Source organism: Mustela putorius, unplaced genomic scaffold (genome assembly GCF_011764305.1).
Source record: "Mustela putorius furo isolate JIRA1106 unplaced genomic scaffold, ASM1176430v1.1 tig00003853_pilon_pilon_pilon, whole genome shotgun sequence".
Classification (NCBI taxonomy): Eukaryota; Metazoa; Chordata; class Mammalia; order Carnivora; family Mustelidae; genus Mustela; species Mustela putorius.
In genome coordinates, this window is record NW_025422005.1 from 14,259,011 (window position 1) to 14,401,092 (window position 142,082).

The window sequence follows — 142,082 nt, forward strand, 5'->3', positions numbered from 1 at the left end:
TTCTGACTGGTGTGAGGTGGTATCTTATTGTGGTTTTGATTTGTATTTCCCTGATACCGAGTGATGTGGAGAACTTTTTCATGTGTCTGTTGGCCATCTGGATGTCTTCTTTGCAGAAATGCCTGTTCGTGTCTTCTGCCCATTTCTTAATTGGATTATTTTTTCTTTGGATGTTGAGTTTAATAAGTTCTTTATAGATTTTGGATACTAGCCCTTTATCTGATACATCATTTGAAAATATCTTCTCCCATTCTGTCAGTTGTCTTTTGGCTTTGTTCACTGTTTCCTTTGCTGTGCAAAAGCTTTTGATCTTGATGAAATCCCAATAGTTCACATTTGTCCTTGCTTCCCTTGTCTTTGGCGAAGTTTCTAGGAAGAAGTTACTGCAGCTGAGGTGGAAGTGGTTGCTGCCTGTGTTCTCCTCAAGGATTTTGATAGATTCCTGTCTCACATTGAGGTCTTTCGTCCATTTTGAGTCTATTTTTGTGTGTGGTGTAAGGAAATGGTCCAGTTTCATTCTTCTGCATGTGCTGTCCAATTTTCCCAACACCATTTGTTGAAGAGACTTGTCTTTTTTTTTTTAAGATTTTATTTATTCATTTGACAGACAGAAATCACAAGTAGGCAGAGAGGCAGGCAGAGAGAGAGGAAAGGAAGCAGGCTCCCCGCTGAACAGACAGCCCGACACGGGACTTGATCCCAGGACCCTGGGATCACAACCCGAGCCAAAGGCAGAGGCCTCAACCCAATGAGCCACCCAGGCACCCCGAGACTATCTTTTCTCCACTGGACATTGTTTCTTGCTTTGTCGAAGATTAGTTGACCATAGAGTTGAGGGTCAATTTCTGAGCTCTCTATTCTGTTTCATTGATCTTTGTGTCTGTTTTGTGCCAATACCATACTGTCTTGATGATTACAGCTTTATAATAGAGCTTGAAGCCTAGAATGGTGATGTCACCAACTTTGGCTTTCTTTTTCAACATCCTTCTGGCTATTCGGGGTCTTTTCTGGTACAATATAAATTTTAGGATTATTTGTTACATTTCTTTGAAAAAAAGTTTTGGTATTTTGATAGGGATTGCATTAAATGCATACATTGCTTTCGGTAGCACAGACATTTTTATAATATTTGTTCTTCCAATCCATAAGCATGGAATGTCTTTCTCCATTTCTTTGTGTCTTCCTCAATTTCTTTCATGAGTACTTTATAGTTTTCTGAGTACAGATTCTTTGCCTCTTTGGTTAGGTTTATCCCTAGGTATCTTGTGGGTTTGGGTGCAATTATAAATGGGATCAACTCCTTAATTTCTCTTTCTTCTGTCTTGTTGTTAGTGTATAGAAATGCAACTGATTTCTGTGCATTGATTTTATATCCTGAAACTTTACTGAATTACTGTATGAAATCTAGCAGTTTTGGAGTGGAGCTTTCTGGGTTTTCCACATAAAGTATCATATCATCTGTAAAGAGTGAGAGTTTGATTTCTTCTTTGCTGATTCAGATGCCTTTTATTTCTTTTTGTTGTCTGATAGCTGAGGCTAGGACTTCTAGTACTAGGTTGAATAGCAGTGGTGATAGTGGACATCTCTTGCAAACTTTTTATGGAGCTAATGCTAGCTAAGCTGTTTGCATAGAGCCTGACATATATATGTGCATAGTAAATATGTTAGTGTTGTGTATGCATAACATAATGTACATATGTAATAACATAACAATAGTTATACGTACCCTTAATGAAATGTATCAGTGTTTATAACATACAAACACCCAATAATAATATCATTGCTGAGACAGAGGGACCTGGGGCAAGGAGCAGATACAGGGAGAATAAGAAGTTTACCTTTCTTTAGTTACATTGCTTCTTGAGTCTTTCCTTTCCTGGTTGCAGTGACCCTTGGGGGTGGGGGATGGACAATGACACCGCCATCCGAGCCCTGCTCAGAGAGAGAGCACTATCTGACCTATGATGAGAGCCCCAAATTTCAGCCCAAAGGAAGAGAGATGGAGAACCACCATGAGGTCCTTGGAGAAAGCGTTGATTGAGCTTGGAGTTCTGAATGGGCTTTCTGCCAGCCACGATGAAGGGGGCAACAGGTGGGCAACAGCAGAGGCCAGGAGCCCAGTTAGGGGCCTGATATGCCTGTGAAAGAGAAGAAAGGAGGTGGTGGCTGTGCGGAAGGGAGATGGGAAATGGATTTGGAATATAGTTTCAGAATACCGATGGAGCACCTTTCCTATCACCTCGGATCTCTCCATAGCCACTCGGGGCCTGCCCTCCAAATCTTCACCCGGAACTCCCCCGACAGTTTCAAATCAGATCTCATCTGCATCAGCCCCTGCTTTAAAGCTTTCTGATGGCTTCCTACCACCCTTGAAATTAAAGGCAGATTCCTCAGCACGGTCGGCAAGACTCCGCCAGGTCTGGCCCTCATCCTCTTTTGTCCATCTGCACCACCAGGCCTTGCACACACCGTTCCCTCTGCCTCTGCCCTTCCTCCTCCTCCCCCTCCTCTAATGAACACCCATGCATTTGGATCTCAACTCAAGTAGGCTTCCAACCTCCCTGATTAGCCAAATTCCCCGTGTCAGGCAAGCTCCATAGAGCTCTCTTGGTGACATCTGTCCCTTTAATTAGTAGCTCCCTCTTCCACTAAAATATAATCTTTACAAGGGTCAGTCCTGTGTGTGTTTGCACTCTCTCCCTGCATCCCCAGGGCTTGGCACGTAGGAGTGCTCAATGAACAACTTGAGCAAATGACTGTCATCGGCCAGGCATGGTGCTAGGCACTTGGGAAGGCATCAACAGGCAGGGATTTTTCAGGAGCAGAGAAGCAGTCCCTGGGAGGGAGATGTCCTTCTGAAGCTCTGTCCCTGCTTCCCTGTGTCTCCTCATCAGTATTCACAGCACTGGAGCATCTCAAAGGCTGGCATCCCCTTGGCAACGTTGCCACCAGCCTGGCATGATCTGATACTTATCTGGACCACGCCGGCTGTGCCCAGCCTCAGAGGAGCTCAGGAGGATGCCATGGCAACGGCCTAGCTCCTGGGAAGGTCCAGACTTCTCCTGGACATGCCAGATCAGGCTTCTCCCCTCTCTGGCAATAGAGTCTGGGGTCCAGCCTTATAGGGACAAAATCTTTGAAGGAGAAAAATCAGCTTGAACCTTGCTGGGAATGCATCCTTGCACTCCATTGCCTCTGAGAGCCCGGGGGAACCACAGACCCATCGGTCCTAGCCATGGGCCTGTCTGCATGTCGACAGTGACTATCCCCAAGGGGATGAGTTTCCTTGGTGAGGATGGGGAATTACGATGAAGGAGGCCACAGAAAGCTCCCATGTGGGGGTTGGGGGGAATGGGCATGATGCCAAATCTTGGCTGTGCCTTCTAATTCCCTTTACCTCTGAGTCCAGTGTCCTCCTTTACAAATTAGGGATTGTAATGAATAATAATATAATAATAAATAATAATAAAAACTTACTTTGCAGGACTCTTGTGAAGGCCAGATCTGTTGACAAGTAGGAAGTTCTTGGAACATGGACAGTACACATGAAATCATAGCTGTTTTTACCAGGACCGTGGCAGGTGAGTCTGTCCTCACAGTGCAGGAGCCATGCTGGGGGTCCATGCAGAACAGGAAGGACTCGTTCGTGGAGCAGCTGTTTATTGAGCATCTGCTGTGTGCCAAGTCCTGTGTTCAGCACTGGAGCTGCCCTGGGGAACAGATGGGACGTGGTATTCATCCTCTGAGGAGCTTGTGGTTCGGGGGGTTGGTGAAGGGGGGAGATGACAAAGCACAAATGAACAGAGAAATTTCAGGTTGTGGGAAGAGCTACTAAGGAGACAAACAGGACGCCGTTTGTGTAAGATAAACTAAGAAGAGGTTGTATCTTTGCATCAGTAGTCAGGGAGGACCTCCCTGAGGAGGTGAAAATTCTAGTAAGACTTTAAGGGGATTCTGCCAAAAGTGAGGGGCTGGACACTCCCTGGGGGAGGGAGCAGGGCCCCGGGGAGGCCCTGGGGGCTGGGCTTGAGGAACTGAGAGGAGGGGAAGTATCTGGAACACAGGTCGAAGAGGGAAACTGGGCCCTGGGAGGGGTCATCCAAGACCAAGGTAAGGATTTCGGATTTTGAGCGTGATGTAATTCCCAAAGTGCTTTAAGCAGGGCAGGGAGGTGATTTAATTTATGTTTTTAAAGGTCACTTTGCAGGGCGAAGCAAGAGGGAAGCAGAGCCATAGGAGGCCGCTGCAGAGTCTGGGGATGGTGGGCGGAGGCGCTAGGGGCAGAGGGATGAACTTCAGAAATATCTGGAAGAGAGAATCTGTTCTGCCCGGGGATGGACTAACCACAGATAGATAGCGTGATTATTTTGTATCATAAAACCAACAATACTCTTCGTTTCAACCAGGAAGTGTTCCAGGCCACACTTTACACACCTCTCCCCCTCTGGCCCGGGGTGCTGGCCCCCAAGTCTTCCTGCACTCAGTCTCCCTGCCTCAAGCGGAGCTGGCAGCAACATCAGTGGGCTGCGTTGACTTCAGCTCAGCCAGGAGCGCCACGCCACCCGGATGAATACATGTGAGTTCATCTTGGCCAAGCAAGCAAGAAACCAGGCACAGCAGCTCCTTTCTAGGCTGTGTTTGGGAGACACTGGGGCCCAGAGAGGTTAAAAGACTTACTTACCTAAGAGACATCCTTAGAGAATTTGCTTCAGTAAATAGCTAAAGATTCATTTATTCAATAAGCCCATCGAGCTTCTGTTATCTATTGTGAACACTGGCTGTTCATTAACTCTTGCAGGCCCTGCACCCAGGCAGCCTCTGGAGTTTCAAAAGCAAATCAGAGAAAGCCCCCTGCCCTTGCAAAGCCTGCTGGGTTTTTTTTTGGGGGGGGGGTGGATGTTGGGGGGAGGACCCTGAGGATGTCTCCAAAGGAAAGGGGCAGAATGCCATAGAGGAACACAGAAGCAAAGACACCTCCAACAGCCTACAGAAAAGCAAAGGCAAATGGTGCAGCAACCTGGTAAACATGTATCCAGTATGAACATAGAACACATACGTCCAAAGGGCGTGGAAATATCTTTCCCCAGCTCTTTATCCGTCTTCCTTACAAGTTGTGCTTAGCCTTTTCCTTCGGACCACACATGAAAGCAGACTCAGAGGGTAAGGTAAATGTCATCCTTGGCTCTTCGGAATAGTCCCACATTCCAAACTGTGTGGCTATTGTTCTACGCACATCACGCTGCCTTGGCTTCTGGGGCGCCCTGAGTAACATAAGCTCCTTGAAGAAAGAGATTATGACCTTGGATTTCTTTGCATCTTCGTTTTTCCTTCTTCTATAATGACTTAACAAACGCTCTCTATGCGTTGGGTTGTAGATGCTGGAGTCATAGGGCAGTGACGATGATGGCGTGGTGGCCGCTGTCATGGGACTGACGACAGTTCAGCCAACTCCCAGCCCACAGAGGGTCCTGCTATGCGGGGCTAAATACCATCTCAAGCTTAACGACTCCCAAGTGTCGTCTTCTGCTTAGTGTCCTCTGAGCTCCAAACTCATAAATCCAACTATGAACTCTCCTCAGATAGCTGATTTGCCATTAACTCATTATGTTCAACATAAATTTCTAGATTCCTACCCATGCTGCCTCCGACCAGGTCCTCCCCACCTTCCTCACCTCTGTGAAGGGCACCCATCTCACTGCACAAGCCCATAACCTAGGAAGTGCCCTCGGTTCTTCTCTTTCCGGTACCGCCCCCCACCCAAGCCACCACTGCTGTCACCACCATCTCCCCCACCGCCCTCTTACTTCTATTTCCATGATAGCTTCCCCCTTGGACTTCTCCTAGCTCACCCCACTCGAAGCCATTCCCTATACAGTGGCTAGGATGACCCCATCAAATGTAAACAAAGACCTATTTCTCCCACTTTATCATCTCCATGGGTTTTCACTGCTCTCAGAGTAAAATTCTTGCTCCGCAGGGACAGGCACTGCTCCTGTCACCCCGCTGGCCCTCCCCCACTATGTGGGCCACTTTTACATTGCTCCAGCTAGCCTGCTCCCCTTCTCTTCCTGGAGCCCCTGGCACCCCTCCCATGCTTTGCACCTGCTGCACCTCTGCTCCTCCCCCACCCCATTTCTGAGCAGCTGGATCCCTCCTCACCGGCTTCCGCTCAGATGTCACCTCCTCAGAGAAGCCTCCCCTGACTTCCGGATCCAACATCAGACCCCTCACCCTAGTGGCTCTGTGCCACGTCGCTCAAACTGTCCCCTCTGAGGCTTTTCTCCAACCTTGAATGTTCTCATGACTGCAGAACGTAGGAATCCTGATGGCAGGGGCAGTGTCCCTGCTCACAACTGTGGCCCCGAGGCTGGCAGAGGAGACACTCAAATAGTTGTTGAACTGAAACAGACCAAACAACAACAGAAAAGGCTTCCCAGAGCTGTGTTGAGAATTATGCGAAACAGTGTGTGTACGTGTGTGCGCACGTGCGTACATGCAAAAGAACCTGGCACGGTACCAGGCTCATTGTAGGTCCTCCATGCACAGGGTGTCCCAGGCTGGCCTGCAGATTTGTAGGGACTCGAAATGCATTCTCTCCTCTTCTCCCAGGAAAAAGCACGAAGAGACGAGAGGACAAGAAACGTAAGGAGGGCCCCAGCCCACACTTGAAGCGATATATGCTCCTTTGTTCTCCTTCCTTCCTTCTCTGTGATGCGTCTACGGTTTTCAAAAGCCGAAGAGCACAGTCCGAGATTGATAGCTTCAGAGATTCGGCCCTTCTCCGTCCCGTGAGCGATGCCTCCTTGCCTTTTTCCCATCACTGCTGAACTGCCACCTGTTCCGAGCCGCCCACGTCTGTCCAGGCGCCCGCCTGTCCCTGCAGCGCTGAGCCATCCTCGACCCCTGGCCAGGGTGTCTGTGTTCCCGCCTCCGGGACGGCTTTGAAGCCAGGAGCTGCCGCTGCCTGTTTGTTTGTACCGAGTCACCATGTAGGATAACAGAGCATGAATAAGAAACAGGTACCTGATGGCAGAGCAGCTGTCTCCTGCCAGCACTGACCTCTGCCAGCTGCCATCCGCAAACCCCAGGCATCCCAGGTTCTGGAGAGGCGGCAGGGTGCAGGTGACACACCCTGGAAGTGGAAGCAGAGCACACTTCAGCTCAGCACACAGGGACCCAGCCCCTCCGGGTGCCACCAGCCACGTCTGAGTTCTGGCCCTGGCTGTGCCACTAAGCCAGGAGAATTGGGTAAGTCCCTTCACTCTTGTGATCGTCCATTCCCTCATCTGTAAAGTGGATATAATAATAATTCCAAATGGGTACCCAGGATTTATATTTTTGATCAAGGGCTCTACCTGAAGGGTTTTATTCCATTTCATTTATTCGGTCGTTCAGAAAATATTTACTGAGTGCCTGCCCTGTGCCAGGCACCGCGCTGGGTGTAGTGTATACAGTTGCCAAAGAAGATGAGATATTAGCCTTCCTGGAGGCATCTTTGCCATAGGGGAGAAAGACATGCACCATGTGATCCCATGGTAAGATGTTCAGTGCTGTCTTGATAAGCGTCATAAAGTCTACAAAGGACTGGTGCTCAGGGCAAGGAGACTGACCTGGGGAATTTGGCCTCAAAAATCCCACGAGGAAGTGATCCTTGAGCTGACATCTGATGAAGTAGAGGTGTTCATTAAGAGAGGAGGGAAGAACGTTCCGGAGAATGGGAACTGCTCTGAGTCAGAAGGTAGCTTGGAGACCAGGGGGGCCTGGCAGGGAATACAGTGCCTTTGGAGGGTGCAGAGTGGAAACGAAATGGGAAAGTCATCAAAGACCAGATCTGTGGGTGGTCCTTGTTGGCCGAGGTACAGAGGAATTATGTCTTTATCCTGAGAGTAACGGGAAGTGTTTGCAGACTTAAACAGGGTCGGATGCTCTGCAGGGTTCACTCTAGCAGCCGCATGGAGAACTGACTGGAGGGGCCTGAGGGGAGCAAGAGCCTAGAGGCTATGGCAGTCACCCTGGAGGGGGCTGAGGGAGATTTGGCACAGTGGTGGCATCAGAACCAGAGAGAATGTCCAGTGGAGGGCTGCACAGTGGGATGGACGGGGTTGCCATTCATCAGGGGGAGACAGGAATTACCGTCACCACTCTGGAGATAAGAGAATCAAGATTCTGAAAGGGAAGTGGTCCCTGCAAATAGGAGTGATAGGACCAGGCTCATGGCCTGTCTTCCAACTCAGGGGTTCAATCCCCAGGAGACCAGTGTCAGATATCATCATGTAGGTGAGTGCCGAGTGGCTGGGGGAAGACTGGTAACCAAGGCCAGGGCTGACTTCTTTCCCGAAGCTCATGCTGTCAAAGGTGATGAGGGCAACCTCTGGGTTGACTGGTTCTATCTTCAGCCAAAGCCCAGGGTTGCCAGCCATGGACAGGAGAGGGGGAGAGAACTTGAGGGTCAGCTGGAGACAGGACCTGGAAAGAGTGGAGATGATAAGCTCTGGATGCACACAGACCTTGGTGCAAATCCTGCCTTCACCCCCTTTCAGCCATGTGCCCCATGGCCTTCCCAGTAACTCCCAGCATGTAATCTGAGCTACAAGCGTTTGTAACCCAGACTGGGCTCACTGAGGTTGCCAGTGTCCCTCTCCCTAGAGACTGAGCTGCCCTTTCTCTCCAAGGATGTCCTGAGCGGGGTGTAGTGCAGACGCTCGTGAGGGTGGTAAGCATCAGAGACGGAGAAAAGAGGTCCTCCCCACAGCAAGACTTCAAGGCAGAGGTGGCAGGAGTGGTCTGCCCAGTAGGGAAGATGACTGGATCATTGACATCATTCTAACTTAGCACTGCCCGGTGATAAAACAGACTGATTAGTCTATCTGATGGTTTTGAGCTCTCTGCACACAATGCAACTTCTCTCGCCTGAACTCAGAGCAGACGGGCGGCTCCCCGTGTCCCTCAAGGCCCCTCCCACCTTCATCCCACTATGCCCAATGCCAATCCCCGCCACACACACACACACCACTGCCACCTTCCCTGGGGAGGAGAGGAGGGGTGTGCCTTCACTCTCTGAAGGGACGCAGTCATGTTCATGCATTCACTTATTCAACAGATATTTGTGAAGCCCACGTGCCCCAAGATCAGCAGGGATGTTAGCATGGGACTGCCTATGAGAGAGACTCATTAGTCCACACCCTCGTTCACTTATTCATCCAACGTGGTATTAGTTGAGCACCTACTGTATGCTGGGCTGTGCACTGAGCACAGGCTACTATAGCTCCTTGGTCAGCTGATCTAGCAGGGACAGTCAGCTTCCTCAAGGAGCTGGGGCTTCACCTTAGCTGGACAAGTGAAAGAGAGCTAAACAGAAACAGGGAAGGTCATCTTTGAGCACCAAAGCGATTAACGGTAGGTCGGTTCAACCCCAAAAGTTCGAAACAACCCAGTATGTGAGGAACCACAAGTAGTTCTACATGGCTGGGGGAAGGGTCTATTTGGGGGACTGGGCAAGAGCAGGGCCAGAGAGAGGGCGTGGCAGTATCATAAAGGGCCTTAAATGCTAAGCTAAGAAGGGGACTTTCTACCGAGAGCCGTGGAGGGACATTTTAAAGGTTTAGGCTGGGCTGAGAACGGGATAGTAAGTAGGGACCAGCCAGAGAACTGGCTACAGTGTGGGGATAGGAAGCCATTAGGAGGCTGGAACTGAGGCAGGGGGTGGGAAGGAGGCGGGTGCTCAGAAGACATCAGGAAGCCAAAATCTGCAAAAGGTGGCTTATCACTTCTCTATTGCCAGAAAATGCTGCTAACCAAACCACTCCACTCCCAGTGATTTACAACAACAATCATTTATTCTAGATCAGCTAGGAGTAGGCTGATCTCAGCTGGGCTAGACTGGGGTGGTTTGATCCTGCTCCATGTATGCCTCCCCCCCCTCCTCCTCCTGGCCCCAGCACACCACTCTAGGCTTGTTCTTCTCAGGGCAACGGCTGCAGAGGCCAGCGAGAGCAAGCCCAATCAGGTGAGCACTTTGCAAGCCTTTGGTTACGTCATAGCCTCCAACATCCCATTGGTTGTCACAGGGCAGATGTCAAGGTGAAGGGGCGGGGGCTCTAGCCACCTTGCAGCCAAATCACGGGGCACAGAGGGACGCATGGATATAGGAGCACTGATGATCTGGGAGGATTTCACTATTTCCGGCAGCAGAGGAGGGGCTGGAACGGAAGGCAAAGAAAGGGAAGGAGGTCATGAGTTTGTTGCCAAGAGTGTCCCCCATGGCAGTCCACTGCCTCCAAAGCTGGGACCTGGTCCCTTTTGCACCCCAAGCCATGTAGCCACAGGAATTAAGCCTGAGACAGGGGCTGTCTCCCACACTCTATGCGTGCAGCCTGGTTACCATGCCCAGGGGCTTCCGGTGAAAGAGCCCACCCACTGCCCATTACCCCAGCTGGACCCTCCCGATCTGCCTGCCAGCCCTGCCCTGGGCCCCCAAGCTGTGTTGCTGGAGGACTCGCTTTCCCTTCTCACCCAGACTGTGTTGATGACACATTCCGGAGGCTTGTTTTCCTCTGTGTGGGCAGAAACAGTTGCACGATTGCTTCCAATTCTGCAAACAGAGGGCTGGGTGGGAAAAGAGGTGTGTGTCTGGGGACAGGAGGAACCTGCTGCTTCTGTCCTCACTGGGGTCCCCTCTTCCCCTCTATACCCCCTTCTCCTCTCTTGCTGCCCCTGTGGACCATCCACCTGATTTCTCTAGCTGCACAAGAAATGGGAAAGAGATTCAATCTCCCCTGAGGGGAACCCTATACCCTAGCTGACCCAACGAGGTGATCTTAGGATATGTCATCTCCCCTTTCTGGGTCTGAGTGTTCACACCTATAAAACAGTAACACTGCTCTAGGGAACACTTAATGCTTACTTTAAGACTCATGGGATGCTAACTAAGTGCCATACTTTCTTAAATGTTTTGCAAATGAGAACCGATATAATTATCATAATAACACTTGGAGTATCCCCATTTTACAGAAGAGACACACTGAGGCACAGACAGGTTAAGTGATTTCCCCAAGGGAGCACAGCCAAGGAGTAAGAGAGTCAGGGCTTGAAGCCAGGCAGTCCAATGCCCAAGTCCACACTCAACCACCTTTTTATACTGACGCATGCTTTCCTCTCCTCTCTGAATTTCTAGAAGTCCAGAGAACTGGCCATGTGGCGTCATGTACCAGCCCCACATCTTTATTACCTTCCGAATGCCTTTTGCAGGTTGAATTGTGTCCCAGGAAAAGATATGCTCAAGTCCTAACCCCCGGTGTGTGAACATGACCATCTCTGGATGGGGTCTTTGCAGGTGTAGTCAGGTGGAGATGGGGATGGGTCCTGATCAGCGCCAGGAGCTTGTAGAAGGGAAAGGAGAAGGGAGTTTGGAGACAGACACAGGGAGATAGGGAGACACACCTGTATGAGGCTGCGTGACACAGAGGCAGGATCCAGCCACGCAATGCCAGCAGAGGAAGGCTAGACGGCGGAGGATCACCGGGAGACCCCAGGGTGTAGATAGCAGGAAAGGCTTCTCCTCTAAACCTTCAGAGGGAGCAAGGCCCTGCAGACACTTAATTTTGCATGTCTAGCCTCCAGAACTATGCAAGAGAGCCCCCTCACTTGGGGGCCATTTATCCCCGGGGCCCTGGGAACCTGAGACAGTTGGTAAGGAAATCTCAGGGCTTCGAGCAGAGGCAGCTCTGGAAAACTTCTACAAGCTGGCAGGCTTCTCTCCCCACCCAGACCTGGGCTCAGTTCCTCCATCTCCCGCCCCCTGTGTTTCTCTTGATGGCCTCATCGCCCCTCCCCCAGGCCGACCTTGAATCCCAGAGAACTGGGGTCCTCTAATGCAATCTCCAGGCATGGAGTGGCTGAGTAGAAAGGATGATTCTGGAAGTGGCCTGAACGAGGTGGGCTGGGGTGGGGCAGAAATCTTGAACTTCATCGGAGTTTAGAATTGGGCTCTGGGGAAGGCTGGGGATTCCAAACGGCTGTGCCCCTTAAGCCCCAGCATGCTACCTGCAGAAGAAAGTGGCTCAGGAGGACTCCAGGTGCCAGTCCCACCCCCTTCTCGGACTCCACCCCCCACCCTTCCAAGAGCAGGGCAGATTCACCTGCTTCCTGGGGGATCCCGAGCATTCGAGCATTCGAGAAGACAGAGTCTGGGGGTAAGTGTTCAGGGGACCGCCAAGTGGAAGGAAGGTTGGTTGGGAACCCTTGTGCCTCTTCCTACCCGGGCCAGTTCCTGGCCTCTGTGTCTCGCTCCTCAGCACCTTCTCCAGCACGGAACCCAAAGCCTGGCTCACTGTGGGTGAGCGACGGCGCTGCAGTGAATCCTGCCTCGTATCTCTAATCTATGCTGAAGTTTTGCTCAGGCTGGATCTCGTCCCTCTCCACGCCTCCATTCCCCCTGCCCAGCAGGACCCTCCCAAGTCCCTCCCTCTCTCCCTCTAAACTATTCTCCAAGATTCTCTTGCTGGGGCCTCCCGGTCAGCTGGCTGATAGCTGCAGTGCTGAATGAAGGTCTGGGGGAATGTTCGTCCCCAGGGAACCCTAAGATGTGACTCTCTAATGGTGGAACCATCCATTCTCAAGCTTCCAACTCAGATCTCGTGTCTTGGATCCCACGTGACCTCTCTGCTTCTTTCACCCCTTCCTTGCCCCAGGGCATCTGCCCACTCTCCCCAGCCCACCCTCAGACTCCGCCCTCCTGAGACAGAGGGTCCAGAAAAGGCTCTGTGTCACCTGATAGGTGGTGAAGGAGGCAGGGTAGAGAGACGGAGTCAGACAGACCTGGATTTGAATTTTGGTTCTCCCACTTACTGTGTGGCCTTGGGCAAGTTACTTCACCTCTCCGGGCTTATTTTTGACATGAAGAAGAATACAGCCTCCACCACCCCATGTGTGGCACAGAGCAAGCGAGCATGCCCTTCTTCCAGGCCCTTCGTGCTGTGTGTAGCACATAGTGTGTGGCACATGAGTGTGTCATGGGAAGTCCCCACTCGGCAGAGTCTGAGAGGCACGAGTTCGCGTCCATTCCTTCCCCTCCTAGCATGTGTCCTTGGGTGAGTCATGTCCCCTCTCACACTGGGATGAAGCCCCTCTTCTCAGGGTTTTAGAAGGACTAAATGAGAAGCGCAGGGAAAGGGTTGCTGGCTGGTTCTGTTCTCCCTGCACATTCACCTTCTCATCCAGGGCCTCCTGAACTCTAGACTCCAAGTTAGGTTTCACAGACCCTCCTGGCAGACCTCTAGCCTCCAGATCTCTTTGTCCTTGATACGATAAGCCTCTGGTTCTCTGTGTGGTCCAACTTCGTACCCCAGAGGCCAGACCTGGAGCTTCGTACCCCAGAGCCTCCTGGAGCTTCACCAAAAAGCCTAGCAATTTCTCTTGTGACTTCGGCATGACCCAGGGCAAGAGGCGAGGGCTGGGGGCTCTAGGGCTAGATAGATATGGCCAAAGTAAGTAGAGCCAGCTGCTTGGCAGCATCATGGCCCCAGGGGGTGAGGGAGGCACTTTGTGATAAAGCCACAGCCAGGACTTGCTGGAGGACAAGGAGACACAGGGGGACCCAGCTCTGCTCCAGTCCCAGGGAGAGGGGTCCTGGGGCCATGGCAGGCCCAGCATAGGGCTGCAGGACTGGAAGTGCCCCTGTCCCCTCAAGGAGGGGCCACCCACAAGCCTGTTATCACTGGCCAGGCCCTTCCCATCAGCCCCAGCAGGAATTAGCAGAGGCTGCTAAGTGGCCTCCTGCTTCCTCCAGTGGTCGAGAGGAGGGGGAGGAACGGGGGAGGAGGGAGCAGCCCCCCGCGCTGTGCACATAGGGTGATTGTCATGGTTACGCTCTGACAAAACCGATGGCTCTGCTTCCTGCAGGCCACCTAACCCGCCGTGGCCATGTGGGCATCCATCATGCCCGCGGCCAGGGCGCTGGGCACTGGGCTTGGGCACCCCCTCCAGCAAGTCTGTGTCAGGGGAGGCAGCCTCGGGGGCTGTGGACAAAGGGAGTATTTTGCGCAGGCACGTGTTGCTTCTGGGGCAGGTCAGGGCTGGTCCAGCTTGCTGGGGGAAGAGGGGCCGGCTGCTGGGCTGTCCTGAGTGTGTGCGTGGAGGGCGTGCACGGGAGTGTCAACGGGACGACTTCGGTGGGGGTCTCTACTAGCGCCTGTGTGCCCACAGACATCGGGTTGTGCTCGGTGTGTGTTTGCTCTGGGGAGGGGGTCAGAGGTGATGGGATTCAGGATGTTCCAGCACGAGAAGTGAGAATTACTACTACCACATGTTGCTGCTGGAATCCTCCTCCCTCCCTCCCCCCTCCCCCCTCCCTCTCTCTCATCCACTCTCTCCCTCTCTCCCTCTCTCCCTCTCTCTCTCTCTCTCTCTCTCCCCACTCCTTCCCCCTCTCTCCCTCTCTCTGGAGCTCTCTATTTCTCTCTTCTTTTCTGTGTGTGATTCTGATCGCCTTCTCTCTGTGTCTCTCTTCTCTGTCTCTGCCTCCCTCCTACCCCCCATCCCAGCCACCTGTTTCCACCATCATTGGGTCCCCATCACCTCGTGTCTTGTCCTCCGGAGCCCTGGGGCTACCAGGAAGTCTGCGGGCTCTCCATCCCTGGCTGCCTGGCTCCTACCGGCTGCTGTCCAGGTGCCCGGCGTGGGAGTGTCCCCCTAGCCACCGGCTGAGTGCGGCACATGTCCCCCACCTCCTGCCAGGTAAGCAGGGCTCCTCCAGCGGTGGGACGTGGGCTGTGGGCGGTGGAAGGTGGCAGGCGGCGGCAGGCGCGGGGGACTTGGTCCGGAGTGCAGCAGTGGTGTCTGCTAACATGTCAAGCCGTGCTGGAGCCCTGTCGCTGTCATTACATCTCCTGCAGCCCCAACAGTTCCCTCCGACGCGACGCTCCCTCCGCTCCCTCCACAGGGCACCAGCACAAGGGCAACCGCAGTGGAGGGAGGCTTGGTGGAGGTTTGGCCACTGGGTGGAGGCCAGAAGCTTCCCCTTCTCTACTCCCTCCGCGAGCAACAGGCACTTTCCTGCGTCTCTGCTCCTACTCTTTCTTTCTTCTTTTTTAGCTTGCTTTCTTTCTTTCTTCTTTCTTTCCTTTCCTTTGCTTTTTTTTTTTCTTTTTCTTTCTTTCTAGAAGTCTTTAGAGGAAGCAGAGCATTCTTCCTCTCCTCTGCTGGCGTAAAAGCTCAATCCCCGGGTTCATTTGTCCAAACCTGGGCAGGTCCCCAGGAACCGGGCTCAGAGGGCACTCCATGAACTCCTGCCGTCTTGCCCAGGGTGAAGGGCGCTCCCTTGGTCAGCTGGGCTTGGAGGGGGCTGAGCACATGTGTATGTGGTATATAGGATGTGAGTTGAGAAGCGTATGGGGTATGTGTGTGCAGGATTGTGTCCCTGGAGGGTAGGGATACATACGGAGTGAGCTCCATGAGTTGTAACGGGGGGCACGTCGCATGTATAAGTGTGTTCATGTGTCTCAGGGCACTTGTGGCACTTCTGTGGGATGCACAGTGCCTGCGGGGTTTTAAGAGCACGGGGCGTATGTGTGTGTGGCTCATGTGCACACATGCACGTGCACAGATGATTGTGGATTAAACCTCGCCCAGAGGTTTCTGGGCAGGGTCCCTGAGGCCTCACCCGACTTCAGTTAGCATCGCCCTCCAGGAAGGCTGCTCATTTCCATCCGGCCCTCCCGCAGCTGGCCATCCAGCGCCCGAGGTGAGACGGGCTCTGTGTTCTGATGGGTGGACTGCACACCCCACCGCTTTTCAGACGTGAGACAACCCAAGGTTCCCAGCCAGAAGGGCGGGTAACTAGGTGTCTGTGGCCTTGCAGAAAATAGTGCAAGGACCAACCCCAAATCCAAGCCAGACTAAGCTCTCAGTAGAGATCCCAGCCATTGACTGTTGTTTTGCTGGGCGGTGGAGCAGTCTGTTAGTAAAGTTGTCCTGAGCCAGAGAAAAGAAAGAAGGAGAATTTCTGAGCCTATGAGTGTCCCTCACCATACCTCGCTCTGAGCGGACACCTGCACGGAACCCCTGGCTTCTCCTTCACCAGCAAATGATGCTGACTATGGTTCTGCAGGAGGCCGGCTCCACAGGGAAAGGAGGCAGCCCTGGAGGACTGGGGACAGTGAAATAATCCCGGCCAGAGGCTCTAGGTCAGCCGCTCCTTCAGGACCCTGACCTTAGTGTTCAAGCTATCTTTTCTGCTGGGTGAGTGAGGCTCTTTGAACACCTCCTGGCTGGGTCCCTCCACCTACATGGCCAGGGTAATCAAAGGCCAAGCTAGCCTAGATTTCTCATGGCCTCCCTAGTGCTCCCAGTCTGGCAATGCCAAGTAGAGGGTCACCATAAACCCAAAACAGACTTCCCTGTGGGCATTGGGAACTGCCCAGTGGGCTCAAGGAGCAAAGTGTGTGGTTCTAGGTCAGCAGGGATGAACACATCTTCTTATGCCTTTTAACCTCCTTAAAGAAAATGTGACCACTGGGGACTCCATCGTGAAAACCCTAGCCGGTGCTCTGGGGGAGGTGGGGGCTCACCCAGCAGCATGGCTGACACAGGAAGCCTTCTGGGAGAAGGGGTTGGGATCACGGGCTCAGCGTGGGGCTAAGAAGGCTTCCTGGAGAAGGTGGTATTGGAGTGGGGACTTGGAGGCAGCAACCAGAGGGGGTGTGGCAGTATGAAGGGACAGAGAGGGGCAGGGGAGGGTTCGTACAGACTGGAGGCGTGCCTTCAGGTGGGGAGGGGCAAGAGGGCTTTGTCCATGGGCATCAGATAGGCCAGTCTGAATGGACAGGCAAGATAGGGTAGGACGAGAGGAAAGCACACCAATCATCTGGGTAGTGGACGCCCACTTTATGCCAGGTTCTGTACTGAGTCCTGGGGCCCTGTCCTCAAGGAGTTTGCAGTCTCCAGGAGGGAGACCAACACTAATCAACTAGCCAAGATTATGTAAAATAGTGCCCAGGAGACGGGCACTTGACGTCTCCTTGAGCCAAGCGGAGGAGGCAATGCCGTTTCTCTGGACCTGAGGCAAAGGGATGGGTCCAGGCTGGGGAGACACACTTAGAGGAGTTGGCTGTCTGTACATTGCAGCGGGGCCGGGGTCCACTGCTTTGGGACAGCAGAGAAGGCCTGAGGTGGGCCCTGGAGGAATGTGTGTCTCCATGCCCAGTCACTTGCCTCACAGGGGGATGAATCTGCAAAAGAGACAGAAGGTGCAGCCAGAGAGAGGGACCAGTACCTCGTGTCTTCCCTGCCCTGCACTGTCCCCTTGCCAGGGACCTTACCCCTGGTATTTTATTTAATCCCTACATTACAGCTGATGAAACTGAGTCTTGGAGATCTCCAAGCACTAGGTTTGAGGTCATCTAGCAAATGACAGAGCCATGGCACTGGTAATGAAGCAAGGGATGTTCCGGAGCACATGTTATGGGTCTGGTGCCGGGAGAGAAGAGGAATAAGGAGGTCTCCTTGCCGTCCTCTTGGAAATGTTAGAACCATCACGGAGGGGGATGGTTATGGCAGGATATGGCTTAGGGGGTTTGGGGGATGGAGCCTCATACCAGATAAAGGGATCAGGAAAGTCTTCAAGGACGAGGCGGGACCTTAAAGGGCCCAGAGGACAAGGAGGCTTAGAAACTGGTAGATGAGACAATGGTCTCTTGGTGGAGGGAAGCATATGGAAAAGGACATGGATCTGGGGGCTCATGGGGTTCTAGGGAGAAACATACGTACTGCTTTGCCAGGAGCACAGAGTTAAGGGGAAAGGAGAACTATGGGATCAGGCAGCAGAAGTGGAGAGACGGGTGACCATCAGGGAGGCGGAGTTTGACATGAAGGAGTCAGGCTTCAGCCCAAACTACTGGCAATCCTGAAGCAAGAAAGCACTGGACAGGTGGCGACCCCAGGACGACAAACTGACGAACCCAAGCATTTAAACTTCACCCCTTGAATTGTCACTGGGATCTGGGAGTATTCCGGTCCTCAGTATGAAACTCTGTGCTGGATTTTGCACTGTGAATGTTCCTAAATTCCAGGCGATCCCAGTACAAAGGTCTTCTCCCTCTTCTTAGATCCACACCAGGGATCACACTGCTGGGCCCAGGACACGAGGCAGTTCCTTCCATAGGTGCCATTCTGGAGACAGGGAAGGACCCAGGGTCAGGACAGACAGCTGGAGTGGATGCTCCCAGGACAGCCTAGAAAGGAGCCGTAGGTGAGAGTAGTTGGAGGTCAGGGGGTGGGTCCATCAGGTTGGAAACGTATCTTCGCTGTTCTTTGTTCAGATCCCATCCAGTGGTCCCAGTAATCATTATCTGAGACCCCACAGATGTGAGATTGTAGGTTTAAAGAAAGTCATCCTAACAGAAGAACATTAATGAATGTTCTTCATTCTGACTGACCACTCAATGACCACTTAATGCCAGACCACTCTGAATGACCACTTCATTCATACTGACGACTTAAGTACTTCCCGACTGAACATCTTTCCTTGCTCAATGCCAGCATCCATCCCTGGCCATCACTAACACCGACACCCATCAGGCTGTCTTTGGGTTTGGGGCTGTGTCAACAGCCAAACTCACAGTGGTGAAGGATCACAGAACGGAACTGAAATCTTGTGAAGGTTGTACGATTTGTATTCTAGTGGACCCACTGGCCAAGCTCCCTTCCCCAGCTATTACTCCCTTCCTAATATTGTGGTTTCTGTCCCTGGACCGTCATCTGTGCTCAGACACCCAGATAGTTCTACTAGCCAAGTTAGATCAGATTGTGCTGCAGGAAAAAGCAGCAATCTTTTCCTTCTTGCTCCTGCCACACACCCAAAGTGGGCCATGCATGTTGTCACACAACACAGTCACTCTTAGATCCAGGATAACAGAGGCTCCTTATGGACACGTGTCCCCACGATCACAGTGGCAGGGAACATGACACAGCTAACTACACACCAGCTTGGAAAGCTTTCTCCTAGAAGTGACACTCACTTCCTCTCAGTTCATTGGCCAAAGCAAGACACACAGCCATACCCTCCAGGGGACAGCCTACAAGTGCCCAGAGGAGGAGAATTGGAAAGGTCTGCCGAGCAGAGTGAAGATCGCATGTGGGCTTCTTCAAGACAGAAACATCATAGTCTTTATGGTGATGCAAATAGAAAATGGAAGGTTTACCTTGCGTTGAATCCCATCAGGCATCTTGGCCCCCAATCCCAGCTGCCGAATGCCTTGTGGCCAGCGGAGTCATCTCCAGTCATCCTCAAGCCCAGCCTTAACAAGGCCACTGGAGAGTCTTCATAGTGTCTTAGTGTCTTGGCCTGCTGTCCTAAGAATACCCTAGAATGGGTAGTCAGCAATTTGCCTTTCACAGTTCTGCGAGCCAGAAGTCTGAGATCAGGGCGCAGGCGTGGTGCGCTTCCTGGTGACGGTCCTCTTCCTGGTTTGCAGGTGCTGGGCACCTTCTTGCTGTGTCCTTACAGGGTGGAGAGAGGGAGAGCTCTGGCTTCATGTTCTCTTCATATAAGCCCATGTTGGGGTTCTACCTTCATGATTTTAGCTACATCTGATTGCCTCCCAAAGGCCATCTCCAAATACCATCGCGGTGGGGACCAGTGCGGACACGTAGGAATTCGCAGAGACACGGGCCTTCAGCCCATAGCACGGAGACCACTCTGCTGTAGGAGCTCCAATTCTTCTGGGTCCCTCCCCCACTGAGCCTCAGTTCCTGATCCTCAAAACGGTTAAAATAATCGTTATTTTGCCCCAAGTCACCGAGCTCTGGTTAATTCACAGATATTTTGTTATAAATCGCTCCATATGAGGCAGGGACGCTCGTTATTCATACTTTCATGGCACCGTGGTCGAGGCGGAAGGGTCAGTTGGTCAGAGACTAGAACCCCCTCACTACTTTAAATTCCATCATTTTCAATTCTTTGAATCTTGAAGTTTTTTTTTAAAAGGTTCCTCAAGAGCCTGCCGGGGGTTCTGACCTCGACCAGCTTTGCCCCTCCGCCCATCTTCCCCCACACAGGCCAGAGCTGCCCGTTTACCTTCGAAAGCCAACCCTCCGTCGTTCGCACAGCTCTGGGTCGCCGCTGACCACCTCAGCTGAGCTGTACACGCCTGTACAGATACGGTCAGCCCCGACTCTGGGGCCGGGCACCGATTGTTCCACCACGTCAGGACGATGCCCAAAGCAGGCCTGCTACTGTGTCCATTTTACAGATCAGAAAACTGAGGCTCAGAGAAGTGAAGTTGACTTGCCCTGGTCACTCAGAGGTACCAGTCAGAGTCCGGCTTCCAACCTAACTGTTGGGACTCTGGAGCCTGAGCTCTGGACCCTCAGGCTGGCTGGCCAGAGGCACCCTGCTCCTGGCTTCCTCTCTCCGCCTTCTCCTCCCCAGCTGGTTGTCTTCTAGTCTCTGTTGCGGACCACCCCACTTTGTATCTTGAATTCTAAGAGAAGGCTTTTATCTTGCTTCTGAGCATGGGGGCTATTGTCATGGCTTCTACAATGGCTCGAGGACAGTCGCAGGGGCCCCAGAAGGAGACTGCCGGACTTCTAGCCCCACACCTCCCACGGACTAGCTTTGTGACCTTGGGCCAGTTTCTTAACCTCTCTTATGTGCACCCAGATCATCTGTAGAAAAAAAAAAGAAAAAGAAGAAGAAGAACGAATGAAAAAAGAAGCACTGTAAGCTCATGAGGAATCCATGGGCTAATCCACGTAAACCACTTAGTGCAGTGCCGAGTCAGTGACAGTTTAAGTGTCGGGAGCCTCTGAATCCTATCTCCTTAAGCCTGGTTGGCAGGGACTCTGTCTCCTGGACCCAGCTCCTTCCACGCCTTCCCCAGGTTCCCTGCTAACCTTCAGCCGCTCCCCAGCAGCTGGAGTCCTCCTGGGAAAAGGGAGGCTGCAAAGCTCTTCTGAGTTTCTCCTGCACTGGGACCCCCTGAGACCCATTTGGACGCCGGTCTATGTGTCCACAATGTTCTGTTTGCCTTTTGGCTCAGCCGATTTCCCAGCAGGAGTTGCTTCAAATATGCCGGCTGGGTAGGAAGAGGACGGGATGTAGAGCCATCCCTGCTGCTGGAAGCCTGGGGAAGGAATGTCAGAGGATGGGAGCCAGTGCGCTGTGGAACCTGGGGCTTTTGTCCCAGCTGATGCCAGGATGGCCCCTCTGAATAAGAGCAAGCAGCTCCTGGGTGCCCGGCCAGGCTCTTGGCACCTGGATCTGACAAGGAGGCAGCAGAAGGACCCAGTTAACAGATTACATTCTAAAGCCGGACCGCTGGGTTTCAAACCCTAACTGTACCACCAGCTTGCTGTGTGACCTTCTTTCTTTAACCTCTCTGGGCCTTGGTTTCCTCTGCTATAAAGTGAAGAGGATCTGCATCATAAGGCCTTTGCGGGCCCGGGGGCTTAAGTGAGTTAATCCCCTGGGGAACTGCAAAAACAGTGAGGCCTCTGAATGGAGCCTGAAAGTCACACATGGGCCCCCTTAAATAGGAACCTTAAAATGGGGAACCCGTACAGGGCACCTGGGTGGTTCAGTCAAGTAAGCATCTGACTCTTGATTTTGGCTCATGTCATGATCTTAGGGTCATGGGATCGAGCCCCTATTCAGGCTCTGCATTCAGCCAAGAGTCTGCTGGGGATTCTACCTCTCCCTCTGCCCCTCCCCATGCTTGTGCTCTCTCTCTCTCAAATAAATAATCTTAAAAAAAAAAAAAAAAGATGGGGAGCCCATGCACATCTGTTCCCTTAGAGCAGTTGGGAGCACTCGATTTCTTCTGGGTGGACTCTGGACTTTCAACTTGGGAGAGAAGAGAGAAGATTAAATTCTCCAGGCCCCTCTCTTCATGTTAGATAAAGATGCCAAGACTGGGTCAGTGTTGGGAGGTGACCTTCACCAGGTCACGGCATTATATACAAAGGGACCTTGTGGTTAACAGACAATCTCTGAAGCCAGAGTCTAAATTCTAGCTCCATTATTTAGGAGGGTATCACCTTGAGTAAGAGATGTAAACTCTCTGGGCCTCAGTTTCTTCATCAGCAAAATGGGGATAACAGATCTGCCTCCTCTTCACAGGGCTGTCCTGAGAGTTCCTGGGGCTAAGGCCTAGCAGATACTCCTTGCTTAACATGCGTTGGCTGGTATTACTTTTATTTTTCTATTTATTTTAGATTTCATGTATTTATTGATTTTTAGAGAGAGCGAGTGGGGAGAATGGCAGAAGGAGAGACTCTTAAGCAGACTCCAAGCTGAGCATGGAGCTTGACGCACGGCTCAAACTCGTCACCCTGAGATCATGACCTGATCCAAAATCAAGAGTCGGATGCTTAACCCCAGGCACCCTTGGCTGTTAGTACTTTTAAAGAGCTCTTTCAGCCACTCCCTGTGTGCTGGGGAACAGAACAAAGAATGAGACAGTTTGGGTCTCTTCCCCTGGGGACGGGGTGGGCAAGGACAGACGCTAAGCCAGCACCCTGCCCGATCTGCGTCCCACCAGGCGCCCTGAGTGCAGGACCAAGTCATGGGCACGGCCAGAGCGTGTGACAGCAGGGTCCCCGGCGGCAGCCCACACAGAGCGGTCGGCAGAGCTGGCCCTAGGGCCTGGGAAATTTGTCTCTTTGTCCAGCGCCCTTGCACTGTCCCACGCAGCCTGTCTGTGCCATCCGAGGGAACAGCATGTGCGGGGGCGTCGCCTCGCAGTGTGGCACAAACCGACCTGGGACCTCACAGGGAGTTAAGACAATGAACCCACGCTTCTCCTATACCCAGGCTGGGTGCTATAGGAGAGGGGTTCCCTGGGGCGGCTGGATGGCAGGTCTGGGGGCCATGGGTGGCCACGACCACCATGGGGAAATGCCAGAAACACAGGTGCCCAGATGCAGCCTGAGTTGGCAGGAGAGCAAGACCAGGAAGAACTCCCAGACAGGAAAGGAAGTGAAAGTCCCGCCAACATGTATCTAGGAGGCGGCCCTGGGGTGAGCAAGCCCTCTAGACTCAGTGTCTCACTTGCAATCCTTGCAAGAACCTGGGGGGCTAGGCTCCCCCTCTGCGTGCTCCTTACACAGAGGGCGAAACTGAGTTTCAAAGAAGTTGCTTCGAGAAAATTGGCAAGAAAGAGCAAAGGCGGTTGGTGTCCCGAAGCAGCAGCTCGCTCCCTAGTCTTGTCACTGCATCTCTCCCATGCGTTTGAGGAAGGCACGGTTCAAGGGTGTCACGTCAATTTCCTAGGAGCCCCCCTGTGCAAGAGATCAGTTCTAGAAGGCAAAGGACTGCGGAGGGGGGGCGGGGGGTGGATTCTAAAACAGCCCTTCCCTGGGGGCCGTCCTCCAGGGAACTCCTCAGTGCCAGGGAGGCATGGACAAGGCTGAAACCACAGGCAACCATTTAGTGCCTTTCCTGGGGCTGCGGGGACGCTGGTGGCTCCGCGTAGGGGGTTCACCTTGTACCTGTGGCCCCAGAAAGATGGGCACCAACTGCGTTTGTGTCCATGGAGTGCAATTTTCCCAGCGATGGGGTAGCTCATTTCTGAATGATTCTCCGTGGGCAGAGACCCCAACGCTGGGCCCTCACGGGGTCCCCGGGAAACAAGCATCTGTGCACCTGGCAGCCAGCACCGCCCGTGAAGACTCACACCACCTTCTTGATGGTGGACAACAGAGACTGTCTTCAGAAACCTGACAATCCTCATGGAGGGCTTGGAGGACGCGTACTTCGGTGTGGTTGTGCCTCTTCTTCCTCTTATAGCAGGCTTCTTAACTGGAAACTTCTGCCGCCGTGGGTGGCTTGGGCCTCAGCCACCCGCCAGGCTGGCAGAGTGGACATCCGGACTGGCCAGACTCCAGGTCTCTCTCGGCAGTGCCAGCGCACCAAGCACTGAGCGGCCTGGGCATTTCTGGCCTGATTATCCCCCGATCCCCCACCCAGAAGAAGACTACGTCTGTCCCTGGGATGGACTTCTACAGGCTTTGGGCTGAAATCAAGAGATTTCTCGCACTGTTAGCTGCTTTAAAGGAACCCATAGCCGAGGCCTATCCCCACCCACAAGACCGTCTGTCCGGTTCATTTATTCATTCATTCCCTCACTCGTTCAATCACTGGGACAAACGGAGCACCTGCCAGCATCCATTCCAGTCATCGGTGAGCCCTGACTATGGGCCAGACAGTGAGGGGGATGGTCCTGGCCTCGAGCGCTGGGAGCTGATGGGACACAAGGGGACAGGACCCAGGGCCTCGGGAGCAGAGTTCTTGTCCATTGTGCTCGCCTCTGGGACCCCGGCGAGTTCTGGTACATGGGCGGCCCCCCATCCGTGTGCACTGAGTGGACAACACATGGCCGATGAGAGAGTGGCTGGCAAGTTCACGGAGGTGGGGTGGCATTTGAGCTGGGACCCAAAGTACGGGTGAGTGCTCCCCGGGAGGGCAGGGTTGGGGCGGGGATGGCCTTCCTGGCAGAGTCAGTCACACCAGAAGAGATGTGGGAACAGGAAAATCAGGCTTGTTTAAAGGAAAAGCAAGTGGTCGTGACAGGTTGGAGCGTGGGGTAGATGGGGCAGGGGTGGGGGTGGTTCGGAAGCATCGATGTGGGCCCAACGCGGTGGGGAGGTGGAGAGAAGGAACCAGAATGTGAGAACCTCAGAATTCTAGAAGCTTGGGACAATCGGCCAGGCCTGAGAACCCATTGACTCTGCCCCAAACTTGCAGGGAGCCCTGGTGCTGCTCTGTGTGGGGGGCCATCCTTGGAGCCCAGGTTCCCAGTGGTGCATGAAAGCACGGACTTTCTAAACAGCTCGGTGACAAGGAAAAGGATGAGGACCCCCAGCCCGAGGTGAGTGGGCAGGGGGCAAGGCCTGAATTGCTTGGTGGGCTCACAGTAGATATGTCTGGCCCGGGCCTGGCCAAGACCACTGAGCTGGGGAGGCCCAGCCCCTTGGACACAGTCTGGGGGCATCTGGCCAGGGGGGAGGGGACAGGTGTCCATAATGGCTTCCCAGGTGAAGGAAGGCTGCCGTGATGTCTCTGGGACAAACTGGAACGGGAGGGGAGAGGGGACAGGGCTCATTTCAGCAGCAAGATCCGAATCAGAGGCTTTCCTGAGGTGGGCTCTTGGGTGGGGACCTTCTCAGCTTCCCAGGGATCCCAGGGATCCCAGCTATGCGGACTTGGTCCCTGTGCAAGCTCCTCCAGCCCAGGAAGAGGGGGTCCCTACAGGGAGGGTCTACTGGAAAAGACATGGAAGAGAAGCCTCCAGGCCCATCCAGAACCCACTAACTTCCTGTCCACTCACGTGCAGGCATTCTGTCCTTTATGCTCCTAAGGAGGTGGGCACTATCATCCCATTTTACAGCTGCGAAAGGCACAAAGAGGTTAAGTACCTTGCTCAAGGTCACACAATATGGAGGTGGCAGAGCCCAGCTGAGAAGCCACCAGGAAGTGGCCGTCTAGGACTCTCACCCAGGCAGTGCTCCAGATCCTGGGGCCTGGCTGCCAGCCACTAGCAAGTTTCCCGCCTCTCCAATCCCCTTCTGGCAAGCAGGCAGGAGGGCCCTCTCCTTGAACCCAGGACCCTGATGCATGCGTTCCCCAGCCTGTTGTGAGGACCGAGGACAAGCAGGGCTCCCACTCTCTCTTCTCCCGGCTCCTTTCCCTGGGCATGGTCCCACATTGCATCTAAACCAAGCCCTCTGTGGGTTCCTGTTGGCCCAGGAACTCTAATGGGGCGCCTACCAGGCTGTAGTGCTTTACAAGCATTCCTAGTGCTCACACCCACCTTCCCTTTATGGGTGGGGGAAATGAGCTGCCAGGGATGTCTGGAAGTGTGCTGGCGAGTGGTCGGGCTCGGTGAGTTCTGTTGTCAGCCTAGAGCCCTGCACCCCAGGCTATCCCAGAATAACTGCCCAGAGGCACCGTCTGGGGTCGGCTCCCGGGGTGGGGGGGGAGGTTGTATGCAGGAGCTGGGTGAGCTCATGTGCTCAGAATCAGAGCAGCAGCTCGAGAGCATCCCTGCCAGGGGAGGCCTCATGTCCTGCAGCTCAGGCTCCCCAGGCTCCTGGTGCTCCCTCCTCTTCATCCTCCCTCCTTCGCCAGCCTCTCCTGGGCTTGGCATGGACTGGGAAGGAGCTGGAGAAGGGGAAGGGCAGGTGCTGACTGGGAGCAGGCTGCTTCCTATCCCACCGAGCCCGACCACTCGCCAGCACACTTCCAGACATCCCTGGCATCTCATTTCCCCCACCCATAAAGGGAAGGTGGGTGTGAGCACTAGGAATGCCTGTAAAGCACTACAGCCTAGTAGGCGCCCCATTAGAGTTCCTCCTCTGAACTGAGCCCCATGCGGGGAGCTAGGACCCAGGCACAGGAGGGGAACCTACGTTCTTGCAGCGCCTGGGGTCGCCAAGCATCCCTAATTAGAAGTTACTGTGCTTCGGATGACAGCTGTGACAGACAGGTGCTCAGAGGCTGTGGAAGCCCCGGAGGAGGGCGTGCCTGATAGACTGGGGCGTTGGGGACCGCACAGGGAGGGAGGCTTCAGAGAGAAGGTGGCTGTGAAACTGGGCCTTGAAGGCTGAACAGGTCTTTGAAAGGCGGAGAAGGAGGAAACCATCTTTTCAGGGAAAACCCCAAGAGTGAGAAAGAGCCCCATCCGGGGCACCGTGACAAGGTCAGGGTGTCTGGAACAAAGTGACCATGCAGAACGAGGCAGGAGGTGACACAGGACAGAGATGCGGACCCAATGGGGATGAGCCCAGAATGCCATGCTGAAGGTTTAACCTGTTCCGACAGAGAAAAGCGATGAGGAGCCATGACGCTCAGGGTAAAGGGAGACTGTGCGTGTCGCGGTGTGTGTGTGTGTGTGTGTGTCAGGGGGGTATGTGTGTGTGTGCGCATGCGTACATGTGCACACATGCCTGAACTGACAGAGTGAACTGGAAGGGAGGCAGCCTGGAAGGTGAGGGACCAGGGCAGAGATGGTGGCGATGGTCCAGGACAGAGTAGGGAAGCAGCAGTGGTGGAAATGGAGAGAAGAGGAGGATGTCAAGAGAGCGCCTGGGCGGAAACAGCACAGCTGGGGGGGCAGGTTAAACAGGAGGCTGCACAGCCGCACAGTGAAGCGAGCACTCGGGCTCTGCGGTCCTTAGCTCCCAGCCCTGTTACCTACTAGCTGTGGGACCTTGGACCGTCTACCTCACCTCCCTGAGCTTGGTGTTTTTATCTATAAAACAGGGATGCTAGGAGTGTCTATCCTGGAGGGCTGTTGCCAGACTTTATAGATGAAGCCTGTGGAGTGATGTTTCATTCATTCAAACACAAGTATTTATTGAATATCTACTAGAGCCAGGCGTTATTCTCTTGGTAGCGGGGTTAAGCAGTGGAGGAACTGAAGCCGTCCCCGTGCCCTCGTTGGGGATGACGCTCTGGAGAGCTGGGGAGACACGTCAAACCAGCATACACAGCATGCCAGACGGTGACAAGTGTGTAGGAGAAATCAAGGAAAGAGGGCTCAGAAGTGCTGGGAGTTGTGATTTTTAGAGCGACCTATGTGACCGAGAGAGCGGTTTCAGAGATGGAGCGCTCAGGGGTGGCGTCCCAAGCTCACGGCGTGGGAGTGGAAGTGGCAAGCTGAGCTGGAGTGGGAGCAAAGATTTTGGAGGGGCGGGGGCAAGGGATAAGAGCTCACGGAGTTGGACACACCATCGCTATGAAGTTACTAGGTTCATGGCAGGGCTTGGGGAGCGGAGGAAGACGAGAGTCAGAGGCCAAGTGTTTGCTATGAGGAGGGTGTAACCAAAACCTTGGGAATGACAAGCAATGGTGGGGGGTGCCTAGCCAAAGGGCATCAGCCCTCTCCCTCCCCCTAATCCCCACCATGGAGAATGGGTTTTATGAGCAGATTAAAAGTGGTGATCTTGGAGCCGCAGCTGAGACCAAGCATCTGTCCCAACTCCTGACTCAGGGGTGACAAGGAGTCAGCAGCCCTTCCTGTCTAAGGCTGCAGGGGAAGCAGGTCCTTGGACAAGGACTCAGAGGGAACCCCAGGAGAGGCCCAGGATACAGGGTGTCCGGTGGCTCCAGTGTGGTAGTCACAAAAGGCACAATGGGGCTCGAGGCGGGGCGGGTGGCCAGAGTCTGGCCCAGGAACACAGAATCATGGCGTCCCCTGTGGACAGAAGGTAGAAGAAGCTGGGACCCTGTGTTGCCAGTGATGGTGTATTTGAGGCCTTGACATAAAAATGAGATGGAAGCCTAAAGGATTTAACATCAGTTTCTTCCCTGAAGAGTTGCCTGGGCCTGGTGGTCAGAGGACATCTCTCTCTCAGCCGGGTGAATGAGGAACCCGGGAACTGCTGGCCTGGTGTTATCATTCATTCATTCATTCGTTCATTTCACTGTGTAAATATTGAGCACCTAGTGTGTGCCAGGCACTGTACTGGGTACTTTCTATACATTATTCACTATGATCTTCACGGTGCTGGTGAGGTGACAGGCAGTGGCCCTTCTGCTCACCCAGTCTTGCTGACGAGGGAGCTCGCACGCGGGTACTAACACGCCCCCACGTGGGGTTCATAGCAGTCGCTATGAACCGGGACTCACATCTGGGCTTGTCTGGCTCCAGAGAGGCCTTCCCGAAGGGCAGGGAGTGCTGGAGATTTACAGGTTCTAGACCATCAAGGACTGTCTTGGTTTCAACAGTCACCCCGGGAACCTCCTACAACCGGAGTGTTTCCTAAGCCCCGGTGGCCCCTTGAGCCCCAGCTTCGGATGGTTGGAGAGAGGATCCTGGTCCCATGAGCTCTGGGTTCTACCTCCCACCGGGCTGGCAGTGGGCTGCTTCAGGGGAAAACCCCTCACACAAGCACCCATTGTACCCCCGTTTTTCCGCACCACCCCACAGACTCGTGTGCAAAACCAAACACATCGTCTCTGGGCCTCAGTGTCCTCGTCTGCAAAACAAGAGTGGGCCTTAGAAAGTGCTTGTGAGGATTAAGAGAAATAGTGCTTCCTTCCAGCACATTCCATGTTCCATAGATTCCAGCTATCATTACTACGTCTCCCCCTACTCCCCTGCCTCTGCCGCTAGATTGGTTGTAAGGTTCTTGAGGTCAGAGTTGCGTCTTACCTTCGTACCCCCAGTGGTTAATTCAGGGCTTAGAATCTAGTAAATCTTTATCCGTGTGGATGAATTGGGGAAAAAATGTGCATTGTTTAGGCCCCAAAGAATTTCAAGTTCCCTCTTCCCAAGAAGGGAAGGTATTGATACTGTTAAAAGGTCGATTCTGAGTGAGTCTGCTCCTGGGTTACCAACTTCATTCAGGTAAGCCCCACTTCCCAGGTGAGCCCACACCTCCCCCCACCTCCTGGGCAAGGTGCTCTAGGCATGGGCCCCAGGGACAGTGTGGGAAGGTGCCCCAGGGGCATCTTCCTGGGATGGACTCCATCCTGGGATGGACTGAAGCAGAAGGCCTAGTTCCCCACACAGCTGGGCACTGGTTCCCTGAAGCTGCATTCCTTGGTCAGCATTCCGACCAGGGGTGACCCAGGCTGAGGAAGAGGGGTTGGGGGGGAGGGTGTGTGGCAGCAGGCGTGGCCGAGGAAATGAACTCCGCCATCTTGTTCTGTCCCCTGGGAGAAGGCGGGCTTTGCTGGGCCAGCACCGGGACAGAACGCTCCTGAGAGAAGGCAGCTGGGCATACAATGGCCCCCTCCTAGCTCCTTATCTGCCTCCTGCTGTCAGTCAGCCTGCCCAGATAAGGCAGGGCTGAGAGCTGTCTGGGCCGGAGCCCCAAGGGAGAACATAATTAAAAAGACATTGCTGCCAGACAGAGAGCGTGGGAGCACCAGAGGATCCTATCAGGGGCATGAGGAGGACCTGAAGGGGATGAGTTCCCTTCTTTGAGTAAAGGCAGAGTAATAAGCACACATTGAACAGTCTTGCAAACAAAAGCCGCAGAAGCTTGGCCCAGCTCAGCTCCACGGGGTGGGGGGAGGGGGGAGGGGACCGGGGTGGGGGGACTTGGAACAAATCTGACCTCAAATTTGTATTGTCCCACCCTTTGACTTTGCTTCCCATTCCCAGTGCACCCTTCAAGCACAATGATGACCCAGGGAGGGTCTTGGGACCCCAAGAGACAGCGGACACATCCCTGCCCTGAGAAGTCCAGTCATCCATTCCCGTATTCATTTAATCAGCACCGAGGATAGGACAGGGAGTGCGGAGAGACCCAGCTCATCTCTCCAGGAGCGCAGGCTGCAAACGGGATGACAGACAGCAGCAAAATAATCTCGCACAACACACAGCATCCTTACAAAGGGACGGAGGAGCTCCCAGGGCTGTGCAGGGAGAGGACGCTGGGCCCAGTAGGGGGGAGGGTGGTGTGGCTTCCACCGGGGTGACCCTCGGTTGACACTGAAGGACAACAAAGAGGTTACAAGTCACTAGTTTGAAAGTAGGTCGAGGGGTGAGTCTTTTGGGGGTGAATGGCGGGACAAAGGCGGGAGATCACAGGACGTGTTTGAGGAATGGACTGGAAGCTGGGAGAGCCACGAGGTCTGTGTGAGGATGCGGAGACCCGCAGGGAAAGCCAGCCGGGCCGGACTTCACAGGTACTTCCAGGTTTGGGTCTCTACCCCAGGAGCAAGCAGCAGGGGATGGAGACTCCCCCGTGGCTGTGTTCTCTGGGGGCCTGGCCGCTGAGAGAATGGATGGGAGTGCGAGGGACGGTAGCTCTAAGAGGCCGATTGGGAACCTCCGTCCAGATAGACATGGTGGCGGCTGAGACGATCATGCCTGTGGTGGGGAACGGACGGGTGCCCCGGCGTTTGCAGAGATGAATGACGAGCTTTAGCTGTGGACTGGGTCTGGGGGGAGGGGAGAAAAAGAGGAGCCAGGGATGACTCCCAGCATTTTGACCTGCACACGTGGAGGAATCAGGTGGCTCCTTTCACTTGAGTATCTTTTGGGGGTGCCCTCACTCCCCTCACAACCTGTGCTGACATGGTGGGTAGATTATTCTAGATGCCTTCAGAGAAAGGGGGATGTGGTGAGCTAGCCCCGTTCCCTCATTCTGCTGAGGAAGCAACCACAGCTCAGGGATTAAGGGACTGACAGAGGGACGGGGTCCGGGCCCGAGTCCCTGGACTCCCATCCAGAGCTCTAGGAACACTGTCCCCTGGGGAGAATTCCAGGTTGGCCGTGAACCTGCTTGGGCTCTGGCCCTGACTCTGTTCTCTCCCGCTGAGTGAACCCAAACAGGTCCCCCGTCTTCAGGCCTCAGTTTCTCTGCTGTGAAATAGACAAAAACAGAATTCCCACTTCTCTCAGGGATGGTGGAGAGCAAGCAGGAGTGACTCCCACAAAGGCCGTGGGGACAACTGGGAGAAGGCTGGCCGCCTGTGGGGACGGAAGGGGAGGCCTGGGCTGGGGAGGGATGGGGGCACCTCTCCCCACTTCCGCCCTTCCTGTCTCTTACAGGCCCTAAAGGCTGAGTAGCCAGCGGGATGCCAGGTCTGCTGAACCAGATCACAGGGGCAGCCCTGCCCCTCACCGCCTCTGACGTCACCTCCTTCGTCAGTGGTTACGCTCTGGGTCTGACTGCCTCTCTCACCTATGGCAACCTGGAAGCCCAGCCCTTCCAGGGTGAGGACCCCTGATGCGGCTTCCCCAGGGCCCTCGTCCACCGTATGTAATCCTCACCTTGACAAATACTAGCCCATCCACAGGACGAGTTATGTTCATTCTCTGACTCTCAGTTTGCTCATCTGTGAAATGGGAATGGCGGTTCCGCCCCTCGGGCCTCAAAGCCAGTAACACAGCAGGTCAGGATTTGCGCTCGGCCCCAGCTGGCTGTCCCAGGACTATCACCATCCCACAAGCGGGCCCACCTTCCTCAAAGGGTCCCTCCCCCCCACTTTCTCAGGAAGCCTCCCAATAGAAGAGGCATCAAACTCCACAAAGAAGTAGCAGCTCCCGCTCTTTGTCCCTGTGACCTTGGGGAAGCCACTGTCCTTATCCAGATCGGGGATGCTTCTCTGCCTATCTGGATGCAGGGGTTTACAGGAGGAGCCGATGAGGTAACACGCAAGGATGGACCGCGCGGAATGAAAAGCAACGTGAGACTATGAATCATCCCTGCGGGGCACTTGAGAGAGAACGGGAAGCTGGCCAGCAGAAGTCTGTCAACCCATCGCCTGTCTCCCCACTTAAGGAAGGGGGTCACGGAAAGGCTGGCTGGGAGGGGCTGCGTAAAGCCTTGTTGCAGCCAGGATTCCTCCTCAATCTAACCAATGAGGACTTCCTAACCCCCAGGTTTCATGTCTTGGGGTACCACCCTCTTTCCCAACCATCTCGGTCCCCAAAGGAAACCGTAGGGAAACTGACTTTTCCTCAGAAAACTTCTGGGCAGGACAGATCACCCTGGCTGTCTGTTTAGGAAAATCTCCAGGGGGCAACTTAAAATGGAACTTGCTAGGGGCCCAGGAGACCAAAGGACTGGCCAATGTGGGGAAGGTCCTTGAACTTTCCACGTGCAGGGAGAACCAGTGTCCCCATCAGTGTAGAGGAGGTTGCTGAGGCCCAGAGGGATGGGAGCCGGGGACTAGGGACAGCTCGCCATGGACCAGGCATTGTGCTGCCCCAGGGTTCGTGGGCACTTCAAATGAGGTACTGTCTTGATCCCTCGAGAGTGGTCCCAAAGCCATTGGCATCACTCAGGAGCTGAGTGGAAATGCAGAGTCTCAGGATTTGCCCAGAACTGCTGAATCAGAATCTGCATTTTAACAAGACCTGGCCCCCCCCCCCGACCCCAGGTGACTCGTGGGCTCTAGGACTCTGAGAAGCACTAATGTATAAAAACACAGGGCACGTGGCTAAATCACAGTGACTACTTTTTCCAGTTCCACGACAATACCGTGAATTTGGCTCTCTTGACCTCATTGTACAGATGGGAATGTAAGGCTTCAAGAAGCCCCATGTCTTATGCAAGGTCACCAGGCCAGGAGGGGAGGCAGGGACTGGGTTAGAGCCTTCATCTGTCTCCTCCGATGCCCCAGCTCCTTGGCAAGCACAACAAGTCACATAAAAACCCAGATTTCTCTTGTCTCTTGAAAACTCAGACACCCTGGCCACATGGGTCTCAAACGCCTGCACAGTGAGAGCCGGCCGGGACAGACGACCAGCTGTGCCTTTGCCAGCCCCGCCCCCACTGCTCCCACAGGGCCTCTGGTGCACTTACATGAACTGCCCCAGAGCCATGACCCCAGCCAGGGGTCTGGGGTCTTTTAAGTGGCAGTGAGTCCCATCCATCAATCTGGCAGCTCAAAGGCTTGGCTTCCCTCCCAGGGGTGGAATGTGCGGCGTGCCGCTGGAGCCCCCCATGATACCGGCCCTTCCCCTGCAGGCCTCTTCGTGTACCCACTGGATGAATACACCACGGTGATCGGCTTTGAGGCGGTCATTGCCGACCGGGTCGTGACCGTACAGATCAAGGACAAAGCCAAGTTGGATAACTCCCATTTTGAGGGCACCCATGTCCGAGCCACCTCTGTCACAGGTGAGGAGAAGGGTGGTGGCAGAGGTCCCGGGCCTGGCTAGGGTCTCGAGCAGACTGAAGGGACAGCAGTGGGACAAGGTAGAGAGAGCACTAAACGGGGAGTCAGGAATGCTGTGTGATCTCAGGCCAATCATTTAACTTCTCTGAACCTCATTCTCTTTTGCTCTCACCCCCAAAGCATCATGAAGATCAAAGGCAACAACCCCATGAGTTGTGGCCTCTATCTCTACAGGTAACAAGTCCGTTCAGCTCGGAGGCTGTGGAATGAATCACACAGGGGCTTGACTCCCCAGCCTATCTTTTGCAAATGGTATGAGCTTAAATAAAAAATTAAGCTTCATCTGTAAAATTGAACTAGTAATTGTGTCCACCCAAAGCTCAACAGAGCCATGGTTGCAGAGATGACAGTCTCTGATACCAGGGCTACTGGGCCTGCTGTTGAAGGTACCGAGGCACAGAGAGGGTGAGTGACCGGCCTAAGTTCACACAGCACGTTAGTGACAGGCAGGATTTGAATTTAGATGTTAGAGATTCTTACCATTGGATCTGTGATCGAATGGGGTTAGTTCGCCTGATCGTTAAGACGTTCGAGAATATTTTAATGAGCAAGTAGCATGTGTAAGATACCAAGTTGCCTTCAGGTTGTTCTGGGAAGAGAGCAAGGACAGGCTGGGGGGTAACCACAACAGGAGGTGGGAGGTGGGAGTGGCTCTGGAGGAAGGGGTGTGGATGATGTCCGAGGAGGGAGAGAACGGCCAGGTGGGGACCAGGGAAGTTTCCATGGAGGGCTTGGTGGCTGAGCGATGCCAGCTAAGTGAGGGTGAGGAAATGGGCCTCTCGGACAACAGGAGAGAAATGAACAAACGCACTTGCCTCAAAGCTGGGAGGGTGCTCAAATGTGATTCTGTGAGAGGAAGCAGAGTCGGGGATGGGGACATGACTTCTGTCGGGGTTTCGTGGGTCCCAGCCCCCTACTCCCAGCAGAAAGTACACGGGGCCTGGCCTCAGACCCCTGTGAGTTCAGATCCCGGTTCAACGAGTAAGTTATTCACTGAATAACTTGGGTAGGTGGTACGCCCCGCCCCGAAGCCTCAGTTTTCCCATCAGCAAAAGGGGCTTGCAAACCTACCACAGTTACAGGAAACCAGAGATAACATATGCAGAACTGCTGACTCCAGGCCTGTCGCTCAGGGAACGCTCTGCAGGAGGCAATGTCCGCCATCCCTCCTTCCTGCACACCAGGGAAGCTGGCTTTGGATGAGGATCTGGAGCGGATTCTGTTTGTGGTCAACCTGGGGACCATTGCCCCTATGGAGAATGTCACCGTCTTTGTCAGCACCTCCTCGGAGCTCCCGACACTGCCCAGCGGGGCTGTGCGGGTCCTGCTGCCTGCTGTCTGCGCCCCGACCGTGCCTCAGTTCTGCACGGAGAGCATCGGCCCCTCCACCCAACAGACCCAAGGGTAAGGAGCCTCAGCCTGGACCAGGGGTAGAATCTTGGGTGGCCACATGGAGTCAGTTGGATGAAGGCAAGAGAGTGAGGGGTGGGAGACATAGGCAGAAGAAGACGAGGCTCAGTGCTAAAATGACCACCATCCAAATAATTACTCCCTTCCGCTCACTTTAGAACACTTAAGAATCTCCCTGAAATGCCACCCTGTCGCTATTGGCCAGAAACTCTGGTATTTGGGCAGCTTGGGATGAGAATATCCAGGCTTTATTTTATAATGCACATGAGAGGTATTTTCTGAGCACCTACTAGGTATGAGACACCAAGCTGAGCATTAGGGATACAGAGGGCACCAAGCCATGGTGGCTCCTTCCTATGTGGAACTGGGTGGCAGAGATCATTATCCAACAGAGAACACTACTGATAGGGGGGTAATTGTTTCTGTGCTTGCATGTATAATTAATGATGTGAAAAGTGCAATGAAGGAGAAGTTCATTGGGCTGATGGTATAAAAAAGGGACCCATGCTGGGGGGCAACTAGACTTCTCTGGGGAGTCATATTTCAGCTGGGAGCTGAGCCATGACAGGGAGGTGGGCACAGACAAGAATGTTCTGACAGAGAAGGACAGCAGGGGCAAAGGCCCTGAGGTAGCAAGGACAGGACCCCAGAGAGAAACTGAAGCAGGGTGACAGAAGATGGGGCTATAGACACACAGGACGCCCTGTGGCCCTGACCAGCTTCAAATCTCTCCCAAAGCCACGAAAAGCCAGTACAAGGGGTTTCAGCAAGGTGGGGCTGGGAATACTACAGACCCAGGGCAGGACAGTTTCTCTCTGGGCTGCAGCCTAGAGCCCCTGCTGCTGAAATTGGGTCCCTTTTCCCCACCTGAGGACTCAGGAGGGGGAGCGTGTCCCATGCAGGGAGAGGACGCCCTCCTTACCAGCTGCATTCAGATGTCTTTGGAGGTGTCTTGTATTTTGTCATTCACATGTGAATTTTAAAAATCTATTCCAGAAGGTCTTTGCATCGCTTTGGCAGAAAAATAACCTTCACAATTAATGGCCAGTGACATTACCTAACTCCCCCACCCCTAATGAGGGTGAGTGAGAGCCAAGCTGAAAACTGGGAAGGTGAGCCAGGTGTATCCAGAAGTTTCATACACATCCTCGTGAGGTTCTGGGGACTGCCAGGGACACAGAAGACAGTGTCAACAAAGTTCTGGAGGCCACCATTAAAATGCTGGCCTCAAGCCAAGCTGGGGTTGGCGGGAGGGTTATAGCAGCTTCCCACATGAACTCAGCCTGGAGGGCACTCCTCGGTCATGACCTGGGCATTAATTAAGCACCTACTGTGTGCCAGGCACGGTTCTGGGTGCTGGGAATATAGCAGTAAACTAGAAAGACAAGGTCCCTGCTCTCATGGGGCCAGCATTCTGATGGGGGCAGGAGGGACATGGGGACAGACAATAAAGAAATAACCTCACAACATGTAATATGTTAGGTGAGTTCTATGATGCTAAATGCTTCATAGCATGGAGGTTAGAGTAGAGTGGGGTTAGTTGCTATTTTAGCTCAAATAGATGGCTTAGGCAACATGTGAAGCCTGATCTGAAGAAAAGGAGGCTGGAAATATGCTGGAGGAAGAACATTTTGGGCAGAGGGCAGAGCAAGTGGTAAGTGCAAATGCCCTGAGGCAGTAATAGGTATGGTGTGTTGGAGGAGGAGCAAGAAGGCTAATATGGCTATAGCAGCTTGAGAATACAAAAGAAGTCAGAGGGTTGATGGTGAGTCCGATTATAGGATCTTGAAGCCTAGGGTGAGAACACCTGTTGGCATAGCAGAGAAGCTGGCAGCACAAGCCAACATCAGACCAGAAACACCAAAGACACACTGTGTATTGCCAGACTGCTTTCTAGGCTGAAAAGTTTCCACTTCCACCAGTAGAAGGAAGAGTCTCCTCTCCTCCTCCTCTAGCATTTGGTATTACCTATTTTTCTTTCTTTCTTTTTTTTTAAGATTTCATTTATTTATTTGACAGAGAGAGACAGCTAGAGCTAGAACACAAACAGGGGGAGTGGGAGAGGGAGAAGCATGCTTCTCGCTGAGCAGGGAGCCCAATGCGGGATCCCAGAACCCTGGGATCATGACCTGAGCTGAAGGCAGATGCTTAATGACTGAGCCACCCAGGCGCCCCATTACCTATTATTCTTGTTTTTATTTGTGTCACTCTGTCTGAGCAACTTCAAGGTTCATGGGGATTTGATGCCGGCTTCTCCCAAGAGCATCTGTTTCAGTCTGCCAGCCGGGAGGGGCAGGAATAAGCTTCTCAGGGCCTCCCAGGCCTCGTGTTTCTGGTCCCACCAAGGTCTTGAATGTCCCCAGCTCTGGTAGGCCCTGCCTCTCAAACACAGAAGGCTTGCTGCCAAGGCCAGCAGGTATAAAGACAGCAGCACACAAGCCTTTGACCCAGGAGCCCCGGAGAAATTCTTTCCAAAGTCCAAAAAAGGGACCCAGATAAGGATCTTCTGGGCAGTGTTATCTGTTGGGACAGGGAGGCAGGAAGAAATAAGTAGGAGATAAGATGCTCCTAAGAAATGCCCTGTCCCGGCAAAGGCTGGTTTGCAGACGGCCACAGAGAGAGAGCTCAGAAACACAGCAGTGAGCGAGACGAAGGAAGTGATAGAATGTGATTCAGCACACAGTGTGCTCTCTTCCATTGAAAACACACAACCTCGTGCCCCCCTCCCCCACCCCAACCCTGGGACATCACCAGGAGACCTTTCTGTCAAGTATTAAGCAGACAGAGCAAAGAGCTTAGGGGGTGTGGCCCTGCAGGTGAGGGATGGATCAGGGTCTAAGACCGGGTGAAGATGACCCAGAAAGAGAGCCCAGAAACTTGAGGCTTCAGCTGGGGACGCTTCCCTGAGCTCTCATTCAAGGCGCCTCATTATCATTCCCATTTCATGGATGAGAAACTGAGGCTTGGAGAAGCAGCTCGTGCAGGCACTCCCAGCTCACAGAATAGGGCAGGGAGCCAAGAAGCAAGGTGATATGGTGTTAACCTCTTCACCGTGTAGCCAGACTGACCAGCAAGAACGCACTCTCTGCCCAGTCCTACCTGTAGGAACTTAGGCTAACCGCTGCACCTTGTGGAGCCTCTATTTTCCCATGTGGGAAATGGGGAGATGGGGACCCTGATCCCTCTTCTAGGGACACTGGTGAGAACGATGTGCGCCGCTGCTGAGGGGCACCAGGCCTGGCGTCTGGCTCACCACTGTAGGTAGCTGCGCCTATGTCTGAGTGCCCCCTCTCCCTAGAGGCAGGCCTTGAGGAGGAGGAGTAAGGGTGTAGGGTCGGGGGGAGCAGATCAGCCCCCTGGAGAGATAGGCTACGGGGGTATCAGGGCTGCTGGGGCTCACCATCTTCTTCTGTCTTTCCACTGGGCCCCTGCTGCCGCCTCCTCTTCCTCTCTCCTCCCCTCTCCCAGGAAAGACAAGCATTGCTTTGGCACCGGTTCCCTGGACTCCTGGAGCAAACTGTGCCTGGCGACTCTCCTGGATACCGACGTGTCCAACCCCATGGAATATGAGTTCAACTTCCAGCTGGAGATCCGTGGGCCGTGCCTGCTCGCAGGTGAGACACAGCTGCCCAGACCTGGACTGGGACTGGAAAGGAGACCCGAGGCCCCAGAGTAGGGGGAGCTTCAGACCAAAACCTGCCAGGGATAGAGAGGAAGAGGAGGGCAGGGAAGCAGTCCTGTCCAGATGGAAGACATTCTGAAGCTCACGGAGCCTTACAGACCCCCCACTTCCTGCCTCCTGACATCTGGCCCTAAGATGAGCCCCGCCCCAGGCAGGTTTCAAGGCTGACCCCCATGCCCACTTCAGTGGCTCCCGTGAGCGATGTCCATGGGGGCATGGACATCCTTGGTCCTCCCCTAGAGGCCACAGCCCCCCAGTGCTCCCTGCTTCTTACCTTGCGTGGTCGAATCACCTGGGGAGCTTTCAAATCCTGCCGCCCAGACACCCCCATCACCACCACCACAGGGCTCCTGATGACAGTGGTCAGAGGTGTGTGCCAGACACTGGAATATTTCAGAGCTCCTGGGCGATTCTAACATGCAGCCAGAGTTGGGGACCATTGTTCTGATGGCTCCCCTCCCCAACCCACTCAAGGATTTAAAGGGATATAAGGACACAGTTTCTTGTCAATGAGGGCTCTCCCAGAGCAGCACGATGGTCCAAGACAAAAGGCATTTACAGGGTGCCCAGTGATCGACCGTTGAGCTTTTTCTTTATGTGCCCCAAGAGGAAGCAACACTTTGACCCCAGTGGGTCCTGAGGTTGGGGCAGGAAAGGCCATCGACACCATCCATCTAAGTCCCCGTTTTGCCAATGGGGGAATTGAGGAGGCCTGTCCGTGGTTACAGCAGGTCGGGGGTCCCTCATCTCTGACCTGGGTCTCCGTGTTCCCCCACGGAGCTCCTATTTCTCCCAAGACTGCTGAGCCTCTGCCACCTTTCTGTGCCACCCAGGGGTAGAGAGTCCCACCCACGAGATTCGAGCCGACGCCGCCCCGTCTGCACGATCGGCCAAGAGCATCATTATCACGTTGGCCAACAGGCACACCTTCGACCGGCCTGTGGAGATCCTCATCCATCCCAGCGGTAGGGGGCACCAGGCGGGCTCTGGGGTGGGGGTGGGGGTGGCCTATGGGAGGAAAGAGATGCTGAGCCTATGGGGAGCAGACACAGTGATGGCCCTTCATCCGGTGGGCCAGACCAGGGAGAGCGCAGGAGCATATGGCAGAAAGAGAAGACCAATGAAGTGACTCCTGGAAAATGAGTCCAGCTGGCAGAACTGAGTGCCCAGATTCTAGCTCCAGAGGCCCCAAGGTCTCATTCACCTATTAGGGAACTTTGCCTCCAGGGTAGCTGAGCAGATGACCTTTGAAATCCTAAGCTCAAGGGGACCCTCCCAGCTCTGAACACTCAGGGAGGAACTGTTCTGTCTCTTTAAGGATTCCTAAGATGTCAGGATCTGAAAAGATCAGAGCCCGGTCTGTCTCCCATTGTACAGATGGGCCAACTGAGGCCCAGAGAGGGTCAGTGAGTTATCCGAGACCACTAGGCTCTCCTACCTGCCAGCTCAGTAGTCTGCCCATGGCCCCACACGGCTCCAGGCAGTCAGGAATTCTATTTCCCTCTTCCAATCGGGATTCCTCCCCAGATCCTGTTCTTAAACCAAGGTCCCTGGTATTGCCCTCGTATTCGGACAACCGCCAAGCGTTGATCTCATCTCTGCAGAGCCCCACATGCCACACGTCCTGATGGAGAAAGGGGACATGACCCTGGGAGAGTTTGAGCAGCACTTGAAAGGAAGAACGGAGTTCATTAAAGGAATGAAGAAGGACAGCAGGGCAGAGCGACAGGTGAGGGTGGCTGGGGCTGCGTCCGTGTGGCAAAAGTGGGGTGACACTGGGAACTGGGTCATCACTGCCCCAATGAGGATACTGAGCAGGGGAAGGGGGTGGCTTGCCTGGTCATTCTCACAGCGAGCTGGTGGCAGATCCTCGTCCATGCTTCCCTCCGTGGGCTGGGGCACCTCTAGGAAGGTGGACATCCAAATGCGGCGGCTACCCTGTTCTCCCGCTTCCTGCCAGGCCGCTTGTTCCTGGTGCCACCAAGGGGCCTAAGCCCGGTGGCGTTTCTAGGCTGGTGGCAGAAACAACCTTGGTCTTCTCCAGGTTAATCCACCCCAAGTGGCTCCCAGGACCCTATAGGCAGGTGCCCTCCGAGCCCCATCTTTACCTCTGGCCTTCCCTTTCCCTTCCTGCTAAATGGGTCTCTTGCTCATCCTGTCTCTGAGATCCTTGCTACTATGACATAAAGAATAAAGGCAGAGCGGAGAAAGCCTGATGAAGACCCTTTCTCGGCCCGCCCCCTCCAGCATGAAGTGCCAGTACAAGGAGGCTTCAGCAGAGCAGGACGGGGGTGGGGGCGTTGGGGAAGGCTGGTCGGAGGCCGGGACCCCGGCTGTAAGCTCTACCAGCAGGCTTCCCTGCTCGTGGCCCATGGCCCTGCACCCCAAAATGGGCCCTGAAGACCAAGGCAGGTTTAAGAGCGATGTCATACTTCTTTCTCTGGTCTCCCCTTTTTAAATGAGAACATGAGGGTTAGCACCCGAAAAGAATGGGTAAGCTGGGAGGAGAGGGAAGACTATTCCCTCGGGAGGTGGCTTCGGTGACATGAGGCTAAGGACTTAGAGTCCATCTGGGGGGGTGCAGCTTTGCTGGATTTAAGAGCCCCTCCCTGAGTGGCAGAGGATCCTGGGGTTTGGGGGGAGGACGTATGGGAATGTGTAGATTGCTTCCTGCTCGTGTCTTCCCTCTTGTTAGATATCCCACCAGAGGGGCCTGGTGGGGCATAGGAGGGATGGCAGAGATAAAGGGTCAGTAGCTCATGTACTATATCATCCCATGTTTAGGGAAACACACCTGCCTTCGCAGAGGGACCCTCTCACCCAGATGAGTCAACTGGGGGAAGAGGCTGGGGCCAGAGCGGGGGTGTCCCTGGGCTTTGAGAACTATAGCATGTGAGCAGCGGGTGGGGTCATTGGGGCTCTCAGGACTGGGGCTGGCTCCCCTTCCTGCCAGCACTTCTCGGTTAGCTCTGAGACAGCTGAGGCAAATGAGAATTTGCCAGCTTGGGTTGGTTATGCAAATACTCTGTATTCCCATGAGCTCCAGGACTGATAGTGATCACTCAAAGCTACTAAGAAGTGATGAGTTTATTGTAATTGGATAAGGGCAGCTGGAGAAGACACTGGAGAATTCCAAGCCGGGCCCCCACGCCACTTCTCTGAGAGGCAAAAATCATGTTCCCAGAAGAGGCTTCTTGCACAGGCAGATGGGGCTGTTGCTGCCTTGGGCTCTGTCTTCCAGAAAGCCCAGCTGGGCAGTGGCCTTTGGCAAGAGAGCTCCACGTGGGAGGGAGAGCATAACCCCTCACCAAGGAAGGAGGCAGGCATCCAGAGCATGAACAGCAATCAGGAAGAAGGGGCAAGTGATAAAGAGGAAGATACCATGTACAAGAGACAGAGATGCAGATAGAAGCAGAAACAGGTAGAGACAACAGAGAGACTAGGCGAGGGGGCGGGAACCCCAGAGATGCACACAGAGGTCAGTGGCAAATAAAAAGACCCATATAGATTCAGCCTCTCTTTATTCATTCAACAAATACTAGGTCCCCCATAGATGTCAGTCTCTGTTCTAGGCACTGGGGAGACAACACTAAAAATGACATGTCCTTTTTCTCATGAAGCTTGCATTGTAGCACAGACAAGAAGTAAATGAATGAGCAAGATGAGTGTGCAGAGGACTGGGGTCCATGAAGGAAACAAAGCAGGATGATACACTAACGAGTGATAAGTGTGGGTGCTCTAAGCCCGGGGTTTAGAGAAAGTCTGTCTGAGAATGAGACCTGGTGAGTGGTGAGGAACGGGAAGCCATACACAGATCCGGAAGCAGGACAATGGTGACATGTTTGGGAAAACAGGTGGTCGGAGTTGTTGAAATGTCGCGAGCAGAGTGGGCAAAGATGGGGTGGACAGGTAGCCAGGGGTCAGGCATTAGGGGGCCTCATACCCATGATCCAAAGTATGAGGGGAAGCTATTGTTTAAACAATGGGATGACAAGGATGATCACGCTCCCTGCTCTATGTGGAAGGGACCCCAGGAAAGGACATCTGGGAGGCTCAGTCAGTTAAGCATCTGACTTCAGCTCAAGTCATGATCTTGTGTCCTGGGATCCATCTCTACCTCTGGCTGCCTGCTCAGCAGAGAACCTGCTTGTCCCTCTGCCTCTGCCCCTCTCCCTGCTCATGCTCTCCCTTTCTCTCCCCCTCCTCTCTCTTAAATAAATGAAATAAAAAAAAAAAAAAAGATGGACCGTAGGGAGATAAAAGTGGCAGAAAGAGGACACTCAGGCCCCAGACAAGAGATTGTACTGTCCCGCACTGGGGTGGTGGCAGTGGAGACAGAGCAGAAGACACGTTCAGAATGCATCTTAGCTGCAGAACTAACAGTCCTTTGCTGAACGGTGGATGTATGGGGTGGGGACAGCCCCTAGGTCTTGGGTTTGAACACCTACATGTGTGATGATGTCATCGATTGAGTTGAGGAAGGGACTCCCATAAAAAGAGAAAAACAGACCCAGAGAAGCTGGTACCCAGGCACAGTCAGAGACAGAGAGAGGAAATCGGGGTGGAGAGGGAAGGAGTGGGGCAGCTTGAGGAAATGAGCATGGGTGCATCTGGAAGCAGCATTCAGCCCCAGCAGGCCAGCGGCTTAGACACTGAGAGCAAAAGACAGAAAGATGCTTTCCAGCCTGCACCTGTGCAGGGACTTCCTGCTCAGGGTCATCTTCTAACCTCCCTGAGAAGGAGATGTCATTTGCCCCATTTTATAAACGAAGAAACAGACCCAGAGGGGGGACTTGCCCAAGATCACACAGCTGGATGGTGAGAGCTGGGATTTAAACCCTGGTCTTTCCGCCTCCAAAGTCCACACAACTGGGAAAGTCTAGCACACAGAAGAGCCAGGTGCAGTCGACCTGAGGCTCTCTCTACAGAGCATGATTGGGGTCTTGACAAAGCTTGGTGAGTAGTGGGGGGACCCCCAAGAGCGGGCCCCCAAGAGTGGCTCTGGACCCCTGAGATGTCCAAGTGAGAGAGCTTTCCTTTCTCCTCCAGACAGAAATCATCCGGAAACGCCTCCACAAGGACATTCCCCACCACTCTGTCATCATGCTCAACTTCTGCCCTGACCTTCAGTCAGTCCAGCCGAACCTGAGAAAGACCCATGGGGAGTTTATCTTCCTCATTGACAGGAGCGGCAGCATGAGTGGAACCAACATCCACCGTGTCAAGGTACTATAAGAGAACCCTTACCCCCGGGGACTTAGGGTTCCAGACTAAATCAGCTGTGCTCCCCCAAACCAGCTTCCTCAGTGCTCTTGTGCTCCAAGCAGCCCTCCTTCCACACCTGAACTACTTTTTCTCAATGACTACATGGAACAACTTAACCAGAGACACCCAAACTCAACTGTTCCCAAAATAAAACTTTGAAGTGTATGAACGGAAGTAGAACTATTGTCCAAGAGAGAAAGTCATCTAGACCTCTCCTTGGCACCCCCCAAACCTCTGTTGAGTTCATGCTTTGACTGAAACACCTCAGCAGGTCCTGGGAAGAGAGGGGCCCAGAAAAGAGGGGAAGGAACCAACATTTGCTGAAGCTTACTATGTATCAGATACGACCCTAGGTATTTATTGCACAGCTTGATGTTTAATCTGGACAGTAATCCTTCGAGGTTGGCCCTATTGTCACCATTTTCCACATGAGAAAGCCAATCCTGAAAGTTTCATTAACTTCCCCAAGGTCACACAGCTGGTGTGGTCTAAGATCAAACTCTTGTCTGTCGAATTCCTGCCACTTGACATCAGAGATCCATTGCACATGGCCTTGAGGAGTGTGTATAATCCAGTAGAAAATATTTAGTTCGGTTTTTTTTTTTTCCTCAAGCACTGTGGTTGGCCAACTGGAAAGACAGCAGGTTGTAAACATAGTTCCTGCCCTCCAGGAGTTCACAGTCAAGTGCAAGGGCAGCCCTGCTAACCAGCCATAGCTGGGACCATGGCCTCATTGCACTGAAGTTCAGAAGAGGAATAAACCTTCCTCTCCATGTACCCCCAAGTGTTTCATCTCCCTCAGGAGATTATTTGCCTCGATTATGGCATTATCTAGCTCTTCTTTGCGTATTTGGTTGTGTAGATGTGTGTCTCCTCCTCTGGAGTTATGAACTCATTAAGGGAAAGGGCCAGATCTTTTTCATCTCTCTCTCCCTATGGAGTCTGGCTCTGTACTTATGCATAAAAAGCCCCCAGTCGCTGTTTATTAAACTGGGTAAAGGCGCATCGTTCAAGGAAATGAAGGATGCGGGAACAAGAGAAGGGTCTGCCATCACCTGAAATTTCATCCCTTTACTTTGTCCCTGGAGCAAACTCTTGTTTCCAGGGCAACAGGACTGACAAGGAAGGAAGGGGATGTGTGGGATCTGTGATATCCGCCATCTCCTCGGGCTTGCTATGACTGGATTTAGTCTTGAAGTACGACTGAGCAACCATGTATGAGACCAAAGTTCCCCGTTTGAAGCCTCCTGACACTGAGGTGCTAGACTGGCCCTGTGTCCTTCAAAGACAAGAATGAGACTGGGGAGCTGTCCATAGTTCTGCTGAGACACACTCCAGGTCCCCAAGAGCCTGTTTTCCCCAGCATCATAGGGCTAATGAGGAAATCAAAGTTTGCCCTATCTTGGATCAGTGCTCATTTTCCTTACCCTGCTGATGGGGAATGACAATACTTCTCTACGGAGAAAACCTCTCTTCTCTGATTATGTCATCTACCACATGGCTTACTAGAAAGAGCAATGTCTGGGTTTAGGAATCATTCTGCCACTGATTTGCTATGTGGCTTTGGACAAGTTGATTCTCAACTCTGGGGTTCAGTGATCCTTTCTGTAGAATGAGAAGGAGGGATTAATTCAGGGAGGGCAAACATATGTCACATGTCCTTTTGTTCTCCTCTCCCAAGGCCAGACAGACATCAATAATTGACCATGGCATTTTTTTCTCATGCTGAGCCTTTATCCTTGTCATCTCTGGGTTCCAGTCTGTTACTGCCAGTTAAATGGAGTTAGTTTATGAATGGAAATCCATTTCCTAAACTAAAGACCTTTCCAACTTTACCTCCCAGAATTTTCAGACAATAACTTCCTCTGACTCTCCTCTCTGTCCCTTTCCCTTTTGGAGTCTCCCCTGCTCTCTTGTCCAGTTCAGCTCACTGAGCTCAAGGTCAGCCCTTCATGAATGGCTTTGCTCTGGCACAACGCATTCTGTTACACATGCCCCCTTTTAAAGAAAGGTGCAGAAATTTCCTAGGACACACATTCCTTTCCCCACTGGCAATGAGGCCATAGATGTGTTGCTTGGGTCATTAATTGTGGCCATCAGGTAGACTAAGGAAAAACTAGGCTTAGGGTTGCCTGGGTGGCTCAGTGGGTTAAAGCCTCTGCCTTTGACTCAGGTCATGATCCCAGGGTCCTGGGATAGGGCTCTCGGCTCAGCGGGGAGCCTGCTTCCTCCTCCTCTCTCTCTGCCTGCCTGCCTCTCTGCCTACTTGTGATCTCTGTCTGTCAAGTAAATAAATAAAATCTTTTTTAAAAAGGGGGGTGCTGGGGAAACTAGGCTTAGGGAAATAGGAGAGAACAGAAATCTGAACAGCCACATCAAGGGGGAAAGTTCAGCCAATTTAATCTCCTGCAGCTGGTCTCATTCTCCTGCTGCCACTGGCTTCCAAAAACATGGCTTTCAAAATTCTAATAGGTGTGAGCGGAGACAATCTGTATGTATCAGCAGTCTCTCGCTAGCAGGAATATACATTAGTGGCTAATGAAAAAATAAGCAGATATTGACCTCTTTTGTAGAGAAACAAAATGTATTGACACGGGCAAAAAAAAGAGATGAGGAAACATGGATTTTAATGTTTGATGTTTACAGAGGGGGATGGGAGAGGGGCTGCAGGTCTATGCAGCCTGCAAGGCTATATGCTATGGAAGTGGCCAAGATCCAGTTGTTGCTGCTTCCTTCTAGATTCTGGAACACAAACAGTTTGTCTCTCGGAAGCCATGCTGAGGTCCCTGGGGTACCATCAATAAACTACTTGGGATGAGGGAGAGTCCCCACCACCCTTCCCGAGCTCTGTGTCATGGCAGAGAGCCAACGTGAATGATGATTTCGGAGCTGTTTTCTGTTTGCCTGTTTGTTTTTTTAAAGTTTTTTTTTCTTTAATTTAATGAGAGAGAGAGAGAGATTACAAGTAGGCAGAGAGGCAGGCAGAGGGAGGAGGAAGCAGACTCCCTGCTGAGCAGAAAGCCCAATGCGGGGCTTGATCCCAGGACCCTGAGATCATGACCTGAGCCAAAGGCAGAGGCTTAACCCACTGAGTCACCCAGGTGCCCGCCTGGAGCTATGTTTTAAAAGCTGTTCTGTTCTTCGGTTTTGTGGTCCAGTGCAACTTCTTAACTCTCTGAGATTCAGTTTCCTTTTCTGTAGAACAAAGGTGTTGCTATTAATGTTTCTCATGGGGTTGGTGATCGTAACCATTTACTGAAGGTTTACTAGGTGCCAAGCTGAGGCTCCAAGGAGTGACCTAACAAGTCCAAGGTCAAGTTAGTAATGGTATAAGTGAGATTTAAAACCACGGATGTCTAACTTCAAAATGTATCTTCTTCTTCACTGTGCTGTAATACATGTTACAGAGGTGAAAGGAGATAATTAATGGAAAGTGCTTAACACGGGGCTTGGCACAGAGTAACAGCTTGATATTTATTGTTGCGCTCTGCAGCTGTCATCGTCACCACCACCATCATCATCTTCATCCCTCCTGCCATCTCCCCCACCTTTCCTCTTTGTGATTATTTATTTCGACAGACTCTGTCGGGCTCTTAGTGGTACAGAGTTAAGCCGGTTAGCACCCTGTAATGTTCCCAGACTCTGGAGGCACAGCGACCCGTGTTAGAGCGCTGGCTCTGCTACTCTCAAAATGTGCATGAATGAGTCATCCCACCTCTCTGTGGCTCAGTTTCCTCTTGTATAAAATGGGGATGACATTGTGCCTTCCTCAAGGCTCACAGTGAGGATGACATGAAGTAAAGCATGTAAACGGTCTCCCAGGTGTTTAACAAATACGAGCTGGAGCGACTGCCCCTGAGAGACTTGTTAACTGGAGCGTTAGCCATAGGTAGGGCACGTCGGATGCAGAAGGGCCTGGACGAAAGCCTGTTCCATCCACGGTGTGCTCCGGACCCAGCCACGTGCCCCCCTTGGATGTCGATTTCGTTTTTGCAGAAGGAAGCGGGTGCTCCCTGCTCTCCCTACCTCTCAGGGTCCGCAGGAGGTGAAATGGAACTGGCAAGCATCATAGAAGGGCTTTGAGAAGTCAGACTTGCCACACGGATGAGAAGTTTTATGATGATGGCTTTGGTCCAGCCTCGGGTTGCTGTCAGCAAATTTCTTGATCTGAGGGCAAAGGCACTGTTGGGTGTGGGCAGAGGGGGGAAAGCCCATGCAGAGGCTGCTTCTAGCTGCTGGGTGGTGGCAATACCAGTAGCTCCTTCCCAAACTCTGAAAATCCCTTTCTTGTCTGCCAGGATGCCATGCTGGTAGCTCTTAAGAGCCTCATGCCAGCCTGTCTCTTCAATGTCATTGGGTTTGGATCCACATTTAAGACTCTCTTCCCTTCCAGTCAGACCTACAGTGAGGTAAGGCAAGGGCAGGGCTGGGTCCAGAATGGGTGGGTGGTGAGGAGCAGAGGGAAAGAAGAAAAAGAAAGCGTGGGTAACACTGGGGACTGCCTCAGCTGTCGCCCCACCCCTTGCCTTGTAGAAACTCAGTGATGCCCACAGCAGAGAACTCAAGAAGTTCTCTCTGGGTAGGCCATTAGCTGACATCTCATCTTCTGACATCCCTCCTCTTTATAATAAGGACCATTGGGGGGGATATTATGGGTGTGCTCGGAGAGAGGGCAGAGGGAAGGGGTATGGAGGGGATATATCCTGCTTCTGTTTCAAGAGAACGAGACACTCACGCAAGTTTGAGCTAAAGGAGTGAATGGTAAGGGGTTACGGAGTGAGTAGGCGGGGAGGGGGGCTAAGAATAGAACTCACAAGGCTCCAATGACAACTTAGAACAAGAGGATGGAGGCCCTAGCAGCACATTCAAAACTGGAGCCTATCCTGTCCAGGTCTAGGAACAGGAAGAAAGAATGTAAGGGAAGGGAGGGAGAAAGGAAGAACATGTTTCCATGAAAAATAACTTCAGAGGTTTTTAAAATACAAGAATAATATATATTGATTATCCCACAATTTTTAAAACCAGATAATCAAAAAGAAAAATTAAAAGGTCTCCCATGATCACATCAGGAAAAAAAGGAAAGACCACCATTAAGAGCTCCGTATAAATCCTTCCAGACTTTGTTCTGTGTGTTTACACGCATTTTTAATAAAGACAGTATTCGATCTGCCATACCATTCTGTAACCTTCCAACACAACAGTCTATCATAAGCATATTTCTATCTAAGTAATATTAATCTACACAATAACTTCAATGGCTGCCTAGTATTTCACTACACAGATAAATTGAGATGTATTGAACTAAATCCCTACTTGAGCTCGCTAGTTGTTTCCATATTTTTCTATTCAGTCATCTTTGTAGCGAAGACTCCACACCCATCCTTAATGATGCCCTTGGGATAACTCCTTGGTCTTATTGGCTCGGAAGGTAAATATCCATTTCAAGACTTTTGATACATGCCATTAACCCAAGCATAGATGTTGGAAGAGCATCTTCATGACTCAGGAGCAGAACATCTGATATCCGTCTAGTGCCAGGAGTCCTTGGGCAGTTGGGTTCCGCAATGCTGATCCAGGAGGAAGGGAATCTGAAGCCCACATTGGGCGCTAAATCTAGGGATTTAGCACCACAGGCAGGGCTAGAATTTGAGTCTTAAGATTTCTAGTGTAATGGTCTTACCATTACAGACCACCTGCCTCGCTCGTCAGAAAAGGACACCTCATTTGTGCTAAGCAGTCAGGGCTTGTCATTCTACCTTTTCCACGGGTGTTTATATTTTTAATGAGGAACAAAGAAAGGACAGTAGTAAGTTAACAAACCATGGACAACAGCACTTAGGGCATTCGTAGGGGTTGCTATTGGGCAGAATCAACCTAATGAGTGGCTATCCTTCTTCCTGTGCATGGGACAGAGATGAAATCGGGAACATGAGTCAATTCAATGAGACTCGGCTAAGATCTAGGGAAACAAAGTACTCATCCTCCAAGGACTTACAGTTTCGGTGTCATACGGTGATCCTGAGGACTATCTTCCCTCTCCATGGCCCTTCCCTGCAGGAGAGCGTGGCCATGGCCTGTGATAACATCCAGAGAATGCGTGCTGACATGGGGGGCACCAACATTCTTTCCCCGCTCAAGTGGATCATCCGTCAGCCAGTGCGCCGAGGCCACCCACGGCTTCTCTTCCTGATCACCGATGGTGCTGTCAACAACACCGGCAAGGTGCTAGAACTGCTGCGAAATCATGCCTTCTCCACCAGGTGGGCACAGCCTGAAGGTCTAGGCCTTGGTTATCCTGGGCGGTCCTGGGCTGGGGGGTGCCAGAACTGGGGCATTATGGAGGATGCTAGAAGGAAAGGAGAGAATTCCAGTTCCTACGGTGCTTTGTTTCCAGGGTGGCTGGTGTAACTGACTTCAAAGTTTGCCTCTTTCCCTCAAGAGTTCAGATGGGATGCGATAGCACCTCACCTCTGCGTATAGCTCCCAAAGGGCAGCCTAGGGGGGACGATGTCCTTCCTGCTCCTTTGACTCTGTCCTGGGGTGAGATTTAATGGGCTATTGTGAATGTTGGTGCCAACTGATGGCTCTCTGCCTTATTCTTCACCCTCTGCCTGATGCTAGGATCAGCTCTGAGATTGCTCTCCTCACTCATGCTTGGTCCCTTTCCCCACAAAAGGGACAAAGAGGACACAGAGGATGGGAAGTAGCCTCCTCTTTCTTTCCCTTCTCCCAGGTGCTATAGCTTTGGAATTGGACCCAACGTCTGCCACAGACTGGTGAGAGGGCTGGCAACTGTATCCAAGGGCAGTGCTGAGTTTCTGGTGGAGGGGGAACGGCTCCAACCCAAGGTAGGCAAAAGGAGCTCACTGTGTTCTGGTGCCAGTACCTCAGAAGCCCAGACTGGCCATACAACAACTCATTGGTTGGGATTTCATTTCACCCAAGTCTGAGCTCCCCACTAGGCCATTATACACCCCAGTGACAATCAGAGAGGTAGAGGCCACAGAGTAGATAGTCCCCAGGATCACCGTACTGGAGTCAGTAGAGGACACTATGCCCACAGGTCTCCAGCCACTGGATCACATGCTCCAGCCACCGGATGGGCAGGACTGGGGCTTCCGAGTCACTGCGTCTGTGGTTATGGAGTTGTGTTTGGGGTCATTTCTGGCCACATTCCTGATGATGACAAATGGTGGCTCAGAAGCATTTAAAGGACCCAGAAATCAAGGAAATTATAGTCATGTCTCCATTTTCTGCACAGTTGGCACAAATAACCCAACTCTTTGAAAATCCTTGGGTCAGTCCAGATCCTCCAGGAACCAGAGAACCACAGACAGAGCAGGATTTAAGAAGTTCATAACTACAAGAAGTTCACTGGGGGATAATATCTGTGAAAGAAAAAAGAGGAAGAAGCAGGAAGGAGAATTCTTCAGCCTGTAATACCCATGCATACCTGTGAAAGGAAAGGAGGGAAGCAGGACTGAGCAGGGAGAGCTTCACACTGCAAGTCTGGCAAGGTCTCAGCCAACCCAACAGGGACCTCGGGAGCAAAGATTACCCTTTAGGCAGTCAAATCAGGCTGAAATGCCTGCACCAATACCTGGGCAGCTCAGTCATTGTGGAAGGGTTTCCACAGGGAGGTGTGGTCTTGGCTTGAATGCTGGGGCATTGCATCTGGAGACTATCACCTAACTGCATTCCTTGCAGCAAAAGACCATAGTCTTCCTCAAGGAGATGTGGGAGTGCACCCTTATGGCTCTCACAATTCCCAAATCATTTTCCCCCAACTTTGCAGTATATCTGAAGAAATCAGCCTAGGTGATGCTTAACCACAGCTGTCATTTATTGAACACCTATCATGAGGTAGCGACTTCAAATCCAGTATCTCAGCTAATTCTCCCAACTACACTGAGAGTTGAAAATTACTCACTTTACCAGACAAGGAAACAGAGGCCCAGCAAGGCAAATTAATTTGCTCAAGATCACTCTCCAGTCCCATGCTTTGACACAAATTTTCTGTGGGTCCCACGCTAGTCACAACCTTTCTTTAGGTCTTAGATCTCCTCCTTATAAAATGCTAAGCTTAGAGAAACAAGATCTGCTCCAACTCTGACATTCTAGTAGTCTAAAAAGCTAGAGGCATATTCACTGCTGGACAAGACCTAGTGTGTCTTCTTCTCTGCTCACACCCCTTCATGCTCATATCCCTATGGTCTTTGTACTCTTCCTCTGTGCACGTCCTTGCTCAACAACCTGTGTTCTGACCCTGCCCAACAGATGATCAAATCTCTGAAGAAGGCCATGGCCCCAGTCCTGAGTGATGTAACTGTGGAGTGGGTCTTCCCTGAGACCACCGAGGTCCTGATCTCACCTGTGAGCACCAGCTCCCTCTTCCCCGGAGAGCGGCTGGTGGGATATGGCATTGTGTGTGATGCCTCCTTATACATCTCCCATCCCAGATCTGTAAGTATCTTAGACATTCCGTAACAGTGGGGCTCCGGAACCATACTCACAAAGCCACCCTTAGCTGGAAAGGCTATTGGTAGCCTCTAGAAAGTAATTGGGTCTAGGCTTACAGTTGTGGGGTTTGGTTGCCTGACTGTAGGCACGCAGTCAGGATGACACTGCTTGGGTCAATGTTATCCTCACAACACGTGGTTCTTAAGATCCCCTGTAGCAGAAAAATTGGGAGAACATGTCTAAAATGCAGAGCCCAAGGGGTGCCTGGCTGGCTCTGTTGGGTAAGTGGCCACCTCCTGATTTTAGCTCAGTTTTTAATCTCAGTGTCCCGAGACTGAATCCCACAAGGCGCTCTATGATAAGCAGGAAGTCTGCCTCAGGATTCTCTCTTCCCTTCCTATCCCACCCCCAGCTCGCTCTCTCACTCTCAAATAAATACATAAATTTTTTTAAAAGATAAAGTAAAATGCAGGGTTTCTGAACTCTGCCTCTGAAACTAATGCTATATGTTAATTGAATTTAAATACATTTTAATTTCATTTAAAAAATACTTACCAAAAAAAAAAAAAAAAGATGCGGAACCCAAGCTCCAACCCAGGTCTACTGAATAAAAGTCTTTGAGCATAAGGCCCAGGTCCCCACATTTGACATAATCTCCCCAAATTGATTTTTGACAAACAACTCCGTTCAGAACAACCACACTTAGGTTTCTTTCCCTAAAAGCTCTATTCAGGTCACGTCTCCTCAGATGAGATTGTGTTTTACTCACACGAATCATTCTCTTGTATGTGGTGACAGAAGTGAGATAAAAGTGAGGAACTTCTCAAAGGAAGGTGGAATTCATGCTAAAATGTGGGGGATTGCCTGAAGTTCCCCCATCCCTCCTCTTTAGCGAGTCTCTCCACTTCTGCTTGAAGGATTTGTCATCTTGCCTCATTTTCAAGCAGGAGTCACCAACTCATTGCCTAAAGGGACTGGCAGGTATAAAATGAATAAAATGAACTTCTAAAAATAAAAGTAGAAAACACCATGAAGGATAGCCGTTATCACGGAGTCCATAGAGAGGCAAGAGGGGTGATGAGGAATATGGCGAACGGGATGGCACACGGCCATCTCAACTGGGCACCCCCTCCCCAGGGTGGGCTCTGTATTAAAGGTGTTTTCAATCTTGCAAGAGAAGCGAGAATGGGTGTGTGATATTTCCAGCTTTTAGAATGTTATACACTCTCCTAAGAATCACGGTCGGGGTAATGGTTAATGTGTTATGGAGAGCGGGGAGTTCAAAAGCAGGGAGAAGATGCTAAAGAGAATGTTGGTCAGTCTTTGAACAATCTAGACCCTTCTTGGAGGTCTGGGAGGCATCCGATCATCAACAGACTCTATCACTGGAAGGAACCATCAAATAAAAGCCTTCTCCTTTCCTTACCCATAAAACTGGCCAAGTTTTCTCCTGATACCACACAGCTCTTGGGGAAGGGTATCCTTGCCTATTGTGGTTTAAGTATGACTTTCCCTCCTTTGGAAAGCAATCTAGAAATAACTAATGAAATTAGAAATACATAACTTTTCAGCCCAGAAATCTGTCCTAAGAAACTAACACCTAGAAATAAAAGTGATGCAATGGATTTATGTCAAAAGATTCACTGTAGCAATTTTTTATGGTGCAAAAACAATGGATCCCAAAGCAAAGGTTTAAAAATAAGGAGTGGTTGAATACTGTACAGTCAAAGGTTTAAAAGAATGGCTGATATACAGGAATTCCAAAATGTTTTCAGTGCAAAATCCAAGATACTGATAAATGCAGGCAATATAGTCCACTTCTTGTAAAATAAAAATTACCCCCAAGCCCTTATGTTTTATATATGTGTGTGTTTATATCATGGAGAATGGAAGAGAAGGAACAGATGGTTCATTTTGTTAATTTTGGTTACCTACTTGGAGACAGCAGTGGCATTTAGAATACACTAAAAATTCTTTTAAATAAAGAAGATAATTAAAAATATAAACAATATAAATGTTATGAAGAGTCAGTTCCATTCACCATCTCTTAAATGGAAGTCTGCCCAAATGACTCAAGCAAGAAAAAACTTTCCTGTTATTCCAGATCCTCAAAGATAGAATGTCTCCCACCTCCTGTCCTACCCCTGCCTCCCCTACAAATGCTCTTTCTGACATCTACTCCCAGCCCTCTTTTCTCTGCCTCCTTCCAGGACAAGAGGAGACGATACAGCATGCTTCACTCCCAGGGGTCCAGTAGCTCTGTCTTCTACCAATCCCAGGATGAGGGGCCCAGCCCAGACGCCAGAAACTCTGCCAAGAGCATGGGGTCACACTTCAACCTCAGACAACCCAAAGATGCCCAGCCAACCACTGGAGATGCCACCACTAATCCTGGTTAGTCTGCTGCTCCTTGTCTTCACTCCTTTTCCCAGGGAGGCCATGATTGCTACATTTTACTGAGCACTTACTCTGTGCTGAGCACTTTATAGAACCCATCTCACTGAATAGTTAGCACCTGTGAAGATGGGTCCTAGTTCACCAATTTTACAGATGATGAAACTGAGTCTTGGGCGTGTTAAGCAACTTGGCTAAGCTCATGAAACCCAGCAAGAAGGAAGGTACAGACAGGTCTAGAGCTGTTTGCACTCTTTATGGTGTTAATTTCCATTCATAGGGCATTTGTTGATCACCTACTAAGGCTAAGTACCAAACACAGCATGGGAAACAAAGATGATGCAAACATGAATTCTTGTCTTTCAGAAGTTCTCTGCCTAGGGGAAGAGATACAATTGGCTCTAATATTGATAGAAGCAGAGTGACAGGGACCAGAGTGAAGTTTAATAAGCTGTGGGAGGTCCCAAGAAAAGACACATTGTTAGACGATATCAACAGACACATAATGAGGGCACTGCTTCTTAGACGTGGGAAGGGAGAGGAGATTCCAGGCCGCAGAAACTGGCTGAGCAAAGATGTAGAAATGTGACACCTAGAAAACATATCGCAATTGATTACTCATCTCTTACATTTGAAGCACAGGGTACACTGAAAAAGGAGCAGAAAGGACAGTAGCTGGGTAGATGGATTAGGACCCCAGTTTATGTAAGGCTTTGAATGCCAGGGTTGGTGAGACATCTACAAATATTTCATCAGGCAGACAGTGGGTAATGCAAGAATTTTCCAAGCAGGAAAGGAGCATGCAGGCCTCTCTCTCTTTCTCCACTCTTCCCCACCCTGCTGGCTCCCCTTGTCACCACCCTACTCAGCTCTAGACTTCTCCCAGCGACGGCGGGCATACAGCACCAACCAGATCACCCACCACAAGCCCTCCCCAAGGGCTCCCACAGCAAGCGACCCCACAGTGCCTGCCAAGAGATACCCACTTCGGAAAGCCAAGCTGCAGGACCTCACCAACCAGAGCATCACAGATGACCCTTGGTGGCAGATTGATCTGCAGGTACCTGAGCACGGCGGGTTGGAGTTGGACAGACCATAGCTGGGGAGAGAGCTGTCTCCTGCTTCAGCCACAAGGTCCACTATTTATACTGCAAAATGAGTGTCTTCTTCCTCATTTTTCTGGATCTTGATCTGCTTGAGCCTCTTTATAATAATGGTATCCAGTATTCAGTGACATCACCCATTCTCCACACACAATACTTCCCAGCTGGCCAGGAGCAGCCCCATTGACACTCATTTGAAGGGGCTATGTCCTGTGTCTTCTAGAATGTTTGACAGCATCCCTAGCTTTGATCAGCTGAATACCACCTTCATCCATGATAACCAAACCAGTCTGCACTCATTACCAAATGTCCCTGGGGAAGAGGGTAAAACCACCAGATGGAGAAACATGGTCCTAAACCAAATTGGTGTTTGTTATTATCTGCATACATTATCCACTTTCTTAAGAATGGGTTTCATGTAGCTTTGTCATTGTAAGTGACGGTTCCATAAAAGCAGCCCTTCGCTCTCCCCCTTCCACCCACCACCGCCATCCCTCTCTGCCTTTCCATAAGCTCCTCTAGTTCCCAAGGGGAGAGATATTGCCACCTTGTCCCTGTGAGCCCTTCTCTGTGCTTAACCAGGAATCACTTGATGCAGCTAGAAGACACTGACCTTGGAGTCAGGTGGACTCTGCTCTTCAAACACATGTTGCTTACCCTCTCAGAGCCCCAACTTTTCCATCTAGGAAATGGGGAGAGTCGTTTGTACAGCGGATTGAGCTAACTGCCATCAGCAGGCATTGACTGGGAGCTAACTCTAAGTGGAAGACTTGCAGGCAATGGCTGATAGGAGAGGAAATGCCTGGTGCAGCCCCTGGTATAGAGTAGGTGTCCTTTAAATGCAACTCTCCTTGGTGAGAGGTCTGGGCAGTTTAGCATCTGTTCTTTACTGCTTGCTCCTGGCCCATCCTTGCTCATGTCTTTCTGATCGCCTGCTCAGCTTCTTCTCCAATCTAATTCTCCCCTGCACACGCACACACACATGCCAGCACACGCACACACACATGAGCACACACATACACCCTCCCTGAAGCCTCTGGCTGGGTGAAAGGCTGAATCTTAGACTAATCCGTTGCTATGGAAACTGTAGCAGCGTCTGTTTCTCAGTGTGTTGATGATGGTAGGGCAGGGGTGAGGGGAATCCCAGCCTCTGATGGGAGACAGGGATTAAGTACCCCTTGGAACCCAGGATCTGGCTGAATACCAGCTCCTACCAAGGCCATCCAACCAGTGACCAGTCCCTTTCTTCTTGTACCATCTCTAGGACCTCAGGCCCAGAGGAGACAGGAAGGAGGAGCCCAGCCCTTGCCCTAAGGAGCCCCTATCTAATGGAGAGACACAATCCTCTTCCCAGTAAATACCTAATAGAGATGAGAAAACCTCGATGATTAACTGTTGACCTAAAAACCTGAGAGGCACTTTTTCTGTTTCACCCTGCAAGTGCCTTTTGCCCCTGCCCCACCCCCTTCCCCCTACCAAACATATGTGCTCCCGGAGGCACAAAATTCATTTTTAATTAATTTAATATTCTTTAATTATGTAAGTAAGTATGTATTACTTACTCAGAGTTTGCAATGAAAACCCTCAAACAGTTCAGGCAGGTATAAAGTAAAAAAATTATCCCTTCCCTGTGCCCAAACCCTCTGATTTTCAATGTTTCCTTCCAAAAATACTACACACACACACACACACACACACACACACACACACACACACACACACACAAAACACACATATGTGTTTTGCATAATCACATTGCAAATCTCCAATTATATCCAATTATCATTGGATATCTCCAAAATCCAAACGCAAATCTTTAATTTACTCTTTTAATGTCTTTTTAATTCTCTCTCTCTCTCTCTCTTTGGTATTCAATAAAATTCCTCTTTTTGGTGAACAGTTCTGTGAGTTTTGACATACGCATAGTTCTGTAACTATCTCCACAGTCAAAATACAGAACGGTTGCAATTTACTTTTTTAAGATATGTTTGATCTTGGACATCTTCCCACCCTGGTATGAAGAAATCTGACTCTTTCATTTCAGTGTTTGTTGTGTGGCATTCCATTGCATGTATCTTCCATAACTCATTTGTCACCCCCATTAGATGTGCATTTTGAGAATGTCCAAAGATTCACTTTTACAAACAATGCTGCAACGAATCTACAAACATGCACATAGATATTCACTTCCTGTGCATTTCCACAGAACCTCTAAAAATGGAATCATTTGGTCAAAAGAGCTTGTGCATATTTAATGTTGCTAGACAGCACACAGCTAAAGTGTCCTCCCACAGGTGTGCCTCAAGTTCATACTCCCATCAACAGTCCACAAGAGAAACCCTATCTCCCAGTTGGCCACAGTAGACGTCATCAAATGTTTAAATATCTGCCAATCTGGAAGATGGAAAAAAATCATATAACTTATTTTATTTTAGAGCAATGTTCATGAGGCAGAGCATTTTTTTCATACCCTGAATCCATAGTCTCCCTCTGCCTCTCTGCCCCAGTGATTTATAAGACCTTTTTCTTGAAAATGATCTTTGTCATGTGTGTTGCAGCTATATTTCCCAGTTTATCCCAGGCCTTTTGGTGTTTTTTGTACCAGCACAAGAACAGACAGATTAAATCCACAATACAGAAGAGAAGGTCTAGAAATAAAACCAATGTACATGTGAGCTTTGACAGGATACAGGTGGGAGATTGATAAACCTTAGAAACTTAATGAATGAACCATATTTAAGAAGTGGTGTTGAGATCTGTACTACTGAGAAAACCAAGGAAAAGGTTTGTTCCTATTTCTTTACACTAAAATAAATTTCATGTGAGTCAAAGATTTAAGCAAACAAAAATAAATCATAAAAATTCTAGAATTTTTTTTGAGTGGGAAAGACCTTTTAAGCATGACATATGAGAAGACATAAGGAAAAGGCTGATAATTTTAGCCTCCTTCCAACACACACACAAAGTTTTAAACTTTATGGAAAAAAAAAAAAGAGTGGGTTTAGAATATTATCCCTGGTATGTGATTTTTCACAGTTTTCCATGGTTTGGGCTGTATCCATGCTTTGGGATTATCTGTGTTGATGGTTCTCATGGGTAGTGGAGAGTAGGTTATGTGGCCTGCAGTACTATAGGACCTGGGGTGCCCTGAGAAAGAGCTGTGGCTAGGGGTGGAGGGAAGGGGCAGCCACCAGGATCTCAGCTTCCACCCCTCCCTCTTGCACTCCTAGCCCTTGCTGAACAGTGGTCTGGACCTGAGCCAGGGCCCCAAACTCCGGGGCCCAGGGGCCCGAAGGCCCTCTCTGCTGCCCCAAGGCTGCCAACCCAGCCTGCCCTCCAGCCAGGAGACCCAGACCTGGAGCCCCATGAAAGAGCAAGATCTTGGGTCTAGCCTGAAGCTTGCCTCAGACAGACGTAGCCCTGGGGACCTGGGTAAGTGCCTACAGGGTTTAGGACCTGATCGGGGACAGGGACGAACTCTTGACTGTAGCCCAGCTTCATATGATAGGACTGAGGGCAAACGCCTTTGTCTGTGCCCTTGGCGGGGAGGGGGGTGGAGAGGCCCGTCCGTGCCAGAGAACCTCACAAATCCTGATCTTCCTGGACCAACCTGGCCCTTGGGCTGGCTGTGAGGCTCCCAGATGTCCCTGTGGCTGCACTCTTCACTGCCCACCCTATCTGGCCACCTCGGGTACTGGATTCCTGGAGGTGGGTCTGCCCCATGTTGGGGACAGGTCCATACCATCCAGCTGCCCTAGGGAAGAAGTCGTGTGTTCCTCGAGGTGGAGGGTAGGGGGAAGAAGACTGTACTTGCTTCGCGATGTCTGCGCCCGGGGAGGAATGACGTCCCTGAGGGTTGACCCTCTGTGCCCCAGCTCAGAGCACCGCTTGGTTGTCCCTCTGCCCGCAGAACCGTCCCATCACCCTTCTGCCTTCGAGACTGAGACGTCCTCGGACTGGGAGCCCCCTTCAGAGTCCGAGGAGCGGATCAATCCGGGCAGGCCCCCCACTCCAGGCCCGGTGCTAGGCAAGGCCGTGGTCAAGGGCTTGCGGGACAGTCAACGTTTGCAGTGGGAAGTGACCTTTGAGCTGGGGCCCCCCGGCCCGGAGAGGGGAGGGGCACACGACGCCGACCTGTGGAGCGAGACCTTCCACCACCTGGCGGCCCGCGCCATCATCCGCGACTTCGAGCAGCTGGCGCAGCGCGAAGGCGAGATCGAGCCAGGTGAGCTCGGCTGCCAGCGGGCTCCTGACCGCCTCCGGGAGCCCCTCCTCGAAGCCCCGCCCCATACCCCTCCCCACTTCAGGGCCCCGCCCCCTCCTCGCAGCCCCGCCCAACGCCCCATCTTACAGCCCCCACCGTGATCCTCTCTCCTCCTCCCCACCCCGGGCCCTACCCCCTCCATAAGGTCCCGCGGAAGGCCCCACCCTCCTCCTGGCCCACCCAAGGGTGATCTGCTCTCCTCCCCAGGCTTCAGCAACTTCCTTCTTCCCACAGCCCGCCACTGTCTAGTGCTCCACCTCTTCGCCCCCACCTCCACCGCCCGCCCACCCCGCACCATTGCCTCCCGGTGACTCCCCACGGTCCCAGCACAACCAGCCCCAACCTCCACCTCCCCTGCCCCCCACCACACACACACACACACACACACACACACACACACACACACTGAGCCTAGGGTTCCATCCCTTCCTTGATCACCGCCACCCCTCGCCCCGCCGGGTCACCCAGCCCCCAGATGCCTCCCCGCTAGCCCTGGGTTCCTTCACCCCTCCCATCCCTTCCGGTGATCCGGGGATCTGGAGATCTGGTGATCCGGTGATCTGTCCTGTCCTCTCCTCTCTTTCCTTTTCCCCGGCTGCTGCAGTACCCATTCCTTCTCACTTCCCAGGGCGTCTCCTTGCAGCGCCCCCCGTAGGCCTCCAGAGACAGAACAACGGGGCCAGCCGGATCGCCCCTGACCTGCTCCCCTGGGACCACACCTTATTACAGAACCCACTAGACCTAGTTGGTCCACTCACTCATTCCTCAACGCCATTTATTGATTTTGGATCATTTCGGGGCCAGGCTCGAGGCTGAACAGTGCAGTGACCACCACAATTCCAATCCTTAACGCACGCACTAGCGGGGAAGCCAACATGAATCAAATAATTGCGCACACAATTAATTGATTGCATTTGGCCTAACTGTCCTATTAAGAAATACAGGGTTCCAAGAAATCCTGTAACAGGGATGGCGGGGAACTAACGGAGTTCAGGAATTGGGGCAAAATTTCCTAAGACCGTGATTCCTGGGATCACGATGGTGCACACTGAGAATAGATGGGTATAGATACAGAGAACACACAACCCTCTGGAGACTGCTCACCTGTTTTGTGGGAAGAACTTGGGTTTGGAGGTCAGAGCATCCTGAGAGTTCTGATCCCAGGGCCATTACTAACTCGCTGTGTGACCCTGTGTTTTCTGCTATCCCTCTCTGGTTTTCAATCTTCTCTACAAGATTGTCCCAATGGGCCAGACCAGTGGTCCCCACCCTGCCAGGGGACCTGTGAAATCCTGCAGCATAGTTTTTATCGGATAGCTGCAAAATTAAAATAGACAATACGGGTGACATAGAGGGTTTGGGGGTTTTGCTTTTTTGCTTTTAGCTTTTATTTTTAAGTAATTTCTACACCCAACCTGGGGCTCGAACTCACAACCCCAAGATTGAGGGTGGCACACTCAGGCCACTGACTGAGCCACCAGGTACCCCTAGAGGATTTTTTTTTAAATAACACTCAAGTTATTTAAGGGGTGTAACTATCTTTTTGTCCTAGATGTCTTAGCTCTTTTACATTAAAATGTCCTCATTTTATGAAATGATGATGGAGGTTAATAATCTTGGGGGCGGGGGCAAGTGCACAAACCCTTTGATTTGAAGGGCTTCTGGAATCCCAAAGACAGAGACCACTGGTCTAGTCCTTCTTTTAGCTTCCAGAATTCCTGGGTCAGCTGGGACTTTCTGGGTCCACACACTGACCCCCAGCCTCTCCCTCCGCAGGGTCCAGCCGCCGTTATCAGGCGAACGCTGTGCACACCAGCAAAGCCTGCAACGTCATCAGCAAGTATACAGTCTTCATGCCTGTGGACGTGAGCAAGAGCCGGTACCTGCCCACCGTGGTGGGGTACCCCAACTCTGGTAAGGCAGATGGGCTCTTCTGAGAGCCAAGCAGCCCCCCTTGGCTGGCAGAGGGGAACTGGGACACAAAGGAGCGCAGACCTGCAGAGAGGGGTACAAAGAATGGCCCAGAAGCAAAAAGGCCCCTGGCCAATGGTTCAGTCACCACAGGGTGGTGGGTACATGAACCCCTACCCACTATTCTGCAAAGGACAATGAAACCACCCCCACTCCCTTTTTCCCACCAAAGGAATAGGACTTGACTGTATTCTTCCAATTGGGACAATGTGTGCGCTCTCCATAGAAAATTCTAAAATACAGAAAGACATAAAATAAATAAAAATGCCTGGACTTGACAGTCATCCAGAAATGAGTACCTCATTACCTCCTTGGCGTGACCATCTTTCCAGACTTCTCTCTATGAAGTCAAAAGACAGATAATTTTTCATGAGTTGGATTATACCGATAGGTGCTGTGTTCTACCAAATGTGGGTGTGGAAAAAAATCTTTCCACGAAGGTGAATGTCTATCACCACTTCAATAGCTACAGGGTTTTCTATGTTCATCATCAATTAGACAGGATTCTAAAGCACTTTATCTACATCGAATGTCTTTTTTTTTTTAAAGATTTTATTTATTTATTTGACAGAGAGAGATCACAGTAGGCAGAGAGGCAGGCAGAGAGAGAGGAGGAAGCAGGCTCCCTGCTGAGCAGAGGACCCTGGAGGATCTGCTGAGCAGAGGATCCCAGGACCCTGAGATCATGACCTGAGCCAAAGGCAGTGGCTTAACCCACTGAGCTACCCAGGCGCCCCTCTACATCGAATGTCTTAAGCCTCAACACAGCTCTGCAGAGTAGATGCTATTATTACCCCCATTTTACAGGTGAGAAGATAGAAGCAGAGGGAGCTAAGCTCCCTGCCCAAGGTCACACAGCAGTGAGAGGCAAAGCTAGGCTTGGAATCCCGTGGCCTGGCTGCAGAGTCTATACTCCCTCCTGATCCTCTCAATTACCAGTTAACGTTTATCAGAACCTTTTCCATGAGCCCCCCAGATACTAGACCTTCATTTTACTCCCCTCTTGGTTATTGTAAATTATGGTGCAAAGAACATCTTTTTTTTTTTAAGATTTTATTTATTTGACAGACAGAGATCACAAGTAGGCAGAGGCAGGCAGAGAGGGGCGGTGGGGCGGGCGGGGGGAGGAGCAGGCTCCCTGCTGAGCAGAGAGCCCAATACGGGCTCGATCCCAGGACCCTGAGATCATGACCCAAGCCAAAGGCAGAGGCTTAACCCACTCAGGCGCCCCCAAAGAACATCTTTATGCCCCTGTCAGGTTATCTCCTCGGGGCTAATTAACTCTCTGAAGTAAGATTGCAAATCAAAAGGCCTGCCTGTTTAAAACTGGGATGAGTTTTAAAGTTTTTCAAAGTGACCTGACTACAAAGGTTGTTCAGGGGGTCGGCTTTGCACCAACACTGTGCGCTGCTTGTCTTTCTAAATGCTGCCAGGCTTGTAGGCAAGGGAAGAATCTCTCTCTGGGGAATTTTTTTTTTTGTGTTTTTTTTTTTTTTTTTTTGGTGAGATACTTTTCATAGGTACATAAACTATATGTACTTTTTCTTTCCTGAATTACATTTTCCTACCCTCTGCAGCTCCTTTTTTCCCCTTTCTTTTTCTTTCTTTTTTGTTTTTTTTAGCAGATCTCCTGAAAGAATGTTTGAAAACAAAATGTGCCTCTCCTTGTTCCCGTCTCCCTCCTCTCCTGCTGCTTTTTATCTATGGCACCAAAACCATCGATGACCTGTTCCCTCCTTGGGTTGCTCTCATTTCGGGCTCTGGCCAGCGGCCCAGACTGTTGCTGCACTAGGCATATTTTCATTCACTGGGCTTTGTCAACCCAAATGACATTCTCTCCCTCCCTGCCCGTCTCAGACCATCCCCCTAGCGTCTGTAGCACACACAGCCTGGAAGTTTCAGAGAGCTGGTCCATGTCTTAACCTAAGTCCCACAGCCCCCTGGGATGGAGGCACCCTGGATCAGTACTTCCCAAAGTGTAGTTCAGGAAACCAGGACCCAAAGTGCATGTGTTGAGCACGGCCATTCTGCGCAAACTAGGAAGTCCCAGTTTAGGAAATACATTTAGGAAGCACTGGATTAAATAAAGTTCAACAGTTTCCTTGATTGCAGAACTTGTCAGAGCCTTTAGTATGTTAACATACATCACGAGGCTCAGAGAAGGGACTCTAGTTTGCAGCTTCTTCCAAACTTACCTCCCCGTAGAAGAACTCATTTATTTTTATTTTTTTTTAAGATTTTATTTATTTATTTGACAGAGAGAGAGATCACAAGTAGGCAGAGAGGCAAGCAGAGAGAGAGGGGGAAGCAGGCTCCCCACTGAGCAGAGAGCCCGATACGGGGCTTGATCCCAGGACCCTGAGATCATGACTTGAGCCGAAGGCAGAGGCTTAATCCACTGAGCCACCAAGGCGCCCCAAACTCCCCATTTTTTTTAAGGAATAGTTTACAGACTTTTGTTCTCCAAGAGTGGAGCTCCCAAAAACTCACTTAAGGGTGCTATAGCTTCATTTCTCTTTATCCACGTGCTGTTTGAGGCCCTGTGACTCCAGGGGCTTGCCCTGTGGGAGGGGAAGGGGAACCTTGGTCTCTGAGACCACAAATTAGGAGAGAATGAAAAATGGGATGTTCTAAGAAAACCAGCCTTTTAACTAACTAGAAAACACTACTGCTTCCTGAGCATCGTCTTGGCAATAGCACGCACCTGGCAAGGTTATTATCCCCCTTTTCCAGATGAGGAAACTGAGGCACAGAGGGGCTAGCACCCCCTCCAGCTACTAAGAGATGGGACTGAGGTTCAAACCCAGGTCATTCTGGCTCCAAAGTTCATGGTCTTACCTTGTACAATGTCTTTCTGCCTCTGGACAAGTGACTGACCCCGGGGGAAAGGCAAAGACGAACACAGTTGTACCCAACTGACCCCCTCTCCTTATCCTTGTGAAGGTGCCGCATGGCGGATGGTCAACTCTCAGGTCCTGACCCGACAGAGGAGAGGCCCAGCTGCTGGCTTCGGACGGTCTCAGACCCTGCTCGGGGAAGACTCGGCAGCAGGAGATGGCAAATTCCAGAACCTAAGTAAGAGCTGCCTCATGTGTGTTCTATGCCTAAGCCTGGGAGGCACCCTGGTGTCCAAGGCTCCCAGAAGCCAGGCTCCCAGAAGCCAGGCTCTGAGTCTGCGCTCTGGGTCCCCTTGCAGAGCCCAGGTGAGGCCAGGCCTCCCAGACAAGACTCAGTGTGCCGCCACCACCGTTAACACAGCTTTGCTGAGAGAGCTGCCGGGAGCCCACGTGCCCGCACCAATCCCCCCCCCCCTTTCAAAGTCTGCCCAGCCCGGGGGCTGTTCTCAGCTGCAATCTCTTGAGTCCTCTCAGGCACCAAAGGCCAGGAAACCTAATAAGCAAGGGGGGAAGCGAGGAACAGAGAGGCAGCTCCATCTGTCTGGGTCCCACCATCTGCTCCTTTCAGGATTCCCGAAGCTTCCTTTCTGCCTTTGCCTGATTTTGTCAGGTCCTTAAGTGTCTATGAGTTGACCCTTTTGTGACCTGGCACTCATTCACAGGAATAGTTTTAACTCTCTGTGTCCTGGATGCGTGCCTGTCTTTTGGTCCCTCCAAAGACAGCCTAACTGCTGCACGGGTCCTAACCCCTGCTTCCTTCACGCCCTCTCACATTCAGTGAGGATCTCGGCCTCCTCCTGTGCATGGGAAGTACATCAGAAGTCCCACCTGGCCACGAGGCCAGACACCCAGATCGTACTAAGTTTTTACCTGAGGAAAGCGAAAGTTCTCACAGACATTGATGGGGTGAAAAAGGAACAGTGTGTGAGGGGTAGAAGAATGTGTAACTCCAGAATTAAAAAGCTCTGCCAGCTCTTTGGTCCCTCAGGGCCTCCCAAACTGGGGATGGGGCTGTGGTGGCGGTGGAAGGGGTAGGGGCAGCTGTAAGTCCTGAGGCAAGCTGGGCTTCCCGTCCAGAGGAAGTTTCTGTTTACCTTTTCATTTCTCCATAGCTCAGTTCTTGGTGGCCCATGGCTTCCCTCAAAATCACAAATCCCTTCTTTTCTTTTTTTTTTCTTAAATTAATAAATTTATTTATTTATTTTGAGAGAGAGAGAGAGAGAGAGCAAGCGTGGGACTCTTAGGGTAGACCAGGGGTGTTATCTCTGGAAGACAAAGGCGCACGCAAGCAAGCTCTCCCAGCCCACCCCACACATAGTGTGGATTTGGACCTTCACTCTCCTTGGGAGAATGAGGAGAGAGGGAGGGCCAGAGGAGCTCAGGCCTCACTGGCTTCATCATCTGTTGTAGATGAGGAAGAAAGCCCCACTGCACCCTTTGGTGAGACCACGTCCCCGGGCCGCGAGAAGTACGTTGCTTCCGAAGGTGAGTAGGTGGTCAGCTGACTCTGTCCTTAGTTAAGGTAGGGACAGTGACTGACCCACTGGCCAAGAGAGTGTCTTAGCTCAACAAAGTCCTCAGTGGTTCATTTATTCCTCAAAACACCCCTGCGTGAGATTAATAGAGGAGTACCCTCAATCTAAAGATGTGGAAACTAAGACTCAGAGAAGTCAAGGGACTTGTCCAAGGTCACACAGCAAGTTAGTAACAACACCAGGCCTGGAATCGGACTTCCCGATTCCCAGCTGAGGGACCATTCTACCACCTAACCCTGCTCAGAAGCCTCCACAATGTGCCAGGGAAGGAAACTCAATGTCCCCCTCTCAGGGATGGGGGAGGGGCTGATGTGAAGCCATCACTGTCCCCCACGGGTAACCTTCCAGAAGATACCAACAGCCACTGGCCATAGAAACTCAGAGGCCTATTTCTTACACGTGGACATACATATTTCATCCTTCCCCACACCACCTGGACCAAAAGCAATCCTGTAGTCTAACGGTTAGCTCGGATCCCCCAGGGATGGAGGCAGGCCCCTGCTCCTTTCTGGGCCTCTGTTCCCCCCGACTCCAGGGCAGGAAGCCTGTGGACAGGGTCGTCTGTCATGCCCCAACTGTCATTCTATGGCTCTCCAGGTCCCCTGCGCAGTCTGGCCACCAATACCCTTTCTTCCTTCAAGACCTCAGACTCTCTCTTTGGATCCAGGTACATGGGGTCTCCCCTCAAGGTAGGCTGTGCCACCACTTGCTTCCCCAGGGCCGTTCCTGCTTGGAAGGCGGAAAGCAGGTCCAACCTGACATTTAGACAAAAATGAACAATCTGAAGGGTATTGAGAAGGCCCCCTTACCCAGATACACCGCCTTCCGGTCTTCACACTGTGGAAGCCCCCCGCCTCCACCGCTGTGGTCTCTGTGCAGGTGCAAATCCCCCGGGAGAGCTAGCCTAAGCTTCTCTGGCCACTGGGCTGAACGAGAGCATGCTATTGGAAGAGGGCCCCAGAAAGAACCCTCACCTATTCGTCATCTAGGCTGCCGCTAACTCACTGAGTGACTCAGGAAGCACAAGCTCCCCTCCCTGGGCCTCAGTTTCCCCAGCTACCAAATGAGGAAGTTGGAGGAAGCCATCTTTCATGTCCCTTCTGGCCCTGACTTTTGGGGGCAGCTAAGCGGGCACTGGGTGGGGTGGAATGACCGGGGACGCCAGGGGACAGCTCTGGCCACTCTTCCCCGCTTCCGCCCACACAGGCTGAGTCTGAGCAAGTCCAGGCTGCTGACTCGGGCAGCCAAGGGCTTCCTGAACAAACCGTTGACCAAGGCTCCAGAGTCAAGCCCAGGGACCCAGAGTTTCGACTACATCCCACTGGTGAGTGCCCCAGACCCCAGACCTCAGCCTCTAACACTCCCTGAGGGGCCTTCCTGGGAGCCTCCTGCCCACCCGTCCCCCTTCCCAAAGGGAAGAAGACTGAGACCTTCCCCCCCAAGTAGGCAGCAGGGCAAGAGCCGGGGGGCCTAAGAGTGCTGCTAGAAGCCAGCGCCAGCTCACGAATATTCTTTGCAATCTGCTCTCTTGGCTTTAAAAATTCACAGGAATTTTGCGTTCTACTCCACCATCTATGTGTGTTTATTTTCCAATACATAAAAATAAGCCTTGAAATAGCTCACAAGCAAGTAAAATTAACACCGCAGGAACACACACTGTGTTTAGCAAGTGACGCTGTAGACAGCCCGGCATGCTGTGGCAGGGTGAGAAGCCCAAGTCTGGAGCAGGGAAGCTGGTGGAGGGGGGGGGTCCTCTGCATTGAAGAGCAAGGGGGCCTGGCCCCACCGCATGGGAGGCCCAGTGAGGCTTGGGGATCAGAGGGTGCTGGGGGAGGGGCCATGGTGTGAGCTGCCCCACACAGTCCGAGTCCCTATACGCCCGAGGCATAGTGTCACATTGAATTTCCAAGGCACCTGGGCCACAGAGCTTTGTGCTTAAGTGTTTGTGGAGCCTGGCATGATGCTAGACCCTGGGAGACGACCCTGAACTGGATGCACAGAGTCCCTGAGCTCATGGCTCTCAGTGTCTAGTGGGGGCACGGACAAGGAACCAGACATTCCTGATGCTTGGGTGCTGTGAACTCAGAGGTCGGGTTTGGTGCGTTGAGGTGTGGTGGCTGCGGAGGGACACAGACTCCAGGCAGTGGTCAGACCGAGACCAGAGGGTGAGGAGTCGTGGCCGGCAGTGTGGGGAGGAGAGAGCTTGGTGACCAGAGCACTGGGGGCTGGGGGCAGAGAGAGGATGAGCCAGTGCTCTGGAAATCGCGGATTCTAAGAGAAACTTGAAGTCACTGAGCTGATGGCTTCCAAAGAGCTCCATGGTTTATGCCTTACTAGAACCCCTCCAAGGCAGGAAAGAGGAGAAGCGGGCGGGCAGGGGAGGGGAGTGGAGGCAGCTGTCGGGTTGCTGAGCAGAGTAGAAAGTATACCCATCGGTACTTGGAAACTGATCAGTGTGGAGGGAGGGACAGGGAGGTGAGCTGCCCTGAGTCTGCCGAACGGCAATGGATGACCCCAAAGCCAGAGCAGGGCCCCCCTACACAGGACAAGAGGCAGGTGTGGAGTAAAGAGCTTGGGTTGGGCCTGACCAGCCTGAGGTGCCCATGGGGTAAGCTCGGAGATGCTCGGAGATGCTCGGTTGGCTGGAGTACCCTGCAGATCTCCAAGGTGGGAGGGGCATCTGGGGGGATGAATGGGCGGGCTGTGTGGACCCAGGCTTTTGCACGGCCTGGTGCTCCACAGTCTAAAAAGTTTGAGGCCCACTGAGGGGCTGCCCCACACACAGGTGTCTCTGCAGCTGGCCTCCGGAGCCTTCCTGCTCAACCAAGCCTTCTGCGAGGCCGTCCACATCCCCATGGAGAAGCTCAAGTGGACCTCACCCTTCACCTGTCACCGAGTGTCCCTCACCGCCCGCCAGCCAGAGTCTAAGACCCCGAGTCCCCAGGGGTGCACCAGCCCCTCCGTGCGGCTCCCCTCCTGCGACAGCTTCTCCCCGGAGCCCCTGGCAGAGGGCAAGCCAGGCTGGGAGCCCAGGGCTGTAGTAGAACACACGGGGAAGCTGTGGGCCACCGTGGTGGCGCTGGCGTGGCTGGAGCACAGCTCAGCCTCCTACTTTGTGGAGTGGGAGCTGGTGGCCGCCAAAGCGAACTCATGGCTGGAGCAGCAGGAGGTACCCGAGGGCCGCACACGGGGCACCCTCAAGGCAGCTGCCCGCCAGCTGTTTGTGCTCCTGCGGCACTGGGACGAGAACCTGGAATTCAACATGCTTTGCTATAACCCGAATTACGTGTAGTAGGGGTGGGAAGAGCGGAGAGGGAGGGGACGGTGGGGGCCTGGCACGGGGGGAGCTTTTGCAGCTGTAGCTAATATACTGATTGCTAGAAAGAGCCCTGGACTGGCAGTCAGGAGGCCTGAGTTCAATCCCAACTTTGCTACCACCTAGCTGTGCGATTGTAAGCCAGCTCCTACCCCCTGTCTGGGCCTCAGTTTCCCCACCTGTAAAATAAGTGCGTGAGGTAAGGGAGGTTGGACGAGATCTCTAGAAGCTCCAAAGAATGCCCAGGCAGCTGTGGGGTGGGGAGAGAGAAAATACAGCTTAAACCCCAGTTCTCTCTGGAAAAGGGTCCCATGGGCAACGCCCCCCCCCCAATAAAAGGGTGGATGAGTGAACCCAAAGACTGCCAATAACCAGACCTGCAAGCTTTCGTCCAAGCACGGGAGACCACCGCTGCCCACTGTCTTGTGTCTGTGGTGACGGTCCAGCACCCTGAAATCCCACTCACAAACCCACGGGAGAATCCCCCTTCCCAACGTGCTACAAAGAGTCACTCGGGGGCCTTTTCCCGGGGCTTGGAAGCCCTAGTGTACGTCAGTTTGCAGACGGTTGGTGACCTCCAGTCTAAGAGGAGGAGGTAGGGAGACCCAGGAGGGACACCTGCTGCTGAGGTATTAAAACCAAGCTTCAGTCTGTGCTTAAATAGTCTGAACAGAATAGACATGGTCACAGAAGCCGGTGGAGAAACCAGGCGACAACCTAAATAATTTGCACAGTTTCAGGAATTGTGCAAGGCAAACTCCGCCGGTGCTGAGAGGCACGAGGGGGCCCTGCGTCAGCTCTATTTTGGGATCCCGGGGGCCTTCTTTGCAACAGAGAACCAGACAGAGCCTGGCTGTGCGTTTGGGACAAGCAGCTTTAGCTGGGAAGGGGCTTTATTCAAAGAAATGAAGGACACTTGAATGGTCCAGCAGACACCGCCCGGGAACTTCCCCCCCCCTCAAGCTCACCTGGAGCCTGGGTGATGGGCGCAGCCTCGGACACCCTGGGGGCCCAGTCACCTCTGCCCTGAAGACTCCTCTGGAAGCCGAGCTGTCCGGGACCCCAGGCTGAACCCTCACATGCCCTCTCCAAGGCCTTAACATCGCTTCACCAAGTGGTCCCTTCGGGCCCCAGGGCCCTGGCACAAAGCCAGTCCCTCTCCAGGGAGATCTGGAGGTCCCCACAGAGCAAAGTGACCTGTGGGGGGTGCTGTGGGCTCTGGCACACGTCCCAGCCTCACGAAGCCTTGAGAAATGACCATTCTTTCTCAGGGGCAGAGGTGGAGAGGGGCTCCAACAGAATTCCCTTCAGGCGGAGAGAAGAGGCAGCCTGGATAGGATATGGTGTCCTGTGGGTTGGGGGCCCTTCTCTACCCTCCCCCTGTGCTATGAAGTTTCCCAGGAGGGGTTTTCTCCACACCGGTCCTGCTGAGGTCAAAGAGAAAAAGGCTTAAGGAAAAAATAACCGTAGGTAATTAGCGCAGGCATTGAAGCTAAGGTGATTCCAGAAATTATCAAGGAGGGACACATTGCTCCGGCAATTGGGATTAACTTGGATTAATCTGGATTTTTTTGTTCAACTAGCCCTTGCTTTGTAGGTGATGCAAGGAAACGTTTATGCCATGCCTGAATGAATGAGTACCCTGATCTGCATCCTTCCTGCCCAGTGGTCCCCTCCAACAGAGGCGGGCCTCCAGGGGCAAGAACACTGAGGAGAGCTGGGAAATCTCGGTGCTTGTCCAAACTCCCATCAGTATGCTGTGTGGCTTCTGGCAAGTTGCTTGCTTTCTCTGGGCCCGGTTTCATCTTCTGTAGAATGAAGAGGCTTATTCAATCAGCATTTCCAACACTATTCTTTGGTTGATATGTGAATTAGCAATTCATGAGAAACGGTCCAGCAGGCAAATATGTTGGGGAAACCCAAGGAAAACAGATTTATTTAGGTCAAGACAGACTCGGAGTCATGAATATGTAAATGTGTATTGTCAGTCTCCCATGAGGTGATTCAGAAGGCTGCTCTCCCCAGGGTCATTCAGCTGGGAAAACGCTGGTCTAGATCTCCCTGAGGGATCTACTGGCGCTGACATTCAAAGAGCCTTTTTTGAGAGCCTCCTGCATGCCAGGTGTCCCGGGGCAGCAGAGTGAGCACCACATCGGCTGGGGGTTCCTGTCCTTTCCGAGCTTGGTGAGAAGCATCAGAAGCGAGTTTGCTCCACGCACCATTAACCCCCTCCCTGGCATGCCAGGGAGGGCATGTCTTCGCCTGCTGCTTCCCCAACCTTTGAACCTGCCATATGTCAGGGTGGCTTCAGACTGAGCTGTCCGGGCATCCCTGGCACTAGAGGCTAGCCCCTGAGCTTTCGGACACGGGTGTTGTGATAGAGTGTTTCCCAGCAGCAGCGTGGAACCCTGGCCAGAGCACCTGCGGTAGGCTTCCTTGCCCCGGGGTTTGGGGTAGGGGGGAGAGTCTGCCACAATGTGTCCCAAGGGGCCAACCTCCCGCCACACACAGGGCAGCATCATCCCTCTGGGGCCCCCCTCTGCTGAGATCAACTCCAGATCCCGGGAAACTGGACCCCACCCTTAGGCAGATTTGCCCTGGATTTGAAAATAAGCGTTTTCTCCATCTGTCCCTGCCCGCGGACAGAACAAACAACGTCCTCTGTCCTCTGCTGCTGTGACCGAAGGAATAGAGAGTTGAGTTCTCAAACTACCTGCTGTGGGTTGGAGGGGGGTGCACCTGCTCGCTAGGAGGGGAACCTCCTCTCTCCCTTGGCAGGGACCCCCACTGAAAGGAAGTGAGGAAAGGAGTCTCCCCGGATCTGTGTGCAGCCTCCACCGTTCACCGGCTCTGCCAGAACCCACCACACAAGGACCTGCTCGTGTAGGGTACAAAGGCTGCTTTTCACTATGTGCATCTTGGAACCTCTCCCAAGTGGTCCCCAGACACAAATGCTTCTGCATCCTTCCTGCAAAGGGAGAGATAAGGGCTTTTCTACCCCAGGAATGGGCTGTGTATTCATTGCCATGGTATTTGCAAGGTTTTTTTTCCACCAATCTAGCAGGGATGAGGGAGATCAACCCCCCCACCACCACCATGGGTGCATCCCTCAGCGGGAGCATGTCCCCCAGCGTCATATAAAAATAAGCAGGGCAGGGGATATATGTGGTATTTCACAGCTGGAACATCTGATCTGCAGAGACAGGTCCCTAAAGTCAGGACCTTGGCAGCATCTCCCAGCCAGGCTCCCTAGCACTCCCTACCATGGAGCTCCCTGACCTGCGTGTTTACCACCACACCCCCCACCTGTTGAAGTTGACCTCCAAACTGCCTCCCAGATCACCTGACAAAGTGGGATTCCTCCTGTTCATGCTGCAAACCTTGGCTTGTGGCCAGCTGCCTTGAGCTTACAGCTGCTTCCCATGGCAAAGCACCTTGGCTCCATGCGGTCGAACGTAGCGACACACCCAGTATAGTTTCACTATTTGTCCTGGTGGCTTTGGCTCAAGCGGCATGGCCGGTGCTTGTCCCCCTCGGAGCCTTAAGTGCCTACAACATGCTGCCCTGTTCCCTTGCCTGCTCACCTATAATGTCCCTCCAGTGCCTGTGACACTTGCTGTTCTTAGAATACCCGCTGCCTTTTTCCAGTGGCCAGTCCCATGGACCCTGCGAGAGTCCTGGATGGCAGCTGTCTTCTATCCACCAACAATTAGCAAACCACACCCGGGGGCTGTATGACCATGTCTGGTTTCAAAGGAATGGCTTATTTGTCATTGGTGGCTACTGTTCTCTTAGAAGCGTTTTTAGCTCGTAACAACTAATGAAACTGATATGACAAAATGATACTTGTGTCTGCTCTTTTGTTCTCATTTTGACAAAATGATACTTGTGTCTACTTGGCTTTCAAACTAGTGGTTCAGTGGTCTGTTTGCCTTGCTCAGTGTGCTCACATCTGTCTTGGTTTGGGACTCCCCCCTCTGGTGACCCATCATCCCTGTCTGTCTGGTGCTGAGGTGCGGGACAGTCTTGGGATATGGGACTTTGACTTTTTAAAATTGGAACAATCCCAGGAAAATCAGAACAAGCTGGTCATGGTGGTTCCCCAGAAGCAGAGCTTGAGATAAGGATTCAGTGCAGAGAATGTATTTGTGTGATCCCCAGAAACACCCTAAGGCAAGTGAAGTAAAAGGGCACCAGTAAAGGGAAGGTTACGGCTGTGAGTGTGGACTTTGATCCCTCTGGAAACGAGAGTAGACACACATCTCCAGTGTGTTCCAGCTCCACTCCGCCACTGGTTGAGGGTCTCTCCCAAGAAATGCCATTCACTCCTTAGCACTTCCGGCCCACCACCGGTGTCCCGGCTGGGCTCACTTCTGCAGTAGAGAAAACCACCAGTCAGAGACGTACAGGTATAGGCAGGTGTCCAGTCCAGGAGCTCCGGGACCTGAACGAGCTGTGGGGGCACGCCTGCACCCAGACAGCACCTGTCACCACAGGTCTGCACGGCTGCCTCCCACATTTCAGATTTCCCTCCAAAGCAATTAGTGGTCACAAAATATATTTATTTGAAAATCATCACCAGCTGTCATTTTGTCTTAAAACCCACACAAACTGCCCCCAGAAGCAAACCTAAGTCATTTGGAAATCCTTTAGCATCTTACCTTATTTCATCACACCGTGGGTCATCCCTCTACAGCCTTCAGGGAGAACAGGCAACTAAAATAGGAATTCGCAATAGACCCAAATCATCGCTCTGATGTGCTAACTGCCCTAATAGGAACCATTTGAGGCTCCAACAGGCTGCAACTGACGAGGCCAACAGAAATGCTGCATACTGGCCTGGCCCTCGTGGATGACTCTCAGCTAGGTAATGGGCCTTTGCTGAGCTAGACAAGCCTTTTCTCTGACCTCCCACCGCCGCTCTAGGCTGCTGGGGGACCGAAAACTCCTTTAACACCTCACTGACCTATGAACAGGCACAACCTCCGTCTTTATAAGAAACCTGCTTCTTTGTTTTCTTCTCCAGTTGTGCATTCTGTAAAAACCACCGTGTGTGTGTGTGTGTGTGTGTGTGTGTGTGTGTCCTGGTAGGGTGGCAATAAGGATCTCCTAGCCCCTTGTGCTATGAAATACATACTCAGGAAAGCAGACCCTCGACCCTTGGATTCTCTCCAGGAACTCTGCGGAAGGAGAGAATGAAGGGATCCCAGTGGTTCAGGTCTTGGGTCTCCTGGGTCTTCTATCCTGTGGTTACCAGTTCCCTCCAAGGCACTGCTGGCCTCCTGGGAACCTGAGCTTCCTTGTCCAAAATGGGGAGAAAACAGTATGTTGAGTCCTAGCCTAGCTCTGCCAAGCTCTCTCGTTCTGCCATCCAGCAGCAACTACCCTCCTTCTCATCTGAGCCTCACTTAGAGTCTCCCAATGGTGAAGCCCTTCTGGAAGCATCCAGACTACCCACATGAAGTCTAGCCACTCCAGATCCAGGGTTGGAGAAAGAGAGGGACACATCCGCTTTGATATAATGAGACATAAGTCATCTGTTGGGAGGAGGTCCTCTTCTGGCCTGGGGGTAGGTGGGTCCTGGATACTCAGAGCTCCTGCTCTCCAGTAAGATCTGGAATGGGCAAGGGGAGTTGTCTATGATGGCTCCCTTAGCCACTCCAAGTAGAACTGACCACCCCCTACACTCCTCTTAAGCAACAAGATCTTTCAGGATGCATATATGGACCATCCCAGGCACTGAACCAGTTCCTGCCTATCCTTCATTCCTGGCTTCTGAATGGGGCTTCCAGAGAGCCAGAACCGGGACTGTTTGCACAAAGGCCTTGGCGCCCAGAGCCTGCGGTGCCGTTCTGCTGCCTTCCGGCAGAGGGCGCTGTGGGCGTGCACTGCCTTCCAGGTCTGGGCCTGCAGAGACATTTGGGGAAAGAGGAGCGCCGCGGCAGGGATGAAGGGGAGGCTTCAGAAGCTATTCCTGTCCCCTGTCAACAGCCTTTTTTCCCTGCTAAAAATGGGTGATTCGTGATGGCTAGGAAGCCCACTGAAAGGCTGTGCCGGCCACGTACTCACCCGTGAGTCCAGGCCCTGGGCTCGCTCCCCTGGAACTGGAAAGGAGGTGACCACTTGGGCCTTCCCTGCTCTGCCCACTCCTCCTCCTGGTCACCCTATGAGTACCCCTCCTTCTCCAGACTCAGTGAGAGCCCACCTCCTTCAGGAAGCCTTCCCAGGCCGCCTCCAGGCAGCAGCTTCCTACGGGATATTTACTAGTGTAAATGTTTGTGTGTTCTGTCTCCCCCATCAGACTGGGAGCTCCCCACCATACCTGCTGGTCTCTCCCAGGGCAGGACTATGTAGCCCTCATCAGATCGGAGGCTCCTCAGGGGCACAGACCTTATCTCCTCCATCTGACCACGGGTTTTCCAAATAGGGTCTGGCTCCTCCATCAGACTGTGCTCTCTGAGGCAACTCTTGCACAGTTCTGGGGACACCTGTCTCAGGACTCTGTGGGCAGACAGTAACAGTCTGAAGACAGCGTTCCCCCTTTCCCCCACGGGGACATCTGTGATGCTCCCAAGTCCCCTGAGCTTTGCACCGGGAGGGAGAAAGATGGGTTGGATCAGAGGAAAGATCGCCACTCCGGGAAAGAATAGAAAGCAGGCAGGCGAGACTCGAGAGGGATTAAAGACAGCAAACCCCCTGTTTGCACCACACACTGGCCCAGATGCTGCAGGTTCCCCCCATTCCATAGGGGCTGCAACCCAGGATGTGTCCCTCATCACCGCATGTCAGAAACAAGGGCAGTCTATTCGAGAACTGTGGCTGGTGCCCCCTAGTGACTGGGTCACGCAATAACACAACAGCCTTCCCCTGGGCGACAGGCTAGGGCGGCACAGTAAAGGACCACAAATCGGGAAATGCCACGTCTCTTGTTTTGGAGGCTAGAAGTCCAAGATCAAGGTGTGGGCAGGGCTGGTTCCTTCTGAGCACTGCGGGGAACGGGTCTGGTTCATGCCTCTCTCCCAGCTGCTGGGGCTTTCGTGGCTTGTGGCAGCCAACCCGTTTTCACATGGCCTTTGCTCTGGGACGCAACTGTCTCCAAATTCACCCTTTATCCAAGGACCCCAGTCATATTGCATCAGAGCCCACCACAACCACCTCGTTTTAATTTTATTACCTCTGGAAAGATTGTATTTCCGAATATGATCACCTTCTGAGTACTAGGGGTTCAGAGTTCAACATAGGAATTTGAGGGGTGGGGGACACAAGTGCACCCACAAGGCTGCACTCATAGGGCTGATGGTCTAATGGAGAGAGACAGACAAGAAACACAAAATCAAGGAAATGTACATTAAGGCAAAAAGTGACGAGGCAGAAAAATGAAGCAATATCAGGAGAAATGGAGCGTCAAGGAGGGGAGGATGCTCTCCGAGGGTCGACAGAGATGACCTTTGGACAGATGACAGAGGAGCAGAGACTGGATTCCAAGTGTCCCCCAAGCAAGACGTTCATGTCCTTGCCATGTTTTCTCGACCAAGTTGGACATTTATCAAGAGCCCAGTGGGCAGCCCACCTCCTCCAGGAAGTCTTCCTTGACCTGTACCCTCAGGGCCGGCTGGACCTCTCCCACACTCCTTTGTACTCCAGGTTACAGCTGTTACCAGCACTTTCCAGGTGTGGTATTTCAGGGTTGTGTGTCTCCCCATCAGACTACAAGCAATCTGAGAGCAGATACTGGGCTTGTAGATGCTCCATACATATAAGCTGAAGTGCTCGCTTAGAGGGTGAGCCAGTCTCCTCTCTTTAATAAAAAGGATCAGAAGTTTTAAATTGGGGAGTCCTAAATGTCAGCCATATTCTAAGATCGTTCCAGCAATGTCTCTCATGGGCTCCTCACAACTCTATGAAGTACCCTTTTGGTGTTTCCAGTGAGAACACTCCAGGTCACAGATACTCATTAATCTGCTCAAGGTCCCCCAGCCAGAAACTGGTGGGGTAGGATCCAAACCCACGTCCGGCAACCTGAGGGCCAGTTCTCACTGCCCCACTGGTTCCCTCACCCCACATCTCCTGGATGCTGGGCCACGCAGGAGCAGGGAGCATTTGCTACAAGTTTTTCATGTTCTCCTGCGCTACTGAGCTCAGCTGCTGGGACCACAGGCTCGCTGTCCCTCTTGCCCCCTAAGTCCCCTCCTCTCCACCCCCCCCCCCAGAAGGCAAGCACAGCTGCATACTTCCCATCCCTCCCCAGAAGGCAGCAGAGGACCAGGAGTCTCCAGGCACAGGATGGGAATGGGTAACAAGTCCTCCTCCTGCATAACACGTCCACAGAGCTTTGCCTCTTCTCTGCTGTTTGTCCCCATCACCCCCGCCACTCCGGCCCCAAGGAAGCGAAGCAGCAGATGGCCCTGGCCCATGTGACCCAGGTCCCAGCTGCTTCTCCTACTGTGGCCAGTCTTGAGCTGTCAGGGCTTGAACGGGTGCTCAGAATCCTCCAAATGCCCACTTTGCCCCATAATACAGATGGAGATATTGAGTCCCAAGGAGGGATGTGGCCTGGACCACTCAGGTTCCCCCAGGCCTACCCTTGTTGGGTCTCAAGAGCCTACATTATGGCTACTCTAAGAGAAGGTCTTCAGAAAGGCTCCTGGGGACACAGGTGTGTGGGTAAGGACGTTCCCACAAGCTAGACCCTGAAGCGGCAGAGTCAAGTCCTAGGGCAGGAGAGAGCACTAGGTGCTCTAGCGGGAGCAGAAGGCCGGGCACACAGAAAATGAACGTTGCCACCCTCCCCACTTTGTGATAAAAACCCAGCTGCCCTGATGCTGAAATAAGGAAAAGGGGACAGGTACCTTCCACAGCTCACCTACCCTCCCCCAGCTGCCCTGCCGTGAAGGCCCAGGTCTTTCCAGGACACAGACTCTGGGTCTCAGGTGCCCCATCTGGCAAATGAGGGTGGATAACTCCCAGGCAGTGACTTTACCATCTTGGTTCCAGACTTCAGAACATTCCAGAACATCCATAGGTGGGGATGCCCATGAGGTTGTATCCACTCTCCTGAAGACAAGGACTCTTCCCTTGGGCCACAAGGCCCCGGCATGCATGGCCACAGCTGGTCCACGGGTGGAGACATGAGCTCTGGGAGTCTGGGGAACCTGCAGAGCACCACCGATCCCACGGATCCACCGGATACCATTCCAGAAAGTTCCACAGCCACCACAACACTGTCCCTCAAGACCAGAGGCTTGATGAAATTACAACCACTATCAGGGAGTGTTTGGCCCTGAGTGGTGGAAAACACAAGCTTCTAGGCTACTCCATCCAGCGTTGGCCTGTCACCATCCCCCGCCCCCCTCAGCGCTGTTCAAAGGAAGAAATGTGCTTGGCCCCATGCAGCTCAGAGGGGGACCCACAGGGCTGCTAAGCTGCCAGCCTGAAGTCAGTTTTTACTGAGGGCTCTGGGGCGGGGATGCCTGGGGAGCTGGGGGGCTGGGCTCAATTCCCTGGTTGTTTTTTGTTTTTCTTAAAGATTTTATTTATTTATTTGACAGAGAGAGAGAAAGATAACAAGCAGGCAGCAAGTCAGGCAGAGGTGGGGGGAAAGCAGGCTCCCTGCTGAGCAGAGAGCCCGATGTGGGCTCCATTCCAGGACCCTGAGATCACGACCTGAGCTGAAGGCGGAGGCTTAACCCACTGAGCCACCCAGGCGCCCCTCCCTGGGTTTTCTCAAGCTGCAATTCCCAACCAGGAGAGAACGTTCAGGGTAACACCAACAAGGCCTGGGAGTGGGCAGACACTGTACCGACATCACCAGTAATAAAATGAATCAGTGTCCCCAGGCTAGCCCCTCCCGCGAGGAGGACCGCCGCCTGGGAAGGGCTGCGCTAATACGGAGAGGTGGGTGCTCCCAGGCCAGGGAGGCAGCCCTCGGGAAGAAACCAGCTCGCCAGCGCCCTCTCCCGGCTGTCTCCTGCAGCCTCCACGCCGCCTCTGTTCTTCCCCAGCTGTATTTGCCGAGGTCCCTCTTTATCTGCTTCTCGCTCCCAACTGTCGCCCACAACTGCCTTTGTCTCCTCTCTCCAGGGGCGCCCAGCCGGGGTGTCTCTCGGTCTATTTTCCCCGCCCCCCTCCCCACTCCGTCCAGCCACCCCCCCCCGCCCCCGCGCGCCCTGCCTCCAAACCCGGCGAAGCCACATCTGTCCTGAACCCAAAATCCTTCCAATTAAACCGCTCCCTCCGGCTCCGGCGGCTGCTGCTGACGTCGGGAGAATCGGGCGAGGCGAAGCCCCAGCCTACGCGCTGGGGTTGGGGGAGGCGACGGCCCCCTCCCGGGGCCCCGCGGTGGTCCGTCTGTCCGCCCACGGCCAGGCGAGCCGCGCGGAGGCCCAAGCGTCCGGAGTCCAAAACTCACTTCCGCCAGGCCTTGCGCTCGGGGTCCTCCCCCACCACCCGCTCCAAGACACCCCCATCTGCGTCCCCTCCCCCGCCCCTCCCCCCTGAGATCCCGGATCTTTCCTAGACCTCCACCTGAGTCCCCCTGCCCGGCCTCCCGCTCTCGGGATCCCCCACCTGCTCGAAGACACCCCCCCCCAGCCCCCCCCCCCCGTCTTCCCTGCTCGGGGAAGCTGAGTTCCTTGTGCTCATAGTCCCCCGCCCGCTCCAAGACTCGCATCGCGCTCCAGGCGAGAGCTTCGCGACCCCGGACCCGCGCTCCCGCCTCCCCACCTCCCGACTGCGCACTCCCAGCACCCTCTGCGCACTGGCCTCTCTCGGCGCCCGCACCCAGCGGTCAGCAGCACTCCCGGCACCCTCCCTCCCCCCCACCCCCGCCAGCGCGTTCCGGCCTCAGTTTCCCCTCTCCAAGCGGCGCCGACTCTGCGGCCAGGAAGACGTCGCCGTGGGAACCGGGACGGGGCACATTAAGAACGATTAGCCCACGCACAGCTGAAAGCGACACCTTAATAAATAGTAGTCTGACCCGCATGTAAATAAATATTGGAACGCATTAGGCGGGCAGGAGGCGCGCCTTTTGGCCCACAAGCTGCTTCCAAGACCTCGGGAGATTGGCTGGAACCTCGGCTGCAGGAGATCCCCGCACCCCAGGGCCTCAGCCCCTGAGGCGCTGAGCAGGGAGGGGTGGAAGCCGAAGCTCAGGAAGGGGGGCCAAGGGAGAGAGAAGAGATTGGAGACACAAAAAGCCCTGGGGAGAGAGAAAGTGAGCGTGGGGGCAGGGAGGGACAGGGATAAACCCCAAGAGGGGAGTGTGGACAGAGAGGAGAGGAAAAAGCAGAATCTGGTGCCCCAGGATAGAGAGGGGAGAGCTCCCTCCCTCCTGCTGACCGGCTTCCTTCCTTGGATTCTCCTCCTTACCTCCCTAGTCTCTTAATCCTGGGGGACCCCAGGCTCAGACACAGGCCTCTTCCTGTCTGTCCCCACTTACTCACTAGAAGAGTGCATTTAATCTAGACGTTTTAAATGTCATCCGTGCACAGGTGGGGGAGGGGGCTTCCACGGGCACCGCCCCAGCCATACTTGTCTCCTCTGAACCCCAGACTAGCACCCCTCTCCCATGGCCAAGACCTTAACACAAGGGAGCACCCGCCCTCCTCAGAAACCTGAGTCACCCTTGGCTTTCCCATTGGCTAAGTGGCAACTCCCTCCTTCCAGCTGCTGAATCCAAAAACCTGGGTGTCATCCTGGATACTTCTCTCCCCGCCTATGAGGGAATCTTGTCCTCTCCACCTTGAAAATATTTCTGGAATTCTTCCACTCTTCCCTGCTCCCTGGCCAAGCCCCCACCATCTGATTGTTGCAACTGCCCCGCCCCCCGGGGCTCTCCCCAACCCTGCCCCCATCGTCTCTCTCTCTCTGTGGACAGAGTAGCCACACAAAAACACGAGTCAGATAAGGCCACTCCTCTGCTCAGATGTTTCGTTCAGAGGAACACTGCCAGCCTTAAATGGCTCACCAGACCTCAGCAACCTTCCCTCCCCGGCTCCCTCCCAGTGCTGATCACCTACCTCCCCCACCCCCCACTTGCTCACACTCGCTGCTGCCTCTTCCTGGAACATTCTCTCCCCACATACCATCAGAGGTTAACCCATCACCTCCTTCAAGTCTTTGTTCAAGTGTACCATTCCCCATTAGCCAACTCTGGCTGTCCCATTAGAACTATGAATTTCTCTAACCTCTCCCTCCCCTTCATCCCGCCTATCAGTCTGCCTTCTATTTCTTCACAGTGCTCAACCTCTTCTAAGAGCATAACTTACCCATTTATTCTTTATCTCTCTCTCTCCCAAATGGACACTGAGTTCCAAGAAAGCATGGCTTTTGTCCAACCGCCCTCCCCGCTGCCACAACACCGCTGTATCTTTAGTACCTAGAATAGGGTAGGAGCATAAAAAAGTCTCAAAAATAATTGAAGGAAGGGAAGAGGAGCAGGTGGTTGGTTGGAGGCAAGGAAGAGGAATGACAGAATAAAAGAGGAGGGAACAGCCCAGGCAGATATAGGGTTGCTCGGGCAAGCATTAACCGGATGGGGAGCATGTAGCTGGACTAGAGCTGGAGTGGCCCTGGGACTGTCATGTGTGAGCCATTCTTCGCCAGCCGGTGCCCAGGCTGGAGGAGTACCTGGTGGGGGTGCAGCAGTCCCATCTCAGGTCAGCGCCCCCCCAACCCTAGGGCAGGGAGCACCAGCACCCCCCCTCCAGCCCCAGCTGGGTGTTGGACCCTGGGGCCGCGGGTGGTGCTGCATGGGCAGGCCCCTAGTAACAGCCACAGTAATTACTGGTTGTATGCGATTAGGGGATAATTATGCTTAATAAGTCCAAAAGTAATTACCATGCAGGCTGCTTGCTGCTTTGGAAAACAGAGGTCCCTGGTGAGCAGGAGCCAGGGAATGGAGAAGGGGGAGAGTGGGCTTCCCAGAACATCAGAGGCAGTGGTTCGTTTCTCCAGCAGGTGCCTGAGTCCTCTCAGTGGCATTCCCACCAGGGGCTTGCTCACCTCCGACGATGAGACAGACAGCTCCTTCCATCATTGGATATCCACATATACAATTTCAGCTACTTCTGCCCGTACCATAACCTCTGTGCTCTCATTGAACATCTTAGCATATGCACAAACAGAGAACTAAAGTACCATTTGGAAAAGGAGTAAAGTGCACCATCACATGCATTGCCACGGACTGATTTATTGGCTCACAGCACTACTAACATAGGGGGTCCTATTAGTCCCACCGCCCAGATGAAGAAATGGACCCTCACAGAGGTCAAGCTCAGAGCAATGGAGAAGAGCAGAGTCTGGGTTCACATTTCAGTCTCTCTGATGCCAAAGTCTATATTCCCAGCATGTAAGCTCTGCTCCTTCTCCCTGAGGCCACACAGAACCAGTCCAATTCACCCTCCCAGAAACTAACCCAGATCCCCAGGACTCTAGTCGTTTTTACTCTAGACAGAAGCAGTGGCTGGACTCTGCACCTGCCCAGGAGATCATGTGGTACAATGAAAAGGACATCAGTTTCTTTCCATTGATTCTGCTGCCAACTAACCCTGTGGCCCTGAGCAAGTCGTTGGATGCCCTTGGGCCTCCATGTTCTCATCTATGCAAATGAGGTAAAGGGGCCCCCAGTTTGTGACTCTGGATTCTCTCCCCTCCACCCAACCCTAAGGCCTGAGCTGCTCTAGGCCCACAGTGGCCCAAGGCCTCAACACCCACGGCCTGGGAAATCTCAGTGACCTTCTCCAACCCCCAGGACAGCTTCCTTTCTTCCTCTGGACTGGACTTCCCTTTAGAGTTAGCTCAAGAAGATGCTTTAGAGGGGATCAGTGACCAATACCCTGACCGGACACACAACCCTACCCTTCCACAACCCAAACATCTACTTTCTTTTTTTTTTAAGATTTTATTTATTTACTTGACAGACATAGATCAAAGGCAGGCAGAGAGGCAGGCAGAGAGGCAGGCAGAGGTTGGGGGGAAGGTTCCCGCTGAGCAGAGAGTCTGATGTGGGACTCAATCCCAGGACCCTGGGACCATGACCTGAGCTGAAGGCAGAGGCTTTAACCCACTGAGCCACCAGATGCCCCAAAACATCATGCTTAGAACTCAATTTCCAGGGGAAGGGGAGAGAAGTGGAAGTGTGCAGTCCACGAAGAATATCACATTAACATGCAAATGTCCTCCTTAAGTTTGCTGCCATCATCTGGGTAGATTCATTTGTATGATTAGAACAACTTGAGGTTACTTAAAGGATGACACCTTGATGTCCATTTTCTCCCATATCTCTACACCAACCCTGCTAAGGCATGGTTAGAGCTGTCCTCATTTCACACATTCAGCAACTGAGGCCCAGGGAGTGAAAGCAACTTGTCCAAGATCACATGGCTAGCAAAAGCAGAACCAGACTTTGAACCCAAGTCTGACTCTGAGCCTTTAATTGTGATCACTACTCTATACCTCCTCACAGCCTCAAAGCCAGCTTCTCTGGCATCTGGAAGTTAGATAAGAAGTAATGAGGGCTTAAAGGGTCAGATCCACCCTCCCCACAGCATTAGAGCCCATGGGGGTCGTTAGAGGCTGGGGAAGCTGTCTCGCCCCATCCTGCTGGCATCTTTCTTGGTAGAATGTCTAATGCAACCATTTCTCTACTGAGGACCGTCCTCAGGGTCCCAGAAGGAAAGAGAAGCATCTAAAAGAGAAAATACCACAATAGAGACATCTCACTGATTCCTGGAGCATTGCAATGTGGAGACAGAGAACACAGAAACATAATTAAAACTGCTCTAGCACCCTAAACTGCCAGGCCTGCAGGCCGAAGGAAAGAATGGAGTGGACTTCATATGGAATCGGGAGGCAGTATGCACCCTCAAGCTCCAAGTGTGGGAAAAAATGGCTATGCTGTAAACAATATAGAAGAGCCAACCACCCATAAAATCTGCCCCATTAATAGAAAACATATAAAAAATTTTTTCTCTGTGAGAGTATCAAAATTACAAACTGCTTTCAGAAAATAATATCCCTGAAAAACACTGATCCATGGAGAAGCAGACTAGGGCTGGGACACACAAATGCTCCCTAAGGCTGTGGGGTCCCCAACCACCCCTCGGAAGATTTCCAAACATGAGGAGGCTGACCCCTGGCCCCAGGAGATCCTGATGGAGCAAATAAGGTGCAAGACCTGGGAATCACAGTATTGGTGGACTCTCCCCAGGAGATGCAGCGGTATTTCCAGCCGGGTCTGGGGCCGAGAGACCACAACCCCAAATGCCAGACACGGTTCAGCACCAGGGACAGGGGCACATGCACAGGAGCTTGCAAAAGTGGCAATCACTATGCCCATGTGGGGAGTTAAGCAATTTTACTCTTACTCTTTTCCATGGGGAGAGAAGAGTGGGAACTTCTTACCCCTTCCTTTGTGGTTGGGAGGAAAGCATATGCTCTTCATGGCCGCGGTGACCCAAGCTTTGCAGGACATGAAAAGTCAATGTGGAGCAGGGTGGAGACTCACACCAGTCTCAAAGATGAGGGTTGCCCCCCCCCCCCGCCCCAGTAAAGGACTTCCTGCTTTTACTTGGCAATGAGGGAGAAGCAAGAGGGAAGTGGAAGAGTCCTGGACTGGGAGTCCTGTGCATTAGTCTTGAGTCTCTCCCTTGGGCAAGCCACCTTCTCTCTCTGGGCCTGACAGCATCATTGCCTGGGCTCTGTGGCTGACAGAATAAGGCTGAGGTTTGACCCTAGATCTTTTTGTTGACTCAGATAATGCTTTCTACCTCGACCTCACTCATCATGATCTCCAAACAGTGAATAATCCCAAACCAGTGTTTCTCAAAGTGTGACCCTCCAAAGTGGGCGTGTTCCAAAGGACAGGTGTTTCATGGCTCCAAAGAAGGAAGGAGAAATACGATAGAAAAAACAAGTTTGAGAATCACAAAGGTAAACAAGGTCAAGGCAGCCTCTCTGCTGTAGGACTTCTGGGCCCTCTAATGCACTATTGTGTGTTATTTCCAAGATGGTGAGCAAGAAGTACTCAGTGTTTCTCAAACGTCCTTCCATGGAACACCTATAGGAACAGCTAATGGTTTTATAAATACACACACCACATATATAGCCCTTCTCACATGCCAGGAGCTATTCTAAGATCTTCCCATTTTAGGGCACTTAACTTCACAACAATCTATGAAGCAGATACTCTTACTATGACCATTTTTGCAGAAAGAGAAACTGAGGCACAGATGGGATTTCATACTTGCCCAGTCACATGGCTGGTGTGCTCCAGAGGCTGCACTTTAGCTGTGTCCCTGGACCGCAGCTCCCACCTTGAGGACCTGGAGTTCACAGGCCACAGTCTGGGAAATGCTGTCCCCACGTGCAAGTCTATTTAGCCTTGGATTTTAGCAATAGATTTTCCTTTCCACTTTTGTTTGCTTTGGACTGCTGTTTACATTCCCTGAGCAAACCGTGGCAGGCCTGGGTGATGACTGGGAGGCAAGAAGAGCCTGTATGGTTAAACGTATGTGTGTCTGTGTGTGTATGTGTAAAGTTCAGGTTGGCCTGCTGTTGGGGGTGCTGAGAACTGTTGCATTTCCAGTCACCTGGTGGTGGAACAGGAGACAGGGGAGAACGGAAGGAGACAAGAGAAAGGGGCAGGGGAAGAAGAAGGAAGGGGGAGAGAGAAGGAAGAAAGCAAGGGTGTGGGGGGTGGGGGATAGGCTGGGGAAGAGGGAACAGAGCAGGGAGCAGGGAAGAGGGGAGCAGAGGAAGAACTCGGGATGGTGGGAAGTTGTGAACCACCTCCCCTCAGTCCCCAGACCCTGGGGTCTTCTGCCCTACCTTCCTCTCAGGGCCTCACTTACCCCCCATCCTCCTCCGTGAGGGCACCTCCCTTCTCTGTAGCCTCAGCCCAGGTGAGTCCCCCTCCCGCCATGCATAAGGGCTCTGGGGACACCTGGGGGGGGGCAGGATTTGGAGCTGGTCCTGCCTGCCTTGGGATCCCCAGGACTATGTCTTGGGATCCCCTCCATCCCTGGAACCCCATTCTGGGTCTAGCTCTCTCTCTCTCAGGACACTTTTCTGCATTGTTTCTCCAGGACAAACCGACACCTGTCACTCACCAACACTCCTGTCCCTCCCTGGAATTTCAAATGGGCCTGACACAGTTTCTCTCCAGCGGCCCTTCCCTGCTTCTGTGGCTCATCTGCTCTAGGACTCAGCTGTGTTTCTCATATTCTGTTTTTTTAAAAAAAGAATTGAAACATGGGTCCTGCTTCTCTTGCCATGGGTAACATCAACACCGAACTGGAACATCATTGGTGACAGTCCCTGCTCCAGGCCCAGCCCTGGGGCTTCCTTGAAGGCATCAGGGTGATGTCATCCCACAGGCCTGAGATACCAGTGGACTCTGGCCCCATCCAGGTCAGCCCCCACCCAGCCTTAGGTCTCTCCCAGCCCAAACCCTACTCCCAGCCCGTCTGGGAAAACATTTGGGTTAATGTTGCCATGGTAACCATGATACCAGCGGTTCTTATTCATTAGGTTCAGGGTGTAGAATTACATGGCCTGGAATCACAAAATAAGAAACATCTAGCATCACGGGAAGAACAACAGCCTGGGCTCACCTCTGGCCACGACGAAGTTGCTATCAGGCAGAGGGACCCCCAAGTTACCTGTCTTTGCTGGGACCCCACCTGTCACACACACACATGCTTGTGTGAATGTGGGGAGGGCTGGATGAGATGATCCCCAAAATCCCTGAATTGCTGGATGCCACCAGGAGCTAAGTGACTACATGAAGATCCCCCCGCAACCACCCAAACAACTACCCACCAGCTCCACGGAGAGAATGGAGAAACGGTCAGAGGAGTATCAGCAAAACCTCTGTTTTAGGTCTCCCTCCCACGGCCGGAAATCAGGAACACCTTAGTCCAAAGGAAGCCAGCCTCCTTCAGGAGTTGGCCTCCCTTGGAAAGAAACCACCCTCCCTGGGCCAGACTGCCTGGAACCCCAGTCCCTTTCCCATCTACCTGCCCCTGGAAGCAGCCCCTCCTTTGGTCTAATCATTTCCCTTCCAGAGATCTAGGCTCAGGCAATCACCTGAAGTCAGGAGGAAGCTTGAGCTCAAAGAAGTGCATCCATGTTGCTTATAACATGGAAAACTTGGGAGTCCGTGTTTTGGCTATGAAGGAGTGGCTAAGGAAGTTGGGGCACATGTCCCCAACCAGAATACTGCGACAATCATTAACAATTATAGTTACTGGGACTTGTTTCTCACCTAGGAAATTGCTTATGCTCTGGTGCTAAGTAGGAAAAACAAGCTGCCAACTGGTCTGTGCTGTATGGTTTGTTTTTGTTTTTGTTTTTGCTTTTGCTTTTGTTTTTAGAGCATAGGAAAAACAATAAAACCTTGGCTCAGGATAAATTGTCTTCTTTTTTGAACCTTACTTTCCAAATCTTTACAGCTAGCATGTATTATTATATTCTAGGAAGATTAATTCATCATTTTTTTTAAGTGAGCCTTGACAGGTAGGCAACAGGGTTTGACAGTCCTTGGTTCGAATCTTGACTCTGACATTTTGTCCTCATGGGCTTGATGATTTCCTTAACCTGTCTGTGCTGTGGTTTCCTCGAACAGGGATGGGGATGATGTCTAGTTTGAAGATAAGATAAGAAAGGGCCTCTAGAATACCCAGCACAGCCTGGCAGAGTGGGTACCCAGTAAACAGCATCTAGTTGCTGGACTCCCTGTGGCCATCGTCATACACCCGGGCTGGCTCAGTCCTCAGCCCCTTTTCAGATTCTTGGCCTCTGTCCCTTAGCCTACAGTTGTAACTCTCTCCTGCTCTCTCAGCCCAGGTCCAGCTCCCTTTGGTGAGTCTGTCCCCTGCCCCAAGCACAACCCCATGCCAAGAGCCCAGTAGCCCCACATCGTGCTCAAAGAGTTGCCCAAAGGATTCCTCCAGGATGCCCAGCTCACTGTGCACACTCTTCCCACGCCCCTTCCATCACTCTGAGCCCCCCACCCCAGCCAAGGACACTCCAGCCCCAGGGGCTGCTCCTTTCCATAGTCTTTGTCACCTTCCCTGAGTCCTCTGGGGGAGACACAGTCAGGCCTGAGTCAGCCTGTGTACCCTAAAGCCCTGCCCCGGGGGATAGGAGCGTCTTTCGATGAATCAGCCGGTGGCAGCAGCCCCACTCACCGGGCCTGGTGACAGACATGTTTTACCTCTGATAATTCCACCATTTCTGGCGCCTAAGAGTCAGGGAGAGATGGAGCAGAGCAGGCAAGAGAACCGTGAATATTTCGTGGGAGCCAGAAGCAAGGGAAGCTCTCTGTGGAGTGACAGGCAAGGGAGAAGGGACAGGCTCCGAGGTGTCAGTGCTGAGCAGGGGGTGGGGGCCTGGGGGCACAGCCCTGAACCCCATCTTCCCCATCTGCCTTCTCTCTCCTTCATCTCTCGTCTTTCCCATTTCCTTTCCTCCTCCCTTCCTCTCCTTCTGTGTTCGTGTGTCCCCCTCCCTCTTCTCCTCCTCATTAATTCATTCCTATTTTTAATTCTTCTCCATCTATTTGTTCAAGTGCCCTCCCTTCTGCTCTCCCACTCTGTGCTGAGTCCTGTGCTGGGCACTGGGGACATGGATGAAAGAGACACAGCTTAGGTCCTCGGGGCACACACCCTGACCTTCATAACCCCCTCACTCCAGAGACTCCAGAGCTCCCGCCAGAGAAACCAGGGCTAACCAGCCCTCTGGGGTACCTGGGAAGGCTTCCCTGAGGAGGTGTTCCCCATGCAGAAGGATGAGGCCTTCGTCCAGGGCACAAGGGAGGGCAAGGCAAGGACTGCGGGCCCAGAGGCCAACAGTGGGCCAAAGTCAGAGTGTCACAGTGTGGCCAGATGCTGAGAAGATGGTGCCTCTTGATTTCCTGTGACCAGGCACTTTGCTAAGTGCTCTCCCTGTACAGAGAGGAAACTGAGGCTCAGAGAGTTGCATGACTTGCCTAACATCACACCACCAGTAAGTGGCAAAGCTAGGACGTGAATCCATACCTGGGTAGATCTAAAGGCCATCACCTTGCTCCTCGACCGTGATAAGCCTCATTTCAATGGTTCTCAGAGGTGCAGGCCACTCCCGACAGGGGACCCATGAGGCCCATCCCTGCAAGCTCAGAACACACGTGGTACTTCTCTGCTGCCCACAAAGGCAAGGAGCCTCTGTCCTGTGAGCATGAGGCCTCAAGCTGTCCTGCACCACCAGGAAGAAATCAGGACAGGCCTTTCCCCTGGCCCCTTTCCCATCTCTCCAGGAGAGGTCTGGCTGGTGAGTGAGCCCAAACGGTTCTGACGACAGCGCTCTCCCCAACGCCCCAGCACCTTATTCACACTGGGCATCTGTCCCTGGCTTCTATAGGATCCAGCTGCTGGGGGCGGTGGGTGGACAACACAGCAGTCTCCCAGCCCTGCCCTGGGCCTCCTGAAATCACAGGGTTGCAGGTGGTGAGAACCAGAACACGTAGGGAGGTCATTACCACCAAAGGCCTGTGGGTGGCAGTGCTGAGTACCACCAGCCAGGAGCCGGTGACTGACCCTGAACCACCTCCCTCTAAATGCAAATAGCAACTCCTACTTCCTCATTGCCTGGGACTCCTTTTTAGCTCAGCAAACGGTGGGGCAACCTGGGGAAATGGAAAGACTGAGGACTCTGGGGGCAGAGTCCTTGGCCTGGGTCCCAGCTATGGGACCTCACCTCTGAGAACCTAGGTTTCCTCATGTGCAGGAGGCTGACAGTGATATCCCCCCAGTACCAGGGAAAGTAAGTATTCATAATACCTACATGAAATAACACCAATTAAGCACCAGTGCTTTAGCTGCATTTCATTCATTCATTCGTTCATTCACTCATTGATTTTGTTCAGCAAATAGGCACACAGTGCCTATGTATGCCGGGCACCGAGTAAGACACAGGGATGAGAGTAGAATACTCAAGACTAAGAATGACAAGGTCCCTCTTTCAATAGACTGCACATGTTTGGGGCTGCCAAGAGTGGAGTGCCAAAAAGTATAAAACTGGGTCACAGAATTGCAAATGACTGGGAAGCTACCTGAGACAGGTGATTGTGGATGAATGGCAAGAAGGAGCCAGTCATGTAAAGACCAGGAGAGACATTGTGCAGAGGGAAGAGCATATGCAAAGGCCCTGGGGGCTCAGAGATCTCCCATCACCTCCCTCAACACCTGCAAGCTGTGTTCACATCTCCTGGTGACCCCTCAGAGCCCCTCCAAGAATGTCTGGGAAAGCTAGTGCCCCTGCTGTGGGATTCTTGGAACTGGCACTGCTCAGGACTGTTCCCACAGAACTACCCCATCTCCCCTCTCCCCGGTGCCTTCTCTCCCCGCTCTGTCTCTGTCCATTTTCTCTTTCTCCTCTCCCTTTGCATCCATACTCCATCTCTCTCCATCTCCTCTCCTAGTTCACATTCTTCCCTGTCTCCATCCCACCATCTTCTTCCTATCTCATCTAGATTGACTAGTTCATTGGTTGGTTGGTTGGTTGGTTGGTTGGTTGGTTGGCTAACTTCTCTCTCTTCTGGTTCCTGGCAGACTTTTAGGAATACATGAAACTCGAGGTCAACAATGATCCAGTCCAGGGGTCTCAGGTGGTCAGGTGGTCAGGCTCAGTCCAGGAACCGATGTTTGTATTCCCAAAGGAAGACAACTGCCCCGACTGCCCCACCATCAGAAGACCTCCTACCAAGAGTGCTTCTCTCCAGAAGGCTGTAGATAAACCCTGTGATGGGAGACAGTGAGGTGTGTTCCCCAGCAAGTGTCGTAGGGCAACATCCCACCTTCATGTGGCTGATTGAAAACCAAACTATTGGCTTCCGGGAGTCCCTAAGGGACAGCCAGTTCAGACCACCTGGGCAGTTTATTGGAAATAGAGATCCCTAGACTCAACCAAGAATTACTGAAGTGAATTTTCCAGGGCTGCAGCCCCAGGATTTATATTTTTAATAAGATTGCTGGGGATTTTGACAGAAAGTGGCAACTGAAGAAGCCAACCAAGGTGAGATCTGCAGAGAGGGGAGTTCTCTCCCTCTTGAGTTAGCCATTCACCACCTCCTACCACATGCCAGGCAGTGTGCTCAGAGTGGGTACTCATGGGTGGAAACAGACAGAGTGCCTGCCCTGTAGAGCTCATTCTGCCAGGATCCTGACCTAAACCCTAATGCTCCTAGTAGGACCCATGCAATCGGCCCATCTACCACTGGACCACTCATGCCAGCTGCACTGGCCCTCATCTGGCTCCTTGAACACTCTGCATTCTTCCTACCACCCAGCATTTTCCATGCAGCTCTATTCCATCTGCCTGGAACTCACCCCTATCCCCACGCACACCCCATCTCTGCCTCATTAAATTCTCTCATCTGCCAGAAACATTGGGAGTAAAATGGCTGAGAATCTGGATTACAGAGCCAGAGGGCCTGGGTTCAAATCTCCATACCGCTACTTACCAGCTGTATATATCAGATTCTACTCAATCTTCCCATGCCTCAGTTTCCTGGTATGAAAAATAATGGTCATTACTTCTTCGAGGAAGCCTCGACTCCTAAAACCAATTCTAGTTCCCTGTTAATAACTTCTCTTAACCGTCCCCATCTCTTCTGGGTAGAGATTAAAGTATTTGTAATAAGGTTTCTGTTTGTAAAACTATTGGAGTCATGTCTGTCTTCTCCACAAGAGCAAGGACCACTTCTACTTTGTCCTCACCACTGGTCCCGCACAATGCCTGGCACTTCATGGGAGGTACAAGAATCTGTTGTATGAGCAAACCAAAGAATCAAGCGTTGTCCCCCTCAAACCAGACCATTTCACCTCTTCCCTGAAATCAACATCAAGCATGAGTCACAGTCAGAGGAACATTTGTCTTATACCCAGAAATCATAAGAAGGCAAGTTGAAGGCTTTCTCTAGTCTCTTGAGAGAATGCCAAAAGTGGGGGTTATAATCTTTGCTCAGACCAAACATCTTTAAATCCCTCCAACTCTGCCTCTGGGCTGCTCTAGCCTCTCAGGAAAAGGGGACAGTCTGCTACTCTAGGCCAGAAGCCCAGACTGAAATGCTGCTGGTCATCTTTCTCATGGAGGGATCTAAAGACCATACCATGTACTCTGGAACCTTCCTTCTCCAGGGGAAGAATTCCCTGGCCAGCCATGGGACATACAAACCCCTGAAGGACTGATGGACAAAGAGCTCTCAGTTCCCCACTCCAGGCCCAACCAGCCAGTCTTGAGGTCCCCTTGGAAGGGACTTGGAGGTCCTTCCTCCACCATTTACTATAAACCAGCAATGAGGTAAGACATTCTTAGTGTGGGTGCCTTTCATCACCTTTCATTCTTGATAAACATAGAGTCCATACAGTCCTCACAGAATGTCTGTGCTGTCAGGGAGTTGACAAAAAGGAAATATACTCTGAGCCTTCAGGAAGTTTCTTCCCCTCTCTGAGTTTTCATTTCCCCATCCATGAGAGGCTGCTAGACTCCCTTCCAGCTGGAAACCAACCCAGGGTTCAGGTACATCTAAAACAGCAAAAGGAATTGGTCCAGGGCTTTAAGGCATGGAATTAGAAAGAGCCAAGTCTTCCCTGGAGACTTCCTGGGGCAGTCATAAAGACAAGAAGGCTCTTAAGTGACCAAAAAGCCCAGGTCAGCTTTTATCAAAATGTATATGGTATAAGAGTACCTCTAGGTGTGGGTCTGAATCACACATAACATTTCTTTCCCATCACCCTCAGTCTGCCTAAGACACATTTGCATCTAATCTCCCTCAGAGGGCTGTAAAGGCACCCACGGTCAAGAAGCACACACATTTTTGTGTCCCTGGTAATGGGGGGCACCATACCATGTGTGCTAATGGAAAATCATTAAGTGTCTGCTGAGATGAGTTTTTTTTTTTTTTTTTTTATGGCTTCATTGCCTACTGGCTGTGTGCTTAACCTCTCTGAGCTTCAGTTTTCTTACCTGAAGGAAGAAACTAAACAATATACATACCTATGAGGTCATTCTGAGAATTAAATAAAATTATGCATGTAAGATGCTAAGCTCTATGTCACCACAGAGAAAGCTCTCAAAAATGTTAATAATTAATAGTATTAATTATGGTAGTAAGATGGTAATGATGGTGATAATGGTGGTGAGGATGGTGGTGATGGTGGTGTGGTGGTGTTGACAGTGATAAAGTTGTGATGATGATGGTGATGATGGTGATGATATTGGTGGTGATGCTGGTGGTGATGGTGATAATGGTGGTGATGGTGATGATGCTGGTGGTGATAGTGGTGACGACAGTGATGTAACGGTGGTAATGGTGGTGATGTTGTTGGTAAGGATGGTGGTAGTGGTGGTGATGATGGTGGTAGTGATGGTAGTGATAGTGGCGGTGATGGTGGTGGTGATGATGGTTGTGGCAATGATGGTGCTTGTGATGGTGGTGATGGTGGTCATGATGTTGGTGATGTCGGTGGTGAGGATGATGGTGGTAATGGTGATGGTGGTGGTGGTCGTGATTATAGTGGTGGTGGTGGTGGTGGTGATGGTGGCCGTGATGTTGGTAATGATGTTGTTGTTGGTGGTGGTGGTGGTGATGTTGGTGGCAATGGTGATAATGTTGATGGTGATGATGATGACGGTGGTGATGGTGGTGGCGGTGATGTTGGTGGCAATGGTGATAATATTGATGGTGATATTGGTGGTGGTGGCAGTGGCATTGGCAGTGGTGAAAACAGTAATGGTGCTGATGGTGGTGCTGATGATAAAGATAATGATAGTGATGGTGATGACAGCCCTGCCTAGGTCAGCTCAGGTTAGTCCAGAATCACCACCCTCTGGTCCTTTGAGTCCAGACAATACTTGGCAAAGCAAGGCACTTGAAACCCCGACAAGTCCTTCTGGCCTTAGGTACTGCCACAGAGGCCGTAGCAGAAAGTACACACCCACACTCAGTAAGAGGTTGGGATGTTTCATATGGCATGTTCTGCCAACAAAAGGTGAATGTAATAATTTTGAAAGTAATATTTGCGCACTTGAGCTACCGAACAGCCATTTAACACAGTGCTCAGCAGGGAAGGCAAGACACACGGGCAATAAGGAATCTGTATCCATTACACCCTAGAGGGCGGCTGACGCCGGTGGGTCGGGAGCCGAATTCCATTTGTCTGGGAAAGGGCTACCTATGGAAATAAACCACAGACATTTGTTGAGCATCTACCGTGTGCTGTGTACAGGCTGGGCTCTACAAAGGGGTACCACTGAGTATGAAACCCAGCTGTTACCCTGAAAATCTAGGTATGGAGAAAGGAAGCACAATACATAGAATAGCGATGCTATCATCTGTCCATTCATTCAACAAAAGCACTAAATACCTAGCTTGTATCAGGCCTGTGGCATGTACTGGGAATACTCAAATAAAAGAAGGCTCTGTTCTCAAGGAGCTCCCAGCTTGGGAGAAAGACAGATGAATAAACAAATACTCACAAAAAAGCAGGCTCCAACGGATACAATGGCCATCACTCACACAAGGCTCGCTATGTGCCTGGCACTGGACAAAGCATTTTACTTCTGTCATATTTAATTAATCTTACCATGAGCCTGTGAAGGTGGAACCATTAGGATCCCCACCTTACAGAGGAGCAGCCCCATGGCCACATAGGGTAAGTCATTGGCCCTAAGTCACACAGTTCCTAAGTGGAGGAATCAGAATTGGAGCCTGGCCTTGGGACTCTTGGGGACCCTCCTGGTCCAGGAGATAGGGGGCCAATGCTCCTTGGAGGACCAGGCAGGGGTTCAGAGGAGACCCCTGAGCCGGGCCATGAAGGAAGAGGAGGAGTATGCCAAGAGCTGGGATGCAGAGGGCAGACGGGGTGTGAGCAGATCAAGGCATTCTAGAAGTAGCCACAGAGGGAACCACACATGCAGGTGAGAACACATGTGGCATTCTCAGGGGACAAAGAGAAGAACCAGGAGCTAGATGGAAAGTTCCTACAGGGGAAGGGGGAGTTGAGACTGCTAAGTGAGGGGTAGGGGTCTGATGCAGACCACTGGACTGAGAGCTGAACTATTGGGAGTCTCAGCCTGTGCTGAGCTCTGCAGGCCTGCTGGGCAGTACAAGAGCCAGGAGTGACTTCTTGACCTCCAGGCACCTGGTCCTTAAGAAAGCCAAATCCTTCCCGGGCACCGATTAAAATTCCACTTTCAAATACAGCTCATGTGGTAGAAAGAGCACAAGCCTGGGCTAGAATTCCACCTCCAACCCATGCTATCTGTGCAACTTGGGGCAGGTGCTCCAACTTTTCTGAGACTCGGTTTTCTCACCTATAAAATGGGCTGATTTATACCTACCTCACTTTTGTGAGAAGCAGGACAGTGTTAAGAAAGAAGGAAGAAAGGAAGGGAGGAAGGGAGAGAAGGAGGAGGAAGCAAGGCAGGTGGGCAGGCAGGCAGACTAGACTAAGAGCTGACATCCAGTAGTTCCTAAATAATAAATCTTTACTTTCTCTCCACTTCCTTCCCTTTTGGTTTCCCCCATTCCTAGAGAGCATGGAAAGTACAGAGCCTCAATGTTCTGATTGTCCTGATTTCAAATATTCTGTTCTCTTGTCCCCACACATCATCAAACATCCCCAAGATCCTAAAGTTTCTGCATCCAACATGTCTTCCAGAACGTGCAGACCTCCTAGAACTATCCTGGAAATCCTCTGTGGGTGCTGGTTTGGGGTTCAGAAAATACCTTCCCCATATAGGGAGGGCGCAGGTTTAACACAGGTAACATGGGAAGACACTTATCACATTCCCCAATGTTCTGTCTACCTTGAATTAGAAATCAGTCTGCAGTACTAAGGACAGATGAGGCTGGTTGCTTCTGGAAGGCGCTGGATGCAGAGGAAACCTTGATGTGTCCCCTTAACCTGAGGCTGGGGCCTGGGAGGACACCACACCTCTTTCCACCCCTTCCCGGAGCTCCACATGCTTCTACCAACTGCCATGAAGATGCCTCAGAGGCGATGCACACTCTACCTGACCCCCACGCTCAGCTCCTGCTCTTCATCCCCAAACCTGCCCCCACCTGCAGCCCCATGTTTACCACTTCAGTCCATGGCTCCAAGGCAGTCCAGATAGCCAGAGGTCATTGCCAGCATCCCTCCCCCTACTGGTCTCCTCCTCAACTGTCACAAGCCTGTGCTGCCGCCCCAAGGTCTCACAGCCTCCCCTCCTCTGCATCTCCATCCTTGTGACCTAAGCCAAGCCCTAGCCTTCTCTCAGGACAATATGCCCCTCCTGTCTGGTAACCTGGGGATCCTGTGCTCACCCCACCCATTCATCACACCACAGTCCAGCCTTGCAAAATGCAAACCTGCTTCTGTCACTTCCTGGCTTGATGGTTCCCACTGCTCTTAGAATAAAGGCACCAGTGGGGAACCTGGGTGCCTCAGTCATTAAGCAACTGGCTTCAGCTCAGGTCATGATCCCGGGTTCCTGGGATGGAGTCCGGCATCAGGCTCCCTGCTCAGTAGGAAGCTTGCTACTCCCTCTCTCACTCACCCTGCTTGAATCCCCTCTCTTACTGTGTCTCTATCAAATAAATAAATAAAAATTTTAAAAAAAAAAAGGAATAAAGGCACCATTGCTTCTTATTTTTTTTTTTTTTGGCACCATTGCTTTATTCAAGCCCAAGGCAGGGCTCGAACCCAGGACCCTGAGATCATGACCTGAGCCAAAGGCAGAGACTTAACCCACTGAGCCACCCAGACTCCCTGGCACCACTGCTTTAAAGACAATTTTCCCTAATGGGTCAGAAAGACCCCAAATTGGCTGACCCCACCTTCTTATCTATTCTTACAACCCCTCACTCAGATACCGTACCTTCCTCTCCCTTCTGCACACTTGCTCTGCTCCTTCCCACCCCAGGGCCTTCGCACATGTTTTCTTTTCTTCCTGGAAGGCTCTTCTAGCCTCTCTTTACCTAACTAGCATCGTATATCTAACATCTCAGTTGGAAGACTCTTCCTCCAGGAAGTCTTCTGTGACTTTTCACACTAATTCTGGGTTCCCACAAAGCACCACACGTCTCTATGGGGCATTTATCACAGTTGCAATTGTACATCGATTTGTGTGGTCATTTGATTAATGCCAGTCTCACTGGGACTCCCCAGAGGCAGGCCTCGTGGCTGGTTTTATTGATTCCAGAACAGAGGGCACTGGTATATTGTGAGCACACAATGAATAAAATCAAATGAATGAATGCATGCGTGAATGAATGACTTACTTCTTCGGGTGCACACCCTCTACTCCCTGACCTTCTGCAAACCCTAGACTTCTACAAAGTCAGGTGGAGACAATGAGAGGAAAAATGACTTGTCAAGTCACAGAGCAAGTACACAGCTGAGCCAGGACCAGGAGAATCCAGGCTTCCTGAATGCGACACCCTTGCCACCTGCTGACTTGGGAGTCCAAGCTCCAGAGTGGGGGGATGGGGAGGGGGTGTGGGGAAGACTGCCTAAGAGGGCCAAAGAAGGGAAGAATTTTATAGGCCTGGTTTCTGCACACCTGGGCTCTAATCCAGGCTGCAATCACCCTGGCGAGAAAAATGTGTTTTTCCCATGTTATGCTGGGCCCTGCCGACACCACATGCAAATGTATGCAAATTATGTGCAAACACAGTCTCTGGCTTGGATGAGAGAAACCAAAAGCCTGGTACCAGGGGGAGCCATCTGAGATCAGACCAAGCTGGCCAGCCCTTCTGGCCATAAAGGCCATAAAACTCTGACGCAAGCCTTTGGGCCACACAAGTGAGCCGGGGCATTAGCAGGTGGGAGCATTTCCCCCAGATAATCCCCACTCCTGGCCTCCCGTCAGCCCTGGGGGACTTGGGTGCTGGGAACTTCGGGCTGTTTTTCTAGGAATGGGGTCGTCCCCTGCCCACCCATCCTTAGCACAGCTGTAAGAAGGGTCTGTTCTGAAGGGAGCACCCTTTGGAGTCCATAGTGGTTCCTCGTGGCTTCACTCTGGTGTCCTGCAAAACACAGCCCAGGGCCCACCTTCAGAAACAGAACTTGCAGGTCCAAAAGGGTCCTCAGCTTCCGCCTAGCTGATGCCTTTCTGTCCCTCGACACTCAGCTCTAGGATCCCCTGTGAAACATCTTCCCCTGCCCCTCACTGTCCCCAGCTGGCATGGACCTCCACCCTCCTTGTGTCTCCCTGGATGCCATCCAGCAGCACATAGCCCTCCCCCTCCCCGGGGAAGCTCGCTCCATAAGGATCTGTCTCTCCCACTGCACCGGGACGGCCTGGGGAGGACACGACCTAAAGTGGGGGGCAATGTGCTGAGTGAATGACTGAAAGTGAGTGATGGGGAAGAGGGAGAGAAGAAAGGGAGCCTCACTGATCTCTTCAGGAAAATCCTAGAAGGTCTGAGAGCGCCAGTGAGGCAGGAAACTGTGGGCTGGGTGGGTCTGGCCTCCTGCCCCAAGGGGCCACTGAGACCTGGCCCTGCCTGGGCTGACACCTTCCATGGCTCCCCCTTCGCCCCATCCGAGCATCAGCCTAATCAGCTGTCGGCGCGGGTCCTCCCGTCCTCCGTCCAGAAAGTGAGCTGTTCCTTGAAACCTCACAGCCTGTGATTAGATCTATGGCAGCTTTCTAAGCGGCTCAGTGGTTCCCATGGCAACCCAACTGGTACCCAACTGGCAGTGGGCCACCTGGAGCAGAGAGAGGGAGGAGGGAGACAGGTGTGGGGCGCTGCCTGAGGCAGGGAGAGGAAGAGGGAGCTCCAGACAGGATGGAGACCGCAGGAGAGGCCTGGGAAGAGGGAAGGGCCCAAGTCACAGGGACCCGGGGGTGAGTGGGGGTGAGCTGGGGAGGCCGCGGGACCCAGGAGTGGTCAGATGGCATGGGGGGAAGCCGAGGGAGGTGGGGGCGATGAGAAGGTAGGACTTGAAGGGATCTGGGAAGGGGTTGGGGGAGGGGGGCCTGGGTGAGACGGACAGAAAGCCAGGGGGGATGACAGAAAACAGAGAGAGCCTGAGTGGGCTGAGGAAAAAGCAGGAAACCAGAATACTGCACGTTGGGGAAGCTAAGGCAGAAAATGGCCCCCGATTGGCCGGCACCGGCACATACCTTACATAAGGAAGGAAAGAGAGGGACACGGCCACTGCCCACCAGGTCCCTCTGTCTCTGACCTCAGCCCCTCTCCTAGCTTGGGGCCTAGGGCCTTACAGCATCCACAGAGGAGAGATCTGCTTGACCTCTGAAAGGAAAGGGGGCCTCATCAAAAAGCCCCCTCATGGCTTCAGGGCCCAGGTGTGGGACGAGGGTGACGTGGAGCTCGGACTCAGGCAAAAGCGCCGCTGGCCTCGCAACGCCCTGGGCCTTCAGCACGCGGGGCTGCCTGAGGACTGCCGGCCGGAGACAGCCACCACGCAGGCCAGGCGAGGAGGCCCGGCGGCGCTCTGTGGCCGTGAGACAGCCCAGAAGAGGTGCCAGGCTGAGGTCAGAAATTCAGGAACTGCCCCAACTCTCGGCCCAGTCGTGGGCTCACTTCAGTGGCCACTTTACAAAATGTCTGGGTTAGGGAAGGCACTTGGCGGGAGTCCTTCACACATAGGCCACAGGAGCCCAGCTCACAGCAGTTAAAGGCAAAACTAAATGTATTGAAATGTATTAAATAAACTAAATGTATGACATCGAGAGCACAGTAAATTCAAGTGTGGACCAGGCAACATCCCCGAAGGACTCCCCTCCCCTGTCTTCTTCTTTTTCCTCTCAGGCAAGCTCTTCCCTGAGGAGGAGCCTGGTCACAGCAGCCGCCACAGGCTAACTTCCTCTCTCAGAAGAGACTTCCTGATGGCGCCCCCAAAAGCTCTCAGGGCGATACTGGGTCCCATGCCTGTCCCTGAGTAATGGCAGGGTGGCAATGAGCCCTCCAGCCACTGGTCACATGCCAGGGATGGCTCTAGACACTTGGTATTATATATATATATTTTTTTAAATGATTTTATTTCTTTATTTGACAGAGGGAGACAAAGCGAGAGAGGGAACACAAGCACGGGAGTGAGAGAGGGAGAAGCAGGCTTCCTGCTGAGCAGGGAGCCCAATGCGGGGCTCGATCCCAGAACCCTGGGATCATGCCCTGAGCCAAAGGCAGATGCTTAACGACTAAGCCACATAGGCACCCCCACTTCATACGTATAAACCCCTTCGTCCTCAGAAATGCCAGGACTGCTCTTACTGCCGTTCCGCAGACGAGATGGATCTACCGTAAGTTCTGTAGCTGGTCCGTGGCTCATGATGGCGGAGCTGGACCTCCAGCCCCCACCCAGGTGGTGGCTTGGGAAAGCAGATACCTGAGAGCCCGGAGGTGTGGGCTGGGTCCACGAATGGGCGCTTCCGCCTGCAGACCACGCTTCCAGGAACACAGAAGTGCCGTCACCTGAGCCCCTTGACTCAGCCACTTGAACCAATCATGGTGGCTCTGATTTGCCACACGTGGGTACCATGGCCAATCCTCGTGTTTGGGAGACAGAGGGAACCAGACCTAAGCCATGGAGACCCAAAATGGGAGGAGAGCCTCAAGGATAAACACAGTTTCTGTAATCACGTGACATGTTTGTTTTGGACAACTTGGTACCCCCCCCCGTGCCTCAGTTTCTTCATCTGTGATTTGGGGACAATAGCACCTGCCTCGCTGCATTGTTGTGAGGACAAAATTAGTGAGACCAGTTAAGCACTTCAGCTCGTGCCTGGAACAACAAGCACCTGATGAGAATTAGATATCCACTTTGTGCATGTTATAGCATGAACACAACATTTATGTTGACGCTTGTGACAAGGGCACAAAAGCCCCCAGCCCCACGTCTGCAAATACACATGAGGATGCAAACATGGACGGAAGCCGCACCACCACTTGGAGCGCACAGGCACATGGGACATCTGGAGGATGTTCACACAACACAGGTATGTGAACACAGATGGACACAGGCTCCAAGCCCTTTGCACACACGGTAAGTTAGCCCCCCCATGGATCCTCTCTGTGCCCACTGCTGTGGGATGCTGCCCCGAGTAAGCTCCCCTTGAGGGGTCTCAGAGAGAGGAGGCAGCTCAAGGACAAGGCCACATCACAGCAAGGAGCCAGACGTTTCAATCCATTGAAGTTAGATTTGGGACCATCTCCAACAATGACGAGCATTGTGACCTCAAGCGAGTTGCTTAATCTCTCTGAACCTGTTTCCACCTTCATAAAATAGCATGATCTATACCTACTTTCCAGTACTGTAGTGAGAATGAAGTGTGTGGGCTACAGAAAGGGCTCAGTGAGAGCTGCCTGTGCACACTGCTTTATCGCAAAAAGCATCTCTTGACTCTGCATGGCGTGGGGAGAATCCGTGCAAATGTGGACCAAGAGCCAGGCCCGGTCAACCTACGATGTTGCCGCAGAACCAGGTCCTCCCTCCCGCCACCATGGAGGTGGGAGCAGCCACAGCGCCAACTTACTCTACCCTCCCAGAGCTGCAGCGTGCCCAGCAGGGCTGACAGCTGTTGACAGTGTCCCCTGCGGTTCAGAGCCTCCCCCTGCAGCTCCAAGTGGCAGGGCAGTGTTTAGAAATTACAACAATCTGTAATTTGTATTCAGTGATTTGTATAAACGTATAGGATCCATATTAGCTCTGGGCAGACACAATCTGCATTGCAGAATGGCCTTCTCTGTGGGCAGGCAAGCAAGGAGCCCGGCTTGAGAGGTCTGCCTGAAGTCCCCCTGTGACAGCCTCACAGTCAAGGACAAGAGGGATTAGGGCCAAGACAGCATCCAAACTACCTCTCCAGAACTCTCCTGCCTAGCCCTCTCACTACCCCCTCCCTCCTCCCTGGCAGTCAAGTCAAGTGGTTCGGAAATTGGGCATGGGAACCAAGCAGTCCTGGATTCAAATCCTGACCTCTCGCCCTCTCCCCATGCGGCCTTAGGTGAGGCACAGCAGCTTCAGGGGTCTCAGGTCCTCTTCTGGAAAGCAGAGCAAATAAAAGAGCCTATAGGCTGGTACTTAACAAGTGCTCAATAAACAGCACTTGGGATTTTCCACCACTCTGCATTCCTCGTTAGGTGCTGCCCTATCTTCGCCTTTTGTTTTTCCCCCCCAGAAACACCACTGAGCCTAGGCTCCAAGTCAACCATCATCCACTGGCCCCTACAAGCACGACCCAGCACAGACTCAAGAAACAAAACAGTGGCAGCACCTACCCTATAAGACAAACGACTCACCTCTGTCTTTTAAACCCTCTGATCGTTAAACTGAGATCCATGATGATGGGGCATCTGTTCTGTCTATGGTTGTGCCCCCAGCTCCTAGGACAGTGGCTGACTCACAGGAGACACTCAACAAATATTTGTTGACTAATAGGTACATTTGTCTGCTCACTCATCCTGTAAACATTATTGGCATCTACTGTGTCTCAGATGCTGAGTGTGGACAGAAATCAAGCACAACGTATGGGGAGAGGGGAACATGGCGGCAGAGAGAAAGTATAAGGTGACAGTTCCTCCAAGAGGCCTGACCACTCTCACAGGCCCAGTCTTGGCTTTGACCCTGAAGAGATACTTGTGGTCTCTACTCCAAGACAGGTGCTTTTGAAAGTCAACCCTACCCAGATTATTTGTCCATTCAAAAAGTGTTTGTTCCCCAGTCCTGAACCCAACAGGAATGCCAGAAAGCCTAACTAGCTGCTCTCCCTTTTAAGAACATTCAAGGACAGCCAATTCAGATCATTCCATCTGCTGTCCTATACTCTAGAGTTAGTATAAACTGGTCAGTAAGTACATACCCCAGGTGTTTTGCTCATGAGAGCCTCTATGTCCCATCTGCTTCCCATCTCTCTCTAAAACTGGCATGAGGCTGTGGAGAGGTCTCCTCCTGAAATGCTTAGGTCCTACTTACTCCAGAATCTGCAGACTATCCCTGCTTAAGCCTTAATTAGCTTTTAGCATGCACTTGGGCTATTCATGCAAATTAACCTCCCCTCCTTGACAGCTGTCACAAAAGTTGGTTTTCGGTCTAAAGTCCTAAGCTGGCATTCAATAGCAATGAAAAATCTGGCTCCAACCCTTGATGGATGGATGGATGGATGGATGGATGGATGGATAGATGGATGGATGGATGAATGCATGAATGAATGGAGAGATGGTGGATAGATGGATGGATGGATAGATGGATGGATGGATGGATGCATGAATGAATGGAGAGATGGTGGATAGATGGATGGGTTGGTGAGTGGATGGACAGGTGGGTGGGTAAATGGAGGAACGGGTGTGTGGGTATATGGATAGATGGGTAGATGGGTATACGGATGAATGGATGAAATTCCAACACTCTCCTCACCTCTGATGGGCCCATGTCTCTGGTCCTAAAAACCTGAAATATCTGGCCCCAACCCTGGATAGGTAGGAGAATGGATGGGCCAATGAGTGTATGAACTGTTGACTCCCTGAGCTCCTCTACTCTCTCAGTCGGCCTACCCCTCTAAGCATGAACACCTACTGCCTTGAGGGTTTCCTACAAGCCACTTACCCAAAGCCCCAATGTTTCTTCATCAATGAGGAGCCTCCAGTCAGCAGCATCTAGTGAAATAAGTGAGATAATACAGATAAACACTCATTCATCTAATCCACAAATAATTATTGAGCACCTACTATGTACTAGGTACTCAGTTAGGCATAGAATAATAAACCAACCTCTTGGTCACTCCAGGCACCTGACCAGGGTCAGCAGAAGAAACAAAAGACCTACATGTTCTCACACAGAAGTTTGGATTTACACATTTATACAAAATATTCAACCCCTTGCCTCCCTCCCCCATCCCACTTAGACCTCCCCCAATCCAACCCCAGTGAGAGTCCCTCCACCCAGAGACGTTGGGTGGACCTACAGGAAGAGTCAGGTCAGAATCACAAGGTGAGGTTGATTCCCACCAGGTTCAGTTTGGCTCCATTCTACAAACATCCTCTGAAAGCCTTTCTGTGCCCATTTCTGTGGGATAGAAGAAGGGGTCCTGCCCATGGGCCCTCACAGAACAATGGCAGGGCAGTGAGAAAGTCTCAGCTACAACTAGAGACAGTGATCCAGGAGGGGCTCCTCTGGGGCAGGGGCTATGTTTGAGTCATGGCCAGGTCCTCACACCCAGCACACTGTGGTACATGGTTGGTGTTCAATACAGATTTGAAGAATGAATGAACCTACAGTTCTCTCCTTTGAATTTTACCAGACCCACCCTAAGAAAAGCCAACATGGGAATTTTTATTCCAACTTCAGAGATGTCAATTACGTTTCTCCAGAAAGGACAAGGATGAGAAGGGGAGTGGAAATGAGATCAGGGTGAGGGTAGATTTTCTCTGGAGTGGCTCCTTTGCACTGGATCCTCAGGAAGGAAGACCCCCCACAAGGTCTACAAGTCCAGAGTAATGATGATGCATGTCCAGAGTGAGCAAGCAAGTCCGAGACCTTGACTTCTGAATCTGCAAATCTTCACCCAGCTTCCTGGCATCTTTGCTTGTGCCCAATTTTGTTTTCTTAAATTTTGAGTAAATCTCTCAGTGGTAAATGCAGCTGTTTCTCTGCTCTGGGCCAGGGGAACTCAAAAAAGAGCTGAAAATTAATACCCTCTGCAGGGAGCACTAGCAGCAGGAAGCAAATGTGGAAAACCCTGAGGGCAAGTGCATTGGAAGCCCCAAGCAGCTTGGTGTTGCTAAAAGAGCTGACCAAAGTTGAACCAGACTCTTCTGCTTACTAGCTGTGGATGATCCTGGCAAGTTGTTTTGCTTCTCTGAGCCTCAGTTTCTCTCTCTGCAAAATGGGGATCATTGTAGCAACCCATGTGGTGCACGTGAAGATCCTCCATGGAAGGGAAGAGATTTTCCTTGTGTTTCTATTTCAGGGTGGAAATTAAATGGAATGATGAAAGGAAGGCACTTAGCTCAATTCTTGGCACATGGCTGGCACTTCCTACTTGCAGAATCTCTAGTACAGGGGCAGGTATCTGGGCAAGAAGAGAGATCTGAAGAATGATGGTAAAGATGGTGATGGTGATGACAATGGTGATGAGTACGATGGTGGCAGTGGTGGTAATGATGTTGGAATGAAGGTGATGATGAGTTGGGGTCAAAGTGATGGTGATGTTGGTTGTAACGATGGAGGTGGTGATGATGATGTTGTGATGATAGCAGGAAGAGAGAAGAGATCTGTAGCACCTACCTTATTCCAGATTATGCTCTGCTCTAGAACTTTCCTGGACACTATCATACTGAATCCTCAATTGAACCATACTGTTTGCCCATTTCACAGATGAAAAACAGAAGCTTAGAAAGGTTCAGTGACTCACCCAGGACCATACATTGCAATTCCAGGTCTGTCCAATGCTGGGACATTAGCTCTCAACCTGAGCTGAGCCATCCTTAGTGAATGGGAGGCAGACAAAGTTATTCCAGAACCCAAGACGTGGCCTCTACGCAGAAAGAACTTTTTCTGATCTTCCATTCTCTGTAGCTTCCTGATCTGCTCTTGATTCATCCGCTCAGCCTTGGGGCTGGGGACACCGGAGTGGCTCACACAGTTCTTTCCCCCACTCTCCCAGGGACCTTCACGTGGTGTGAGTTGGGGAGAGCATTGCATGAACAGTTAACCACAAAACTAGGTGACGAGAACCACTCTCAGGGCCATAGGAGCATCAAGAGGGACTGTTGTTCCTCCAGGAACAGGCATGGAAAGCTTCAACAGAAGTGACTTTGGGCCGGTTTCAAGGGAGGAACCGAAGTGTGAGGATAGAGTGAGTGTCTGAGGGAGCGAAGGCATGAGGGAGGAATAGAAAACGTGTCCAGAGAACCATGTGGCCAGAGTCGAGGGACCCTGGAGAGGAGGGAAGGCGGCAGCTTATGAAAGGGAAAAGGCCCTGAATGCCACCTGAGGCGATTTTTATTTTCCCTGGAGATGGGGAGAGCCATGAAGATTCCAGCTGGGGAGCGGGAAGATCAGGTTTGTGTCTTCTGAAGACCAGTGCTGGCAGCAGTGGTGTGGAGAGGGGGTTAGGCAGGGGTGGGCAAGAAGGCATCTGGAGAGAGGCCTGGACAGAGGTGAGAGAAGAGGGCTGAAAACGCTGGCTTGTATGTACCCCCATCCCTCTCTGCAATGCTCTTCCTCCCACTATTTGTCTTTCCTTCAGCAACCTGACCCTTCCTCCTGGGGCAGGGGGACCTCTGAGACTGGCTCAGTACCTGAGTTCTGAAGACAGACCCAGGTTCTGCCACGTAGCAGCTGAGTGACCTTGGACATGCCACGTAACCATTCTGACCCTCCCACTTCCTCATCCGAAAACTGGGTCGTCACAAGGTTGAGTAGAATAACATATGAAAATGACCAGTCTAGCACTTGGTAAACGCTCATGATTGTCCCCTACTTGATAAAGGAAGAAGCCGCAGTCCAGAAACGTGCCGTGACAAAGTTATGCAGCCCGAGAGCCTCAAGCCAGGGGCAGAGGCTGTCTTCCCAGTCTCTGTGTCTCAGTTTTATCCCATTTTTTTCTGTAAATGGCCTTCCCTCAATTTCCTGCTCCGTACAATAGGATCAGGGACCTCCCTGGTGCCATCAGTCAGGGCAAGAAAAGTGGCCGATGAACCAAGAATCAGAAGGGAGAGGGTAGGGGGGAGCCGGTGGGGGCCCTGGGGCTCGGGCAGGTTCTCCCTTCCTCCCCACTCAATATCCTCTGCTGTCCTCTGGCCTTGATCATGAAACCCTGCCCTGATTCCTTCAACACGGCATCAGTGGACACAGGAGGGGTCCCTTCCCCCACCTTCCTACAGGGCAGATAAAGCTCCCCTACCCAGGAGCAGAGCCTCCATGAAATAGGGAATCCAAACTTGCTCTTGCTTCTGGATCAAGCACTGCGGGTTCGAGTTCAGACTCTGCCTCTAAAACACAGTGTGACCTGGACCTTTTCCTTCTTAGGACCTCAGCTTCCCCATCTCAGAGGGACTGGGCTGGACTCTCAGCTTTGTAAGGACCCTCTCAGCCACACCCTGCAGCCCATCCCTCCTCTCCTGCTCTCCCAGGCTCATCCTTCCAGGCCTCCGACCTGGCCCCTTGCTCCCATGGGCTTTGCTCAGGCTGCCTGGGGCTCCCGGGCTCCAAGGGGCACAGACCCCAGCCAGTGCTGAGCCTCTCCCTGACAGGGAAGAGCCCCCACTTACCAGCGGGGTACCTCCCGATGCCAGTGATGCCCCCCAGCCCTCTCACTGAGAGTCCGCAGTGCCCAGAGGAAACCACACCCCCAGCCCCATCTCGATTGACTTCGGAGGCTGGCCAGAGCCGGGGTTTAAAAATACAAGTGCCCGCGCACCCTCCGCGCTGACCGCCCACGCAGCCTGCGCTTGCCCACTTCACAGATGCCGCGGTGGCCACCGTGGGTGGCACAAAGGGAACAAAGAGGGGTGGGGAGTCCAGAGAGGCCCGGGGGTGGCTAGTGAGGGGGACGGACATTCCTCAGAGCCTAGACCACAGAACGGGGCTGTTTACGCCATCTGGCCATTCCCAGCTCTCTGGTGTCCTGAGAGAAGCAGGCCCGCTTGGTGCAGACTCACAGGGTCATGGGCTCGAACGTCTCACGGACCCGCAGTTAACTCCCGGTGTGGCCACTGACTGGCTGTGTGAGCTGGGGTAGGTCCCTTGTCCCCTCGGAGCCTCAGCCCCATCTGTAAAACAGCGGTCATAAAAGTGCGTACATACTTCACGGGTCTTTCGGGAGAGCTAACCAGGCCCAGGCCTGGCGGAGCGACGGTAGCTCTCTTGATTGTGACTGTTGCATCTGTGTTGTGGCCGCTCTCTGCAAGGACTCAGTCAGGGGGCCAAAGAGAGAGAAGGGACAGAACGCCCGGCTTCCGCTGTCTTGCCCACCTCCGGAACACCCCCAAAGTCCAGGCACGTCTGGCACCGGCGGGTGGCTGAGAGTAGAGCGCCCCTCCCTAGAGACACACAGGCAAGTCAGGGCCCAGAGGGAGACGGCCCCCATGGACAACCACGGGAACGTCAGACCCTAGAAATCTGGGCCTTGCCCCCAAGGTGAAAGGGACTTAGCACCCTTGGAACTGTGAGAGCCCCTGGAGCTTCCCCAAGCCACTCCTCCTCAGCGTTCCAGAAAAGGAAACTGAGGCCTGGAGAGGGGAAAGGATCTGTCCAGTTCTGACAGAGAGGGAATCCAACCCAGGCTCCCCGCAGCCCTGACGGGTGCTGCCCCCCTCCACACCATGGCCTTGCCCTCCCCTGCCAGGTCCCAGCGGGAGGTCTCAGCCCCAGGCAGGCAGCTGAGCAGCTGTGGGAGCAGGAGCCCCGCTGCCGCACCCTTCCCCCCCAGACTTCAGCTGGGGGTTCAGGAGCAAGGGCTGAGAGCACTGCTCCTTCCCCAATCCCACCAGGGCCTGCTACACCCTTACATAACCTGTTCCGAGTTATACAATCTGCAGCCGCTTCATTCCAGAATGGGAGCTCCAGGAGCGGGTTCTAGCGTGGGGAGAGGCTGAGCGCCTCCGTGTGAAAATCGGGTCATTACCAGCACTCAGGCTCTAGCGCCAGCTGATGGCCTTCCCTCCACGGCCTGGGGCCTGCCAACCTCCTCCAGGCTCCGGGGAGTGGGAAGGCCCAGGGAGGACCCAAGCCCCATACCCAGGTTCAGTGCAGAGGGCAGTCCCTGGCAGTGGGGGTGTGGGGCTGGGTACCAACCCGGGGCTGCGTCCTGCTGCTCCAGCCTCCACGCAGTCCAGCAGGCTCTTGCCCCCAGACTCCACAGCCCCAGGCAAGCATATCAGCCTGAAGAACTCCCCGGAGGGAAACCTAAGGCGGACACTTTGAGGGGCCATGAGCTCTAGGATCTCAGGTCTGCGTTCGCGTTGGATTATCTCGGTCATCAGCCAAATTACCACACATCAATTCACTTCTCTGCATCTTGGTTTCCTTATCTGAGAAACGGGACTAAAAGAAATTGACCTCCTTGGTTACCGTTCATATTAAACAACGTCCCGACTCACATAATGCCTGGCACAAAATAAATGCCCATTTGGCAGACGAAAAAACTGAGACCTAGACAGGTGACATCTCACCTGGGAGCAGCAGAGCTATGCACAAGCGAGCGAGCCCCTGCGTGCCAGGCACACGCTCTGCCGAGACTGGGCTACTCCCCGAAACAGCTCTGTGGGGTCGGTCCCGTTGTTCCTCCGATCTGACAGAGGAAGAACCCAGGCTTACAGGAGACAAGGCACCCATTTGGTGGCAGACCCAGGACTCAAACACGGACGTGGAGCTCCAGAGCACAGCGGTCGACAGCAGGTGAGCAAGACAGCAGCCGGGAGTGATGACCCCCAGGGCTGTCCTCTCCTTCAGAAACACAGTCACCCTCCCCATTCCCTGTCTCTGCCACTGCCGTGATGCCCGTGACCTTGGCCAAGCCAGCTGACCTCTCTGGGCTCTCATGGCCCCTCTGAAGCAAGCCCCATCCCTGGGCTAACCATTACCGGGGTTATGGTGAGGACACATTAAGACAACGAGTTAGAAACTGCTTTTCAGCAGAGAGAGCCGGCACAGCTGCGCAGCTCAACACTTCCCCAGCCTCCTGCTCCCTCCGGCTCAGCAGGAACTAGCTAATGGACAGACACCAGGGGCCTCTCAGCATCTCTGGCTGTTCAAACAAACACCTCTCCCCTCTACTGCCCCCGCTCCGGGCTGCCCTTCGATACAGGCGAAGCCCCCGGTCTGTTCTCTGGCCTTTCTCGCGCGCTGGGGCAGACCAGGCTGTACACGTGAGTCGCCCCCTTTCTGGCTTTCTCTCAAAGAGCATTCCTTGCTTCGATCTTCTCGGGGCACCCTCACACTGAATCCTCGCCACGGGCCTCTGGGAAGCTGGGATTCATCCCCCTCCTCGCACAGAGGAGGATGCTAAGGCCCAGAGAGGTGAAGTCACGTGTGGTGGTCCCACAGCCGTCAACCTCCGCGGAGTCAGGATTCAAATCTGTGCACCCCGGCTGCAAGGTTCAAACTCCTAACCAGAGATTTAAGCCAGCCCAGCTGCCAAGGCCACAGGATGCCCATTTCTCAGGTCAGAAAGGTTAGGGCACTTGCCCAAGAAGCCCAAAATGAGAGCCAGTACAGACTCAGCATCTGCTTCTCCCCGGCCGCTCTGTGTCTTGACCAGGAGGCACAGGTGGGAGCCATGCAGTCAGCGCTCAGTCAGCCAGGCCTGGTAGACGCCAGGGGTGTTGACAAAAGTACATGTAGAGAGCCCTGGCAGACTGCCCACGTCACAGGGCGAAGGACTGCCGGAGCTGGGCCTGGGCCTACTCATGCTCCTCTCTGGGCCTCAGGCTCCCCAAGGGTAGAAGAAGCACCAGACCCCGGATGGGCTGGGGACACCCCTCAAAGCCTAACTACAGGAGGCTCTGTCCTGAGCAGAAGAGCCCACACCTGGCCACTCACCAGAAGCCCCGGGGGGACTTGTCACACCCTGAAACACCGGCCACACCCCAGAGTCTGATTGAGTAGGGATGGGCAGGGGCCTGGGAACCTGTATTCTTTATATCCACCATGATTCCCTCCCATGCCCCGCACCCCTCACTGCCACCCCAAACTCCTGTCCTCAGCCAACTCTGAGAATCCCAGGCTGGGACAATTCTCCCAAAGCCAGGGAGACCCTAGTCCCCTGCCTGTGCTCAGAGTTCCCACCTGGGGGTGAGGTGATCCTTAGGGGTCCGTGGGGGTCTGCAGTAGGTCAGAGATGGTGTCGAGGAGGTCTCTAATGTTGGTCTCTAACAGCTCAGAATCAGGACCTGGTAGAATTCTAGATGTTCCGGGGTTGGGCCAGGACCTTGACCTGTCCCCATCTTCTTATCTAGTTCTTTGGTTAGCAACTACTAATGAGCAGCTCCCATGTGTCAGGCGCTGTTTTGGGTGCCGGGGGTGTAAGCAGTGAATAAAACAATGTCCATCCCCTTGGGACATTTCCATGCTGCCAGGGAAGACAGTCGTAAAGCAGCCGAGATTGGGCAGCCCCTCTGCAGGTTCCAACAGCATCCAGCATCCACGACCCCTTACCTCTGACCCTCATCATGAGCTAGAAGCTCAGCCCCCATTTTACGGATGAGTCGCTGAGGCCCAAAAGCCATTTTGATAGCCTGTCTCCTTACTCCAGGCAAGCAACCCTCCCAGCCAACCCTGTGTGCGGTTGCCTCTGAGCAGAACTTTCCCTGTTGCCACGGCAACCCCCCTGGGGAGGCCTGTCCTACTTTGCATCCCTGGCGCTGAGCTAGCGGCCTCACCCCACCCCCCTAAGACAGAGAGGTGGGTTTATCCCACACAAGGGAACAACTGGTCCCACCGGGCAAGGACTGGACTCCCTCACTCAGACATCCAATCACAGCCAAGCCACATCAAGGAGGCACCAGGGACCAAGCCAGGCCCTGGGACAGAAGAGGTCATGGTCATGGTCCCTGCCTTTAGAGAGCTCCCTACCCTCCCAGGGGTGGTGACAATTGCCACAGCCCCAGGGACGGCGTAGCCGAATGCCAGGTGCAGTTCTGGCCCTTCCCATGTATGACCCAAATAATCTTCCCATGAACTCTTGCAGCAGGGGTCACTATTCTCCCTTCACAGATGAGGATGCTGAGGCTCAGAAAGGCTAACAAACTTGCCTGAGGTCACAGCGGAGAAGCAGCAGGGCCCGAAGTAGGACTCGGGGAGATCCCAAGCCACACTGCAGGTGCTCAACATTGCGGGGGGGGGGCGTGGGAGGCAACCCCATCAGACTGGTCCAGGAGGGTCGGTCACAGCATCTGTCCTCAAGAGTCATCTCCACAAGAGGAGAGGAGGGTAGGAACAGGAGTATGGTGGGGCCCTAAGAACTACACGACTGTGGGGGGAAGGGGGAAGAGCCAGGACCGCAGGAGCAGCTTGGTTTGCCTCCTGCTGCCTGGTGGGGCTCAGCTGGGACTTGGGACCTGGGAGACCTGAGAAAAGAAAGCACAGCGGAATGTGGTCTGCCCAGAGAGCCTGGCTCAGGAGCCACAGCGCACCGGCCCCCTGAAGACAATGCAGTACCCCTGGCAGCTCCCAAGGGGGCAGCCTGGAGCAGGCATGCACAACTCACCAGGAGCCCACCTTCACACTCTAGGGAAGGAAAGAAAGGCCCAAGCAAAGGTCTGACTTCATTCCTCAGCACCTTGTATTAACACGTTAGTGCAGTGGTTCCAGGCACAGACCGCAGAGCAGACAGCCTGGGCCCACAGCCCGTCCCTCCTACGTCCTAGCTATGGGAACTTGGACAAGGGATGGAAACTCCCTGAGCCTCAGTTTCCACATCTGTGAAATGGGGATAATAATACAGACCTACATATGTGTGTGTTGGAAGGGCTCAGTGAGTCTACACCCCTCCCCCCCCCCATTCACGGCACCTAGCACCTAGCATGTTCACTGTCAGCTGTTGTGATTATCTCTAGCACACGGACACAAAACAGGTCTGCATTTTTACACAGACAGGTGCATGAGGGTGTGCAGGCCTGTGCACACTGTATACCAGTGTGCCGGTGCATGTGTACATCTACCCCTTTAGGTAGACCTGAAGGGACACCCACCAGGCGTGTGAAAGATAGCCGAGCACAAAGGCTCGGATCGCAGACAACAGCTGCACGCCTGCAGGGAGGCATGCCCATGCAAGGTCCAGCATGGCCCATCCCCTTGTGAACACCTGCCTTCTCGTGTGCACCCCCAGGGCCTGCACGGACAGCAGGCACACGCAGTTGCACAGTGGAGGTTGATATGTATTACATAGATGGGTTTTGAGTTTTTCTCCTGGAACCACTGTGATGCGAACAAATCTTAGCTCTGGAAATCACAGATGGATTGGGGGGTGAGGGAAACAGGTGCTCAGGGCATAAGCCTCCTCCCACAGGTCCCCCCCACACCCAGAGTGTTAAAGCCACCATCAGGGAAGAGAACCTGGTGAAGATGAAAATGAGGAGCCCAGAGTGGGGGAGCCAAGCCACCAAGTGCTTCTGTTTTCCCAGCCAGGAGACTGTCCCCGAGATAGCCACATCCTCTTGGGAAATCCTCAAACACCTGTCCAGACCCCCCCCCCCACCTCAACCAATCAGTAAGCCCGTCTTCCAGCCCGTCTACCACTGCCTTGGGTCTTACTGGGAGAGAAGAGAGTTAAAAGAAAAGCTTGCCTAGCAAGACCCCTCTTGGGAAATTGCCCTGAAGTGAAGCCTCCCCACCTCCTGGGGTGTGAGGAATAGGGGAGGGGGGATATCTGTGCCTCAAGCAACTGATAATTAGTCAAGCCTACAAGCCCAAGCAGCACAGAGGGAAAAAGATCCTGAAATGAGGAAGACTTCTGTTTATTCAGCACTTTATTCAAAGGCATCAGCTTGTAGAACTGCATTGCACACTTCTGCAGTTCAGAGAGGTTCAGCAACCTGCTCCAGGCCACACAGTATTTCATCTGTAAAGCTAAGACTTGACCCCCTGTCTGACTCCACATCCCGTGGCATTTTCTTTGCATCACGGCACTGCCCAAATGTAATAATGAGCAATCAAATAACGTGGGGTCTGTTCCCCAGGAGCGATGTAGGACAAAATCAAAAAGCAGAAAATGGAGGCTCATCTGTGCTGTTCCTACTCCAAAGGTCATGGGAGAAAGGAGGGCTCGGATGGCCTTGATGGCAAGGAAATTCTTTGTGGAGGATGGGGGGAGTTTTTCGTGGACGAGGAGGAGTAGGGTTTGGATAAATTGTGAGTTACCGTGGCATTCCAGACAGGGGGACATGATGAGCAAAAAGGCAGAAACTAGGAGCTTAGGGTGTTGGCACTGCGGGGTGGAGGCAGAGATAGACATGTGTTGATCTCAATGGGAGAACATCTGCTTGGTTGAGGGGGAGGGCGGGGGGAAGGGTAGGGACCAGGGCGGGGGGTGGGGGGGCGGGCGGGGGGAAGGGTAGGGACCAGCTGACCCCAACCATGAGCTTTCTGTCTTGTTCATCCCATGATGGTACAGGGCATTCAGCAGGTACTTAATATCTTTCTGAGTGGCTGAAGGGATGGATGCAGGATGGATGGAGGGAGGGATGGACAGACGGACAGATGAATGAATTATATGAGATAGAGGTAAATATGACAGCAAGAGCTCTGGGCTGGGAACTGGAAGCCTGAAATTCAGGTCCCTTTCCTGCCACCATCTGAAGGAATGTCTCTGGGCCTCAGTTTCCCCATCTGTAGAGCCCAGGTGATTCTCAAAGGTCTTCCACACATGACAGTCTGTGATTCTGGAGACAAAAGCAGAGTTCAGGGTGGGGGTGAGGGGCGCTGGCTGCAGGGGCTGAGCCTGACAGCCCCAGGGAGGGGAGACAGGGTTCAGCCAGCCTCTGCTCCTTCCTGCTATCACCTCCTCTCCCTAGACCCCAGTTTCAGCAGATGCATTCCAGGATTTTAGGACCCTGTGAGACTTTGTCTGAGGGTGAGGAGAGGGAGGAGTGAGGAGCCCAGCCCCAGCCCTCTCTTACCCCACTTAGGAGGTTAAAGCAACTTGGGAAAAAGCACTTATTCTGGGCTCCTGGAATCACCCTTCATTTTCCTGGCAGATAAATGGGGCAAAACAGAAGATACTGATGCATTTAAATGGATCAAGGCAGGCGGAAGTTTATAGGATTTGAATACACTTTTTGGCTGCCTTTGAATATTCATTTGCCCAAGGGAGTGTTGGGCAGCCAGATCCATGGGTCCTAGTGGGAGGTTATCTGAGGTTGGGGGGAAGGGGAGCACACAGGAAGGGTTGGCAGGAATCCCTGCTCATCAGGCTCTTGGGAGCTAACTGCGCTTCTCCACCAGCTAAAATGTCACAGGCTTAGAGTAAATTCTAGGAGTTGATACACCCCATGGTTGCGGTCGTCATAGCAACCACCTCCCTGCAACCATGTGTCCCCGCAGATCGCAGCAGATAAGACAGGTCTAGCAGGTGAATAATGAGGAACTTGCCCAGGACGCCAGTGGGCCCCCCAGGACTCAGAAATCTGCCTTGGAATTCCGGAATACACCGTAGGCTTCTCAACCATCCCTGAGATTCTGAACTGGAGCCCAGAGTTCCAGAACAAGCCTAGAATTCCAAAATCTGTCCTCAAATTCCAGAATACTTTTCCCACGGCCCAGAACACATTCTAGCTATCCAAAGAATCCCCCTCATTTCTGGCAGTCAGGGCAGAAATGCCTGCAGGCAGCTCCACCAAACTCTAAAACACACCCCTAGACAGACATACCCTTCCATTCTCATCTCCCTCTTGAGTCGATTCTTCCCAGGGGCAGGTTTTCTGTCTGAACCTCAAGGACTATGGAGCACTCAGGTCTCGTGCTGGAGAAAGAGGAGGATCCAGGGATGAGCCTAGGGTTTGAGAAAATTGACCTTGTCCTCATACCCAGGAAGCGCACCCTGCCCCAGACGTGTGGGCACCTGCCAGCCAGGCCTCAGGGTCAAGGGCAGCTCCCCCAGCCCGGTGCTCGTAGCACTTTCCACGGTGTACTCTGTTCTCCACAGTGGGGATGAATCGATGTGGAGTCACCCCTACTCTCACTAAGGCCCCTGGGTGACCATCAGCACATTAACCCTGGCCCTTCCAGGAGGAACCAAGCCGGAGGGTGGCCCAGGCAGCCTGAGATGGGGGGCAGCTGAGTTATGAAGCCTTTCCCTCCTGGCCTGGGGTGGGGGTGGGGAGGGTGAGAGAGGTTGGGGGATGGGTGAGAGGAGTCCACAGCCAGCCCTCCCCCACCACCTGCCAACACTGTCTCCCAGAGCGATGGGTAAACCAGAGCATCCTCTCTGCAAGCTGCTGGAAGCTCCCGTCTATTTCAGTCTGTTCCCTCTTCCTCTCCAACCACACTGTTCACTGCCGCTGGTCATCTCCATCCTCCGTTCCCCTTCCCTGAGCCCACCCCTCACTCCGCCCCTCCTCCACAGCCCAGGCCCTACAGGCTCTCAGCCTTCCCTTCTCCCTGCCTCCCAGCCTCCACGTCTCCCCTCTCCATTCTGCTGCTCTCTCCCAAGGGCCTGACCATCCTACCATCCTGCTCAGAGCCCAAAGCGCCACCCGCACACCTCACATCGGCTGGGCCCCCTGAGGCCTGGACACACCCCGCATCTCGCATCTCGCATCGCATCTGCACCTCCCCATCTCCCATTTACAGTCCCGATTCCTGCCGTGACCTCTGCCAAGCCGGCTGGCTCGCTATTGTTAGAGAAGGCCCAGGCCGAGCTCCCAGGCCTCTGCTTCTCTTCTCTTTTCCCTCCTCAAAAGCTCTTTGCACCTCTCTAAACCTGCAAACTGGTTTAAGGGCCCCTCCTTGGAGGTGACTGGAGATGCTCCCCATGGTTCTCTAAAGCCGCAGCCCTGCTTGGCAGTGGGGCAGACAGAGCTGGCTGTGGACTGTCAGAGCTGCAAGGGGCCGTAGAGATAAGTCCTAGTGGTTTTCAAGCTGGGTTCCGTGGCATCCGACTGGGGGGCGGGGAGGAGCTTCAAAGACTGGGAGGAGGGAGGCCACAAAGGGTGGTGCAGGGCAGAGCATCCTTAACCAGGGTCAGAGAAGGTGCTCGGAGGAAGCGACATCCAAGCTGACTCTTGAATGGACAAGGGCCACCTATGTACAGATCATTCTAGGAGCAGGATATTCACGCGAAAAGAAAAGCCAGTGTAAAGGTCCTGAGGCAGAAACAAGCCCGCCATCTTAAAAAAGAGAAAAAGTTCAGGGCAATAGTGACCAAGAGCCAGAGACATCCGAGGTGAGACCTCCATAGCCCATTCCATTTGGGGAAAGTGGGTTTCACTGCTCAAAAAAAAAAACACATCGAACCCACTGACCTCATCTAATCCTGCTGCTTCATAGGAGAAAAACTAAGGTCCAGCATGTCCAGGCATTGTCCAGCAGAGAACTGGTGGCCAGGCTGAGGCCAACACTCAGGTCGCAAGACACTGCCCCAGGCACCGTCTGTCACCCCTTGTGGGCAGCATGGACCTCCCTGGCCTCCGCCTCTCTCTTGAGCCTGCTCGGGGTCCCTGCCCCGCACCACAGGTGAGAAGCATGAATGAGGTAACGTCTCCCAGGCTGGGGAGCTCCGGGGAACAAGCAGCCGGCCAAATAAAGGCTTTATTGGATTTGTCAAACATGCGTCCTGTGGCCAAGGGCCTCCTGGCACAGACAGCCTCACAGAGGAAACACCAGACGAGCAGACGATGAAATTAAAAGGCTTTTCATTTCCAGAGTGGAGGCTGACAGACGTACATGGAGAACATACCTCTCCCCAGCTTCTCCTCACCCTCTTCCCCGGGCCCCCTCAGCCCTGCCTGTAGAGCAGGTGCCTGGGCATAGGGCTCCCCATCCCCCTCCTCAGGGCCGCCCACACCTTGCCCAGGGGTCAGAGACCTGGAAGGGACTCCGGTGAAGGAAGGACCCATGGGAAGTGTCTGAGAAGTCACCGAGTCCATCCCACTGGCTTGGGGCTGGATGACCTCCATCGCACAGGACAGCAGGCCGCAAAGGCGAGGCAGGTGGGGAGATGGTGGGAGAAGCCAGAGAAGCCAGACAGGCAGGGGTCCTGTCCCCACTCTTGCCCTGACCAGCCCTGCAGCCTCTGGCACATTACCTGGGCACCAAGTGTCTCCATGTCCTCGGCTGCAGAAGGGGAGGGATGGCCAGTACGAGGATGAAGTGAGAGTTGTCCGGGGAAAGCTCTGGCCTCCATTTGGCATCAAACAAAGATGCTAGAGCTCCAGTTTTCCTCTGAGGGCAAGGGGAGGCCTCTCTGTATTTGCACTCCCCGCTCACAGCCTCACACCAGCTTCCCCTGAGCCTCTGATCATAGTAAACTATTTGTGTACAAATACATCCCATTGTACAATATTTTCACGGCTCGCCCCGGAGAATATCACCTGGTTTCCTTTCAGACCAATCAGAGCACTAGGATATTGATCTGGAAACAGATGCTATTTCCCTTCGTGATCACCCAAGCCTATGTAGGTATGTATGAAACTTTGTTAAATGCAGATTCCAAGGCCAAGGTTACCCTCTCCTGTCCATGTTGCCCTTAGAAAAGGCCTATGGGAATTGCACCATAAGAAAACAAGATAGTTTATACGTCACTTTAAAGGAGACCGAGTCACTGCTGGCTCTTTTCAATGTTTGTTGAAAAAACAAAACAAAACAAAAAAAACAAACCCAAACAACTATTGGGCACTTAGTGTGTACAAGGCAAAGCATTAAATATATTTTGTTTACAAGAGCAAACAAATCAGACCTACCCCCTTTCTTTTCAGAAGAAGCAGCCCATGTAAGGGCTGAGGGACTGGATGGTTAAGTAGAACCAGAAACAGTCTGGTCTGCTTCAAACAGACCCAGTTCAAGGGGTCCTGGTACATGAATCAATGGCAGCCTGCAGGAAGACTCTGCCCACGTGGAACATGATTCTTTCTTCGGACGTTCTCATCAAGGATAAGATGATGGAGGAGTCCTGGGTGCCAGCAAGCTTGGGCGTTCATGCACAGATATTCACGGAGCACCTCCTCTTGGCCAGGCACTGTTCCAGGCACTGCAGACACAGCGATGAGCAAGACAGACCAAAACATCTCTTCGTGGGGCTTATGTTCTAGTTGAGGGAGACGGATAATCAACCAATCGATAAGTAAAAGAAAGAGAAGACCAGATGCTAGTAGATACTATAGAAACATTCAAGGGGAGGCTACAGAGTGCTGGGAGGTGGGGGATGCCTTTAAATATGACCGGGGAAGGCAGCTCTTTCTGCCCATGAGTCCTGTCCCCATGTTTCAATAAAACCAGTTTTTTGCACCACAAAAATAAATAAATGAAAACTCAAAAAAAAAAATTAAATATGACCAGGGAAGGCATCGCCGATAAGACAACATTTCAGTAAAGGCCAGCCAAACCAGCTGGGTAACACAGAGCATTCTGAACAAAAGAGAAGCATGTGCAAAGGCCCTGGGGTAGGAGTGTGCCTGGCATATTCCTGAAATGGAAAGGCCAGTGTGGCTGGAACAGAGTGGCCAAGGAATATGGGGTAGGAGATGAGCTCAGAGGGGAAACAAGAAGAGGCCATTGCAGGAATCCCCACAGCAGGCAGCCAGTGGAGACACCTAGACCAGGTGAGACGTGCTGAGGGGTGGGTAAAACATGGACTTTCTGGTCAGGTTGCTGGGATCAAGGGGAACCTTGCCTAGATGACTTTACCTCAGTGCCTCCCTTTCTCCATCTTAAGATGGACATGGTAAGCAAGTGTCCCTCCTGGGGAGGCATGAGGATTAAATGAGCTAACGCCCGTGATCGTGTTCGGTACACATCAGGCACTTCAATGTCAGCCCCTTCCCCTCACAGTGGGGAGCCCTGGCAAATGTCACCTTCACCTGATGGTCAAGGATCATGTCACCAGTGATGCCGTGCACCCCCAATGTGATGGGACAAGGAGGCCACTTGGCCTCTGTGGTACACTTCCCCAAGCCCCATAACCTCAGTCTCGTCATGAGAAAACATCAGACGAACCCAAATGAAGCGGCGTTTTCCAAGAGACCTGGCCATTACTCTTCAACCCTTTCAAGGTCACAGAAAGCAAGGAAAGGCTGAGAGTATCACAGACCGGAGGACGTGAAGGACACAGGCCAGCCACACACTGCACACATTCCTGGAATAGGAAAAGGACATCAGTGGGGAAATGGGTGAAGCTCTGAGGAAGTCTGGGTTTGGGTGAATCATCATGTACCCAAATTGGTCTCTTCACTTTGACAAAATACACCACAGTCAGGTATGGTGCTAACAGCAGGGCAGACTCGGGGAGGGGGTGGAAATCTGAGCTCGTATGAAACTCCCCAAGGACCAGACTGGCATCTTTGTATTATTTGTTCAACAAATATGGAGAGGGGCATCAGGCCGACCCCCCTTAATTCTGCAGAACCCCCCAGGGAGAAATGAGGGCCAAGCAAGGAAGGGAAGCCTGGGGAGGAGAGGTTCCCTAACAATCTGGGTTATTCACCCCTGCAAAGGGTGCTTCCCCACTGTAGGAAAGGCTCCAACAGAGGCTGGAGAAGCCCTCGCCTTGGAGAGCACAATCTATTCCATCCAAAGAGGAGGCTGAGAACAACCTGGGCAGCTTGAGTCCCCACCAGGACATCTGTGTTCCTGGTTGATCTCCAGCCTGAACCCAATCAGCCCAAGGGTCAGCCCCAGATCACCCTTTCCTGTCCTGTCCCTGACGAATGCTGCAGCTGGCAGAGGGTAGTCACTCCAACCCTCCCCTGGTGATACATCCGCCCCCCACTGCACACTTTACTGCCAGGGGTTCAACCAAGTTTTTGCCCCCTATGGCAAAGGGCAGAAAAAACAAGGGGGCAGGCCATGGAGGGGTCGGATCTCAGCCTTGCTGCCTCCAGCGGGGAGGTGTGAGACCAGGACCAGGCTGGGCCGCCTACCGTCTCCAAACCCACTTCCTCATCCCAAAGAGGGCAGAGTAGTAGAACCTACGTCAGGCCTGGTGTGAATGCTCATTTAAAGAGAACACTGATGGGTGCCTTGGTGGCTCAGTGGTTAAGCCACTGCCTTCGGCTCAGGTCATGATCTCAGGGTCCTGGGATTAAGTCCCCACATCGGGCTCTCTGCTCAGCGGGAAGCCTGCTTCCCTCTCACTCTCTCTGCCTGCCTCTCTGCCTGCTTGTGATCTCTCTCTGTCAAATGAATAAATAAAAATAAAAAAAAAAAAAGAACACTGATAATCATTCTGATACAGTACACATTGAGCTGGACACAAAAGGGGCACGAACTTGACCAGACCTGACCCTGACATCTTCCTGGAGGGAAGTCGGGCCTTTCACAATTCAGTGCATCAAAGGAGAGAAGGACTATGGAAACATCTATTCGGTCAGAGTGCCCGTGCCTGGCCCCCAGTCCCATATCTCAAGGCTTCAAGAAAGGAATTGTAGGGTCTCCCCCTCAACATTTAGGGATCCTAGCTTAGTCGGACTAACATGCCAGAGAAGACTGGTATTTGAAATCTGCAGGCCTTGATTAGAGAAAAACTCTTTCGGCTTTTTAAAAACACAACAGAAGCAAAGACGCCCTCCTCCTTTCCCTTACACACACACCCCAGCATCCCTGCCTGCCTTCGCTGCCGCAGCAGCTCCGGTCCAATGGGCACCCCAGGCTCCAGTCTGCCTCTGCTGCCCCCCACCTTGGTGCCACACCAGTTATCCCAGTGATGACTGTCTCCAGTATGGCCAGCAGGTAAGGACTCCAAGTGCCAGGGCCAGGCTGTTCAGAAGCCAGCACCACATGCAAACGGGCCAATCCCTAAGTGGCAAAGGGCCAACCTGGGGGGGGACCAGGGACTCAGCCAAGCTGCCCTGGGCACCAGGAAGGAGTCAGGTGGAAGCATCTGCTGTTGGATGTGCAAAGCCAATGAGCGGGGGCCAGCGATGCTTGGCTCATAAGAACAGCAATTTCTATCCCACGCCTACTCCATGCCAGGCCCTGCAAAGTGATTTCATTAACTCATTGAATCCTCATGGAACCGGGAACTCTTTTTCCCCCTATTCTGTAGGAAAAAAGGATTGAGGTCCAGACAGTTGCGAAACTTCCCCAGCTAGTGAGGGGCAGACCTTGACTTCCTGTCCAGGTGCCCATTCTGACCACACCCCTAGTCCGCATCCTTCATTCCATTCAGCTGCTCCTTTTGCGCCCCCCCAGGCTGCAAGCTTCATGGGACACTGAGCAGAGCAAGACTCAATCTGTCCTGGAAGAGCCTGCAGATGAGGGTGGACAGAGAGTAGCAGCCATTAATAAGGAATCGGACACTCCCCCTGCCAGCAGGTGTAACCAGCTCTGACAAAGCAGGCAAGGAGCAGCTACCTCTGTCCTGGGCAGTCCTGGGGGCTTCCTTGAAGGGACATCATTGGAGCTGGATCTTGCAGGATTCCCACAAGGGCCTGAACAATAGGCAGGGAGAAGTTTATGGGCATGGGCAACCTAGGGGTAGGCACCACTCCAACTTCTTTCCCCAAGACAAGAAACTGGGTTTTAGTCTTATTCCTCCAGCCTTATGAACAGCATGGCCAGGAGCCAAGGCTCTTGGAGCCAGGCTGGAGCCAAAGCACCCTCTGCCACTTTCTGCCTGTAAAATATTAACACTCACAAGGACAATGATAATGCATGGATGGATAAAGGGATAAATGGATGGATGGATGGATGGATGGATGGATGGAAGAGCTATAGACCCAGAGCTCCTTAACAACTTTGCCTGGAACAAGGTGAGTCCCAGAAACAGAGCCAGGGCTGAGCAAGCATTCACTCCTTCATGAATGCATGCAGGCAACACAGACTTGCTGAGCACTTACTAGATGCTAAGGACTGTCCTAGGTGCTGGGGATACAGCAGGGAACAAAATGAGCCCAAATCCCTCCCTCAAAACCATCCACAGTAGAGGATGGAAGCATCTGCTTCCATAGGATAACTAAATAAGCAGATATAAATATGTCTAGCCTCGGTAGTTGCTACAGAGAAAGATGAAGTGGGATAAGAAAGACGGGAAGGGTATGAGCCCCACAGGTATGTGCAAAGAGAATGCTCCAGGTGAAAATAACAGCCAGAACATGAGCAGGCTTGCAGGTTGGGAGATGACTAGGTGGCCAGTGTGGCTTGGAAGGTGTGCAGGGCTTGATCACACAGGCTTCTGTTGGCCTTTGTTGGGATCTGGGCTCTTATGCACGGTGAAAGAGTAACTCAGGAGAGCTTCAGGAAGAACAGTGACAGAATGTGGCAAGAACAGGCTACTGTGCTAACTGACAGTAGGGAACACAAAGACAGAAAGAGGCCAGCATGGAAGTTCCTGCAAGCACCCAGGTGAGAGTCAATGTGGTCTGGCTTTGGATGGTAGCAGTGGAGGCGGTAAATTCTGGATATGCATGGGAAGCAGAGCTCAAGAGATTTGCTGAGAGCCTGGATGTGAGTTGTAGGGAAAAGGGAGAAGCCAAGATGGCTGCAGAGTTTTGACCTCAGCCACAGGAAGTATGGAGCCCCCATGTACTGGGTTGGGGAAGGCAGTGAGAGGATGTTCATGTAAAGAGGGCAGGTTGAACACACACAATCACCTTGGTTCCCCCCACCTCTCAGGTACTAAAACAATAGTAAAAGGGCTTCTTTAAACGTTTGAAAGTTTTGAGCCCACAGGATGGGAAAAAAATGGGGGAAGAAACAACAGCAACAAAAGTTTAAGAGCTAGAAAATAAATGGACAATTGAGGAAAAGGAATCAGGGCAGGGGGGCATCCCCCAAAGACTCAGAGATTGACCATATCAGATACCTCTGGAAGTTGGAGTAAAGAGCAATTTAAATAAAGAAGATTCTTTGAAAGGCTGATTAAGAAGCTGTTATCACCCCAGCCCACAGACACCTGTAGATTCGGGGACACCAGGCACAGTGCCCAGGATGGTCCTCCACTGACAACAGGGAGAATCCATGAAGAAGCTGGATGTCAAGACCCTAACCACCTCCCATCACTCTGCTCTCAGAACACCCGCAGCCAGACTTACACCCTCTGGGCAGACAACGGGAAGAGCTTTTTCTGGGAAACATGATGAACCAAGAACAGAAGACCCCGAGAAACCCTAGAGATACCAACAGTGGAGGTCTTCCAACCAAATAGCTCTGACAGATCACCCTATGAAGAAGCCCATAGCCCACAAGACCTACCCACGTACACAGAGCTTCCAATGAGCTCCTACTTTACTATTTTTAAATATGCATAGATAACAAAGGTTTGCCAGACATCAGAAGAATGCCTTCAACCTGAAAGATAAAAATAAAACAAACAGAAAACACCAACATAAAAAAACATGTCTTAGTATCATCATAAGACATGCAGAGGTGAAATTAAAATAGGATTCTCATTTTTTTTTGAAGAGACACAGAGCACAAAATTTAAAAAAAGCTTTTAAAAATTAAAAATATAACAGCAAAAAAGGAAAAGGAAAAAATTGGAAAATAAGGTTCAGCTTTTCCAAAGTGACAGATAAGAAAAAAAAGTGGGGGGGGGGGGAGAGAAAATAAAAGAAAATTGGAAGACTTGTCCAGGAGTTCCATCTTCAAATAATAACAATTCTAGGAAGAATAGAAAAATGTGTAGGAGGGACAGGAATTGTCAATAAAATAGATTAAGAAGATTTCACAGATCCAAAAGATAGCTTTCTAAATCTCAAGGACTCAGAGAGGCCCCAGCACAATACATAAAAATAGACCCACACCAAGGTACATCATCATGAAATGTCACTATCTTGGGACCCTAAGAGAAGATTCACTAAGATTCCAGACTGAAAAGGTAAGGAATGAGAACAACTTCCTTCTTCTGGAATAGCCAATAGAGCAAAACCTTCAAATGTTTTGTAGGAAAATAATTTCCAACCTGCAATTCTATACCTAGACTAACAGCCAATCAAGGATGGGGATAGAATAAAGACATTTTCAGATGTGCCAAGTCTCAAAAAATTAACATCTCATGGATCTTTTTCCGGGGGCTAGTGGTAGATATGTTCCCCTAAAACAAAGGAACAAACCAAGAGAAAAGAAGACAGGCAATACAAGAAGCTAAAGACCCAACACAAGAGAGAGTCAGAGGAATCCATTTGGCTGGTAGCAAAGGATCCTGGGATAACAACTGTGCACCAAGTGCAGAAAGCAACCAGCTCAACAGGAAGAAGGTCAGGGGCTCTGGAAGACTTATGAGGGAGATGAAACTGATAGGAAATGGATGCATGCACATATCTTGAGAGGAGACTCACATTATTGGCCAAAAACTTGCACAGAAAAGGGGGAAAGTCATTGCATTATTGGGAGGCTAGTAGAACGGAAAGAGCAAGGTGATGGGGGAGGGAGCGAAGAGAGCCAAATCCTCAACTTCCTTAGTGTACAGCCAGATAGCTAGAGTTCCACTTCTGACATGGGAATGTGAGGAGCTCTGCAGATTTGTTTCCCAGTGAAACTGCTGAAAATTATTTTAAAACAACCATTTAAAGTCTGTGGAAATGTTCCTAAGGGCATACAGCAAATGAAGAAACATTCATTCAAGAAAACCTAATAAAGCTCTATAAGAACAGCAAGAGTCTGCAGCATTTGAACTATGATCCACTTCCTCCCTCTTCCTTCTCAGATCAGCATTATGGAAACTCCACTCTAGATGGGCAGAGCCAATAGCCCAGGGCTCTCTCCCCCCCAGTTCCCAGTTGGAGGCCTACAGTATCTTCCCAGGAAGGGGAGGATATCAGTATATCTCATCCTGCCTCAGCTTAGTATTGCACATGTTAAGTCTAGGTGAGTACAACTGAAAGATGGGGGCTCCCTTCTTCTTTCCAACACCCACAGTGGGATGAAGGCTCTCCTTTGTGTATGGCATGCTGGGGTCCCAAACACCTTCATACTGGCTCATTTATAAGGCAGAGTTTCCATACCAGGAGAAGCAAACTGAGAAGACCAAAGGCCACATCCAGCCCCCACTCCATCAACTACCCAGCTCCTAAAAGCAGAACATCACTCAAAGAGAAGGCACCACTGTCCCCACACCCAGTTCCAGAGCCCTGACTCAGATACCTTGCCCATGGAGAGAGAGAAACCATAAATAGAGAAGTCCAAAACTTGTCTCAAAAGCACTGAATTCATTTGCAACACAGGCTGGGGAAGTTGAAGCTTAAGGACACTCTCAAAACCAATAAATATTGCAGTGAAAAACAATTAAGAGGAGACCAGGGGTTCGTTTGACATTTAAGCGAAATCCTAAACTGATCAGTGTATTAGAGAAAACCAGGGAAGGAGACAGATAGGAAGATTCCTCTTAGGGTCAGAACAAATCTCAAGCAACAATCTCAAAAACTATATCCTCAGAGAAGACCAGAATTGCTATCATATATTATTTAAGACATTCAATTTCCAACAAAAAAAATTTACAAATTATGCATAGAAATGAGAAATTTTGGCCCACACACAAGAAAAAAAGCAAGCAACAAATTGCCTGTGAGAGTAACCAGATGTCAGATTTAACAAAGAATTCTAAGTAGCTATTATAAATATTTTCAAATAACTAGAGAAAGTCATGCTTAAAGAAGTAAAAGAAGGTATAATGACAATGTCTCATCAAATACAGAACATTAAAAAAGAGACAGAAGTTATGTTTTAATGGAAATTCTGGAGCTGAAAAGTACAATAATTGAAATGAAAATTTCACTACAGGGGCTCACCAGTTGATTGGAACTGGCAGAAGAAATAATTAGCAAACTTGAAGATAGATTGGTAGAGATTATGCAAGCCAAAGAACAGACAGAAAAAAGCACAAAAGAAAATTAACTTTGGGGAAGTGAGGAACCCTATTAAGCTCACTAACGCATGCATAATGGGAACATCAAAAAGAGAAGAGATAAAGAAATGAGCAGGGAAAAAAATCAAATAATGACTAAAAATGTCCCAAATTATGAAAAACTTTAATCTATAGATTTAAGAACTTCAAAAAATTCCAAGAAGGATGAACGTAAAGCAGCAAAATTGCTGAAAGCCAAAGATAAGAAGGAAATCTCCAAGATAACAAGAGAAAAATTATCACTTATAAGGGAACTCAATAAAATTAAGAGCTGACCTCTCACCAGAAACACTGGGGCCACAAAGCAGCAGCAAAACATATTCAAAATGCTTACAGAAAAATTCTGCCAACCAAGAACCCAGAAAAACCATCTTTCAAAAAAGAAGGAGAAATAAAGACAATCCCATTATTACTCTAATACCAAAACCAGAAAAAGACATCACAAGAAAAGATTACACACAAATATCTGTTATGAATATAAATGCAAAATTCTCCATAAAAGCTAGCAAACCTAATCCAGCAATATATGAAAAGAATTATGCACCATGACCCAGTGGGATGTAGCCCAGGAATGCAAGGTTGGTTTAACATCTGAAAATCAATCAATGTGATACACCATATAAACGGGATTTTGTAATGTCACATAATTACCTCAATAAACACAGAAAAGACATTTGACAAAATCCAACACCCTTTTATGATTAAAAAAAAAAAAAAAAAACACTCAACAAACCAGGAATAGAAGGAAACTCTTTCAACTCGATGAAGGGCATCATTGAAAAATCCACAACTAACATCATACTTAATGGTGAAATACTGGATTGCTCTTCTGAATTTGGGAACAACACAGGGGCACCTGGGTAGCTCAGCCGGTTGTGTATGAGTCTTGATTTCAGCTCAGGTCATGACCTCAGGGTCATGAGATCAAGCCCGACATTGGGCTCCACACTGAGTGTGGAGTCTGATTAAGATTCTCTCTCTCCTTCTGCCCCACACCACCCAAATTAATTAATTAATTTAATTTAATAGGGAACAAGACAAGGATATCCACTCTCACCACTTCTATTCAACATTGTATTGGAGGTCTAGCCAGGGCACTTAGACAAAAGAAAGAAAAGTAAAATTCCTCTATTTACAGATGATATGATCATATATTTAGAAAATTCTAAGCATCTCATTGAAAACTAACAAATTGAGCAAGGTTGCAGGATATAAGAGCAATATACAAAAACCAATTGTATTTTTACCTAATTGCAAAGAAAATGAAATTAAGAAAATGGCTCCATTTATTTAGTATCAAAAAAATCAAATACTTAGGAATAAATTTGACAAAAGCAGTGCAAAACTTCTACTTTGAAAACCACAACACCTTATGTGTGACTCTTGGTCCTGGGTCATGTCAAACCCCACATTGGGTGCAGAGATTATTTAAATAAATAAAAACTTTTTTTTAAAAAAGCTTAAAAAGAAAAGAAAAGGGGAACTTGGGTGGTTCAGTTGATTAAGCCTTCAGCTCAGGTCATGATCCTGACATCCTAGGATCAAGCCCTGTGTCAGTCTCTCTGCTCAGCAGGGAGTCTGCTCCTCTCCCTCTGCCTTCCCCCCCACCCCACCCCTGCTTACTCTCTCTCTCTCTCTCTCTCTCTCGTGCTCTGTCTCTATCTCTCAAATAAATAAAATCGTTAAGAGAAGAGAAAAAAATTAAAGACCCAAATTAAACACAAGACATCCTATGTTTATGGATCATAAAAATTAATATTACTGGGACACCCAGGTGGCCCAGTCGATTAAATATCCAACTCTTGACTTTAGCTCAGGTCATGACCTCAGGATCATGAGATCAAGCCCCTCATCAGGCTCTATGCTTAAGATTCTCTCTCAGGGCTCCTGGGTGGCTCGGTTCCTGGGTGTCTGACTTTGGCTTGGGTCATGATCCCAGGGTCGGGATTGAGCCCCACATCGGGCTCCCTGATCAATAGGAACCCTGCTTCTCCCTCTCCCACTCCCCCTACTTGTGTTCCCTCTCTCCCTATGTATCTCTCTGTCAAATTAATAAGTGAAATCTTAAAAAAAGAAAAAAAGATTCTTTCTCTACCTCTCTCTCTCCCCCTCCCATTCTCTCTTTCTCAAAAAAATTTAATATTATTAAGATGGCGATATCTCCCAAACTGATTTGCAGACTCAGTGCAATGCTTATAAAAATCTCAATGGCATTTCTTATAGAATTGGAAGAATTGGTCCTAAAATTCACATATCATTGCAAGAGGCCTCAAAAAGTCAAAACTATCTTTAAAATGAATAGAGTTGGAAGAATCATACTTTCCAATTTCAAAACTTACTGCAAAGCTACAGTAATCAAACCAGTGTGGTACTGACATAAGGATAGACATACAGATCAACAGAATGGAATTGAGAGTTCAGAAATAAACCCAAAAACCTACGGCTACTTGATTTTTGACAAGAGTGCCAAGACCATTCAATGGGAAAACAACCATCCCATCAACAAACAGTATAGGGACCACTGGATAGCCTCATGCATAAGAATGAAATCTGACCCTTACCTCCCACCATGCCAAAAAAATAACTCAAAATGGATCAAAGATCTAAATGTAATATTTGAAACAAAAAAACTCTTAGAAGAAAGGGTGAAATCTTTATGGTGAAATAAAACCTTGGATTTAGCAATATATTCTCAGATGTGATACTGAAGCTATAAGCAACAACAACAAAAAGCAGGTAAACTGGAGCTCATCTAAATTTTAAAAATTTGTATTTCAAAGGATACTAGCAACACAGTGGAAAGAAAACACACAAAATGCGAGAAAAGTGTTTACAAATCATAAATCTGATGAGGGATTTGTATTTAGATGATCTAAAGAACTCGTACAACTCAGTAACAAAAAAAACAAACAATCATAATTAAAAATGGGCAAAGTTAAAATTAAAAAATAAATAAATAAATAAATAAAAATAAAAATGGGCAAAGAATCTGAATAATCATTTCTCCAAAGAAGATATACAAATGTCCAAAAACACTTGAAAATATAATCAACAGTATTAGCCATCATGGAAATACAAATTGAAACTTCAATGTGCTACCATGTTACACCCACTGGAATGGCTATAATCAAAGAGTCAGATAGTGACAAGTGCTGACAAGGCTGTGGAAAAATTGGAAATCTCACACATTGCTAATTGGAATGCAAAATGGTACGGCGGCCCTAGCAGAGAGTCTGGCCGTTCTCAACTGTTTAAACATCAAATTATCTTATGACCCATCAATTCCATTCCTACGTATGATACACTCAACAGAAATGAAAACTTAGGTCCACACACAAAATTTGCACACAAATAAATATTCATGGAGGCATTATTCATAAGAGCTAAAAGGTAGAAAGGACCCAACTGTCCATCATTTGATTCATGGATAAACAAAATGTGGTCTATCTATCCAATGGAACATTATTCAGGTATGAAAGGGAAGAAAGGACTGACACCTGCTACAATACAGATGAACCCTGAAAACATACACTAAGTGAAAGAAGCCAGCCACAAAAGGCCACATGCTGTAAGACCTATTGATATGAAATGTCCAGAGTAGAGAAACATAGAGAGAAAGTAGATTTGTGGTTGCTCAGGACTGGGGGCAATGGGGACAAACCTTGACTATGGCACCTGCAAACCTCCTACTGGCAAGGAGTTCACGGTTGCTTTTCACAGGCTAGCTGGGACACAGTCAAGACTGGCTCTCTTCCTATCACAGATGGGCAGGGAGTCAGCCCATAATGCAAAGACCCTCCAGGGACAGCATCCTAGAGCCCAGGGACCTGACCCTCAGTCGTCCCCCGGATGCCACGGGGCTAGCTTAGCCTCCTGGTCTGCTTGGGCGTCCCCTCGGGCCTCCCCTCTTACCCACATCTGAGATCCAGTGTGGCGATGCCATCACCGAGATGTCCTCTCCATGCCTATTTTATTTTTAGATGTTATAAGAGTGTTAGGGAAGAAAAAAAAAAATCCGCTCTCCTGTTCAGACACATTGACATCCCTCTGAAAACGCCCACCTCCTCTGTCACAAAAGGGCCAACAGGTTTTCTACTTTGCCGTACTTGCACTCATCTTCTCCAGGTGCTCAGCCCTGCCCCCTCTCCAACTCATCTCATACCCCATTCCCTCTCACCCCCCTCCACACGGGACAGCCTGGAATGCATCCCGTACCTCCTCCCTTCCAGGCCTTTGCACCTGCTGCTCCTTCTGCCTGGAACCCTTCCCTCTTGTCTCCCTTGTGACTGAGCTCTAAAGGAAGCTCAGCTTGAATGTCAGACGGGGTCAGGCTCCCTGATCCTCATTCCCACGGCATGCAGAACTTTTCTTTTGCAACACATTACACACATTTATAATGACTTAAGAATTTGCAATTATGTATAATAATCTCATCCCTGCTAGACTGAAAGCTTCATGGTGATCAGCCCTGTGTCCACCTTGTTCCCAGTTATCCCCAATGCCTAGCAGAGTTCCTAGCACTTAGTAGGTGCCCAACAAACATTAATTTGTTGACTAACTGACCTACTAAGGTCAAAGGAAAGCTCCCACTTGAGTGCCTGTACTTAACTCTGTGCTATTCTCACAACTGTTTTACAGAAAGAAAAAAAGCAAAACTGCAGCTTGGAGAGGTGATGTGACTTACCCAAGGTGATGCCATGCAGGAGGAAGGAAGGGGGCTGGGATGGAAATCCAGGCTGGGTCCTTCCAGGTCCCAAGGGAACACCCTCTCCTCCAAAACCTCCTCCCCTGGAGGTTGTAAGGGAGAGGTCCTGGCGACAGCCTCTGCCACTGGGGGCAGCCCAGACCTGCCCCAGCCTCCAGAGTACAATCAGCCCAGCTCTTCCGAGGACCCAGTTGCTGTGGGGCCTCCCTCACCTACCCCATCCAGGCATGCACAGCCCGACCTAGCAGGTAAGTCAAGGGCGACCGTGGCGCCTCGGCGCCCTCTAGCGGTGGCAGGAAAGGGCGGCTGAGGGGAGGAGAAGGAAGGGAGGGAAGTGGCTGGGAACCGGTAGGGGAGGGGACAGGACGGGACCTGACGGGGGTTGGGGGTGGGGGGCAGAGGAAGAGGAGGAGGGAGAATTAAGGCTAAGGAAGGCGTAGGGCTGGAGCCAGAGGAGACCCAGCAGGGCATTTTTCTTGGCTCCAGAGTCCCTCCTCCTCTTGCAGTGCTCGCTGGGCAGGTGGTCCCTCTGGGTTTCTGCCCTCCGGCTCACTTCAAGCCCTGGGGACTTCAGAGGGACACCCCTGCCCCACGCAAATGGTTGAAACTCCGTTCTCTCCCTCCAGGCTGGGATAGTCCCTCTGTCTCCTGGGACAGAGCTGCTGACCTTCTCCCAAGACTTCACTCAGTCACTCAGCTGTTGCAAGAGGAGGCACGGCCTCCCTCTCCCCCCCCCCCACCCCCGCATCGAGACCTCCACAGTCACAGGGACAAAGGACAAAAGTCGGGCCCCAGCCCCGCCCACTGCCTCCCCTCCCCCATCAACCTCCCCCAAAAATCCCAGCAGCTGCGGTTGCCATGGTACCAGCACCCCCCACCCCACCCCCACCCTAGCACCTAAGAAGAGGCCAAACGTGCGAGGCGCCAGCTCATTTCCCGCCCCCCAACTTCGGTGTAATTAGTGCAAATTAAATTTCACACCCCTTCTACTGAGCAGTCAGAGCTCCCTGGGAACGAAGGCCCACGATTCATGGGGGAACACACTCTGTTCGCAGTGTGCAGACGTGACAGAACATTTCTCAGCCGTGAGTTCTCACGGTTCCCCCAAGTCACCGAGGCGGCCTCAGACATACACGCACGTGCCGCTCAGGGGCGGTGGGGCGGGGGGGGGGGGGCGACCCGGGGAGATGGGGAGGCCAAACCCCTCGCCCCAATTAAGGCCTCGGGCGCATCCATCCAGGGCCTGCTTCCCTCCCGCCACCTGCACGCTCACAGGAGACCTCACGCTCAGAAGCCCCGCCCCCCACCAATTTCTCTTTTAACAGGGGGCCCGCATTCCATTTTGCACTGAACCCGGCCAACTCCGTAGCCAGCCCTCCCTCCTGCGTGCATTTATTTGCACAGAAGGATCCGGATAAGCAAAGGAGCACCATACACCTCAGTGCAAAGAACATTAATATAAGATCCGATCCTGCGCCACACGCTTTGTAAATGCTTTCTATACTTTAACCCCCTTGAATCCTCACAACAAACCCTACGAGTCACTGCCTCCTACAGTGTTTCTTGAACTTGCCTTTTCAGGTCTGGGAATCCTGTTAAAATGCAGGTTCCGAGCCAGTAGGTCTGGGGAAGTGCCTGTGACACAAGCTTCCAGGGGAGGCCAATGCTACCGGCCCCAGAAGCTCATTTTGAGAAGCAGAGGTCTGATAAAGGCTGCTGGGCCGCCAGGCTCTGGAATGCTTCCCTCAGCCCAACTGGATCTCCCCAGAAAATGCCTGTGAGACTATTTCTTCCTCCTAGTGGAGGGCTCAGGAGGCACAGCCAATGACCCCAGTGACTGGTAGGCAGCGGCTGGCCTCCCTGCCCCAGGCTGGGTTAACCCCGGGGATCATTCAGGCTCCAGGACTCCACACCGGCTGAGCCCAGGCAACCGTCAGGATGAAGTCAGATGAAGCCACCTGGCAGCTTAGCACCTCCTCTAGTTCCACCTGCCTCCCTCATTCCCTTACCATCTCTCCCTAAACGAGCCCCTCGTGTCCCTGTCTCAGGGGCTTTGCAGACACCCTAGCTAGCCAGCAAGCTACTATCCCAGTCTACGAACAAACTGATGGACCAGGAGGTTAACTTGCCCAGGACATACAAGCAACAGAGAGAAAATATGAACCAGCAGCCTTGTTCCGCTGCATGAGGCCGCCCCGGAACGCGTGTCTATACCATGTCAACCATGTTTGTACTCACATGCATATACTCCTGTGAACACGCCTGCTTGTGTGCACATCCACACACACACGGCGTTTTCTGCACGATACCGACACTCGGGCACGTAAACGGCTAACAGTCCCTTCTGACATCTACTCCCACACAGGGACACCAGCACACACACGCACACACCCCCGACACCTACATCCCCCGAGACACAGATGTGCAGAATCTCTTCTTCACTCAGTGAGCAAATGAAGGATCTCATCTGCACCTGGACATCTGTCCATCAGATTTCAACTCAGACATCACCCCACCTCCCCCCAGAGCCCTCCCTGTCTCCCTGAGATTAGGTCTGGAGCCCCTCCTCCCAGCTCCCTAAGCTGCCACCCTCACCCCTGTTCGCAGGTTTGTCTCCTCAGCTGCTCTGAGGGCTCCCCTAGGGCCGGACACACAGTACAGGACCTGGCCCACAGCAGGCACTCAGCATATATTCCCTGAACTACATTTCACCCGCTCTGCCATTTCCCAGTCTTGTGGCCTCAGACAGGTTCCTTCCCTTTCTGGAGTTCCTCATCTCCCAGGGACATGACACTGGGAGCTGATGGGTCCAGTCCAGACATTAGGAAGGCACCAAAGATTTCCCCCAGGAAAGAAAGGGACATTGAGTAGAAATTGGAGGGAGGAACAAGATTTAGCCAGGAGGAAAGGGAAAAGGAGAGCGGTAGGCAAATGGAACAGCACGTGCAAAGGCCCGGGGGAAGGGCTTTTTCAAGAAGAAACCCACTCAAAGGAGAAACCCATATGTCTGGAATGTGGGGAGAATTCTCCGTGAAGAGGCAGGATTGATGCTGAGGGGCCACAGTTTGGATTTCATCCTGGGACCGATGAAGAGTCCTTGAAAATTTTAACAGTGATATGTGATCTGCGTTTTTGAAAGGGCATCCAGACTTCTATGAAGAGACTAAATCCAGATGAGGGTGGGGGGCAAGGGAACAAGAATGGAAGTGGGGGGTAATTTTTTTTTAAGTAGGCTCCACATCTGGTGTGCTGCCCAATGTGGGGCTTGAACTCGCAACCCTGAGATCAAGACCTGAGCTGAGATCAAGAGTCAGCCACTTAACTGATGGAGCCGCCCAGGTGCCCCGAGAAGACCATTTGGAAGACTGTTGCCAGCAGCCCGGTGCAAGATGATGGTATCTCGGACTCGGGTGGGATCAGTAGAACCAGAGAGAAGTGGACAGTTTAGAGGTATTTGGAAGGCAGAATCAAGAGGCAGCTCAGATATGGAAATGCAGGGAGAAGGAAGAGTTGGTGAGACACCCCTCGCCTCAGACAGACCCCCATTCTGACAGATCCTCCTCACCCTGCCCCACCCATCCCCATCAGAAGCCAGGGAGCCACTCCCTTTACTCGCCTCTGGTCTACTCTCTTCACTTTTATTGGCCATGGCCAATCCCACATGAGCTCAGAGCCAATTCGGTCACAAGGCTGTTGCTGCAGCCAGCTGGTCCTTCAAGGCCTTGAACTCCTGTCCTTTCCAGCCTCTTCTCCAGGCAGCGCTCTCCCACAGCACCCAATACAGAGACACCAGTCCACAGGGGTCTAAGTGCCCCCCCTCCCCCACCAGCTGCAGCAGAAAGGGCCCCTGGACCGAAAGTTCTTACTCTCACTCGCCACCCACTTGCTGTGTGGCCCTGAGGAAGTTGCTCTCTCTTGTTTCCTATTTCTGCATCTATCAAGGAAAGGATGGAGTGCAATGATCTCTAAGGATCTGGCCAATCAGAGCACGAGACAGATCTTCTAAGATACAGTGATTGGTCCCAGACTGGCCCGAGCTGAGCCAATGAGAGTCCGTCCTGGGACTTTGATTGAAATTATAATAAACATCGCCCTTGCTGCTGAGGTTGCTGGCTGGCAGCGTGTGAGCTTAGAGATAACAGGTACACCTGGGAAGAGAGTCTGCCTTAGAACGAAGCCAATATTTATCCCTAAGGATGTGGTTCAAGTACCTGGATCTAGCCATGCCTGAAATTGGTTACATGGGCTAATAAATTTCCCTCTTTGCCTAAGCCAGTCTAAACTGCACTTCTGATGCTTGTCTCCAATGGAATCTTGACAGGTATAAGTCTTTCCACTCAAATGTATTATATCATATTTAGTGCTTTCTCCTGTGATTCATTTAAGATGCCTTCCCTGTTCTCAGCTGAAATCTCCCAATCCTCCCATCTTTGAATGTAGCTGAGGTGCCTCCTCTTCCAAGAAGCCTTCCATCACCATCCTGGTCCATGCTGATTCTTCTGTGTCTGGAATTTCTCAATATATGTTTCTCAACATTAATCCTTTAAAAATCCCACTTAATGAAAGGATTGTATGGTCAAACAAGCCTGGGAAACACTGCATGCTATATCTTCCTTCTGAGGGATTCGCTGTCCTGAGCCTATTAAGAATTCTGAGGGGCAACTGGGTAGCTCAGTCAGTTAAGCATCTGCCTTTGGCTCAGGTCATGATCTCAGAGTCCTGGAAGGAAGCCCAGCATCAGACTTCCTCCTTGGGAGGGAGTCTGCTTCTCCCTCTCCCTCTGCCCTTGCCCGCCTCCACACACTCCCCCCCTCCCCGCCAGCTAATACTGTCTCTCTTTCTCTCTCTATCTCAAATAAATAAATAAAAGCTTAAATTTAAAAAAAAAAAAGAATTCTCAGTTCTAATGTGAAGAAAAAAATTCACATTGTGTTTCACAAATTTATTTCCTTCTTTTCTCGTGGGATACCTAATAACCCCCGACAGGACAGTGTTCGGGGTCTTACAGGGTAAACACTACTTCATCCTCAACTTCCATGGATTCTGCCTTTATGCCTTCTGGGGGTACTTTTCAGATCAATTTCCCTAGTGCTTATTAAATGCCTACTGCATGCCAGGCCCAGACCAAGGGGCTGAGAATGAGTGAATGGGCAACCATTTCCCAGACTGGGAGGACCCTGCAGGTTGAGAGACAGTCATGCCTGACTGCACAAGTCTGACCAGGGCCCACCAATGCCATGTGACCTCGACAAGTCACTCTTCCCCTCTAAGCCTCAATTTCTCCATTGATAAAATGAGAGGATGGGATGTCATGGTCTCTGAGGATCTGGCCAACCAGAATACCAAATCCCCAGGGCTGCAGTCACTGGTTCCAAGCTGGGCACGAGACTCAAGGTGAGCCAATGAGAATCCATCCTGGCACCCTGGGGCCCTTCAGGAAGTCAGCTGCCACAGGAAATCATAAGGCAAGTATGGATCTGAGTACAGGAGTATATTTTTTTGGAGCGGGGGTGGAGGGCAAGGTCCACAGCTCTCAGTACATTCCCCAGTGCCTCCCTGACCCAAAGGAGGTTTACAAATGCTGGCAGTAATGAAAATTCAGTAACAGGAGACTGTTCCGGTGAGGAGCTTAAGACCCGTGTGAAAGGGCAGGGGATGAAGGTTCTGAGTGAATGAACTCGCTCAAACCTCTTTGAATGCCTTTATGTTCACCAGGCTGGGGGACGGTTTTCATCACCTGGCAAGTAAAGACTTTGTCTCCAATGAATTCCAATGGCTCTACTTAATAAGCTATGTGTCTTCAGGCAAGTTACTTAACCTCTCTGTGCCTCAGTTTCCTAATCTTATAAAATGAGGATGCTTTCTGGTCTGATGTCATAGGGGAGGATGAGATGAGATCACTCAGGTCAAGGTCTTAGTCCAGGGACGGACACAGGACAAACGTGAAATAAAGGTCAGCTGGTGTGATCGCAGCATTGTGTAAATCAAGCAGAAAGAAAAGTCCTATGTGAAGAGAAGAGCAAGGGTTCGTGCTCCTTGGGCCCATGGTAGCAGCTTCCAAGCTGGCTCCCAATGATCCCCCCTCCCTGGTTTCGGGTCCTTGTGTAATCCCTGCCCCTTGAGGCTGTACTGGACCTAGTGACTTGCTTCTAACATTAAAAAAAAAAAAAAAAAAAAAAAAGGCAACAAAAGTATTGGATGTTGCTTTCAAAACTAGATGACAAAAGACTGCCTTCTATGCTGCCTGCTTGCCCTCTCCGGCTCCCTGCCACGCTCGCTCTGTTGGAAGCCAGCCGCCATGTTGGGAGCAGCCCCATGGCGGAGGTCACGTGGCAAGGAACAGAAGGCCAAGAACTGAGGACCTCCATCCGATAGCCCCCAAGGAACTGCATTCTACAACCACAGGTGGGCTCAGAAGCAGGTCTTCTCTCTGTTGAGCCTTGAGAGGATGCAGGTATAAGTCCTCCCCAACAGCAATTGTGAGATACTAAATGTTACTGTTGAAAGCCACTAAGGTTGGGGGCAATTTGTTACACGGTAACAGGGAATTATTATCCATCTAGTAACAGATAACTGATACCCTAACAAAAAAGGAGACTTTTTTTTTTTTTTTGGCTCATTTAACTGGAAAGTCTAGGAGTGGAGTTTGTTTCATGTATGGCTGAATCCGAAGGCTCAAATGTCAACAGGCATCCATCTTTGTTTGGGTTTCTAGGAGAACAGGCCTGAGACAAGGACCCGGATGCCGGTGGTTTATTTGGGAGGGAATTACAGAAAGCAGGAATGGGAGAAAGAGGGGTTTGAGACAAGCAAGAAGGAAAGTGGGGAGAAAGAGTGTGTTTCCACATTTGCTGTGATAGGCAACATGGGCTGGACTGCTCTGCAGTCTCTGAGAAGCGTGTTGCCTCCCAGCATTGTCCTTCTGAAGAGCAAGAGTGGGGGGCATTGACACTGTGGCCCCTCACTACACTGGCTGAGAGGGGCCCGGAAGGGATTTAACCTCCCGAGAGGCAGGGCTGCGCCTGTGCTCTGGCTGGGCGGGCTCCTCGGCTCCTGAGATGCTCGAGGTGGATGCTGGGAGCTGGGAGCATCTGCCCACTACCTCCTGGTTTCTCAGCTCCCCTCCTCAGATCCCTGCAGCATCAGGCATACTCTCCCCCAGGGGCAGCAACACTGACATGGGCAGTCCTGGGCTCTCCTCTACAGCTCAGCAAGGCTTGGGGATGGAGCCTGTCTTTCCCCATAGAGGCAGCAAATGTCTTAGGATCGGGTTTCATTGGACAAGAAGGATTCCATGCTCGCTGCGTCAGCTGACCAGGGGTCTTGACCTATCCTTGGAGCCAGGGATAACAGCCATAATGACGTCTGTTAAGTCTACATGAGTCTGACTCCTATTAGTGGTTTATGAGATCCATATATTAGGTGATAACTAGACTTTTTTAAATAAATGTAGTAAAACAGTGGTTCTCAAACTTTAACTGCTTCAGAACCACCCACAAGTCTTGTTAAAAAACAGACTGGTAGGCACTACTCCAGAGTTTCTGTTTCAGCAGGTCCAGGATGACACCCAAGAAATTGCATTTCTAACAAGTTTTCAGGTGATGTTCATGCTGCTGGTCCAGGGACCACACTTTGAGAACCACCGGGATAGACGGTATCAGAGGCCACTGTATGTCATAAGGCTAACCTCTGTCCCAGTGACTTATGAGTGTGGACGCAGGGTCACCATGTAAAAGGCACTTCCTACTGAAATCTTCCCAGTGCCATGAGATTAAGTAATTTGCCCAAAGTTGTAAGTAAGAGCACAGTGGCTTAAAGGCAGGTCTCATGGGCTTTGAACCATAACACTAAACAACTTGCCACGGAACCACACACAAGAACTCAGGATTTGGGCTGGTTGTCAAGTTGTGCTTGCCTCATGAAGAAGCAAGGTACAAAATAAGCCTTTGTAACAAATCGACCCCAAAATACATTGGCTTAAACAAGATAAAAGGTCACTTCTCTCTCATATGACAGCTTACAGGTACATATCCAGGACAGCTCTGCCAGCCTCCACATGTGGCTTCTCTCCTGGGATCTAAGGGGTCTTCAGCAGTAGGAATAGGAGAAGGGAACTCCACTCCTTTTAAGGGAACACCCAGAAATTGCCTAAGGCACTTTCATTCCCATTCCCATTGGCTATATCCCAGTCACATGGTTGGATTAACTGCAATGGATGCTGGGAAATGTAGTCTCGAGCTGGGGGACCAGAAACACTGGAGACCACTGGTGGACTCTCCAACACCAGCCAATGTGGCCCAATGTGCCCCCAGGGGGAAGGAGTACAGTCCCTAGAAGGACCCCTAAGGACCCCCTAAGGGGGTCTTGTAGTGGAATCCCCTTCAGAGGACAGGATGGTGGCCCAGCCTTAAACCCCAGAGACAGGGGCCAGCCACCTTCTCCAGCACCCCTCTGTGGATCTCATACTGAACTCCGACCCAGACCATTCTCTGTATTCTAATAGGTTTCTACAGACAGCACATTTTCCAGTTTATTACATCGTGTCAAGTAGAGCTTTCGATTTTAAGCTTCAAAGTTTATTTACGTAGTTTGCTTTATCAAAAAAGGATGCTGCTGTGTGGATATTAATAAAGCCATGTACCTCCAGCCAACAAAGTGATCTGTCTGGCTGAAGGGGGTTGAGACCGTTAGACTTTATGCCGGAGCTTATTTTTACGGGCCCTGCCACTGAACTTCACCCCTCACCCCCCCTGTTTCATTCCCAACCACAGATGCTTCTTTTTCTAATCTTTCAAAAAAAAAAAAAAAAAGGCAGTGACTCACAAACAAGAACAGATTTCTCTTGCTTGCAGAAAAGGTAAATTGCTGGCAGAAATAAATTTGCAGATGCTAGAATTTCACAGAAAGGAGCTCATTGGTGGAGAGGGTTTAATATGAGCCCCCCCCCACCCTCCCCTTCGGAACTCTACCCTCCGGTCTTCCCTACTGAGCCCAGCGGGGTGCTGTTGGGGCCTGGCTGCCCCCATGTTGGGCGGGGCCCAGAGGTGGGCTCCACCTCTGAGAATGACTCCCCTGTTTATCTCCAGGTTTGTCCCAGTTCCTGGGCCTGGGATTGGGCCTGGGGGCCCCTGAGGTGGAGGACTCCTCTGTATCCTGGCTCCGCACAGTACACCGACCTCAATTTATGTGGGTTACTCCCAGCCCGTGGATCTGTGGCCTGGCGAGGAGAAGGCCTGTGGGACCTGCCCAGGGCCTGTGGGAGGGGGTTCCTCACTCAGGCTGACTGTGGAACCCAGGTCAGCAGGAGACAGGCTCAGACAGGCTCTCAGGCTTCACCCTCCTCCTGAGAGTGAAGGCCCTGGGGTAGGGTCTGGAAAGTTCCCTGTCTGAGACAGAATTCATGGCAGAGGGGTTTGGGGTCAAGACTGCGGTTTCCCAAGCAACGTTGTGTGCTCTCACCATGCCAGGCCTCCACGGGCATCTCCCCCAGTCCTCACAGCCACCCCAGGAAGGGAGTGTACCCATTTTACAGATAAAGAAACTGAGGCACGGGGAGGTGGGGAGAAGCCACTCGCCCACACTCACATGCCCTCTAGGGACAGACTAGGGATTCAAACAGACCCTGCAACTGGTACCCTTTTCCTTCAGACCTGCCTTCTCTTTCTCCCTCTCAGTCGCCCCCTCCCACCCACCCCTCCCCCGCCAGCTCCCCCCCATCCCCACTTCACTCCTCTCCTGGAATCCTGACTTCCTCCTCCTCTCCACTGCTCTTTTCACACTTCATAGAGAATCCAAGGGAGAACATGAGAACATTTTCCAAGGAAAACAATCGTAGAGGAGCCAGAAGTGGGGGTAGGAGGATCTTGGAGCCCAGCAGAAAACACTCAGCTCCCCACAGAGGCAAAGGCCTCAGAGACACAGGCCACGGGAGACATGGGACTCTCCCCTCCTCCCGCC

At 51.9% G+C, this 142,082-nt stretch overlaps 1 protein-coding gene and 2 long non-coding RNA genes across 5 annotated transcripts; 1 reads left to right on the plus strand and 2 right to left on the minus strand.

The window, feature by feature from the left end:
• Nucleotides 1-9,488: 9,488 nt before the first annotated feature.
• LOC106004147 lies at nucleotides 9,489-12,562 on the minus strand. The gene is made up of 3 exons (XR_006601847.1): nucleotides 11,228-12,562; nucleotides 10,513-10,605; nucleotides 9,489-10,199 (listed from the first exon to the last, which is right to left on the minus strand). It is a non-coding gene; the product is annotated as an uncharacterized LOC106004147 (long non-coding RNA).
• Nucleotides 12,563-14,449: 1,887 nt separating this feature from the next.
• Nucleotides 14,450-70,263, plus strand: VWA5B1 (von Willebrand factor A domain containing 5B1). Of its 3 annotated transcripts, XM_013048172.2 has the most exons (23): nucleotides 14,450-14,733; nucleotides 24,740-24,863; nucleotides 31,503-31,667; nucleotides 33,427-33,579; nucleotides 34,771-35,041; nucleotides 38,516-38,661; nucleotides 39,563-39,694; nucleotides 40,334-40,458; nucleotides 43,779-43,955; nucleotides 48,293-48,403; nucleotides 50,052-50,254; nucleotides 50,728-50,842; nucleotides 52,272-52,457; nucleotides 54,665-54,848; nucleotides 55,718-55,908; nucleotides 59,182-59,383; nucleotides 59,862-60,176; nucleotides 61,992-62,129; nucleotides 65,130-65,261; nucleotides 66,494-66,568; nucleotides 67,216-67,285; nucleotides 67,825-67,942; nucleotides 69,404-70,263. In XM_013048172.2, exons 3-23 carry the CDS (start codon nucleotides 31,529-31,531, stop codon nucleotides 69,908-69,910), a joined length of 3,690 nt encoding a protein of 1,229 aa, XP_012903626.1. In that variant the 5' UTR covers nucleotides 14,450-14,733; nucleotides 24,740-24,863; nucleotides 31,503-31,528; the 3' UTR covers nucleotides 69,911-70,263. The 3 variants fall into 3 exon arrangements, with proteins under 3 accessions (XP_012903626.1, XP_004741345.1, XP_012903632.1); XM_004741288.3 differs by lacking the exon at nucleotides 24,740-24,863; XM_013048178.2 differs by lacking the exon at nucleotides 24,740-24,863 and having other exon boundaries at nucleotides 34,822-35,041.
• A 1,586-nt stretch (nucleotides 70,264-71,849) lies between these two features.
• LOC101675449 lies at nucleotides 71,850-108,371 on the minus strand. The gene is made up of 4 exons (XR_198628.3): nucleotides 108,198-108,371; nucleotides 104,530-104,579; nucleotides 82,201-82,310; nucleotides 71,850-74,307 (listed from the first exon to the last, which is right to left on the minus strand). It is a non-coding gene; the product is annotated as an uncharacterized LOC101675449 (long non-coding RNA).
• Between the last annotated feature and the right edge of the window lie 33,711 nt (nucleotides 108,372-142,082).

Bases quoted from the DNA above. Each gene is read 5' to 3' on its own strand.
- VWA5B1 (XM_013048172.2), top strand. From the start codon at position 31,529: ATGCCAGGTCTGCTGAACCAGATCACAGGGGCAGCCCTGCCCCTCACC. The intron at 39,695-40,333 runs GTAGGGGGCACC...TCATCTCTGCAG, and splicing joins GATCCTCATCCATCCCAGCG to AGCCCCACATGCCACACGTC. The intron at 40,459-43,778 runs GTGAGGGTGGCT...TTTCTCCTCCAG, and splicing joins ACAGCAGGGCAGAGCGACAG to ACAGAAATCATCCGGAAACG.